Consider the following 124583-nt stretch of genomic DNA (forward strand, 5'->3'; position numbering starts at 1 on the left):
AAGGAAACACATGCACTTCCTAGAACGCACAGTGACTGGTGGTGCAGTTGCGGGAGATGCCTACCTACCTCTACCAACAGACAGGGGATGTCTCGGCTGTCGGAATGGAACCAGTTTATTACGATAATGGAGGAGGTAGAACATCAGACTGAAGATGGCGTGTGTGCGTGTGTGTGTGTGTGTGTGTGTGTGTGTGTGTGTAAATAAACACTGTGAGTTCTTGTCTCATCAATCCTGATGTGTTGGAGACTTTCTTCAGAATGCCCAGGATTGACTGGAAATGAAGTGCATCACCAGACGGTCCCCAATCGGATGCTCTCTGAAGCGTAAATGTTTTGGCTAACATTACTCACAGGATATTTATATTACTCTCTAAAATTAAAATAAATAGACTACCCTTCCGACTGTATTTTTGAGTGTCCCGCCTACACCCCATAACTGGCTACTGTAGTCCCCTTCAAGTTTGTCTGACAATGATGACATGGTGGCTAGGTAAACCGTGTCTGGAACGAGTGGATGCGTGCCATAGAAATAGATTGTATAGGACGGGCACTTCACAATCTGGGTTTACATCAACAAGAATTTATATTTAATGAAACGTGTAAGAAGTATAAAGTCCATAGTGGTAATAAAGAAGAACGTGTTACTCGCATTTGCCAGTCAAGCTATTATACGAGTAATGGCCTAAATAGCCTGTAATTCCACACACAAGAGGAAGAGGAAAAGAGGAAAAACAGCCGCACACTTTACCAATAACACCTTTTGAACAATGATTTGGCTATACAGTCTTCAAGTATACAAGACCAAGAGAGCCATCAATAATATTGTGGCGGGTAGCCTTTCAGTTACAGTTATTGGACACATACTCATCTCATATGTATATACTGTACTCTATATCATCGACTGCATCCTTATGTAATACATGTATCACTAGCCACTTTGTTTACATACTTATCTCATATGTATATACTGTACTCGATATCATCTACTGTATCTTGCCTATGCTGCTCTGTACCATCACTCATTCATATATCCTTATGTACATATTCTTTATCCCCTTACACTGTGTATAAGACAGTAGTTTTTTTTGGAATTGTTAGTTGGATTACTTGTTCGTTATTACTGCATTGTCGGAACTAGAAGCACAAGCATTTCGCTACACTCGCATTAACATCTGCTAACCATGTGTATGTGACAAATAAAATTTGATTTGATTTGATTTGATTTGACAGAAACCGAAAGGTTGCTGGTTCAAATCCCAGAGCCGACAAGGTGAAAAATCTGTACGTGCCCATCAGCAAGGCACTTAATCCTAAATGCTCCCGTTAGTCGCTCTGGATTAGCGCATCTGCTAAATGACCTAAATGTAAATGTATTGTGCCATTATCAATACGGCTTATAAATGAATATTCTTAATGATCCCCGAGCCTGTTATATCTTATGTTGTACAGGCCTAGGCCTATTTATTGTCTTGATTGTCGCATATAACAAGGTCATGCATTTCTTTTCGGTCTCTCTAGACAATACAGACTGGTCTCTTATCAGATCACTCTGGAGTGGATGCCGAGGGGAGAACGTTCAGGTCGAGGCCAACAACGGGTCCTACCAGCCTCTGTGGTGGCAGAAATTACATCCAACTACCCTGACCCCAACAGTAGCCACAGTACATTGGATTCCAGGAAGTTGAGGAGGCGTCTTATACGAATAACATTTTCAATAAATAGTGTAGTTGTGTAGTTAACAAAACATTTTTATAAACAATTTAATATTATTATAAGCCAACAATTACACAGTTACTATGCCATTCACACGGTCACTTAGCATTAGTTAGACCAGGGATTTACAAACATGTTCCTGGGTTTTCCCTCCAACAGGTGAGCTCCATTAGGGTTGGGTAGGATTGAAAACCTATAGGACGGCAGCTTTCTAGGTTTGAGAACCGTGGGGGTATGTAAAACAATTGCATACTCTGTGTGTCCTCTCTCCTTCTCAAAACACATTGGATGAGAAAGCCAGAGGACCGCCAACGTGTTTTGAAAAGGAGACGAGGAGAGAGGACGCGAGGTGTTTGCAGAATCCTACTCATTACTTCATATGCTGGCTCACGCCTGAGAGGCAGCCCGGTTCCTTCATGCCTACCCGTGCCCCCAGGCCAGATTAGTCTAATCCCCTCATTGAGGGTAGTGCGTACGGACCAGTACTTCACTGGGGCCAAGCTACCTGCCACCCAGGACCTATATACTAGGCGGTGTCATTGGAAGGACCAAAAAATTGTCAAAGACTCCAGTCACCCAAGTCAAATAATTTTCTCTCTGCTATCGCACTGCAAGCGGTACCAGAGCTCCAAGTCTAAGTCCAAAAGGCTCCTTAGCAGTCCAAGCCATAAGACTGCTGAACAACAATGGCTACCCGGACTATTTCCGTTGACACCCCCTCCCTCTTTGTTTTTTACACTGCTGCTACTCGCTGTTTATTATGTATGTATAGTCACTGTACCCATAACCTACATGTACAAATTATCTTGACTACCCCCACACATTGACACGGTACCGGTACCCCCTGTAGATAGCCTCATTATTGTTATTTTATTGTTACTTTAATTACATTTTTTTTTTTTACTTTAGTTTATTTAGTAAATATTGAATGTTAAATGTTGAATATTAAATGTTGAATCAACGTTCTACATTACCATGGAAATGATTGCATCACGCATGGCAAGCAGTACAGATGTGCCAAGTCTGGAACCAGCAAGACCCTGAACAGCTTCTACCCCCAAGCCATGACTGCTAAATAGTTCATAAAATAGCTACCCAAACTATCGGCATTGACCCTTTTTGACTCATCACATACGCTGCTGCTACTGTTTATTATCAGTCACTTTATTCCTACAGTAGTTATATGTACATACGGTAATTACCTCAATGACCTTGTACCCCTGCACATCACTCGTGCTGGAACACCGTGTATATAGTTGTATTATTATGTGTTATTACTTATCTATAATTTCTCTATTTTCCCGCTTTCTGTGTTTGTGGGAAGGACCTGTAAGTAAGCACTTCACTGTTAGTGTCCTCTTGTTGTTTACTAAGCATGTGACAAATAACATTTCATTTGATGACAACACCAGGCAGCCATTGCAAGTATACACATGAGTTGACCAGTCAAATTGCCATCATTAGGCTAGCACAAGTTAGTTGCAAAGTTAGCTCCTCCTTGGTTGGTTTTTCAACTGGGGCGATGTTGGAAGATAGGTCTGGTGGGTCAACTTTGAAGTCTAGGTCTTTGTGTATGATCTGTTCATATCTTGACAGCCTGCTGGACCAATCTGGTTCTAGACAGCCTGCTGAATATGTAATATGTAATGGAAAAACAAAAAATATATATATAAATAAGTCCTAATAAGTCTATCCTTGCATCCTGGGTGGAGGAACATTGGATCCCCTCTTGGAAAAGGGTGTTTTAATTGAAATAACTCAAACGTTGGGCTAGTTTGTTGTCAGTACAGCTCATGCACCAGCTCAGGCCAAAGCCATATAGTTATCTATATGTCTCTGGCTAGGGCTGTGTCCTTCTCATGGACATTAACAAGGGCAAATCATTTTATGCAATCAATAGCACTACAGAAAACAGTGATGGCTAGTATAAAATATACTATTTCTTATCAGTTATGTTATAATGAAAAAGGGAATTGCAACACAAAGCAAAATAAACAGTTAGTATGACAGGATAACGTTACCGCTAAAATACCACAAATTAGTCCAGGGAATGGCAAACAAATGACGTTATAAATGACTTTGTGGTGACTAGCTACAGGTGTTAGCAACTTAGCTAGCTAATAACATACCTTAAATGGTTGGCGCTTTCCCGGTGAGAACAGAACCCAGTTTCAACCGGTCCCCATTGTAGTCAGTGGCCACAAAGAGATCACTTTACATCAGTGGCGGTCGGTGCCGTCTAAGATGAGGGAGGACAATTTATTACTTTCATGAGCATGGCCTTATTTCTATTACAGCATATTGGGTGACTGTCAATTCATATTCCATTCACCCAGTTCAATGTAACAGCGATAGGTTTAGGCTACTACATGATACACACATCATGAGGTTGCTACAACCTAGCCTATGAATGAAAGTTTACAACGTAGGTGCACACAGGTCGAGAGAAAATTGAGATGACAGTGAAACATGGACAGACAGTGACACATTCAAAGCCGCCATGAACACTCTTGCCTGCATCTAGCTGATCAAGGCTGTAATCTGATCCAGTCCAACAGTTGCAAACGAGAGTTTCTATTGGAGAAATTCAGGTATGTTTATCCCCGTTCCGTTTAAGAACGTTTCACAACAGAATCGGCAGAATGAATACACCCCTGATCACTCATAAACACAGTTCACTTTCATAGCAGCCAAGTTGTATTCCTTCTCACATCTATGCACTCTCCTCCTCTCACCTTTTCGCTTCACATGTTGACTTCAATGCACAACACATCAGCTGTATGTGACCAGGTGAAAAAACCTTTCCAAGCCAAACCATATCATAACCGCTACACACAGCCCACATCGTTGTCACCATAGCTAAACTACCATCATAGTCGACATAGCTAATAGAACTAACGCGTCAGTAAACCCACTACAATCATACAGTAACATTACAGTGTACAGTCAGTAAGCACAGTTTAGCACTTACACCGGCGGGCCCTGTGGCAATACATTTGTAAAAATAAAAGGTTGCCTTGACTTGGAAGAGTTCCAGTGTTGTGTTGAATAGTCGTAGCCAGCTAGCTAACATAGCATCCCTCTGTTTGTGCAGGGTGTTTGAGTATGCTAAACTAGCTAGGTACATTTGCTAGCTAAGTGAAACAAAGTTTAGCAAAAATGACACTATTTTGCTTCTTCATTTTGGAAGAAATTAATTAGTTTAAAACTGTTCAACTATTGTCGTCCTCTCTCTTTGAGTCAACTACTCAACACATTTTATGCACTGCAGTACTAGGTAGCTATACTTATGCTTTCAGTACTAGATTCATTCTCTGATCCTTTGATTGGGTAGACAACATGTCAGTTCATGCTGCAAGGGCTCTGATAGGTTGGAGGATGTCCTCCAGAAGTTGCTGTGTAAGTCTTTGGAAGGGGGTGAGAACTGTGAGCCTCGTAGGTTTTGTATTGAAGCCAACGTACCCAGAGGAGGACGGAAGCTAGCTGTTCTCCGGCTACACCATGGTGCTACCCTATAGAGTGAGGGTGCTACCCTCAACTGCAGCTGGTGAATGACTTCATGCGTCGTATCGACACCATAAGCAAGATTTTGGATGGCCTGTAGCCATGCCTGACACAAAGCTCCATCGCTGCCAGGAAAAGAGTGGAAATGTGTAGTGTATTTCTATCTGACCGCAACACTATTGCACCCAGGTACAATGCATTTCATTTTGCCCAAAGTCATTCAACTACTCGACTACCAACGTTATTCTCCGACACTTACTTTACTTCAGAGATTACTAACAGCCAGCCTAGCTCGCTACCATCTTTGTTCACTTCCTTTCGTTCTGATTTCCTTTCTTGAAGACCAATAGTAAGACGCTCCTTCAGCCCACCTCCTGTAATTATCCATTTTAGAACCACGAAGAAGAGTATCTAATGGATTACAGACTATATGGGAAGATCTTTGCGCTAGCACAAAGTAGATCTTTGTTTTTTATACTTTTTACATTAAAACAACACATTTATTTGGCAATTCAATGTCGAGACAAAAATTGTTGTTTATGCAACAATAAACACACAGTTTCTAATGCATTTTAAGCAATTTCGGAAATTCTGCGTTTTGATATAAAAATACAGAAATCTAAATACTCAAACAATGGACATAAAAACTGTCTGGAGTACTGACCAACAGCCAGGCAAGTGTTATAAAAGGCTCAGACGTGGTTTTGGGCGAACTTCCCCTTTAATCCCGTAATGACTTCCCGAGATGGTAACATCGGATCAGCTTTCCTGAATGGGGTAGGATAGGGGGGTGAGAAGGGAGCTAGAGCTGGATACCTCACCTTAAACCTGGGGCATTGTAATTATATCTGCGGATGAGATTAGGACACAATGCACGGGCAAGCACATGAGCGCACACACATGAAAACACAACAAATATACAGCCACACACCTCCCAGGTAGGTAAAGTGCTTCTACCCTTTTCCAACTGCTCTCTAACAGCCATAGACCTTGAGCCTGGAGGCCTTTCCAGTAGACGCTGAGTGAGTGAGGGATTTCTCAAACTACGCCCCTGGGCCAACGCAATGCCATAAGCTGGGCAGTCAGAGAGTGGGAGGGACACACACATTTGAGCGATTCAGGGAATCTGGGTGCCGACGAAGCGAAAAGAAATGGGCGATAAAATCCTAATTTTCGCTCATTGCCAGGTCGTTTGTCTCCGTCTCAATGTTCGCCAGTCGTGGAAATGTTTGCAATGGCACTGGAGCTGACTCGACTCTGCGCTTCATCTATCATTCTAGTGTTCTCTCTCTCGTGTGCTTTCTTCCACTCTATCACTCCCTCTCCATCTCTCAGGATAAAGGAAAGTCTTCATAAACTTGTCTATTTGAAAAGACAGATGTTAAGGCACTTGTGGAATGAATGCAGCCCAAAATAAAACACACGCAGTCGACTCATTTCCTTCTTACTAGCGCTGAATTCGCTGATAGCTACTTTGAGGAACAAATGTACTTACCGTGACTGTGATATGTGGTTGTCTCACCTAGCTATCTTAAGATGGATGCACTAACTGTAAGTCACTCTGGATAAGAGTGTATGCTAAATGACTAAAATGTCAAATGAATACAAACCAAGTATAACATGACTAGTTCAGAACTGCTGTACAGCAACAACAACAACAGAGAGAGAGAACAGGTGAAACACACCCTGCTCTGCCAGTCTGAAGTGTGTGTGAGATGAATGAATGTGTTAGATTTGAGAGGGAGTGAGTGTTGTGTGTGTGGAGTTTTCAAACTTTTGGTCATACAATGTCAAGTGAGTGTGTGTGTTTGTGTGTGTACTGGAGAAGTTTTGTGTACAACTGTGAGAGTGTTGGGGTACATTTGGAGTATGTTTTGGAGTAGCAGTGAATGCTGCTGCAAGTGGCAGAGTGTTGACTTGAAGTGTGCGAGCATTGGGGGAGGGGGGTCAGTGAAGGAGTGGGTGTGAGTCGGAGGGACTGGGAGTAAGTGACTATGTGTTGATGCTGCAGTGTGAAGGCTTGTGTGTGTGTGTGTGTGTAGTCACACGTCTGAGTGTATAATATTCTACAACTATCTTACTATCCGCAATTATAATTCAGCAGGTAGTTTGCTATCCACATTCATCAGAGGAACTGGCCAGTGGCCAACCAGCCAGCTAGTCGCAACACTAAAGGGAACCTGGGACTACTAGATCCAAGGGAGTTTTTGAAGCAGAGCAGCGGAGGGTCACTGAAGGCGACTTCAACTTAACTGGGAACAGGCAAATGTCAGGGGGACTTTCTGAAGGCTTTTAGTGTTGGGCTTTCAACAGGATGACTCAGCAGCCCCACAGGCCCAGGGGTTAGAACTGTTAGCTTCAGCTAGTCATGTCTCAATGGCTGCCAGGAGACACGTCCAACCTGAATGAACCACAATCAGGGCTCTAAATGAAAATGTTTCATTGGTAGCACTGGTGATTCCAACTGAAAAAGGTTAGGAGCACAAAATAAAATCTAAGAGCACCAGAAGATATGCATTTTTTAATTGAGATATATCATATTGGGCCTAAATGGCTGCGTTCATAGGCAGTCCAATTCTGGTTTTAAAAAATCAGTAATTGGTCTTTTGACCAATCAGATCAGCTCTGAAAAAGAATTGGGTTACATGTTTAAACGCAGCCTACGAATTCTAGCCACTTTGAAGCGCATGTTGTGCTCTAGACACTAATATTTAACCCTGTAAAGACGTGTGTTTATTATCAAAAGCTAAAATGTCGACACAAAAACCTGTCATTGAAATTTGCAAAGTAATTTGTGGAATATTAGGTTTCTACATTGTGTAGAAGCACTACCTATTGAGATGCGTTACAATGAAAAGTTTAGATACTTATTTAAGTAACCAGGTTGTTTCCCCCAGTTTTTCACATTCAAAATCACACTTTTTAAAAATAGAATATCAGCAAAAAATGGCATGTGTTTAAACCACATCAGGAGAAAACGTTTGAGATCAGGGAAGGAAAACAAAAAATTCATTTTGGAGGGTTGGCCTATAGCAGCACTTTAATTTCAATTGCGTACCTCACGAGACTGGTGGTGTTTCTGTACTCCAAGTGCAATATCAGCTTTTGCAACAAAAAAAAGACCAGCCGATTGATACAAAATCATGATATCGTATCATGCTGCCAGGTAAGCCGACTTTGCAGTTTCTAGGAAAGCCTTTGGAAATAACTTTTTTTGGCGTCACTAACTAGCTACACAAAGTTGTGGACAAAGGCATCCCTTCCTATGCCGTTATGTCTCCAGAAATCCCTGATGCATTCTTTAAAATGGAGGCTTTGGATTGAACTAATCTGCACTCGCTTTTTTTCCTCAATTGAACTCGGAAACAATTGAAGAGTGCAGCCTATCATCACAACAATTATTAAGTTGGTGATTTCTTTTTCCTGGTCGCACTGGTGTTCCAGAAATAGAATGTTAGTTCACACAAGAAAATATCTGGGAGCAGACAACAGTTATAGAGAAAGTGGGAAAAGACTACTACTGACAGGAAGGAATACAGACAAACCAGCGACAAACACAGCAGACAGACAGACCCAGGCAGGCACTCTCAAACACACACCTACAATCCGCACGCGTGCACAGGCATGCAAGCACCACCGCAAAGCAACACACGATGACAGTCACCCAGCCAGATATGGTAGCCAGGGTACATGCCAGAGTCGTACCCCAACGCCAAGCACAGCAGATGGGTGCACACACACACCAGAGGCCATTGCCAACTTCTCACACTCCACGGACTCACTGTCTGCAACAATTTGGCCTTATTTACACCCTTGAGTAAGGTGGTGTGTGTGTGTGTGTGTTAGTGTGTATGAGTCAACACTCTCTAATGTGCTGGGTCACACGAGGTCAGAGAAGAGATTACTATTTGTGGTGTGCCGCTGTGGCAGCTATACAGGCACCACACCGAGCTAGTTAAAACCCTGACAAAACGAGAGATATTATATCACTCTGTAAATCATATGAGTTACATTATGCTGAGTAGATCTAGTGCTACCCACATTTATTCAACCCCTTTGTTATGGCAAGCCTAAACACACTGGAACTAAATTATAAAACGCAACATGTAAAGTGTTGGTCCCATTTCATGAGCTGTAATAAAAGGTCCCAGAAATGTTCCATACGCACACAAATCCTATTCGTCTTAAAATGTTGTTTTTCCCTGTTAGTGAGCATTTCTCCTTTGCCAAGATAAGAATAAGCTGATTAAACAGCATGATCATTACACAAGTGCACCTTGTGCTGGGGACAATAAAAGGCCACTCTAAAACGTGCAATGTTGTCACACAACACCATGCCACAGATGTCTCAAGTTGAGTGAGTTTGCAATTGGCATGCTGACTGCAGGAATGTGCACCCGAGCTGTTGCCGGAGAATTTAATGTTCAAGCCGCCTCAAACATTGTTTTAGAGAATTTGTCAGTACGTCCAAACGGCCTCACAACCACAGATCACGCGTAACCACGTCAGCCTAGGACCGCCACATCCGGCTTCTTCACCTGCGGATCATCTGCGACCAGCCACCCGGACAGCTGATGAAACTGTGGGTTTGCACAACCGAAGAATTTCTGCTCAAACTGTCAGAAACTGTCTCAGGGAAGCTCGTCATCCTCACCAGGGTCTAGACCTGACTGCAGTTTGGCGCGTAACCGACTTCAGTGGGCAAATGCTCACTGTAGATGGCCACTGGCAGGCTGGAGAAGCTTGCTCTTCACGGATGAATCCTGGTTTCAACTATACCGGGCACAAAGATACCATGACGAAGTCCTGAGGCCTGTTTGTCGTGCCATTTATCCACCGCCATCACCTCATTTCTCAGCACGATAATGCAAGGCCCCACATCGCAAGGATCTGTCCACAATTCCTGGAAGCTGAACATGTCCTAGTTCTTCCATGGCCTGCATGCTCACCAGACATGTCACCCATTGAGCATGTTTGTGATGCTCTGGATCGACGTGTACGACAGCGTGTTTCAGTTCCTGCCAATATCCAGCAACTTCACACAGCCATGGAAGAGGATTGGGACAACATTCCACAATCAACAGCCTGAACAACTCTATAAAAAGGAGATGTGTCACGCTGCATAAGGCAAATGGTGGTCACATAAAATACTGACTGGTTTTCTGAAGCAAGCCCCTAATCTTTTTTTAAAGGTGTCTGTGACCAACATGCATATCTGTATTCCCAGTCATGTGAAATCCATAGATTAGGGTCTAATGAATTTATTTCAAATGAACTGTAACTCAGTAAAATCAATGAAATTGTTACATGTTGCATTTATATTTTTGTTCAGTATAAGTTCAGGAGTAAAAATATGCCTTACAAGTCACATAAGTTTAACATGATTTTTGAATGACTACCTCATCTCTGTACTCCACACACACAATTATCTGTAAGGTCCCTCAGTCGAGCAGTGAATTTTAAACACAGATTCAACTACAAAGACCAGAGAGGTTTTCCAATGCCTTGCAAAGAAAGGCACCTATTGGTAGATGGGTAATAATTCAAAAGCAGACATTGACTATCCCTATGAGCATGGTGAAGTTATTAATTCCACTTTGGATGGTGTATCAATACACCCAGTCACTACAGGCGTCCTTCCTAACTCAGTTGCCAGAGAGGAAAGAAACCGCTCAGGGATTTCACCACGAGGCCAATAGTGACTTTAGAGTAAAACAATTAGAGAGGTTAAATGGCTGTGATGGGAGGAAGGATCAACAACATTGGTGCAAATCCAATACGACACGTTACCGAGTCCAACTCACCATCATTTCAAGCATAGTGGTGGCTGCATCATGTTTCGGTATACTTGTAATTGTTAAGGACTGGGGAGTTTTTACAGGATAAAAAAATGAATGGAAGGGAGCTAAGCACAGACAAAATCCTAGAGGAAAACCTGGTTCAGTCTGCTTTCCATCAGACACTGGGAGATTAATTCACCTTTCAACCTAACCTAAAACACAAGGCCAAATCTACACTGTCGTTCCTTACCAAGAAGACAGTGAATGTTCCTGAGCGGCCGAGTTAATGTTTTGACTTAAATCTATTTGAAAATCTATGGCAAGACCTGAAAATGGTTGTATAGCAAAAATCAACCAATTTGACAGAGCCTGAAGAATTTTCAAAATAATTAATGGGCAAATTTTGCACAAGTGTGGAAACCTCTTATAGACTTACCCAGAAAAACTGACCGCTGTAATCACTGTCAAAGGTGCGTCTACAAAATATTAACTCAGGGGTGTGAATATGTATGTAAATGAGATCTTTCTGTGTTTAATTTTCAGGAGATTTGAAAAAGTTTAAAAAAAACACATTTTCACTGTCATTATGTGGCATTGTGTGTACCTGGGTGAGAGAAATATATATATTTAATCCATTTTGAATTCAGGCTGTAACAAAATGTAGAATAAGTCAAGGGGATATTTTCTGAAGGCACTGTGCATATACTGTAGGTAGGGAAAAAGTGTAGGATAGATAAAGAACAATACCTGTAGTTTATGTGAGTTAAAGTTCATGTTTATGTCAAAGGAGTTAGTGTAAAGGGGTCACAATGCAGATAGTTAAAATGTTAACCAATGGCTACCTGGATTACTTAGCAGTCGTATGGCTTTGGAGTAGAAGCTGTTCAGGGTCCTGTTGATTCCAGAAATGGTGCGTTGGTATTGCTCGCCATGCTGGTAGCAGAGAGAACAGTCTATGGCTGGAGTTTTTAGGGCCTTCCTCTGACACCGCCTGGTATAGAGGTTATGGATAGCAGGCAGCTCTGCCCCAGTGATGTACTGGGTCATATGCACTCCCCTCTGTAGCGCCTTGCGGTCTGATGCCAAGCAGTTGCCATACCAAGTGGTGATGCAGCCAGTCGATATGCTCTCAATGGTGCAGCTGTACAACTTTGAGGATCTGAGGGCCCATGCTGAATCTTTTCAACATCCTGAGGGGGAAGAGGTGTTGTCGTGCCTTCTTCACAACTGTGTTGGTGGGTGTGGACCATGATAATTCCTTAGTAATGTGGACACTAAGGAACTTGAAGCTCTCGACTCACTACACTACAGCCCCTGTCGATGTGGACGGCGTGGTGCTCAGCCCTCCGTTTCCTGTAGTCCACGATCAACTCCTTTGTCTTGCTGATGTTGAAGGAGGGGTTGTTGTCCTGGCACCACACTGCCTGGTCACTGACCTCCTCCTTATAGACTGTCTCATTGTCGTCAGTGATCAGGTCCACCACCGTCGTGTCGTCAGCAAACTTAACGATGGTGTTGGAGTCGTGTGCGGTCGTGGGTGAACGGGAGGACAGGATGGGAGCAGCCACTCCTGAGAGTTGAGAGTTGAGGTTCAGCGTGGAGGATGCGGTTGCCTCCCCTCACCACCTTGGAGTGGCCCGTCAGGAAGGCCAGGATCCAGTTGCAGAGGAAGCTGTTCAGTCCCAGGGCCCTGAGCTTAGTGATGAGCTTGGAGGGCACTATGGTGTTGAACACTGAGCTATTGTCAATGAACAGCATTCTCACATTGGTGTTCCTCTTGTCCAGGTGGGAGAGGGCAGTGTGGAGTGCAATAGCGATTGCGTCATCTGTGGATCTGTTGGGGCGGTTTGCGAATTGGAGTGGGTCCAGGGTGTCTGGGTTTATGTTGTTGATGTGAGCCATGACCAGGCTTTCAAAACCTTTCATGGCTACAGATGTTATCCACAACGACTTACAATAGCGAGTGGATACATTTTCGTACAAAATACAACCGTATGAAACTGAAAATACACATTTAGGTTGAACCTTGCAAGATTCTCTGGTTGACAGAATGCCAAGAGTGTGCAAAGCTGTCAAGGCAAAGGGTGGCTACTTTGAAGAATCTAAAATTGAAAAAACATTTGGATTTGTTTAACACATTTTTGGTTACTCCATGATGTCATATGTGTTATTTCATAGTTTTGATGTCTTCACTATTGTTCTACAATGTTGAAAATAGTGAAAATAAAGAAAAACACTTGAATGAGTAGATGTGCCCAAACATTCGACTTTTGAACCCACAAATGCTGATGCTCCAGAAACTCAACTCGTCTATAGAAGTCCAGTCTTATTGCTTCTTTAATCAGCACAATAGTTTTCAGCTGTGGTAACATAATTGCAAAAGGGTTTTCTAATGATCAATTAGCCTTTTACAATGATCCACTTGAATTAGCTAACACAACGTGCCATTGGAACACAGGAGTGATGGTTGCTGATAATGGACCTCTGTACGCCTATGTAGATATTCCATAAAGCCGTTTCCAGCTACTATAGACATTTACAACATTAACAAAGTCTACACTGTCTTTCTGATCAATTTGATGTTATTTTAATGGACAAAAAATGTGCTTTTCATACAAAAACAAGGACTTTTTAAAAGTGACCCCAAACTTTTGAAACTTTTGCCAGAGACAGGAACATTTAATGCTTCATCATCCCCTCCTTGTCAGCTACCAGTCCAAGGCCCCATTCCAATACTTTCAGAAGGAATCCTCCCTTGAGTGCCTTTCCTCCTTTCCTTTAATGGGGCAGGAATAAAAGCCTGCACACACAGTTGTTGCCCAGGATTTAAGAACACTGCTATAGAGCAATGTCATTTACAACCTTATTAACATTGGGGTCCAGACTCAAATCCACAAGAGCCCGTGTGTCTGCTGGTTGATGTCCGCGGATAACTTTATCTAGTAAATTGATGTCATCATGGCTAACCATGTACAGTGTTTTGGTAATCAACGCCAAAACCACAAGACACAGTGGCGATTAAAGGAAAACTCCACTCAGAAATCAGATGTGGGTTTTTGTGTCATTTAGTCCACAGCATCGTATGACGCAAAACGGATCATCATGGGGGAGGTGGCAAGTGACACCTCGCTTCTTGAAAATCCTACGTCTTGAAAACTTGACTGCTGACATGCAAAACATTTTGGGACTTTAATGCAAGAGTGGACTAACAAAACAAAAAAAACGACCCGAAAGATAGCTTTTGAGTGGATTGTGGACAGTGAATCATTTGTATTCCATAGCGAAAGGTAGCATTGTCAAGATGACTGGTCCAGGTCCCGACAGGTCCAGTCTCTGGGTAAATGTCTCTGATTAGTAATGCTTCCCTGCATCCATCGGTACATTGAGTTCGCTGTGAGGTTTATCCCAGTTGAGCCCGGGTGGACGTAGGCCAGAGCGGCGGTGGCGGGAGCGCCCCCAGGGTGTTTCCATGGCACTGCGTTGGACGTGAAGGTCACGTCGGTTGTCATCAGATCAGAGGGGATGCAGGGCCTCCACTGAGTACAGTGTTCATATTAGCAAAACCTCCAAGTCACAAAGAGTTGAGCCGAGGCTATCATAATATGGACACCATAACCGCTGTATGGCTTGTAGCGCATAGAGGTGCTGTTCGGCTCTGGCTACACCGAGTTGAGTCGACGCCCTCCATCTCTCTAGGGTCTTTCCCATTTACAACATGAAAGATGGAGTCAGAAACATCATGCCCTTGTTGCCCTCCGCTTTCAACCCCTCATTTGGAGTGCTCTGGCTAGCTCCGATCCGCCACACTTCCCAGCAATGTTCCCTTCACTCCGTTCACGCCCCTTCAAACAGCTGTCAGTCAGATTGTGTTTGTGTGTTCGTCACACTGTTGGTGTGAAGGGAGGGAGTGGGAGGAACTACATATTGGAATTCACTGTGGCTCTCCTCAGGCTTGAGGAAGACCATGTTGAAACGTTGCACAACAAAACTGCAGGATTCTGTCTTTCTTGCATCAGTTAACTTTTTGTACCCTGCAACTACTTCTAAACTACTGTAGTTCCTCACTATTGTTAACAAAGTGTTAGCAACATTCTGATTTGACACAACAGGTGTTTGTAGTAGCGCCCTACAGTGGTCCTAAAACAGGAAGGGGGGCAAGAGGGGTTAGGGTTCAGGTCCTAAAGCTCTCACAGAGATATTTTTATTACTACATTGGAGATGGGGTCATTTGGGGAGGGGAGTTAGGAATACAAGTGTCAAGTCTAAGTTTCAATGTTTATTTGCCACAAGCACAGCATTACACAGGTGTAAAACAGTACTGAAATGTCCCAAAGTACAGTAATAAATGTAATAATATAGAAAATGCAAAATAAATAAAAACACAAGAGATACAAGATAAAGAAACAGAAGAATGAAAATACACTACCGTTCAAAAGTTGAGTCAATAGAAATGTCCTTGTTTTTGAAAGAAACGCCCATTTCTCCATTAAAATAGCATCAAATTGATCAGAAATACAGTGTAGACATTGCTAATGTTGTAAAAGACTATTGTAGCTGGAAAAGGCAGATTTTTAATGGAATATCTACATAGGCCATTATCAGCAACCATCACTCCTTTGTTCCAATGGCACGTTGTGTTAGCTATTCCAAGTTTATCATTTTAAAAGGCTAACTGATCATTAGAAAACCCTTTTGCAATTATGTTAGCACACCTGAAAACTGTTGTCCTGATTGAAGAAGCAATAAAACTGGCCTTCATTATACTAGTATTGAGTATCTGGAGCATCAGCATTTGTGGGTTCCATGACAGGCTCAAAATGGCCAGAAACAAAGCACTTTATTCTGAAACTCAGTCTATCCTTGTTCTGAGAAATGAAGGCCATTCCATACGAGGAGTTGCCAAGAAACTGAAGATCTTGTTCAACTCTGTATACTATTCCCTTCACAGAACAGCGCAAACTGGCTCTAACCAGGATAGAAAGAGGAGTGAGAGGCCCCGGTGCACAACTGAGCAAGAGGACGAGTACATTAGTGTCTAGTTTGAGAAACAGATGCCTCACAAGTCCTCAACTGGCAGCTTCATGAAATAGTTCCCTGCAAAACACCAGTCTCAACGTCAACAGTGAAGAGAAGACTCCAGGATGCTGGCCTTCTTATACACACACAAGTGTAAAGGGATAAAGATTATGTACATAAAGATATATGAATGAGTGATGGTACAGAACGGCATAGGCAAGATGCCGTAGATGGTACCGAGTACAGTATATACATATGATATGGGTATGTAAACAAAGTGGCATAGTTTAAAGTTGCTAGTGATACATGTATTACATAAAGATGCAGAAGATGATAGAGTACAGTATATACATATGAGATGAGTAATGTGGGGTATGTAAACATTATATTCAGTGGCATTGTTTAAAGTGGCTAGTGATACATTTTTTACATCAATTTACATTATTAAAGTGATGGCTGTTGAACAGTCTGATGGCTTTGAGATAGAAGCTGTTTTTCCAGTCTCTCGGTCCCCGCTTTGATGCACCTGTACCGACCTCGCCTTCTGGATGATAGCGGGTGAACAGGCAGTGGCTCGGGTGGTTGTTATCCTTGATGATCTTTATGGCCTTCCTGTGACATCGGATGGTGTAGGTGTTTCATTTACAACCATGTCTACACTGAATTTCTGATCAATGTCATGTTATTTTAATGGACAAAAAAATGCTATTCTTTAAAAAAAAAAAAAGGACATTTCTAAGTGACCTCAAACTTTTGAACGGTAGTGTATATACTGTGCCAGTACTGTACGGAATGTGCAGGGGTACTGGAGTGGTTGAGGTAGGTACAGTGAGCTCCAAAAGTATTGGGACAACAATGTTTTGTTGTTGTTTTGTCTCTGTACTCCTGCACTTTGAATTTGAAATAATACGAGCGTTTAGAAATTACAGTACTTGGTGAACACAGTCGACCCATTGTAGGGGACCAAAAGTATTGAGACAAATGATCATGTATTAAAGTAGTCTAAAGTTTAGTATTTGGTCCCATATTCCTTGCACACAATGATGACATCAAGCTTGTGGCTCCACAAACGTTTTGGATGCATTTGCTCTTTTCTTTTGGTTGTGTTTCAGATTATTTTATGCCCAATAGTAAATAAGGGGGAAAGTGTCTGATAGCAGGAATAAATTATAAATATAAAAATGGTCATAAATACTAAATGGTAATATCTACATCTAAACAAGGTTAAAAGTGACACACTGAGATAAATAGATAAATACTAGTTGTAAGGTCAATCACAATAATAAGGTCAATCACAATAATAAGGTCAATCACAATAATCAATGAGTAGTATCATAATGTTAACACATTGAATATATAATATAATCATTATAGCAGCAGCATAGGTGTGTGGGTGTGCGCATGTGGGTGTATGGCGTCAGGAATGAGTGTGTGAGCGAGGATGTATGCAAGCGTTTGTATGTGAGCACGTGTGCGAGTCGGTAGAGACCTGTGGATAGTCCGTGGGAGTGGGAGGGGCAGGGGTTGTTAGCCATTTAACAGTCTTGTGGCCTAGGGGTAGAAGCGGTCTCAGAGTGTTCCAGGACCGCCTGCCGGACAGGAGCAGAGAGTACAGTCCATGGCTCTGGTAGCTGGAGTCTTTGGCAATTTTCCAGGCCTTTCGCAGACACCGCCTGGCACGAATGTCCCGGATGGCTGGGCGCTCGCCCCAGTCGGCAACGCCCTCTGTAGGGTCTTACAGTCGAGGGCGGTGCAGTTGCCACGGGGCAATTCCACGATAACTGAATTACGCTTTTAACAAACCAAACAACTCTATGCAGAAAGTCTACTTTGAACAATTTTACACAGACTTTTTTATAAAAACACATTTACTGGAAGAACAGTGCAGATGGTGAATAGAATTAAGGTCAAATCTCCCTCAGTTTTTCATGCGACCACGTTTTCCAAAAAAGAATGTGGTGTCAGCTATGACGTGACACCATAAGTATTTATTTTGGTTATTGAACTACAGAAGGTGAAGTGGATTGGCATTCGGTCAAGGAATTACAGTAACGGATTTACATCCTGGGTCCGGACTTTTCACAGTCTTGCTTTGACAACCAGACGACAGAATGAGAAAATAAACCGTTATGAGCTGAACATAACAGTATGCCAGTGGAAGGGAGGACAGTAGCAGGTGACCCAACCGTGGTTTGTGACAACGTGACAATTTGCAATAATTCAGTTACATAAGGCAATGTTTTTTAAACTTACAGTTGGCAAATAATTTCTCCAAAACTAAATATAAATGTTGATATTAGTTGGCAGGGGTCTTTACTTCATCATTATTGTCTTCTGATGTGCACTGACCAAAAAGTATGTGGACACCTGCTCGTCGATTCCAAAATATGGAGTTGATCCCCTCTTTGCTGCTATAACAGCCTCAACTCTTCTGGGAAGGATTTCCACTAGATGTTGGATCATTGCTGTGGGGCCTTCCATTCAGTCACATAAGCATTAGTGAGGTTGGGCACTGATGTTTGGATATTAAGCCTGACTCGCAGTTGGCGTTCCAAATCATCCCAAAGGTGTTTTCGATGGAGTTGTGCAGGCTAGTCAAGTTCTTCAATACCGATTTCGACAAACCAATTCTGTGTGCCCCTCACTTTGTGCACAATGCATTGTCATGCTGAAAGTTGGAAGCACAGAATCGTCTAGAATGTCATCGTTCCTTCACTATAACTAAGGGGCCTAGCCCGAACCATGAAAAGCAGCCTCAGATCATTATTCCTCCTCCACCTGACTTTACAGTTGGCACTATGCATTCAGGTAGGTAGTGTTCTTCTGGCATCCGCCAAACCCAGATTTGTCCGTAGACTCCCAGATAGTTAGGTGTGATTCATCACTCCAGAGAACACGTTTCCACTGCTCCAATGTCGGCAAGCTTTACACCACTCCAGACGACGCTTGGCATTGCGTTTGGTGATCTTAGGCTTGTGTGCGGCTGCTCGGGCCATTGGAGACACATTTCATGGAGCTCCTACGAACAGTTCTTGTGCTGACGTTGCTTCCAAAGGCCGTTTGGAACTCAGTAGTAAGTGTTGCAACCAAGGACAGACAATTTTTACATGCTGTGCATTTCAGCACTCGGCAGTCCCGTTCTGCGAGCTTGTGTTGCCTACCACTTCACGGCTGAGCCGTTGTTGCTCCTAGATGTTTCCACTTCACAAAAACAGCATTTAAAATTGACCAGAGCAGGTCTAGCAGGGCAGAAATTTGACAAACTGACTTGTCGGAAAGGAGGCATCCTATGACGGTGCCATGTTGAAAGTCACTAAGCTCTTCAGTAAGGCCATTCTACTGACAATGTTTGTCTATGGAGATTGCATGCCTGTGTGCTCGATTTGATACCTGTCAGCAACGGGTGTGAATGAAATAGCCGAATCCACTCAATTGAAGGGGTGTCAACATACTCTTTTATATATAGTACATTTCTTTCTTTATACATATTTTTTGTGTATTTTAGCCTCCTTTTTCGTGATATCCAAACAGCCACCCCGGCCAATTGTGCTCTGTCCTATGGGACTCCTGGTCACAGCCGGTTGTGACACAGCCTGGCATCGAACACCCGGGTCTGTGGTGACGCCTCAAACACTGCGATGCAGTGCCTCAGACCACAGCGCCACTCTGGAAGCCCGTATATAGTGTCTTTCCAATACCTTTTAAGACTTTTGCAGAGGGAACTCTTCAGTCCCAGGGTCCCAAGCTTGGCTTGGTGACGAGTTTGGAGGGCACAATAGTGTTGAACGCTGGGCTGCAGGCGATGAACATCATTCTCACATTGTTATTCCTGGTCTAGGTGGGAGAGGGCAGTGTGGAGTGCAATTGAGATTGCTGTATGTAAATTGGAGTGGGTCAACGGTGTCTGGGATGATGGAGATGATGTGTGCCATGACCAGCCTTTTGAAGCACTTCATGATTACAGATGTAAGAGCTGCAGGGCAATGGTCATTGTGTAAGGTTGCCTTAGTGTTCCTGGGAACAGGAATGATGGTGATCAGTTTAAGACATGTGGGGATTACAGACTGAGACAAGAAGAGTTTGAAAATGTCTGTAAAGATGCCTGCCAGCTGGTCTGCGCATGCTCTGAGAACGTGCTGTGGAATACCGTCTGGCCCTGCGGCCTTACGAGTGTTGATCCATTTAACTTGGGATTTCCAATGTCCTGTTCTTTCGGGGAATGTACAATCCATCAAGTTGGATAGCCGTGGGGGGTGTCATGTCAGAGAGCCATGTTTCAGTAAAGCAGAGAATATTGCAATTACGAGAGTCCCGTTGAAAGCAAAATTTGTGATTGGAGGTCATCCATCTTTTTATCAAGTGGCCAATAAAATGGAGGGGCTGGTTTTCCCTTCGCCTTAGTCTCACCAGAACGCCCATTCTCTTGCCTCTTTTTCTTGGGTAGCCGAAGATTGGGTCAGAGGTACACAAAGAGCCCAGGGCAGATGAGTCAAGGTCAAAGTTAAACCCGGAATTAAAAGGTTCAATGCAGCCGTTTTTATCTCAATATAAAATCATTTTTGGGTAGCAATTAAGTACTTTTCTAACCATGTTTCCATCCATAGTTTTAATGCGAGTAAAGTCATATTGTATAAAAACAAGACAGCTGTCATGGAAACAGGAAGTTTTGGTACAAATGACCTACCCACCAGTTGCGACCCGTCATTCAGGTCAGGTGCTGGACAGAGCAACACCTGTTTTGAGCCCAACATTTTTTACATTGTTTTTAAACGGATACAGTGCATTCGGAAAATATTCAGAACCCTTGAATTTTGCCACATTTTGTTACGTTACAACCTCATTCTAAAACGTATGCAATCGTTTTTCCCCCTCATCAATCAATACACAGTACCTCATAATGACCAAGCAACAACAGATTTTTTTATATATTTTTTTAATATCTCATTTACATAAGTATTCAGACACTTACTCAGTACTTTGTTGAAGCACCTTTGGCAGCGATTACAGCCTTGAGTCTTCTTGGGTATGATGCTGCAAGCTTGGCACATCTGTATTTGGGGAGGTTCTCCCATTCTTTTCTGCAGATCCTCTCAAGCTCTGTCAGATTGGATGGGGAGCTTTGCTGCACAGCTATTTTCAGGTCTATAAACAGATGTTCGATCAGGTTCAAGTCCGGGCTCTGCCTGGGCTACTCAAAGACATTCAGAGACTTGTCCCGAAGCCACTTCTGCATTGTCTTGGCTGTGTGCTTAGGGTCGTTGTCCTGTTGGAAGGTGAACCTTCACCCCAGTATTGCTTCTTAGCTAAAAGCAATTTCTCAAGCAAGAATGTTGTTAGGACTGTCTGGGAGTGGTCTGAGTGGGGAGGCAAAAACTGAAAATTACACAAAAATTTGAAAAGCATTCCAGGTGACTACCTCATGAAGCTGGTTGACAGAATGCAGTGTTGATAATGAAGTGTGAGCAACACGGTCATCAATGCAAAGGGTGGCTACTTTGAAGAATCTCAAGTATAAAATATATTTTGAGTTGTTTTAACACTTTTTTTTGGTTACTTCTACATGATTCCATATTTGTCTTTCATAGTGTTGATGTCTACACTATTATTCTACAATGTAGAAAATAGTGAAAATAAAGAAAAACATTTGAATGAGTAGGTGTGTCCAAACTTTTGAATGGTACTGTACATCACATTTTTGACTGCACTGGGCCTTTAAGATTACAGCTGAAAAGTGCTTGTTGGTCATATAAAATTATAGAGGATACATTATGTACAAAAAAAGTAAAGATAAACGCCCAAAATAATCACAAAATAGCAAAGTTGTGTCGGAGCTCGCTAGATGGCAATCATACAGTATGACGCCATCACAGCTATCAGCTATCGACAGGACAGTAGTGGAGAGGGTAGTAAGTTAAGTTCCTCGGCGTACACATTACGGACAAACTGAATTGGTCCACCCACACAGACAGCGTGGTGAAGAAGGCGCAGCAGCGCCTCTTCAACCTCAGGAGGCTGAAGAAATTTGCCTTGTCACCAAAAGCACTCACAAACTTCTACAGATGTACAATCCAGAGCATCCTGTCGGGCTGTATCACCGCCTGGTACGGCAACTGCTCCGCCCACAACCGTAAGGCTCTCCAGAGGGTAGTGAGGTCTGCACAACTACCTGCCCTCCAGGACACCTACACCACCCGATGTCACAGGAAGGCCATAAAAATCATGAAGGACAACAACCACCCGAGCCACTGCCTGTTCACCCCACTATCATCCAGAAGGCGAGGTCAGTACAGGTGCAACAAAGCTGGGACCGAGAGACTGAAAAACAGCTTCCATCTCAAGGCCATCTGACTGTAAAACAGACACCACTAACATGGAGTGGCTGCTGCCAACATACTGACTCAACTCCAGCCACTTTAATAATGGAAAAATGTTCGTAATTTTTTTAATCACTAGCCACTTTAAACAATGCCACTTAATATAATGTTTACATTACTCATCTCATATGTATATACTGTACTCTATACCATCTACTGCATCTTGCCATCTTTATGTAATACATGTTTCACTAGCCACTTTAAACAATGCCACTTTATATAATGTTTACATACCCTACATTACTCATCTCATATGTATATACTGTACTCTATATCTACAGCATCTTTATGTAATACATGTTTCACTAGCCACTTTAAACAATGCTACTTAATATAATGTTTACATACCCTACATTACTCATGTATATACTGTACTCTATATCATCTACTGCATCTTTATGTAATGCATGTATCACTAGCCACTTTAAACTATGCCACTTTGTGTACATACCCTACATTACTCATCTCATATGTATATACTGTACTCGATACCATCTACTGCATCTTGCCTATGCCGTTCTGTACCATCACTCATTCATATATCTTTATGTACATATTCTTTATGCCTTTACACTTGTGTGTATAAGGTAGTAGTTGTGGAATTGTTATGTTAGATTACTCGTTGGTTATTACTGTATTGTCGGAACTAGAAGCACAAGCATTTCGCTACACTCGCATTAACATCTGCTAACCATGTGTATGTGACAAATAAAATTTGATTTGTTTAATTCTGTGCCCCAGCTATTAAAAATTGCATGTCATATTTTTGCAGCTCACAGTGACATTCACATATTAGGTAGGAAATGGACTATGTGAGAATGTGTTAGAGGCTGGAGAGAAGTGTTGTATCTGGGTCGACATTTCTCTACCTCTCAACACCTGTAGCAAACAGAAAGACACACACACACACACACACACACACACACACTGTAACATTGCTATGGATGCGATAGTCTTATTAGCTGAATGGACGTATGTATTAGATGGGCAGAAGACACTCGGCCACTCTTAGAGGAAAAATAAAAAAGTGATCCACTGTTGGAGGACAAGGGTAAAAATCTGTCAAAAGTGCTAATTTATCATTAGAGAACGAGGAGAGCTACTTTAAATATTGGCCTGATACGGTTAACATTTTGCTTCCTTAAGTGTTGAAACACACATAGGCATGCATAATGCGCATAAACACAGTGCATTGTGCAGCTAATCCCGCATAAGCACTCCTGTCTTGAGCTGTCTTCTGAAGCGGACTGAAAGATAGATGCTAAGGAACGAGAGCCAGAGCTTAGCCTAGCAGAGCCTAGGCACGTAGCAACAGCAGGTCTTGCTTATTAACGAAGCGTGTCGAGTGGCAAATTAAGCGTGAAATAGCCCTATCGCTGACACCACACAAACGACAGGTATGGAAGGGAAGGAAGAAGATGCAGAGAGAGAGAGAGCGAGAGAGAGGGAGAGAGGATGTAGAAGCATGCTTTAGATGTTCATTTAACAATCAGTGTTTCTTGTCGTTGTCGTGAAACAACTAGTACAACTAGCTATTCTACAAATTGCATACTGGTTTGGGATGACTGAATGATGTCATTAGAGCTGTAGGTTAATACTGTACCATTGGCTAACGTGTTTCTGTACATCATGGTGAAATGGCTGTGTTACAGGCATTTAGAAAGGCATAGAATGGCTAAGAGGTGGGTTGAAAATATACTCTGGATACGACAGTGCCATCTATGGGTAGAATGAGACATGATGTGAAGGGTCTCTGCCTGGACACACCTAAACCTGTCATACACTTTTACATCAGGAGGCTCCTCAGAGGAAGAAGGGAGGACCATCATCCTCAGCGAATTTCAGAAATATAAAAATAGTGAAACATTAATGTTATCGTTTTTAGATAAAACTATACTAAGTATATTCACTTCACCGAATCATTGATTAAAACACACTGTATTGAAATGAAGGTCTACAGTAGCCTCAACAGCATTCTGTAGGGTAGCACCATGGTGTAGCCGGAGAACAGATAGCTTCCGTCCTCCTCTGGGTATGTTGACTTAAAAACAAAACCTAGGAGGCTCATGAATCTCACCCACTTCCAAAGAATTACACAGTAATTATGACAACTTCCAGAGGACATCCTTCAAAATATCAGAGCTCTTGCAGCATGAATTGACATGTTGTCCACCCAATAAAAGGATCAGATAATTAATCTAGTACTGAAAGCATAAGCTACAGCTAGCTAGCACTGCAATGCATACAAAGAGAGAAAGACAATAGTTGAACAGTTAACAAATGTATTCTTAAATTAAGGAGAAGCAAGAGAGAGTGAGAGAGAGTGAGAGCTAGCTACAGTATATTTGGTTGTATTCTTTTAAAAACTTTCACTTTCAGTTGGCTAGTTGAATGCAGCTAGCTAGTTTAGCCTACTGAAACACCTGGCTCAAACAGAGAGGAATGCTATGTTAGCTAGCTGGCTATTTCTAGCCAACACTGGAACTCTTCCTAATCAAGGTAACCATTTTGATTTAGTCATTTTTTGCTGCCGGTGTACCTGCTAAACTGATTTCTAACTGTACACTGTATTGCATGACTGTAGTCAGTTTACTAAGATGTTAGTTATAGTAGCTATATTTACTATGAAGTTAATATGATAACAACGATGTAGGCTGTGTGTTAGCAGTCATGATTTGAGGGTTTGGCTTGGAAAGGATTTTTTCACCTGGTCACAGACAGCTGATGTGTTGTGCAATGGAGTCCACAAGTGAAGGGAAAAGGTGAGAGAAGAGTGCATAAATATTGTTGCTTGAAGGAATTATATATGTATATATACACTGTATTCTGACCCCTAGACTTTTTCCACATTTACATTACAGCCTTATTCAAAAATGGATTAAAGTTTTTTCCCCTCATCAATCTACAAACAATACCCTGTAATGACAAAACAGGTTTTTAGAAATTTAAAATAAAAAACACTGAAATATCACATTTACATAAGTATTCAGACCCTTTACTCAGTACTTTGATGAAGCACCTTTGGCAGTGATTACATCCTCGAGTCTTCTTGGGTATGGCGCTGTATTTGGGGAGTTTCTCCCATTCTTCTCTGCAGATCCTCTCAAGTTCTGAAAGTTGAGATGGTGAGCGTCGCTGCACAGCTATTTTCAGGTCTCTCCACAGAAGTTAGATTGGGTTCAAGTCGAGGCTCAGGCTGGGCCACTCAAGGACATTCAGACACTTGTCCCGAAGCCACTCCTGCGTTGTCTTGGCTGTGTGCTTAGGGTTGTTGTCCTGTTAGAAGGTGAACCTTTGACCCAGTCTGAGGTCCTGAGCGCTCTGGAGCAGGTTTTCATCAAGGATCTCTCTGTACTTTGTTTCATTCATCTTTCCCTCGATCCTGACTAGTCTCCCAGTCATGCTGTGGGGAAATACATCGCCATTGCATGATGCTGTCACCTCCATGCTTTACTGTAAGGATGGTCTCAAGTTTCCCCCAAACGCTTGGCATTCAGGCCAAAGAGTTCAATCTTGGTTTCATCTTTCAGTGCCTTTTGGCAAACTCCCAGAGGGCTATCATGTGCTTTTTTACTGAGGAGTGGCTTCCGTCTGGCCACTCTACTATAAAGGCCTGATTGGTGGAGAGCTGCAGAGATGGTTGTCCTTCTGGCAGGTTCTCCCATCTCCAAAGAGGAACTCTGGAGCTCTGTCAGAGTGGCCATCGGGTTCTTGGTCACCTCTCTGACCAAAGCCCTTCTACCCTGATTACTCAGTTTGGCCAGGCAGCCAGCTCTAGGAAAAGTCTTGGTGGTTCCAAACTTCTTCCATTTATGAATGATGAAGGCCACTCTGTTCTTGGGGACCTTCAATGCTGCAGACACCCTTCCCCAGATCTTTGTCTCGACACAGTCCTATCTCGGATCTCTACTGACAATTCGTTCTACCTCATGGCTTGGTTTTTGCTCTGACATGCACTGTCAACTGTGGAACCTTATATAGACAGGTGTGTGCCTTTCCAAATCATGTCCAATCAATTGAATTTACCACAGGTGGACTCCAATAAAGTTGTAGAAATATTTCAAGGATGACCAATGGAAACAGGATGCACCTGAGCTCAATTTCAAGTCTCATAGCAAAGGGTCTGAATACTTATGTAAATAAGGTATTTCTGTTTATATATATATACACACACACACACACACACACACTCATTTGCTAACATTTCTAAAAACCTGTTTTCACTTTGTCATTATAGGGTATTGTGTGTAGATTGATGAGTATTTTATATATATATATATATATATATATCCATTTTATAATAATCCTGTAACGTAAAAAAATGTGGAAAAAATGAAGTGGTCTGAAAACTTTCCAAATTCACTTAAACTATTCATTGCCTAAAAAAAATCTAATTTCTGGTTAAGCGCTGGACAGCGAGAGAGAGGAGGAGAGATGGATTAGGAGAAAGGGGAAGGGAGAGCGGGAATGATTAGGCTGAACTGATGGCTGCTAAATAGAAATGAAGTCAGAATCACCTAACTAGTTAGACAGATTGTGTCTAAACGTGGACATACACCCCAAATAAACATCATGTAAATACCCCCAATTACAGAACAAGCACTACAAGGCCAAGAGTGTTTTTTGCCAATGTATCTATAAATATACAGTATTTTTTTGTTGCTCTTTTGCACCCCAGTCTCTCTACTTGCACATCATCATCTGCACATCTATCACTCGTGTTAATGCTAAATTGTAATTATTTTGCCACTATGGCCTATTTATTGCCTTACCTCCCTACAACTTCCTACATTTGCACACACTGTATATTTTTCTATTGTGTTATTGACTGTACGTTTGTCTATCCCATGTGTAACTCTGTGTTGTTGTTTATGTCGCATTGCTTTGCTTTATCTTGGCCAGGTCGCAGTTGTAAATGAGAACTTGTTCTCAACCGGCCTACCTGATTAAATAAAGGTGAAAAAAAGAAAATAATAATGAAATAAAAAAAGATATGGATAACGAAAGAGGTTATTAGTGTCACTTAAAGATGATCAAAGTTATGGTGTAGTATAAGTACAGGCTTAACTGAACGACAACAGAGACAGAATGCAACATGAAATAGTTTGGGGTAGGCCTCGTCTGCTGATGGAAAACCGTTGTTTCAAAACAGCAAGTGAGACACACAAAGGGTGAGTTGATGTTTAAATACTACCCTAGACGTATGCCCATTGGTTGAAAGAATGGAAAGTGATTATTGCACGAGTCAGCCCAAAGGTTAGCCAGGAAGCGTAGTGGAAATGCCTTAGTGTGCCATGCTCATAGGCTGAAGTTAATAGGTGATTGACCTTCAGCCCGCTTGCTAATAGTGAAGGAGGGGGAGAGACGTGACGCTATGCTGACGAGGTCACATTAATAACACTACCATGTAAATGCCTGCTAAGCTAAAGAGGTAGCATTATAAAACACTACATTATGAATACCTGCTATTGCCTGTGAGATAGGAAGAGATGCGAATTATATGGCGCTTACTAGATACATTTAAAAGTGACGAGCCATTCACACCAGCCTTAAGGACTGAACATTTGTGAACTTCATATCAACATTTTGTGACCGTGGAGGTTCACTTCACCATTGAAATCCTATAGAATCCTAAAGAAAGACAATGCCCCACAGTCAATCAAAGCTGCTCTCCGTTTACACTGGATGTCCATCGGAAGAAGACACGATGAAGGTTTGTGTGTGTGTGTGTGTGTGTGTGTGTTTGTGTGTGACTGATCCTCTGTATACTCTCAGACAAAGCCGATAACACCGCCCCCTCTCTCTCCACCGGAGCCGATACGATCATTACACAAACAAGAAGCTGTCATTATTCACCGGGACTGTGTGTGTGTGTGTGTTCCAGCCTTGAAGGAGAAGGCCACAAAGGCCAGAGTCTGTGTTAGATGGGTATGTGTATTCCACACTCCAGAAAAAACAGAGTTACAAAATCAACTAGCCAGTTGACAAAAAAGTCTAGTCTCGCTATGTCTAGAGGTTTTAGGCCTGCCTAGCTGTTCCATAATCTGTCAATGTGTGCGTTTAACGTGAAAGTAAGTATATGAGAACAGGGTGTTGGATGCATTTGCTAAGGAGACAATGCACTTAACGGGGTCCAGGGCAATCTCGGTCCTTACCCTGTCAGTTAGTGAAGCTGGTGGCAAAAATAAGATGTGCAAAAAGTCATACGATAACAACAAGGTAGCAAACAAATGTGGGAAAACCCACCCGAGCCAAGGCCCTACTCAGTCCACCTATCACTCTGCAATTACTTGTCAATCACCCACACCTGTGAGCAATTAGCTGCTTGCCTGGCCTTGCTGGTACTTCAAGCACCTGGGCCTGTTGCTGCTGCCCCGGGGGGATGTGATGTGATGTGTATCGTTGAAGTGTGCTGTCTAGCTATGGCCAACAACACTTCCCTACCTACTAACTATTTCTAAAACCCTAGCGATTTAGCTGTGACAAATGTTAAACCTGTTGATCAAGTTTTAATTGGTGTATCCGTACGGTGTCTTTCACTCCCAAAACTTCTCCATATCACACTTTAACACAAGTGGTGAAGACGACAAAACCGAGCTCCTTCCCCAGAAAGTCTCCCTCAAATCCAGCCAGGAGCTCATAATATGAGTCAAAGTTACACAGAATCCACAAGCCCCTTCTGCAGACGCAGAGAAGATTCCCGGGGCTAGGGAGGGCCGCAGTAAGCCGCGCCTAGGGAGGGCCGCGGTAAGTAAAGCGGTGAGGATAAGGTAAAGGACAATGCTTCCCGTGGAAAAGAACAAGGGGGAAAAGAAAGAGAAGAACAAAGGGAGATTAGACTGTGGGTTTATCCCAGTTACTGGTGGGATTACGTGATGTGCCACTTTCATTGGTGCACACGCAGACCCACACACCAGTGGGGTTAAGGAGCTCAGTTGGCCCGAGTCTCTGTTATTGGGGTGTAATGACTTTAGAGGATGTCATGTGATAAAGAATAAAGCCGGGCCCGGTCTTCAAGCTGTTTCTCCTGGACTCAATGGACTGCCTCTCTTTTCTTCTTTCACTCTCTTTTCCCCAGACCCCTCCCTCACACTCAGTGTACAGCACCTGTCCTGTACAGCTACTTCACCCTCCCTTTCCCCCCCCTCCCCTCTTCTACCTGTACTTTACCACTCTCCACGCTATTTTTGTTTTGTTCAAACTTCAAACCTCCGTTCTCCTTCCCCTCCTACTTCTATCCTCCAACAGTCCCTTCTGCTTCCCCTCCTCCCTCCTTCAACCCTCCCCCCTCCTTCAATTCTCCCTTCTGCGTCCCCTCCTCCTCCTACCGTTCCTTATCATTTCCCCTCCTCCTTCAACCCTCCCTTGTCCTTCCCCTCCTCCTTCTATAGTCCCTGTGTATACAGCATTCTTCCTCCGTCTTCCTCTCCCTCTACTCCCAGTCGTCCTCCTCTTCCCTCTCCCAGGCTAGCTGATGGAGGGGAGTGATAAGGTGGTCCACTTCAGATACGCTGCATGGCCCCTCTGGGATAAGACCTTTATCTGTGTATGTGTGTGTGTGGTGTGTGTCTGTGTGCTTGAGGATGGGAGTGAGATAATTAATGGCTGAGGGTCAAGAGTCCCCAGTAAACTACACACTGGAAAAAGTGGACAGAGCTTGACAAACATTTTGCAAATTCAACCCAGAAATGTCGGCATGCCGAAAAACGATGACATAATTCTGTTGATAAAATGTTGATTCAACATACCTTTACTTAGTGAGTTCTCCAGTTGTGGTTCTCTCTCCATCTTCTCTCTCTCCCCCTCCCATCCTCCTATCTTCCAGGAGCTGTGGCTCCTGTCGTCCCATTGGAGAATGAGCTGGGTTCTAATTCAATTATCCAGTAGCCAGTTCCAGTTGTTCATTAAGACAATTGAATCAAAGCCTATTCTATTAGCCCAGCCACAGTGATGTCAGCAAGCTGCACCGATTGCAAAGCCACACACCGCAATTAGACTCATTGTCAGCTAGGCTGGACTTGGCCTGTGGTGCCAAACCACTGGGCGCACACTGGTTGAATGAATGTTGTTTCCACGTCATTTCAATGAAATTATGTTGATCCAATGTGGAATAGACGTTGAATTGACATCTGTGACAGGTGGGAAGTCTTTCAGAGAGAGAGCGAGAGAGAAACGCACAGACAGTGTAACTTCAGGATAATTTCATGCATGTTCACAGATCATTGTGATATAGCTTTATTTTCAAGTTACGTGTACTCTTAAAAACAGGAAACAATGGCGGCTAACGTTCTGATAAGAAAACCATTCAGAAATCTTTAGCCATCACTATGAGACCATCATTGGGAATGGTCATGGAAAGCATACTGCGAAACCAAACGTATTCCGATGGGCATTGCTCTGTTTACATCCCCGTTCCGCATTCACTCACCCGGCTCAGTTAATTGCATGAATGGAAATCAATAGTGTAATAGAATTCAAAATGTGCCATGTCATTTTCAGACTTCGCACCTTCCAGCCGTCTCGTCGAATCAAAAGATAGCTGCATGGGTTTCCACGGAAACAACACTTCCTGTTATTCCAAAGTCTTTGACAGGAATAACGTGGGAAAGTAAGAGAGGCAGCGGTGTTGGGGAGAGAAGGAAGGAGGGAAGATCATAGGACTAGTCTTTGCCTGACAATGTTGTTGCTATCCCCAAAAGCGACTTATGAAAGGTTAAAGTGTTGCTATGTCTGTTAGTCTAACTGCAAATATAATGTACCGTTCTCTCTCTAACACACACCCATGACCCTCCCCATACTGTAGGCAATGCCAGATCCAAGATCCTGTCAAATCACCCAAGATATTTCCTTAATTCCACCATCTTAATTAAAACTGAAGGGTAGCAATAAAAGCAATAAGGCAGATAACATTCAAAGGGCTGTTTAAACATGGTCGTTGTGAATAATGGGGTAGAAGAGAGGATATAAGACATTTTATAGAGAGACTGGTATTTGTGGAGAAATGTCGGTGAGAAGGAGATGGGGGGGGACCTATTTAATATATATGTATGTAATATACAGACGACACATGTGGTGTACAAAAGGCTAATCTCTGGTGTATGAGGGAAATTGCATGCATGCACACGCGCCACCCAACACACACACACACACACACACACACACAGATGAGATTGACAGTCCATCACAGTGCTAGTTGGTACCAGGAGCTGTGAGGAGTGATTTATTGATCTGCCGTTTGACTCCCAGTCTGCAGTACTGTTGTTCTGGTGCTCTGGAATTGATCACACATAGTAGCAGAGAGAACAAGTCTGATTCCAGCAACAAACGTCTATAGGGGTTGAACTCAAACGCATGCTAGAGGTGAAATGTGTGTCCGTATTTCCATTAGCCTGTAATAACCGACTTTTGTAAAAAAAATAATTAAAAAAATCCGATAATATTGTAGCAGGACAATTGTCCTGGAGGGGGGAATCCCATTGCGAAATAATGCGTTTTAGCCTATTAATTGATTGAAATACCAGTCGATGTAGCTTGCGCCAGAGACGCTGCAACAGCGGACCAAACAGCTGTTTGTTGCTGCTGGAGTGAAACATGCGCTTTAATAAGCGCATTGCGCAACAATTCTAATGGCAATTGCGTGTAAAATACTTTTAAAAAACAATGGCCACAATTAAAAATAACTAATTGTGTTTCTTCTCAACTGGTAAATTGAAGCGCAGTTCCCATTCGCCAATCAAGTGCATAGGCAACTTGGCAGGCTTCAGCGTGTCACACGCCACTTTGCAATGAGCTGGAGACATGAGCTTGAAACGTTTTGCTACATATTATGAGGAATGTCTTACCTCGTTTCAAACTAGCCTAACCAAACCTGCAGGCAATTATTTTATAAAGACTTCCATATGCCATTGGAACAATTAACATTTTTCTCTCGTGTTCTATTGGTTTTCAAATCAAGTTTCTTTCATTGTCCAGTAGCCAGAGGCACAATCCTAGTCACATTAGCCACCCATGCTAGTTGTTGCATCTTTAGATATCCCGTCTTTCTACATTTCTAACGAATGTTTTAATCTCTGTCACATGGCGTTTCCCCACTAATTGCATTATGGAACGAACATTTGCGTGTAGCCTACTGCCTTGGAGATTGACATAGGCTAGTGATTTTGTTGTTCGTTACTCCTCTTGTTGGCTGTGGGAAAGTAAATGTGGACAGTTATTCTAACACAGGTGCGTGTGGGTTTCAAGTTTGTGGAAGCTATTTACACCATAAAAATGCACCTTTAGAATAAAGCGTTCCATTATCCCATTCGTATATTTTTGTAAAATACCCTACTATCCCTAATGTGATGATTTGTTTGAATAGTCATAATTTAGGCTAATATATTTTATATGACTGGAGACATTACCAGAATTCGACAAAAAAATACAGGGTAACCTACTTGGGCCTACGAAAGGGGGAGGCAAATACAATATGACCCACATCTTACCTGGAGGAAGAAAAAAAACACATTTAGCTATTGATCCTCTGGTCAAATCATGCTTTCTGGAGTAGTAGCTTATTTTTCAATTATTTTATTTATTTATGTATAGACAGGAGTTGGCTATTTATACTTCAGGGAAAGCTTCCCCTAGCCTTATGGACGTGCAGCCGGTGTTCTCACATCTTCTAATTGCTCATCGGAATTCAGTAGGAATAACGCACGCCATTGCATCCGAGTTGCATGTCCTGTTAAGATGAATTACCATAAACAAAATGTGATTTCTGGCATTCTGAGCACCGTGGTTGGACGCCCTAATCAGGTTGTGCAACCAATGCATATCGATCCAGTAAATTTAAATGTCCAGTAATTGAAAATGCTTCCGGTGAAATGTCTGGCCCACATTTTTATACCGGAAACCCTAGTGTGTAGTTGTGAATTTGAGTGGAAACGCACACATACACACGCAATTCTTCCAGACAATGGATATGTGGAGTGAGATTTCAGCAATGGTGTGCGAGTGTGTGTTGAATGTTGCAGTATTGTATAGGGCTGTCAGCTGTACCTAGTTGAGCCTCTCTGCAGGATGACCCTAAGGGTTATCTTCAAGGTTCCACCACACCTTGCTTTGCCGCTAGCGCACTGCCCGTAACCATGGTAACAGTGGAAAAGGGACAATATGAGGCTGCAAGACACACACACAGGTATTGTAGGTAGTGGCACTAGTATCCTCTTGGGGATAAAGCCATAGGGATTGAGAGGGTTGGGGACCTGTGATTGATTGAGTGAGGGAAAAAAACAGGATATGTTAAAGGAATAGGAAGGGGTAGAGAACAGATGAAAAGGAGAGAAAGCAAGTAGTTCTCACAATCGATCCTAGAGGTGTGTAATTCCAACTCACACACAATGGCGTCAGGTTATCCAGGGGTGAAAGTCGATTTAAAAAAAAAATCCCGTTACGGTACCTCCTATGTGTGCATGCTTTTTTTTATGGGCCTAATTGAAAAGACATGACATTTAACTGTAAAAATGTATGACCTTTTAGTGTGGCATGAACACAACCAGTCCTGATGTTTTCAAACAAATCACTTGAAAACGTAGGCTACCTGCACCCGTTCGTCCACTCCAAAGAAATTCCAGCATCTGAAAGTGCACGGTGCACCTGCCATTTAATGAATGGAAAAAGACGTCTATTAAAACACCAACAAGTGTTATGTTATTCGGTGATTGTCATTAGGCACATCTGTAGCCTCACTTGATTGATGGGTCCACTGCTGTCTGTCTTGGCCCCAGCCAATCAGCTCTGCTTTGGCATAAAATATTGTACATCGATCCACACCGCAGTTTGGAGCGTAGCCTATACCACCGGTTTTCAAGTCCATTTGCACATTTTTTTCATGCTGCCGACAGGCAGTAATGATAAATGGTGTAATAGCCTAAATCTTTGTTTTAATTATTGTGATATGCTCATGTTCTACCGGTGTACCTCGACTATTTATTTTTGACAGTAGTCCGCAACGGAGAACACCGGACATTCCCACCCCCGAGTTTATCCGATACCCATATCATTAGGTCATTTACCTTACCAATTGAACATAACTATGCAAGGCTTGAAATGAAAACTGGTGCTCCAGAATAATCACCGTCCTACATTCTACATCTGCATTATAAAATATGACTTTTTCTTAGCTACTAACTAATCTTCCATAAATCTTAAACTAATCCCTCCCTCCCCCCACCCACACACACACACACAGAGTCTCCCTTGGTATCTCCATAGAGTCGGCTTAAGGACGCCAGCTGTTTAATGAAACCATGAGCACCGTGCAATCAAGCCGCGCATTGTGGGTAGGAGGCACCCCGAGTGTGGGGCATTAACGTCAGGAGGTGCAGCGCGACAAAGAGCCATCTTCAATCTCATTTTGTCAGGATTGGAAGGATTTATTTGAGCCCTGAAGGATGTGCCAGTGCAATTTCAAAATAAATCAAGACAATGCACTACAGATGACAAATCAAGATAATACACTCCAAAACAAGGACATGGAAAAAGGGAGAGAAGGCATGCGGTAGGTATAGTGGTAGGTAGTGCTGGATTCAGTCCGAGTGGAGTTGGGCCCAGTTGGATTAGTTTAGACAGAAAATGGAGGGTGATTTAAAGTGATGGGGGAAGATGGATGTGCTGCTCTCCTTCTCCTCCCCCGCGCCTTCCTTCTCTTCTTTGGTTTCTTGTTCTTTCTCAACCGTGGTTTATCAGCAGGGTCTGTGGACAAGGCACAGCAAGTGACCGTCAGTCATTCAGTCTACAGACATGGGCAAAGACACAAACGACGCAAAATCACAAAGATGTTATCATATACTCACAATGTACTTACACGCTCATTCAAACGGTAAGAAATTGTAGTCCTCCCCTCCACCCTAACACACTCCCTCAAACAGGTTGATGCTACATAGGTGTTCCGCCAAGACTCCAAAAGAAAACAAAAGCTCTCTAGCTCACCACAGACTGTGAGTAATGACTACGTTCACACACACACACACACACACTACAACCCATAGCCATAAAATACAGGTGGATAAATGCTGATCGCTGTTCACAGTAAAGTAGTAGAGTAAAGTAACACTCCCTATACTTTGAATGCATTTTTTCAATGCGAAAGGTAGGTAAACGTTTGCGCAAAATAAGATGCATCAACGGCATTTATCCTCCACTACACCATTGCATATGAGCTACTGTATACTCGCCCTATCCACAATAAACCCCTAAACCCTACCCCCATGTACTTCTGAAAGAAATATTGTAAGCAATATGGTGAAAATGACAATTCCACCTTGCCCATCAAAGGTGGGAGTTATAGCCTTATTGCTAATACCTATCCAATCCTTTTTTAGACTTATCTGATAATAGGTACAGTCACAGGCTGATAGGCAATAGCGCACGCAGTCTCACACACACACACACTTCACTGACTCACTGGCTTTTCTCTCGGAAAAACTAAAATAATAGAAAGGAAAATCAATATCTGTCTTCTCTTGTCTGCACTAACAGATTCTCTCAGAACCAGTCCGTCAGTCACCAGCAAACCATCCAGCCAGTCATTTACAGTAGGCCCCAAAATATCTGGCACCCCTGATTGGCAATGCACATGCAATACTTAAAATAAACAATATAATTGTAGAGAAACTCAAAATACCAACATGTGAGAAATACTGTACTTTATTAATGTCTCAATGGAACCCACCAAAATCATACAATTATTTAATACCAAATAAATTTCACCAAAATCAAAGGTTACATAATTATTGTCACTCCTCATTTAGTACTTCGTGCAACCGCCTCTTGCAAGGATAACAGCATGGAGTCTTTTGCTGTAATGTTTGATGAGGTTAAGGAAAACATTTGGAGGGATTTTGGACCATTCGTCTATGGAGATCCTTTCAAGATCCTTCACATTCTTGAGTTTGAGCTTATCAACTCCCCTCTTCAACTCAGCCCACAGGTTTTAGATTGGATTGATGTCCGGCGACTGAGATGGCCATGGCAGAACATTGATTTTGTTGTCACAGAACCATTTCTGTGTGGATCTTGAGGTATGTTTCGGGTCATTGTCTTGTTGGAAAGTCCACCTACGGCAAAGTCCCAGCCTTCTGGCAGAGGCAACCAGATTGTCAGCCAAAATTGCCTGATACTTGGTGGAATTCATTATGCCATCAATCTTAACCAGTGCCCTTGGATCTCTGGAATTAAAAGAGCACCAAAACATCATTGACTCACCACCATATTTCACCGTGGGTATGAGGTGCCTCTCCTTGTATGAATCTCTGTTTCGACGCCAAACATGTCGATGCTGTATCGAACCAAAACGTTACATTTGTCTAATCTGACCAGAGCACCTTCTTCCAGTCATATTTTAAATGACGTTTGGCAAACTCCAAGCGCTTGAGTCTGTCTTGGGGCCAGAAAGGGTTTTCTTCTGGCAACCCTTCGAAAGAGCCTGTGGTTGTGGAGGTGGCGTCTGATGCTGCATTTTTAAAACCCGGTGACCCCAAGACGCCACCAAGGCCTGGAATTCTTTCACAGCGATTCTTGGGGATTTTGTTGCTTCTCTCACCATCCTCCTCCCTATCCTGGGGGCAAAATGCATTTGCGTCCTCTATCCGTGAGGTTTACAACTGTTCCATATCTTTAGAATTTTTTTCATAATTGCCCTGACAGTGCTCAGTGGTATATTCAATCGTTTGTGGATCTTCTTGTAGCCATTACCAGATTTATGAAGGCCTACGACCATCTGTCTCTTTCGAACTGCCAGTTCTTTTGATTTCTTCATGATGTTGGATGACAAAGGGATATTGCATGCGTGTTACCTAATTTTTATACCCTGGTGAAACAGGAAAACGATGTAATGGCTCAATATAGTTCCTTAAATAAGTGGAATTTAATTACTGGTTTAATTTTGGTAGATGTTATCTGCAATAATCTTTAAGGGTGCCATTCATTGTGATACCATGATTTGGAATTAAATCAATAAATGATTTTGGTGGGTTAAAATAAAGTACAGTATTTCACAGTATTTCACACATGTTGGTATTTTGAGTTTCTCTTTATAATTGTATTGTTTATATTTTTTAAGTATTGTTTGTGCATTGCCAGTCAGAGGTGGCAGTAATTTTGGAGCCCACTGTATTAATTCAGTCAGTCAATTAGCCAATCTGCCAGATAGTCAAGTCAGTCACAAACTCATTCAGGAAATAGCCAGTAATTTAGTGAATCAGATAGTAAGTCCATTATACACTTGTAATCAGTTAGTGAATCAGATACTATGCAAGTTACATATTCAGTCAGTTACCATTAGTAAGTCATCAATTAAATCCAAATGGTAGAAGTTACCAGTCCTGAATAACATGTTAAGATAAACGCATTCACAGTGCTTTGAACCACAACAGTTGGTTACAGTACTGTGGGAAGAGAGAGACCGACCATCAGGCCATTCACACAAGTAGAGGTGACCTTGGCTGGAGACAGTGATGATGATGACAGATGAAAAGGAGACACCACACATGCCATTGGCTGAATGCACAATCGAGAGCATCCTGGCGGGCTGTATCACCGCCTGGTATGGCAACTGCACCGCCCTCAACCGTAAGGCTCTCCAGAGGGTAGTGAGGTCTGCACAACGCATCACCGGGGGCAAACTACCTGCCCTCCAGGACACCTACACCACCCGATGCTACAGGAAGGCCATAAAGATCATCAAGGACATCAACCACCCGAGCCACTGCCTGTTCACCCCGCTGTCATCCAGAAGGCGAGGTCAGTACAGGTGCATCAAAGCTGGGACCGAGAGACTGAAAAACAGCTTCTATCTCAAGGCCATCAGACTGTTAAACAGCCACCACTAACATTGAGTGGCTACTGCCAACACACTGTCAATGACACTGACTCTACTCCAGCCACTTTAATCATGGGAATTGATGGGAAATTATGTAAATATATCACTAGCCACTTTAAACAATGCTACCTTATATAATGTTACTTACCCTACATTGTTCATCTCATATGCATACGTTGATACTGTACTCTATATCATCGACTGCATCCTTATGTAATACATGTATCACTAGCCACTTTAACTATGCCACTTGGTTTACATACTTATCTCATATGTATATACTGTACTCGATATCATCTACTGTATCTTGCCTATGCTGCTCTGTACCATCACTCATTCATATATCCTTATGTACATATTCTTTATCCCCTTACACTGTGTATAAGACAGTAGTTTTTTTTTGGAATTGTTAGTTAGATTACTTGCTCGTTATTACTGCATTGTCGGAACTAGAAGCACAAGCATTTCGCTACACTCGCATTAACATCTGCTAACCATGTGTATGTGACAAATAAAATTTGATTTGATTTGATTTGAAGCATGTGTGTAAAAGCCAATTCACTCTATCTGAAAATGTGGTCGCAGGCACCGTATGGAGGGTGTGACTCAATTGCGGAGCCTCTAGAGGTATGAGGGGCCAAATTGAGCTCCTTACCGCATTGCCGTGTGCCTCCCAAATTTTGGAACAATGCGGAGGGCTCCGCATAGACATGATAGGTTGACGGTAGATGTGGGTGCGAGGTCCAGTAAAAATACAGATTCACTTCCTTGACAACAGCTCTGCTCAGTGAAGTGCAAGAAGTATAAATGCCCTGACTTCTGCAGTGGCTGTATCGCAGTAAATGCTCCACAGCCACTGCAGACGTCAGATTAACCATGCATAGGGTTGTTGTGGTGGCCGTATTACCGCCACACCGGTGGTCACGATTCAGGAAGGCAGTCAAATTCCACGTTACCGTTTAGTCACGGTAATTAGACTTCTCCAAGCTCTGATGCTGCTGATGTCATTAGTAGCCTACCAAACTTGCTAACTGCCTGGTACTCCACACTCTATTGTCCCTCTAAATCACTCTGACATCAACGCAAATGTAATCGAAAATCTAATCAAAACACTTCATGAGAGCCCATGAGCTCAAGGTGCACAACATTTCTATAGGCTATGTAATTGCATGAGAAAACAGAGTGATGACCTCTACTAAAAAAAGGAGGATCCCATCACTTTCTATACGCTAGGCCTACTATATTTGTCAACTTTCATAATATTTTTTAAATTTAACCAGGTAGGCCATTGAGAACAAGTTCTCATTTACAATTGCGATCTGGCCAAGATAAAGCACAGCAGTGGAACAAAAACAGAGTGACACATGGGAATAAACAAATGTACAGTCAATAACACAATAGAAAATCTGTATACAGTGTGTGCAAATGAAGTAAGGAGGTAAGGCAATTAATAGGCCATAGTGGCAAAATAATTACAATTTAGCAATTAGCACCGAAGTGATAGATGTGCAGATGTGGATGTGCAAGTAGAAAGATTGCTGTGCAAAAGAGTAGAAAACATGTATACACGGGGATGAGGTAGGTAGTTGGTTGGATGGGCTGTGTACAGCTGCAGTGATCGGTAAGCTGCTCTGACAGCCGATGCTTGAAGTTAGTGAGGGAGGTATAAGTCTCCAACTTCTGTGATTTTTGCAATTCGTTCCAGTCATTGGCAGCAGAGAACTGGAAGGAAAGGCGGAACAATGCGGAGGTGTTGGCTTTGGGGATGACCAGTGAAATATACCTGCTGGAGTGCATGGGTGTTCCTTTGGTGACCAGTGAGCTGAGATAAGGCGGAGCTTTACCTAGCAAAGACTTTTAGATGACCTGGAGCCAGTGGGTTTCCCGGCGAATATGCAGCGAGGACCAGCCAACGAGAGCATACAGGTCGCAATGGCGGGTAGAATATGGGGCTTTGGTGACAAAACAGATGGCACTGTGATAGACTACATCCAGTTTGCTGAGTAGTGTCAGAGGCTATTTTGTAAATGACATCGCCGAAGTCAAGGATCGGCAGGATAGTCAGTTTTACGAGGGTATGTTTGGCAGCATGAGTGAAGGAGGCTTTGTTGCGAAATAGGAAGCCAATTCTAGATATAATTTTGGATTGGAGATGCTTAATGTGAGTCTGGAAGGAGTTTACAGTCTAGCCAGACATCTTGGTATTTGTAGTTGTCCACATATTCTAAGTCAGAACTGTCCAGAGTAGTGAAGCTAGGTGGGCGGGCAGCGATCGGTTGAAGAGCATGCATTTAGTTTTACTAGCGTTTAAGAGCAGTTGGTGGCCACAGAAGGAGGGTTGTATGGCATTGAAGCTCGTTTGGAGGTTAGTTAACACAGTGTCCAAGGAAGGGCCAGATGTATACAGCATGGTGTCGTCTGCGTAGAGGTGGATCAAAGAATCACCCGCAGCAAGAGCGACATAATTGATATATACAGAGAAAAGAGTCAGCCGAGAATTTAACCTTGTGGCACCCCCATAGAGGCTGCCAGAGGTACGGACAACAGGCCCTCCGATTTGACACACTGAACTCTATCTGAGAAGTAGTTAGTGAACCAGGTGAGGCAGTCATTAGAGAAACCAAGGCTGTTGAGTTTGCCGATAAGAATACGGTGATTAACAGAGTCGAAAGCCTTGGCCAGGTCAATGGAGATGGCTGCACAGTACTGTTATTTATCGATGATGGTTATGATATCGTTTAGGACCTTGAGCGTGGTTGAGGTGCACCCGTGACCAGCTCGGAAACCAGATTGCATAGCGGAGAAGGTACGGTGGGATTTGAGATGGTCTGTGATCTGTTTGATCACTCGGCTTTCGAAGACTTTAGAAAGGCAGGGCAAGATGGATATTGGTCTGTAACAGTTTGGGTCTAGAGTGTCTCCCCCTTTGAAGAGGGGGATGACCGCGGCCGCTTTCCAATCTTTAGGAATCTCAGACGACACAAAGAGGTTGAACAGACTAGTAATACGGTTTGCGACAATGGCAGCGGATAATTTTAGGAAATTAGTCGCCAAATATTTTAAGCAAATATTCAAATAAAATCCAACTTTGTCACTTGCGCCGAATACAACATGTAGACCTTACCGTGAAATGCTTAATTACAAGCCCTTAACCAACAGTGCAGTTCAAGAAAGAGTTACCAATATTTACCAAATAAAGTAAAACAATTATAAAAAGTAACACATTACAATAAGGCTATATACAGGGGGTACCGGGTCAATGTGCGGGGGTACAGGTTAGTCGAGGTCATTTGTACATGTAAGTAGGGGTGAAGTGACTGTGCATAGATAATAAACAGCGAGTAGCTGGGGGTCAATGTAATAGTCCGGTGGCCATTTTATTAATTGTTCAGAGGTCTTATGCCTTGGGGGTAGAAGCTGTTAAGGAGCCAATTGGACTTAGACTTGGCGCTCCGGTACCGCTTGCCCTGAGTTAGCAGAGAAAAAAAGTCTATGACTTCAGTGACTGGAGTCTCTGACAATTTTAGGGCTTTCCTCTGACACCCCCTAGTATTTTGGTCCTGGATGCCAGGAAGCTTGGCCCCAGTGTTGTGATGTTGCTTATCTTTACAACAGGAGTATATCCTACCTGGTTGGCATGAAAATGAACCACAGGAAAAGAGTCCTCCATTTGAAATTTAAGTGCAGAGATGACATATACTAAATAATATATGTGAAGACAAGAATAGTCTGATGGGTGACAATATTAGTCGATCACTTGTGAATTATATATTATCACAAGTATTATATATTACCACTTGTGAATGATGCCCAGCTTAGGGCAAGAAACATGGCCTTTTTTTGTGACTTTTTCTAATCATAGTCACACACCTCATGTAGCCTAGCCCATAGGCCTATATGTTTTGATAAGGTTTGTAATCACAACTAAAGTGACCAACTAACTTCTTAAAATTAAGCACTTTAAATCAGCTTTACAAGGGATGTAGAGACGAACTGGCATATTTATACGCAGCACGTGAGTTTCAAGTTTCACCATAAAAATACACCTTTACATGCATAATCGCATTTGCGGTCACTTTTGATAATGGCGTTTTCTCCAAATGGAACATTTGTGCTCATTGCATACTGCCGTGTGCGCATTGCTGCGCTTATAAATGTTAATAAATAGCCTAATAGTTTTAAAAACATTTTAAGCTAAACGGTCTGTTGCATCAGCCTCTGTGTAAAAATGTTGTATTAATTTGTGATCCATTGCATCCCACAACTATGTTTGGAATATTTATTTCTCGCACAGAATAGGTCAACTTTTGTAAATGGGGATAGTAGATTGACATAGGCTAGTGCTTTTGCTGTTCGTAAAGCCTACTCATCTTATTGGCTGACAAAAAGTACATGTGGACAGTTCTTCCAATATCTTCAATATGCACATCTGAATTGAATAAGGACGCACGCAGTTGCGTCCCCGATGTGTCTGTCTTCACTTGTGGCCTGCGAGTGCTGCCTGCTCCAAAGCACTTCATCTCACTCACACAGCTCTCCAACAAGATCACGTGATGAGTGAGATGAGATGCTTCGGAGCAGGCAGCACTCAGTGAGAAGGGCTGCAAAACGCATGGGTATTTTTAGGGGGCATTATGGCCACACAAAGGGTATGCTGCTGGAAAACTCGAGGCATTATCAAGTGCTTCTCAAATTGTGAATGAGAGACTGATGAAGTGTGTACAGCCTGCGCCAAAAAAACTAAGCAGAGCTCATGCCTTTCAAGCTACTTTTTTCAAATCATAATTAGTCGTAATCATGCAGCCTGACAATGTATTGAAAATCAAAACATACAGCCCAACGTTTGTAGAACAACTAAAGTTATATTAGTAACTCTAAATGAAGCATATAGGAGTACCTATTTCTTTGTTAACCACTCAACACAGAATAGCCCCATGTGGGCACGCTCTCAAATCGTTTGAAGCAAATATCCTTTCTATTTCATTCAGCTTTGTTCAATTGTATTCTTAATATAAAATAATACCACGGAATTCTAAGCAAATCTTGTCTGCTAAATGAGCTAGTGTAGTCTACACCCGTATGGTATAGCCAGATCAGGACTTAACATAAGGACAACTCAGAGTATGCTATTCTGTTCTTGAATATAGACTGAAATAGACTACATTTCCTTCATATTATTTTTCTTTAGACTTGTCTCAAATAAATAATGACTTTATTGTGAGGGTTTAGGCTATATTACATGGATTTATTAGACTTTCTAAAATGTAGATGTTCCAAAGGTTTGCATCAGTGGTTTGTTGGCTGTGTGTAGAATCCTGAAGATGCCAAATGTGTTTATGTTCATTTACGGTCAATTACCGTGAGACCGACAGTTATTTGCTTGACAATCACCAGCTGACGAAATTTCGTGACCACCACAGTCCTAACCATGTAGAACCTTTTAGCGTTTGTGTGTCTGTGTGTGCGTGCATGCGCGTGTGTGCATGCGTGTGAGTGCATGCGTGTGAGTGCATGCGCTTGCTTCATCACCATCCTACAGTCACACAGATCATCACCACCCATCTAAATGAATGGCCTGATCACATGACATGCAATTACCCGACTGAGAATCATACATTAAGGAGATGGCTGTTCATAGGTTTCAGTATGGATTGCATACTGTCGTGGTGTGACTGATAGAGTGCGTGTGTGTATTGGCTTGAGTGTTCTACTGTGCTCCTTGTCCTGAACGGGGATGAATTTATCATATGAGTGGCGGCAGACAGACACAGGCAGACAGGCTCGCTCTTTTCCTCCTCTTTTTCCTCCTCTCTGTCATTGTGCTGTATAAATACCATCTGAAACCCATGAGAGACAAACAGTAACAGAAAACCTAGTCCACTTATTGCACTTACATATGAAGGGGATTGATAAAAGGGGGCACTGTCTGCAATCTGTTGGCCATTTGTATCCTGTAGTGTTCATACACACATGCACATGCATGGATGCACATGCATGGATGCACTCATGCCACGCAAGAACACACACATTTGAGGCCTTGTGTTAGCACTAGCCACTAGGCCACAGATGAGCCGAACTGCAGTTTTTCATGGAATGGTGATCCTTGGTTTGATACCACTCGTAAAGTTACTGCTACACCCACTGTGAATGAGATAGAGAAACAATGGAGTTAAGGCTGAATACAGGGGAGGGGAATAGAGAAAGGGGAGAGAATGAACAAATGACTGAATGAATGACTGAATGAACAAACACCGAAACAAACAAACAAAACAAACAAATGACCAAATGAAAGAACGAATGCTAGAGGGCTGGAGAAGAAAATCAAGCTCTGCTGTGGCCTTGAAGAAAACTAGTTGTATACATACCCATTCAAGTACATGTAATGATAGTAAGCAAGAGTATACAGTAATGAGTATAATATGTAGTTTCAGAATATTTTTTTTTTTAATCAAAAAAGAACCAAATCTATACCTGCAGTACAAGTTATTCTACATTGTAGAAAATAGTGAAGATGTAAAAACTACGAAATAACAGATATGGAGTCATGTAGTAACCAAAAAAGTGTGAATCAAAATATATTATATGAGATTCTTCAAAGTAGCCACCGTTTGCCTTGATGGTAGCTTTGCACACTCTTGGCATTCTCTCAACCAGCTTCATGAGGTAGTCACCTGGAACACTTTTCAATTAACAGGTGTGCCTTGTTAAAAGTTAATTTGTGTAATTTCTTTCTTTTTTATTGCGTTTGAGCCGATCAGTTGCGTTGTGACAAGCTAGGGTTGGTATACAGAAGATAGCCCTATTTGGTAAAAGACCAAGTCCATAATATGGCAAGAACTCAAATAAGAAAAGAGAAATGACAGTCCATCATTACTTTCAGACATGAAGGTCAGTCAATCTGGAAAATGTCAAGAACTTTGAACGTTTCCTCAAGTGCAGTCACAAAAAACATCAAGAGCTTTGATGAAACTGAACCTCATGAGGACAGCCACAGGAAGACCCAGAGTTCCCTCTGCTGCAGAGGATAAGTTCATTGGAGTTACCAGCCTCAGAAATTGCAGTCCAAATAAATGCTTCAGAGTTCAAGTAAGAGACACAACTCAACATCAACTGCTCAAAGGAAACTGCGTGTATCAGGCCTTCATGGTCGAATTGCTGCAAAGAAACCACTACTAAAGAACAATAAGAAGAAGAGACTTGCTTGAGCCAAGCAACACGAGCAATGGACATTAGACCGGTGAAAATCTGTCCTTTGGTCTGATGAGCCCAAATTTAAGATTTTTGGTTCCAACAGCCATGTCTTTGTGAAACGCAGAGTAGGTGAACGGAGTATCTCCGACATGTCTGGTTCCCACAGTGAAGCATGGAGGACGAGGTGTGATAGTGCTTTGCTGGTGACACTGTCGGTGATGGGAGTGCTGCATCAGATGACCTGACCTCAACCCAATTGAGATGGTTTGGGATGAGTTGGACCGCAGAGTGATAGAAAAGCAGCCAACAAGTTCTCATAATATGTGGGAACTCCTTCAAGACTGTTGGAAAAGCATTTCAGGTGAAGCTGGTTGAGAGAATGCCAAGAGTGTGCAAAGCTGTCATCAAGGCAAAGGGTGGCAACTTTGAAGAATCTAAAATATATTTTGATTTCTTTAACACGTTTTTGGTTATTACACGATTCCATATGTGTTATTTCATAGTTTTGATGCCTTCACAGTTATTCTACAATGTAGAAAATAGTAAAAAATAAATAAAAAACATCGAATGAGTAGGTGTGTCCAAACCTTTGACTGGTACTGTCCACTCACCCTTTGAATAACCTCATAGGGAACACCTACATGAAGCTATCCCAGAAATCCACATGATCCTAAAGTCAACTCGCCACTCTTTTTATTCAACATCTACTAAGAAATCCAGCTCTCTCTCCTCCCCCCGTCACTTATTTTAATCGTTCTATTTATTTTATCAGCCGAGGGCAGTGGTTTCTTAATAGGTGAGTTGGAAGCCACTGGTGAGGTGTGTACAAATATTATTGGGTCACGGCTAAAGTCTGGCCTTATTCAATCAGACCAGCTATTCAGGTTACCTGGATGAGGCAAAAATGGTGAGTCTCAACACAAACACACAGAGATGCGTGTGCGCGCACACACACACACCTGCACGAGTGTTCATATCCCCATAACTGTGACGTCTACACCATCCCCACCCCTGAATAATGCCAATGATTCTACATGCTAGTTCCAACATCCCACTTGCCCACCTAATGACTATATATACACTGAGTGGCACTGTGAAACCCACCTACTGACAGTATCTACTGAGTGGCACTGTGAAACCCACCTACTGACAGTATCTACTGAGTGGCACTGTGAAACCCACCTACTGACAGTATCTACTGAGTGGCACTGTGAAACCCACCTAATGACAGTATCTACTGAGTGGCACTGTGAAACCCACCTAATGACAGTATCTACTGAGTGGCACTGTGAAACCCACCTAATGACAGTATCTACTGAGTGGCACTGTGAAACCCACCTAATGACAGTATCTACTGAGTGGCACTGTGAAACCCACCTAATGACAGTATCTACTGAGTGGCACTGTGAAACCCACCTAATGACAGTATCTACTGAGTGGCACTGTGAAACCCACCTAATGACAGTATCTACTGAGTGGCACTGTGAAACCCACCTAATGACAGTATCTACTGAGTGGCACTGTGAAACCCACCTAATGACAGTATCTACTGAGTGGCACTGTGAAACCCACCTAATGACAGTATCTACTGAGTGGCACTGTGAAACCCACCTAATGACAGTATCTACTGAGTGGCACTGTGAAACCCACCTAATGACAGTATCTACTGAGTGGCACTGTGAAACCCACCTAATGACAGTATCTACTGAGTGGCACTGTGAAACCCACCTAATGACAGTATCTACTGAGTGGCACTGTGAAACCCACCTAATGACAGTATCTACTGAGTGGCACTGTGAAACCCACCTAATGACAGTATCTACTGAGTGGCACTGTGAAACCCACCTAATGACAGTATCTACTGAGTGGCACTGTGAAACCCACCTAATGACAGTATCTACTGAGTGGCACTGTGAAACCCACCTAATGACAGTATCTACTGACAGTGGCACTGTGAAACCCACCTAATGACAGTATCTACTGAGTGGCACTGTGAAACCCACCTAATGACAGTATCTACTGAGTGGCACTGTGAAACCCACCTAATGACAGTATCTACTGAGTGGCACTGTGAAACCCACCAGTAATGACAGTATCTACTGAGTGGCACTGTGAAACCCACCTAATGACAGTATCTACTGAGTGGCACTGTGAAACCCACCTAATGACAGTATCTACTGAGTGGCACTGTGAAACCCACCTAATGACAGTATCTACTGAGTGGCACTGTGGCACTACTGAGTGGCACTGTGAAACCCACCTAATGACAGTATCTACTGAGTGGCACTGTGAAACCCACCTAATGACAGTATCTACTGAGTGGCACTGTGAAACCCACCTAATGACAGTATCTACTGAGTGGCACTGTGAAACCCACCTAATGACAGTATCTACTGAGTGGCACTGTGAAACCCACCTAATGACAGTATCTACTGAGTGGCACTGTGAAACCCACCTAATGACAGTATCTACTGAGTGGCACTGTGAAACCCACCTAATGACAGTATCTACTGAGTGGCACTGTGAAACCCACCTAATGACAGTATCTACTGAGTGGCACTGTGAAACCCACCTAATGACAGTATCTACTGAGTGGCACTGTGAAACCCACCTAATGACAGTATCTACTGAGTGGCACTGTGAAACCCACCTAATGACAGTATCTACTGAGTGGCACTGTGAAACCCACCTAATGACAGTATCTACTGAGTGGCACTGTGAAACCCACCTAATGACAGTATCTACTGAGTGGCACTGTGAAACCCACCTAATGACAGTATCTACTGAGTGGCACTGTGAAACCCACCTAATGACAGTATCTACTGAGTGGCACTGTGAAACCCACCTAATGACAGTATCTACTGAGTGGCACTGTGAAACCCACCTAATGACAGTATCTACTGAGTGGCACTGTGAAACCCACCTAATGACAGTATCTACTGAGTGGCACTGTGAAACCCACCTAATGACAGTATCTACTGAGTGGCACTGTGAAACCCACCTAATGACAGTATCTACTGAGTGGCACTGTGAAACCCACCTAATGACAGTATCTACTGAGTGGCACTGTGAAACCCACCTAATGACAGTATCTACTGAGTGGCACTGTGAAACCCACCTAATGACAGTATCTACTGAGTGGCACTGTGAAACCCATTTACCCACCTAATGACAGTATCTACTGAGTGGCACTGTGAAACCCACTTACCCACCTAATGACAGTATCTACTGAGTGGCACTGTGAAACCCACTTACCCACCTAATGACAGTATCTACTGAGTGGCACTGTGAAACCCACTTACCCACCTGATGACAGTATCTACTGAGTGGCACTGTGAAACCCACTTACCCACCTAATGACAGTATCTACTGAGTGGCACTGTGAAACCCACTTACCCACCTAATGACAATAGATACTGAGTGGCACTGTGAAACCCACCTAATGACAGTAGATACTGAGTGGCACTGTGAAACCCACCTAATGACAGTAGATACTGAGTGGCACTGTGAAACCCACTTACCCACCTAATGACAGTAGATACTGAGTGGCACTGTGAAACCCACTTACCCACCTAATGACAGTAGATACTGAGTGGCACTGTGAAACCCACTTACCCACCTAATGACAGTAGATACTGAGTGGCACTGGGAAACCCACTTACCCACCTAATGACAGTAGATACTGAGTGGCACTGGGAAACCCACTTATCCAGCTCCATACTACAGATACACTCACATTCGGTAAACGGTGTTGAAACGCTGTATTCAGGAGAGAGGTGAAGGGTTAAGTGTGTGAAATAGACAGACGTTGCCACCTGCAGCTGATGGGGTTTCAAAGGCCTCGCCGTTAGCATTAGCATGCTTTATAAGTGCTGTTTATGCTAGCCGTTGACTATGGAGGAGTCCTACATGCCTCTTGCTAAAGTGATGATTTTAAAAAGGACGTTCTTGAATAGGAGTTTTACTTTGCCGATGTTGAGGCACGCGCACAAGTATACACAAACGCACGCACATGCACACACACACCTGCCACACCCATCCTTGGGGAAGGTAAAAACCAATACAGAGAAGAAAGACTGCACCTCTCCCACTGACACATGAAATAAGAACAACATAAAAGACGCAGTCTCCCCAGCTTTCAGAAAAGCAACGAGCAGACCAAAAAAAAATGGCCGCTCTAGGGTTCATGTGAGGAAGAAACGATAAGCCACCGCCTTGGTCCACTGACATTTCCCTATGACCCACACCATGAGAAGGTCTCATATGCATGACAATAACCGACCGACGGGAAGGTGACAGGAGGTAAGACGGGAAACACTTAAAATGCTGGGCACATGAAGGGTCGTCACGGGATTGCCCTCTCTGTCTTTTGTGGATGGAACAGCGAGGGGAGGGGACGGAGGAGGAAAAGGGGGACAAGGCCCTCATCATCACAGGTCTGTCAATGACATAAAAGAGCACAGTGACAGGAAATGGGATGAACAGAGAGATGGAGATAATGACAAGCAAAGAGAAAAGGCATAAATACACAATTTGAGATAGTTACAGACATCGGACAGGCAAGCAGAAGCAGACAGACAGACAGACAGTCCTAACCTTCAGAACGAACTCAAAGACGTCCACAGAATGGAGGAAACATCAATCGGACAAAGAGATGAAAAGGCAGCGTTTATTTTGTAGTAAGCCTCCTTTTCAACATGCCTGAGTAGTGAAGAAAGAGCCCACTTTAAAATATCTTAAACACTCCAAAGAATAATTATCAAAAGAGCTCCAAAGTTATCTGGCAAAGTTTTCAATGCTGAGAGAGCTTGAGTGTCGAGCGACACATTGTTGCCCACCACAAAAGCAGACGATTGTTGTGTCCAACGTTGCCGTTTCTCTTTAGTTGGATGCATTTAGCTGAAAAGAGTGCAATGTTTTTACTTTTTCTAGCACTTCAGCCAAAAAAATATATATACAAAATTATACGCCTACTGTTTTGTCTGCAACTAATGTTATGTTATGAAATTGCACCGAAGGCAATGGTTTTTGTAACTCACGATCTGTATCACTCCGTGGGGATGAGTCACCTCCAAAATGGCTGCCCAGCTTGGTAGACACCAACTGGGTGACGCAGCTTGGCAGCCATTTTGTGAGAGAATGCTCACCGCATATTGAGTTGGACAGGTGAGACGTTTTTGGAACCCATTTCCAGTTATGGGATGATTAGATGGCATGATTTAAATGAGAGGGCTCAGATGAAGTATTTGGCTGGGACAATTCATTTAACATCCCAAGTCTTTCCAACCTAATAATTGCTGCAGGTACATTAAGTGGCTGAAGAGAGTTAGGACATCAATACAAGTTCTGTTCGGTAACAGAGCACCATTTGCACCACAGTATCCCCGTCACAAAAACTGATGAATGGAAAATGTAATTGAATTGGAGAGAACATTGACCTGTACCCACCTACACCAGCAAACTATTAAGCATCCGTGTTTATAGGGATAGCCTTCTAGGGGGGGGTTTGTATGCTTAAACTATCAACAGACCTGTGGCTTTACTGAGTATTTAGCTTTTATCACCATCCACCCGGAGGTGGAATACCGTTGACAAAAAATACAAATGTCATTGCAAATAATGCCAGCGGACTGAACCCTGAGAAACACATGAACTCAAACAAGTTGGACAATTGTGCACTTGTTGGCCTGGTAACTGCCGAAGAAAGGTAGAGTGGAAGATTTTCACTATCTTAGCTGACAACTTTGTTGTATGTGCTGTCATCATTTGATTGACAGTCTGTGCATAGTCAGTTCAGTATATATATATATATATATCTTCTGTAGAGGACTACAAATACATGACAATTAACTGGGCAAGTCAGTTAAGAACAAATTCTTATTTACAATGACGGCCTACTCTGGCCAAACCTGGACGACGCTGGGACAATTGTGTGCCGCCATATGGGACTCCCAATCCCGGCCTGATGTGATACAGCCTGGATACGAACCAGGTACTATAGTGACACCTCTTGCACCGAGATGCAGTGCCTTAGACGCTGTAACCATAAATACAGCAGTTCTCCACTTGATCCCCCATCCAAGCACTAACCATGTCAGGCAGCCCGGAATGTGCCAGCAGTGTTAATTTCGTCAACAAAATTAGTTACTAAAATATTACCTATTTTTCAGTGGAAATTGACAAGACTAACTGACTTAATAGACCCAGAAAAAAACTACAACTAAACAAAAAATATTTTTAATTTCATTTGGACTGAAACGAAAGGAGACAAAATGATCTCTGTGTAATATATCTATGTATGATGAATTAGGAATTTACGTGGACAGATAATTGTTGTAGATTAATATATTATTATTACATATGTTTGTCATATTTATGCTGTTGGGAAGATATGATATTATGCAGAAAAATGTGTTGGTCGGACAAGGCTATCTATGTCTGTGGACACGGAAGTCAATGATTGTGTCTGCTATAGGTTAATTAAGTGATAATGCCCGAGAAGTTAGTGTTGTTCAGCCCGAGACAAAGTCCAATATATCGTCCAAACACCGGCTTTGAGGGCATTACCAACATATTAAATAAAAATAGTTTTTAATTACAAACGTTATTTGGATGAATTTATTCATCCTTCCACAAGATATAGTCCCGACAAATCTAGGGTTGCTACCCAAGCCGGCAGGTCGTTCATTCTATCGGTTCGGTTGCTAGAGACGCGACCCAGTGATTCAGTCTTTTTGTTCTGTATCTATGGACACGACCTTGTCGTTCATTCTAAATGTTCCATTGCTATACTGGCTGGCAACGTTCTAGTCCTATATATCGTCCAAACACCGGCTTCGAGGGCATTACCAACATATTAAATAAAAATTGTTTTTAATTAAAAACGTTATTTGGATGAATTTATTCATACTATTTCATCCTTCCACAAGATATAGTCCAGTCGTTCGTTCTAAATGTTCCATTGCTATACTGGCTGGCAACGTTCTTATCCCTTGCTTGCTAGCTAGCCAACTACAACGAACAGTCACGTCAGACAGAATAACAGCAAAGTAGCAGCATTTGGGCCTCCCGGGTTGCGCAGTGGTCTAAGGCACTGCATCGCAGTGCTAGCTGTGCCACCAGAGACTCTGGGTTTGAGCCCAGGCTCTGTCGCAGGTCCATGGGGCGACGCACAATTGGCCTAGCGTCGTCCGGGTTGTCTCATCGCGGACTAGTGACTCCTGTGAGGGGCCGGGCACAGTGCACGCTAACCAGGTCTCCAGGTGCACCGTGTTTCCTCCGACACATTGGTGCGGCTGGCTTCCGGGTTGGATGCGCGCTGTGTTAAGCAGTGCGGCTTGGTTGGGTTGTGTTTCGGAGGTCGCATGGCTTTCGACCTTCGTCTCTCCCGAGCCCGTACAAGAGTTGTAGCGATGAGACAAGATAGTAACTACTAACAATTGGATACCATGAAATTGGGGAGAAAAAGGGGGTAAAATATATATAATTTTTTAAAGTAGCAACATTTGCTTAATATGTAGCGATGAGACAAGAAAGTAACTACTAACAATTGGATCCCATGAAATTGGGGAGAAAAAAAAAAGGTTAAAAAAAAAAGGTTAATATTTTTTTTTTTAAAAAAAAGTAGCAGCATTTGCTTAAGCTGTTTTGTAGAGACATTTATTTGGGTAACAATGAGCTAGGAATAGAAAATGTGCTCACTCGTCAGGACAATGTTGTTCAGAGGCAACAACACAGTAACACAATCACTTCAAACTGAAAGATTGCAAACTAGCTGCACACGTTTTACATTTTTACAATTGACATTTCTTTGTATATATCCATAAAATGATGCCAGCTGATTCATGATTTCGACTGGCTGAGAAACGCTGCCAGCCTGTTTGTCTCGTCCCGACACGTTCATTACCATGGGACAGCTGGAGATCGAATTTGAATATTGAAACAATACTGCAAATGTCAGAGAGACCGACAGCAAGCTTTATAAATATCTCCACTGTTGAAAACTAAATGTTAGTCTATAATAAATGTGAGATCATGTCTAGATGCTTTTTATAGTGGAGATCAAGTTTATAAATTGCTTGGCTGGGCTGATGAGACATTGGATTGTGCAGTCGGATGAAAATAGGCATTTTAACGTCATAGATTTAGCCGGTGGTAACTTGTGAAAAAGACACTGGCTGGAATGTGGTTTTAACCAATCAGCATTCAAGATTAGACCAACCTGTTGTATAATGAGGCGATACAAATGTGATTTGAATAAAATGGCGACTGTTTTTGACAATAACTTGACTAAATCATAATTAAAATGACAAAAAAATGACATTTAAGTCAAAATTACTAAGACTAGACAAAAAAAAAAAGTTCCAAAATGAAAGTGTGTGTCAGGGGGGCCTTCGACCGCCCCCAATAATCATTCTTTCCTCCATTCAATCACTTACTATCCTCTCCCAAAAATGGGTGAACACACAAGGGAGCTACTGTACCACCGGCAATGAAGATGGCCCAACTCAAGCATGACGCCATGTTGAAAATGGGGACAACTGGGTCGAAAGCTGAATGGCAGCTTGGTTACCCCCAGGGGCCTGAGAGCCAGCACCTTAGCTCAGCTAACACGTTAGCTTTAGCTAACATACGCTGCTGAACCATTCAAATGACTGAGAACAGGAGACAGACTTGCGAACCTAGCTTAGCCAAGGCCTAATGGGAATGTCTTGGTGGGTGGTGCAGCGAATCGAAGCTAATGTACTCACTAATGTGACAAAGTGTGGTGGGATGGACAGCGGAAAAGGTTTTTTCTTTATCAGGAGGGAGGGATAGAGGGAGGGAAGTGGAGGAGAAGAGATTGATGAAAAGTGACAGAGGCAAGGAGGTCCAAAAATTGGTGGATCAGAGCTGGAGGACAAATTGGGAAGGTGAGAAAGAGAGGAAATGGAGAAAGAGAGAGAGCGAGAGAGAGAGATGATATGCAATGCTACAGTACATTGCTCTGAACTATTCAAACTTTGTATAAAGCCACACACTTTGACAACACGTAATTTGGCTTCCAACTTGCCATGTCCTTCAACAGGTCACTACAGTAAAGTATTCTGCTGTGCAGTTCAGTTGAGAATATCAACATAGAAATCACTATTATCTTCTCCCTAACCAAGTCATACATCCCCATAACATAACATCTGGGCTTACTCCACTGTCCATGGTGAAAACCTCATCCGTCTCCCATTACGATATGGTGAGTCAGTGAGTGAGTGGTCGGGGATGAGAATCACTACTTTTTCATCCCGCAAGGGTCGTGTGGGCGCCAAGCCAATTCCTATTGGCTAACAGCCAGATAGGACTGCAGCAGCCAAGCTTTCAGTGCCAATACTCCTCCCGCTCCCTCATTCCCTCATTCCATGAGGTGAGACAGAGTCAGAGACAGAGATTTCATCTTTGATTAGGGTTGAGGCCTCTCTCCCGGTCTTAATTTCCCTCACTCTCTTTCACTTTCTTTCTCTCTGGTTCAATGTTATGCCATACTGAAATCGGGAATTAAACTAGCAGCTTGTATTAAACATGCTTCTACTCCTTCAAAACACTCAATAACACAAAAACACACACAGCCTTTTCAAAAATACAACTACTCTCATCTCAATATCCAGAATGGGTCTTTTGATACAAGCTAAAAATGACTGATTGCCTTTTTTTTTAATGTGCTTTCCTTTGCTTTATTGTCAGTTTAAACCGTCAAATGCAGCCATTGTTGTTTGGTTTCTTTTATCTTTTCCTGGAAGTAAATCAGTGCTTTTCAGTCCCAATAACAATGTGCAAATTGGTTGATTCATTATTTGGTTTTGATGGAAAGAAGTGGAGATATGAGCACTTTGAGGAGGAACGCGATGTTGTTGAAATGCTTTCTGAATAGAATTGGCTGAGAAAAGAATGCATTTCAAAAGCACAGAGTGCCAAAATGGGTTTTACCATGCTAATAAGTGTCATTTCACTATCAAATTGTTCCAAAACACAGCGCACAGTTGGAGACTTCGAACCAGCACATTAAAAAAAAAATGCTCAAATGATGCAAATGCATTTACAGTCAACGATAAAGTGGCTTATTCGTCTGTGAAGTTAATCAATTTGGTAAAATGTAGTTTTGATAATGCCTGTACCACATAGTTCATTATACTGACATGCTCTGTATTGACGATGCATCTCCTAAGCCTTCACAACACTCCAGTATTCAATAGTAAAACTCAACATTGGAAAATGCAAGTAAAGAAACACTTCTTGGATTTTTAGGGAAAGGCAGACACAATGAAAACATGATTCTAGAATGGTTTGAGGGAAACATGGATAGAAACTAGTTAATACACACACACACACACACCCCTCCAGTGCATGCATACGCACAGCTGAAGAGCACACCCGCCACACACACTCTAGAGGTCGACCGATTATGATTTTTCAATGCCGATAGCGATTATTGGAGGACCAAAAAAGCCGATACCGATTAATCTGACTATTTTTTTTCTTTGTAATAATGACAATTACAACAATACTGAATTAACACTTATTTTAACTTAACATAAAACATCAATCAAATAAATTTAGCCTCAAATAAATAATGAAACACATTCAATTTGGTTTAAATAATGCAAAAACAAAGTGTTGGAGAAGAAAGTAATATGTGCCAATATGCAATATGTGCCATGTAAAAATGTGTGCCATGTAAAAAAGCTAACGTTTAAGTTTCTTGCTCAGAATATGAGAACATAGGAAAGTTGGTGGTTCCTTTTAACATGAGACTTCAATATCCAAAAGGTAAGAGGTTTTAGGTTGTAGTTAATATAGTATTTATAGGACTATTTCTCTCTATACCATTTGTATTTCATATACCTTTGACTATTGGATGTTCTTATAGGCACTATAGTATTGCCAGTGTAACAGTATAGCTTCCGTCCCCCTCCTCGCCCCTACCTGGGCTCGGACCAGGAACACATCGACAACAGCCACACTCAAAGCATCGTTACCCATCGCTCCACAAAAGCCGCGGCCCTTGCAGCGCAAGGGGAATAACTACTCCAAATCTAAAAGCGAGTGACGTTTGAAACAGTATTAGCGCACACCCAGCTAACTAGCTAGCCATTTCACATTGGTTACACCAGCCATTAGGCTGATAGGCTTGAAGTCATAAACAGCGCTGTGCTTGCGATGAGCTGCTGGCAAAACGCATGAAAGTACTGTTTGAATTAATGATTACGGGCCTGCTGCTGCTCAGTCAGACTTCTCTATCAAATCAGACTTAATTATAACCTAATAACACACAGAAATATGAGCCTTTGGTCATTAATATGATAGAATCCGGAAACTATAATTTCGAAAACCAAACATTTATTATTTCAGTGAAATACGGAACCGTTTGGTATTTTATCTAACGGGTGGCATCCTTAAGTCCAAATATTCTTGTTACATTGCACAACCTTCAATGTATGTCATAATTACGTACATTTCTGGCAAATTAGTTCGCAATGAGCCAGGCAACCCAAACTGTTGCATATACCCTGACTCTGTGTGCAATGACCGCAAGAGAAATGACACAATTTCACCTGGTTAATATTGCCTGCTAAACTGGATCAGTAGTTATAACTAGTGATTATGATAGTTTTTTTATAAAGATAAATTACTAGCTAGCATTAAACTTACCTTCGCTTCAACTGCATTCATGTAACAGGCAGGCTACTCGTGGAGTGCAATGGTTAGAGCGTTGGACTAATTAACTGTACGGTTGCAAGATTGGAACCCCTGAGCTGACAAGGTGAAAATCTGTCGTTCTGCCCCTGAACAAGGCAGTTAACCCACAGTTCCTAGGCAGTTGTCAGTCATTGGCAGTCATTGAAAATAAGAATGTGTTCTTAACTGACTTGCCTAGTTAATTAAAAAGGTATAAAAAAAATAACAATTATTTTTAAATAATCGGAAATCGTTGCCCAGAAATACCGATTTCCGATTGTTATGAACACGGCCCTAATTAAAATCGGCCATTCCGATTAAATCGGTCGACCTCTCTCTCTCTCTCACACACACACACACACACACTGTTGCGTACCTTCTTGGCAGCTTGGATGCAATCCATGTACTCCTTGGCCACGGTGGAGCAGTGGAGAGTCTGCTGCTGGTTCTCTTTGTAGCAGTGTAACACCTGGGCCTGCAGCTCAGGACAGATAGACACCGCAGGTCTGGGCCTGCATGGGAAGACACAGGGACAGGGAGTGAAAGTGCCGTGTGGCTCAGTTGGTAAGCATGTGGTGCTAGCAATGGCAGGGTTTTGGGTTCGATTCCTGCTGAGGTCACATTCACCGAGTCTACAAACCATTAGGAACACCTTCATAATATTGAGTTGCACCCCCTGCGGCCCTCAGAAACAGTCTCAATTCGTCGGGGCATGGACTCTACAAGTTGACGCCAATGCTTCTCACAGTTGTGTCAAGTTGGCTGGATGTCCTTTGGGTGGTGGACCATTCTTGATACACACAGGAAACTGTTGCGTGTGGAAAAACCCAGCAGCACTGCAGTTGTTGACACATTCAATACCATACCCCGTTCAAAGGCACTTGAATCTTTTGTCTTGCCCATTCACCCTCTGAATGGCAAACATACACAATCCAATTGTCATAAGACTTAAAAATCCTTCTTTAGCCCGTCTCCTCCCCTTTATCTACACTAATTGACGTGGATTTAACAAGTGACATAAATAAGGGATCATAATTTACATCTGGATTCACCTGGTCGGTCGATGTCATGAAAAGAGCAGGTGTTCCTAATGTTTTGTACACTCAGTGTATACTAAAATGGAAGTTATTTTGGATAAAAGCGTCCGAGTGGTATTATCATCATGATGACACACACACACACACACACACACAGGGGGAAAAGGCATACTGTCGCTACCTCGTTTTCCAACCAAGATGCACGAATAAAGCAAACTGGACATGTGACAGACACTGTCCTTCACAACTCTTGGAGGACAATGGAAGATGAGAAGGAGGAGGAAAGTTCTAGCTACATGATTCACTCCAATGCGTTGCAGTGTGTACCGTAGCCTTCCTCAAATGACATTGACATCCCAACTTCCTGCGTTGTCCTGACACACAGAATACGGCGGTGCCAAAGGCAAAGCAGCACAACTATGGTGGAGATGTGTTTTAGAGGGCAGTTGGAACTCTATATGACATTTTGAAAGGCTTTTCGAGGCACAATGCATACAAAACGGAAGAAAATGCTAAAATGGGGGAAAGCAGCTTATAGCTGTACGTCAGCCTCACTCTCCCCCCACACACACACACACACACATTTACCCACGCTTAAACACACAAAGGTGTGGTAATCCTACATGAGGGTAATCCTTGAGTGCTCTGTTGCTCATGGTAATTCACCTGCTGTTGTGAGAGCCAGCACTAGTAGTACGCCAAGGTGAGGATAGAGATACACGTGGTCTCACTCACTCACGTGGAATATATAATCAACAAAAAATGTACAGTAAACATTACACTTACAAAATAATAAAAAGACATGTCAAATGTCATATTACGTTTTATATACAGTGTTGTAATGATGTGCAAATAGTTCAAAGTACAAAAGAGAAAAAATAAAACAAATATAGATTTCATTTACAATGGTGTTTGTTCTTCACTGGCTGCTGTAATGGCACACTGGTATTTCACCCAATAGATATGAGAGTTTCTTTGTGGGTGTGTGTGTGTAATCTAAGGGAAATATGGGTCTCTAATATGGTCATACATTTGACAGGAGGTTAGGAAGTGCAGCTCAGTTTCCACCTCATTTTGTGGGAAGTGTGCACATAGCCGGTCTTCTCTTGAGAGCCAGGTCTGCCTTTGGCGGCCTTCCTCAATAGCAAGGCTATGCCCACTGAGTCTGTACATAGTCAACGATTTCCTTAAGTTTGGGTCAGTCACAGTGGTCAGGTATTCTGCCACTGTGTACTCTTTGTTTAGGGCCAAATAGCATTCTAGTTTGCTGTTTTTTTGTTAATTCTTTCCAATGTGTCTTGAAATAATCTTTTTGCTTTCTCATGATTTGGTTGGGTCTAATTTTGTTGCTGTCCTGGGGCTCTGTTTGTGAACAGAGCCCCAGTACATTGTTTTCACTGAGGAAATGTAGGAGTCTGCTCTTAATGATAAGGCAGAGGATTTTCCAAAGGTTGCTGTTGACGCATATTCCACGGTAGTTATTGGGGTCAAATTTGTCTCCACTTTTGTGGATTGGGGTGATCGGTCCTTGGTTCCAGATATTGGGGAATATGCACGAGCTGAGGATGATGTTAAAATATAGCCAATTGGAATTTGTGGTCTGTATATTTTATAATTTAATTTAGGATACCATCAACCCCACAGGCCATTTTGGGTTGGAGGGTTTTTATTTTGTCCTGTAGTTCATTCAATGTAATTGGAGAATCCAGTGGGTTCTGGTAGTCTTTAATAGTTGATTCTAGGATTTTATTTTTGATCAGGCATATGTTTTTGCTGTTTGTTCTTTGTTATAGAGCCAAAAAGAATGGAGAAGTGGTTCATCCATACATCTCAGTTTTGGATAGATAATTATTCGTGTTGTTTGTTTCCAATTTTCCCAGAAGTGGTTATATTCTATGGATTCTTCAATTACATTGAGCTGATTTCTGACGTGCTGTTCCTTATTTCTTCATAGTGTATTTCTTCACCATAGTGAAGCTGTAGGCTCAGGTTTTCTGGGTCTCTATGTTTTTGGTTGGATATTTTTCTCAATTTCTTTCTTAGGTTTTTTGCATTCTTCATCAAACCCATTTGTCATTGTTGTTAATTAAGTTGTCTGCTTGAAATGTTTAGATTTGATAGGGAAGCAGAGAGGTCAAATATACTGTTTAGGTTTTCTACTGCCAAGTTTAGACCGTCACTATTACAGTGAAACATTTTGTCCAGGAAATTGTCTAGAATGGATTGAATTTGTTGTTGCCTAATTGTTTGTTGGTAGAGTTCCACACTACTTTCCTTCCATCTATAACATGTCTTAATATTATTCCGCACCTTTGGCATTAATGCCTCATGACTGAGCAAAGCTCTGTTCAAGTAGAGTGTGATTCTGCTGTGATCTGAGTGTTCACAGTCAGTCCACTGACACCCCTAAGAGATGCTGGGTTGAGGTCAGTGATAAAGTACTCTACAGTACTACTGCCAAGAGATGAGCTGTGTGTGTACCTACCATAGGAGTCCCCTCAAAGCCTACCATTGACTATGTACATACCCAGCGTTCGACAGAGCTGCAGGAGTTCTGACCCGTTTTTTGTTGGTTATGTTCTTGTAGTTGTGTCTAGGGGGGAATATGGGGGAGAGAATGCTGTCAATTCCAGGTAGGTGTTTGTCCCACTGTGTGCTGAGGATGTCAGGTTCTTGTCCAGTTCTGGCATTTAGGTCGCCACAGACAAGTACATGTCCCTGGAAATTGTTGATCTCCCCCTCTAGGATGGAGAAGCTGTCATCGTTAAAGTTTGGGGATTCTAGTGGGGGGGATATAGGTAGCACACGTGAGGAAATTTTTCCTTATTAATTTCTAGCCAGATGTAAAAGGTTAGGTCTGCTCTATACCAAATTAGCATACCCCCTGGGTCTCTTCCCTGTTTCACACCCGGTAGTTTGGTGGATGGGACTACCAGCTCTCTGTAACCAAGACGTCAACCAATGGGTCCGTCTCCTTTATACCATGTTTCTTGTAGGATGACAATGTCTGTACTTCCCATTTCTTTGATGAAGTCTGGATTCATGCTCAAAAGGCAGATGACCTTGATAATTCCAGGATGAGATAGTAAAAGCCTTGTGTTCCATCGTGTCTGTTGTTTTTGTGTGGTTAAAGGCCTAGATCATCACACTAGGTGTAAGCAGAGCATGCTGAGCATCTGATACACATACGTCTTAGGTCGCAGGATGCGGCTTGGCCGGGGGTAATAGTGGGGGTTGGGCCTGTTGCTCTGCTCACGGCCTGGGCATATGTCCTGCTGTCATGTTGGGGTCCTTGCCGCAGAAGGGGCATAGGTCTGATATGGGGGTGTGGCCAGGGTTTGCTTGGGGTGTTCTTAGCTGGTTGGGGTGTGGCTGGTGATGCTGTGGTCTGGGTGTAGGTCCTTAAGGAGGGAGTCTTGCAGGTCTGAGAGGGTGTCTCGCTGGTCTGGACGGGGCGTCCTTGGCTCTGTTGCTCCTGCGTGAGGTGCTGGGGCTACGGTTGAGGGTGACGTCCTTCAGGGTTCTGGCAAAAGTTGGGATTGCTGCCTTGTAGAGGTGGACCTGAACGTAAATGCTGTTCAAGTCCAGGGTGGATTGGTAGACATTAGGTTTTGAGGCCCAGTCTCATGAAATACTTGCATTCACCCACTGTATGGTGGCAGGGTGGAAGTCTTTTCATGGTAGCAGGCTGGGGAAAGTGGGAGAAGCTTTTTAAAATCACTCCCTTGAGTGCTGTGGCCACCGTTTCCTGCTGGGCCCTCAGGTCATTTGTGCCTGTGTGAATTATGATGTGGCTGGGGGACTCTTGTCTGTCCTCTGACAACAGCTCCAGGACATGTCTATTGTTTGGGCACCAGAGCTTAGCCACTTTGTGTTTGGGAAAGTGTCTCTCTCTCTCGCTCCACATTTGAAAGTGGAAATTACACACATTTGAAGCCTTTGTAAACCTTGAATACACAAAAATGGTAATTCCCTGTTGTGCAGGACAATTCTCTGTGACAACAGTCATCAAATGAAGATAGTACACGTTTGCTGTATTTAAGTCATATTTACCCGGTGTTGACTTAAAATTGACATAATTGAGGTAAATAATTTAATAATCAGAACGTAAACGTCAGTATCTTGGTAAATACCAGGCGAATGCCACCCGAAACAGATCTATATGAACATTTTCATTATTCCATATGTGCTGCAGGCTTGTTCATAGCGTGTCTAATTTAATGAGTGAGCCAACCAACCAGTGTTCCATTTGACGAGGAGACGCATGACTTCATTTGACATGACTGCACATTCTGGGGAACTCTGACCGGTTGACATGCACACACTCACAGATGCACACACATCCCCACAAACGCTGCCCTCCCGCCACCCTAACACTGCAATTACAGAACTATGCATATTTCACATATGAATGAGCTTGGAAGTCCCTGACCACAGTGACAGATAGACTGTGTGTGTGTGGTGGAGGATAGCAAAACAGGATTGAATAAAATCACTGAGAATATTCTTGAACAGAGAAGTGAAAACATCCAGAAAGGGAGAAAGAGGGGGAGCAGGGGGAGAGAGACAGAGAGACAGTGATGTATGGAACGATGATAAATAACCCTCAGAGCCTACCCGCAACAAACGGTAACCCTGGCAACCATTCAGTGGACTCTTTTTTTTTCGCACCCCAGGATACCATGTGACACAAGTCCATAGCGAAGACACCTGGTGTGAATATTAGCCATGACGCCTTTTGACATGCACCAACAGTCATTCGGTGTAACGAGCTGGGAGTAGTCCCATGACAAGGTGTTATCGAGGTCATGATTCAGACATCATTATTGATAGACTGCACCAGCTAATGGAGTTTAGATTAGAGAGCTGGTTTGCCTCCTCTGAAATAGCCCCTGGCATTATTGCTGGCTACACACGTTGGTTCATGGCCATATGAATCATACAGTTTATGCTCATATATCACTTGAGAGTTGTTTATGGCGAGCAGCTTCAACTGAGGCACACGCAATGTGTCGGATTTGTGCAGGGTTGAATTGCTTTCACTCAGTGCAAACAGGCAATATATTACTGTTTATGGCCAAATTGAAAGTGCAATTTGATTGTATTTGGCCATCTAACAAAAACTAGTCACATTACATACTGTGCATTCGGAAAGTATTCAGACCCTGGACGTTTTCCATATTTTGTTTCATTACAGCCTTATTCTAAAATTGATTAAAAAAGATTATGTATCCTCAATCTACACAGAATTCCCCATAATGACGAAGCAAAAACAATTTGACATTTTGCGAATGTATATAAAGTAAAAAACACTGAAATATCACATTTACATAAGAATTCAGACCCTTTACTCAGTACTTTGTTGAAGTACCTTTGGCAGCAATTACAGCCTCGTGTCTTCATGGGTATGTCGCTACAAGCTTGGCACACCTGTATTTGGGGAGTTTCTCTCATTCCTCTCTGCAGATTCTCTCAAGCTCTGTCAGGTTGGATGGGGAGCGTTGCTGCGCAGCTATTTTCAGGTCTCTCGATTGGTGTTCGATCGGGTTCAAGTCCGGGCTCTGACTGGACCACTCAAGGACATTTAGAGACTTGCCCCGAAGCCACTCCTGCGTTGTCTTGGCTGTGTGATTAGGGTTGTTCAGTTGAAACGTAAACCTTTGTCCCAGTCTGAGGTCCTGAGTGCTCTGGAGCAGGTTTTCATCAAGGATCTCTCTGTACTTTACTCCGTTCATCTTTGCCTCAATCCTGACTAGTCTCCCAGTTCCTGCCGCTGAAAAACATCCCCACAGGAGGATGCTGCAACCACCATTCTTCACTGTAGGGATGCTGCCAGGTTTCCTCCAGACGTGACGCTTGGCATTCAGGCCAAAGAGTTCAATCTTGGTTTCATCAGACCAACAAATCAAATGTTACTCATGGTCAGAGTCTTTAGGTGCCTTTTGGCAAACTCCAAGCAAGCTGTCATGTATGTGTCTTTTACTGAGGAGTGGGTTCCGTCTCTACCATAAAAGGCCTGATTGGTGGAGTGCTGCAAAGATGGTTGTCCTTCTGGAAGGTTCTCCCATCTCCACAGAGAAACTCTAGAGCTCTGTCAAAGTGATCATTGGGTTCTTCTCCCACGATTGCTCAGCTTTGCCAGCCAGCTCTAGGAAGAGTCTTGGTGGTTCCAAACTTCTTAAATTTAAGAATGGAGGCCACAGTGGTATTGGGGACTGCTGCAATGCTGCAGAATGTTTCAGTACCCCTCCCCAGATCTGTGCCTCGACACAATATTTTCTCTGAGCTCTACGGACAATTCCTTCGACCTCATGGCACTGTGGAACCTTATATAGACAAATGTGAGCCTTTCCAAATCATGTCCAATCAATTTAAATTTACCACAGGTGAACTCCAATCAAGTTCTAGAAACATGTTGCCTACACAGACCCAAATCAAACCAATCACTCTATATTTCCGGTTTTGCACAGCTACAGGTGGCGGCCATTTTGTTCCAGTCACCCATCAGGATAAGGTCAAAATGTAGCTCCAGGCTAGCACCACAGAGATAAGAAACTCTCGGTCTTTTTTTAGAATTCACTGCATTGGCTGCAAAGGACAGCTTTATAACAGGACGGTCGTGTTAATAAAGGAATCTGAAGCAGAAAATTGCCTTTTCTAATCTGCTACAACTGCCTTGTTTGAGTGAAATTAAAGGTGAGGTCTTATTAGAAAAACATTAGCCGTGCTACTTTGTTAGCCACGTTTTTGAGGGAAAAACACATTCCAATTGCTCCTGCCCGTCATGGTTTGCATCTGTAAGCATATCGCGGAGAGAGAATTACGCTCTAATCATTAAAGCTTCCCATTATTTCCAGCCTCTTTCTCAGAATCGGGGCTTTATGAAGAAAGCATGACTTGCGAGCCGTTGCCGAGACTCTATGTGGGGAACAAAGTAATATAAAGAAAGAAGAAAGTAATAAGAAGGGAAGGGATGATAATGGTGTAGCGTTTATTATTCTCTGCGCATGAGAGGAGAGAGCAAAGTTATTAATGTGTGCTGTCATGGATTTAAGGTCTTCAAAAACAGCACAGTGAATTTTCCGAAGAGTGAAAGTGGAGCAGAATTCGCAGTGGCCTAGACTACAGCTTCGGAGCCTAGGGGTTGTGGCTAAGTTGAGATTTAAAACAGTTGTGCGTGAGCGCATTGCGTTCCTCTCTTCTCCATCCCTCTCCCTGTATTCCTCTTTATTAGGTGTGGACTTGGTAGTGACATTATCTGGTGTCAATTTCTGCTACTCCTGATCATCCTCTTCCTCATAAAGCTGAAACATTAGTGGATGGAGGTATTGTGTGAGGAAGGGTCAACAGTGCTAAAACCATTTAGACTGGCTCAGGATCCCATTACAACTACTAGGTCATGGGACGACTTTTAGCGAGTTTAACGAATCCTCTTACACAACTTCTCACCCCAAGGAAGTGAATATGATGTACTATAGGTTAAGACTCGTTCCACGTGGGCGAGGAGCGAATGTGTGTCAGTATCTTTGCAAGCGACATCACCTGGACCGGACTTTCTGGGATTTTTTAAAACTTTGGGTCAGCCCTGAATCTTTTGCGATAGTGTACATTTATTTTTTTATTTATTGTCAACTGAATGCGCCGCTTAGTTCATAGAGCCGTGGTTAGGTGAAAAGTCTACCAACTGTTAGAATACATGTAAAACAATTGCCGTGTGGTCACGTGTGGGACAGCGCCATTTCGCTGCTTTGATACAAGCATGGGAACTCATCTTAATAAAATCAATCAAAAAACAAATCTATGTCCCATTTTTGTTTTCACTGAACTCCATTCAGACATTTGGTTACAATCAGGCTGGGAAATGTTAGCGAAGTTGAGGTGGGTGCTCTTGGTCATCAGTTTAGCAATTTAAAGCAATGCAAATCTTATCTACACGCACAATTATGCCTATATAGCCATACATGATGTTTTCCTGAACTTCCCAAAACTTCTCTGATGCATTTCAGTCACTTAGCCTACTGATGCCAATACACACGTTTTACACCTCTCCCATAGGCTATTCAAGTCATTTGACATAGAAACTGTGCTACAATGATTAAAAAGGTCATACGGGCTACATAGTTTCTACAACAATATAGCTAAAACCATTAGTCTTTTGCAATTGTAGGCTACTTGCTGATAGATTATGTAACCTCATATGGGGTTACTGACCACAACCCATTGAATGAATAATAAGTATGGTTGATTATTTGGCCTTGGGGAGAGCACAGTGCATGGAAGAAAATAGTCTCGGGACGGGGTACTGGAAGTGATGTAGATAAATTGAAACACATTTGCAAAATTAAATAATTACTCCCGTCTGTACAGAAATAAATGAAATCATTAAAAACGACTACATCAGAGAGCATTATCGAGCCACAGAGGATCAATAGCTTCTTTAAAAAAAAAAATTGCGGTGGATTGTGTTTTAGCACATCACAAGCGCATATAGGCCCACAGCCTGGGCAGCCCACACATCAAGTATCAAACAGCTGATTGTTGAGTTGTTGCTGTCAATGTGGCTCTGGTGAGGCTCCTGCGCTATGCTGTCAATGTGGCTCTGGTGAGTCTCCTGCACTATGCTGTCAATGTGGCTCTGGTGAGGCTCCTGCGCTATGCTGTCAATGTGGCTCTGGTGAGGCTCCTGCTGCGCAATATGCTGTCAATGTGGCTCTGGTGAGGCTCCTGCGCTATGCTGTCAATGTGGCTCTGGTGAGGCTCCTGCGCTATGCTGTCAATGTGGCTCTGGTGAGGCTCCTGCGCTATGCTGTCAATGTGTCTCTGTTGAGGCTCCTGCGCTATGCTGTCAATGTGGCTCTGGTGAGGCTCCTGCGCTATGCTGTCAATGTGTCTCTGTTGAGGCTCCTGCGCTATGCTGTCAACTATGGCTGATGTTAAACCATGTTCCCAAAAGTCTTAGTTTCTATCACGCTGTGCCATTTTGAAAACCATATCACGAGCTGATATTGGGATCACCCCAGCACACTATCAAATGACTTATGACCGCAATTTTACTTTAACTTAATCAACCAAAGAAATGTTTGAAAACTCATAAAAATGTAGTGACATGTCATTTGAAATACAAACAGCAAACAAAAAAAACGAAACAAAAAGACGAAATCAACTACAAGCAAGTTGACAAACCACGGCAGGGACATGCCAAGTGAAGCGAGTAGGTTCAAACGAGGGAGGATTCTATTCCAGGAACTGAAATGGCTCATCGAAGATAAATATATTGGAAATGAATATATTTATAAAAATGTTATATTTAACACAGCAAGAAAATATAAAATGGAGAAAAAGATGGCTATTGCCTCACATAGAAATGTGTCACTGAGAAGAGATGTCATTTTGGGGAAGACTAAGTTTGGGAGGAGTAGGTGAATGTGGGTGGCAAGATGGGTGAGGGGCTGAGACATATGTTTTGGAAATGGAACTTATAAAAGGAAAGATTACGACTTAAAAAAGCCTGAAGAAATCACAGAGGAGAGAAGCAAGCCGAAGGTATTATGCAGCTTTCGGCAGATTTGTGAGAATCAGCACTCCTAGCCAGAAGTGAAAAGAAAAGCATTCTGGTTATTCCGATTCCTTCTCTTTTCAAGGAAAATAATGACTGGTGCTGCATAGACTGGTAGTATCTAGATAACGACAGTGCCAGCGTGGTGGCAATCACTGGCAGAATAAAAATGTCCAGTTTTTTATTTTTTTTTAACAGGTGGCGGTTTCTGAAAAGCACTGTCCAAAGCACGACTGTTCCTTCAAATCCCCATCACTCTCCCTTTTCTAAGTAAATATTTCATATTAATGACCGTCTACCAATAAATTGTCCACCAATGGTCTTGAACAAAGTAGATCAGAAGTAGCCTTTAATATATATATTTTTTAAAGGGTGGCAAGATTTCACATACCTGAGGTGAAATAAGAATGACATGTGTATATGTTTCTATGGTAATACATGATGAACAGCAGGAATTAGCCCACTTAGCATTCTCTAAATGTCACTAGTATCGCTCCATGGCTGCAATAGCACGGCATATTGATTTGTTGAACCCATTCTCCTTGCGGTGTGACTGATTAACAGTAATAACAAATGAAATGACACCCATTTCAGTCAGTTCTCAAAATAAGCTACTTACTTGATATGGGCCTCGGCCTTGTCGGCTGCCTCGTTGTACTGCTCAGACGTCTGCTGGTAGTAGTCGAGATTCTGGGACAAAAACACACAAAAATGAGAGATGACAGAGTAGTTGAGTTACACCAATTATCCGGTAACATCTGTACAAGTACCTGTCTTGGGTTACGACTGTTCTATTGATTTGCGAGCTCTGATAAGCCCGCTAAGCTAAACACATCTTAAAATGTCAAACTCATTAAAATGGGGGGGGGGGGGGGGACTTTCGACCGAACAGTGTCACTAACAAATCTGATCATTGACGTTCTTGTGGATCGCCGTAAAGTTTGACTTAATGTGTGCAGAGGTGGCATTTAAACAGCAATTACATCATAAACAGAGACTTGTACTTAAGAGGGCATGTAACTAGGTTTATCTACTCTATTCTGCTCTAAATCGGTGACCATCATGTCAGGTCCTGTAAAAAAAGAACACGCGGAGCGAAGGAAAGAACTTGCTTCGATTGACAGTCGAACTGGGCTTCGTCATGACTCTTCCCGAGTCCAAACCCGTTCACCATCGAGGTGAACGTTCAGTGTAGTTGTGTAACGTACTGCGTATGCCAGTGACGGTACAATAAAAATAAGTGCACCACTCAAACCTTATCCATTCTTTTTCTCTCTCACACACACACACACACACACGACACACGCTCACCACATGCACGACCACACGCACCCCATAGACTTCCACTTCATTGTTCCATGCAGTAATCACTATTTAAACCCAATAACCATGGTCCCGACTCCCTAGTCACTTTCCTTAATTATCCCCGATATTCCCAATGGGTAGAGAGATAGGGAAGAGGATAATTGAAGTCAGTAAGCGGGAAAAGAGATGGGATCAAACATGAACCACCTCTACAATCCCACCCACCTATTCCCACAGTCATTTTCACATTATTCCACACACTCTAATAATGGATTGGATTTATATGGGGCTTTTATGGGGGGGGAACTCCTCTTATCCTCTTCTTATCCACTACCAATGGATGGGTTACTCTGATCCCTATTCCTTATAGTCAGGATAACGTGTCGTCTAGAAAGTAATCCCTCCTAATACTAGTCGCTAAGATCTAAAAATGTCTCTCTCGCTCCCCCCCCTCCATCTCGCTCTCCTTCCCATATGACAGAGTTGAACCTCAAGATCGCCATGATGAGATTCTCTAAATACATTTGCCCAAGTTAAGAAAGTTCTTCAATACCATTGTAGAGACAAAGACAATGGTAGGTGGTTGTCAGCTGAAATAGAGCACACCATCATCTGCCCAGCAGGAGTTCATCCCTAAATCCGCAGTCTATAATCCATTTGACTTCACTCCAGTGTCCTCCTGCTTTGCTGCCGTGGTTAAGTGTGAAGAATATCACGTCTCCCAAGGTGGATGAATGACGCGATGGCAATGTCCCAAATGGCACCCTATCCCCTACGTAATGCACTACTTTTGACCAGGGCACATTGGGTTTGTCCGTAGTGCACTATGGAAGAGGGTTCCATTTGGGTAGAATCCCAAGTAGTACTGCCAGTGATCAGGTTGAGGAGCTGCACGGTATAGGATTAACCATGGAGGATTTGGCCACTGTAGTCTCTAAATCTGCCCATTGACGGTGCATCTGGACTGGGCTGAAATGTCACTTCTCCGGGGGGGATTCAACGGGCATGAACGAGGGAGCGTTAGCCTCAATACAGACACTAGCAACTTAGAGCTAGTTAGTGCCAAGAGCTCAATGGGAATGCTCGGTGGATGACATTAAAGGAAAAGTAGCCAGGCTTGTGAACTTAACGACATGAAAGGAGACCCACTGGGGCTGGTGCTTTGTCCCAAGAGGTGTAGAAGACAGAGGCTATATGAGGTGGAGAGAGAAGGGCGACCAGTGTGTGTGTGTGTGTGTGTGTGTGTGTGTGTGTTGGCACAGATGGGAAGGTGAAAGGGTTTACAGACAGCCAACTTCTAATCCCACATCTGGCTCATAGACCAGCCTCCAGACACACACACACACAACTCCACCAGCTTCAATCCACAGGGCTGGATGAATGGAGAGTTAAAGGATAAAGTGATGGAGACATTGGAGGAAAGTATGATGAGGTGTTCCAGAAACCGACACCTCTCTCTGGTCAGATGATGTTCACACCACAGTCCCTACTGACAGAGGGATGGAGGAAGAAGAGATGGAGGAAGGAGAGACGAGGAGAGGTGTAATGGGAACTGAGAGAATGGGAGTGTGTGTGTGTGTGGCTGGTTATACACAACAGTAACGTGGCTCAGTTGGTAGAGTATGGACGATGGCGAAGATACAACACTTGTCTGAAGCACGATCCAAGCTCTTGGCAGCCATTTTCAACAAAAGGAAGGAAGGAGAGGAGAAGGATTACCCTGAATGGTGGGAATGAGCAACGGAGAAAGAGAGGGATGGAGAAAAAGGGGGGGCCTCGTTTAGGGATTATCGCACAGTATGTGTACCTGTGTGACTGTAAGCATGTTGATGGGCATGTTTGTATGCATTCGTGTGTGTGTTTGCGCATGCGTGCACGGCATGGCGATGAGCTGATGTCAGGATTTGGGGGCGAGGGGGTTTCACGCTTTAAGTTTGAAAGGCAGAGGGATTATTTTCAGTGGTGGAATTCGACAAATGGATAGGAAGGGGGATTAAAAAAAGTTGCTTTTTAAAAGATGACTTGTTTTCATACAGCAACGACTTCTCAAAGATACATGGAAACTGAGGACCGATTAGTAAGCATAGGTGCAGAGAGAGGAGAAAAAGAGAGTGAGTGTGTCCCTCTAACGGGGATTCAACACACACACACCTCTTATCAAACGATCAGAAGCCCAGAGTTAAGCCAGAGTCAAATATTGATTCAGGAAGATCAGACAGCAATTAGCTGTAGGATTTCTCCACTAATCTGTGTGTGTGGCTCGGCCTTGTCACTGGAGAGAGACTGACTTGATCAAGACATCAAGCCTGTGCAGGTGTATGCGTGAGTGTATGTGTGTGTGTGTGTATGTGTTTGTCTGTGGCAAGTGCTGTCTGATTGTTGTTGTTTGAATGCATGTGGAAATCAATAGAAAGCCTATGAGGGAGAGAATGGCTGTTGGGTTCCTCTAAGGTTAACGCATTGCCTGTCATTCCCACGTGGACAAAAGGTTTGGTTAGCCTCAGCTCTTTGAGATGTGCTAGAAGCCTTGCTGGAACAAGCTATGCGCCACGCAGTGTCTTTGACTGAGTTGATTGAGAGACTCGCGCTAGAAATGCTACTGACTGTGAGAAAACGGTGCCTTGCGTCGGAGTCAAGTGACTCGCTTATGAAAGCAGCAAGCATTTCAGAACCAGGAACTATATTCTTCTCCTCTTACTGGTAAGCAATTTCCACCAAGGCAGGTACAATATAATAGAATGCAAGTAGGGAGATAAAGAAAGAGGGGCATATGATGGAGGGAGGGAAGAAAGAATGACAACAAAGGAAATAAATACAAGAGGGGGAGAAAATGAAGCAGCAGGGATTGCTGAGGGAAGAAGTGTGAACACCGGCGCAAAATACACTCTTTTTAACGAACAATATCCAAATCACTCTATACTTCTCACTCTCCCTTTCTCTCCATATCTCCTCCTCATCCACAGGCATGCTTATGGTCCTTCAGCCAAGGCAAAGACGACGGCTGGGGGGGGGCATGACAATGGCTAGGAAGACGGTTAATATTGCAGTGTGTGTACGTGTGCGTGTATGAATGTGTTTGTACGCCAAGCGGTTACAAGGATATGAAGGTGTGTGTGTGTGTGTGTGCGCCCTTAGACATGATTTCATCTTCCATCTTAATCCAAGTGTTGTCAGAGATAATAAAGCGATGGCCTCTTGGCCAGAGGGATCCACAGAGGATGGCTGGGAGGGTGTGGGTTCTACGATGAGGCTCACCTTTCTGGACTCTTCGGACTGGTCTTTGGGCTCAAAGTGACAGTCACACACAGTCACACTCGTAGTCAGACCGATAGCAGTCGAATTTGACTCCTTTTCAAAGTCACATTGGCCCACCTCTCTCGACTCTTGTGACTGGTCATCTGACATCAGTCAAAGTCAGACACATAGCCGTAGCCAGCCGAGTTGGACTTTTCCTTATCAGACAGTCAGAGGAGCCAAAGTCATAGTGACGTGACATTTGGCAATAGAAAGATATCCAAGGTGTCTCAAAACAATGCATCTTTACAGCAGGTGGGATTGTTTATGAGGAGAATCTTGGCTCGGTCTCTAGAATGTTGAAGAATGATATTGATGGTTTACGTAGAAAACCATGCTGATTTCCTTGTTATGCACTAGATCCATGCAGGCGATGGTGTTTATGTGACCAGGGAAAGATGGAGATCCAACCAACTTCAAATTCATACAACAGTACAGGCAAGAGCACATGATATACACGTGTGTGCATCCTAAAAATCTGTGGTAAAACAACTACATTTAAAACTCTTCATTTGCAGTTTCCTATGTGAAAACTCACATGCAATTCCAGATGGGAGCAGCCATTTGTACAGTTGTTGTTTTAAAGAAAAAAATACAGTACCAGTCAAAAGTTTGGACATAGCTACTCATTCGAGGGTTTTTCTTTATTTTGTACTATTTTCTACAGTGCCAAGACTGAGCAAAGCTGCCATCAAGGCAACGGGTGGCTACTTTTAAGAATCTTAAATATATTTTGATTTGTCTAATACTTTTGTGGTTACTACATGATTCCATATGTGTTATTTAATAGTTGATGTCTTCACTGTCATTCTACAATGTAGGAAACAGTAAAAATAAAGAAAACCCCTGGAATGAGTAGGTGTCTAAACCTTTGACTGGTACTGTATATATATAAAATTATAAAGAGATAAACAACATATTCCATGTGAAAGTGATATTTTCAGATGAAAATGTTTCACATAGAAAACTGGATTTTTACATTGTTTTTGACATGTGAACTTGCACTTCCACAAAAAAAGATTGAATTTAACATTTACTCCAATGTTTGTAAACAAAGCAAACACTGTATAGCCTAAAAACATGGTTAAAACTATCATTTTGATATCATGGATGGTCACAGCCCCATCCCTCAGATTTTTACTGAAACTGTGGCAGGGGAGTCACTTTGTTAATGTTTCAATTAAGGATAGCTGCTTTAAAAAACACATTTCATGGACTTATATTGTTATTATATGGTGCAATCCTCTAGTGAGTGAGTTACTTTTGTGCCAATAATACCAAGCAAAACTTCTGAAGTCGAGAACAAAATTCTTATTGGAAACAAAACTAATGATAATGAAAGCAATACATAAATCATAGCAGTGTCCAAAAACCATGTGTTCTTTTATATATAGATTTATCTTTTTAAGGGTGTGTGTGTTTGTTTAGCAAGTAGTTTAGCCTCGGGCAAATGTTTTATCAGGTTTGGTCAGTTATTGGTGCTGAAGAGTGAAGATCTGTTTCGTGCAGGGATTTTGTACAGTTTCACCAGTGCGGTTTTGATATTAAACTACCACCTCGTTTCACTCTAAGCCATGTAAGTGCAGGCAACATTTAACAAGACACTTCAAAAGGCACTTTTACGTTGGGGGAAAATATTACAGGTACATTAGTGCCGAGGGAAGGGAGAAAAAAAAAACGGAAGAGCTGGAACGGAGGTCCTTATTTCTTAAAAGCTCAAAAGCACTTTTGTGTTGTGTTTTATGACAACTGTTTTACAAGGTCCTGCAGAGAAACCAAAGTCAGGTCAATTTTGATTAGCCACTAAGTCCTCTTTCAGAGTCCACGCTTGTTGAGAACGTTTTCGAGTGCTACTCTACCAATACAAGCCGTATTTCTGAACACATAGAAAAACATTCAATTCATTTAAAACTAACTGCTGTGCACTCCGTGAGCAATTATTGGACATCAGTGTGCCAAAGAAATGCCAGGCATGAAATAAAACCAGCAGATGCTCAGGCCCCAAAGGACAGGAGTTGCTCATCCCGGTCCTATACGATTCGCCTGGTTCATTAAGTGACAAAATCAATACGTTTGCAATATGTTAGATGGACCTCATATTAGACATCCTTTGTGCTTTACATTTTTTTTTATTGTTCCCTTTTGTTGTGTTGCTTCTACTGTAAATGTGTCGCGATTTTAAAGAGTTTGATTGCATTTGTTTTCATGAGCACACATCTGTAGAACTTCCCTCCACTCCTATATACTTTGCAGTGTCGTCCTTACCTTCTTCTCCAAGATGTGTAGCTGTTCCTTGTAGAAGGCCGCCAGGTGTTGCAGTTCAGCCTCTTTCCTTTCCAGCTGCTTGGCCTGAAAAGGACAGAGGAGGCGGGAGGTTTGAACACGGTGGACGGACTTCGGTAGAAGGTGGCTCCTTGTAAAACAGCTGATGAGCGTCTGGCAGATTCAACGGAAATGGAATAAGACCTTGTTATTTTTTATTTATTTTAAATTTCAAACAGAACCTGAAGCGGTCACTGAAAAGTGTTTAAGACGTCATCTCAAGCATCATTGTTATCAATGGCACGAATGGAATGTAATCGCAACGGGAAGATGTACAAGGTTGTATTCCTTTTCTACAGGTGGTTGGGGGTAGGGCTAGGAATGGGTTTAGGTCGAGGATAAGGTTAGTTTAATACTTTGTCGACGGTATGCTGAACACAATATAAACCATCTACGGGGAACTATCCAACAACAAAAAAAGTGTTAGCCTACACCTCGACACTTTCTGAGAGTAGGGTCTGATCTCCTCTGTAACTTACGAGACCACACTGGAGTGGCTGTGTGTGTGTGTGACTGCTGCGTGAGTGCCTGTCTGCGTAGACCCTGCTTCCTGATACATCGCAACGGCAAGGCAGCAGCGGAAGCAGACAGAGGCAGCGGGTTATGAGGTGGAGGCCCTCAAGCTTTAGAGCCCACTGTGGCAAAGCTGGAGCAGAAACTGAGGCGGAGACCACAGCCTGGCAAAGGCTTGGCAGCATGCAAAATAACAAGAAGAAATGTCAAAGCTCGTAGCACTTCACTTAAACCCCCCACACTCCATACAATCTATAGCTGACATAAGGTCAGTGACAGGAAGTCAAAGCTGCCAGCGTTACATTTACACAACATCCTTTTCCTGATGCACTGTGTCAGATGTAGGCTAATAAGCAGTCCGCTATCCAACTGCGTGCCTTTGTATATCGTTATTCCAAATAGCAGCCATGTCAGCTGACACTGCTATCAATTGCCGTTTGGCGAGTTCAGCTCTTGAATTGCATTGCTGAACTAGACTTGACGTCAAGAGAGCTTTAAGTGAAGCGGTACCGTTTAGTCAGACAAACAGGCAAGCCCACGAGGCGATGGAAAGATGGAGCAGAGCTGCGGAGAGAGAGAGAGAGAAGAAATGGTCAATGAACATGGGTCAAGGCCTTTACGAAGCATTATAAGCACAGCCTAGGCAGAACGGCGGCTATGTGAAGACGCCACTAACTTTCTACGAGCAGTCTGTCTAATGCATCGGTCTAGTCTCATAAGTAGCCATGAGGTGTTATGAATCCTTACAGCAAGTCTTATAATGCATTATAAGGTGATAATAGGCAGTATACGCTCATTGGGTATCCCATTACGAACATAGAAAGTGTCCTTCACAAGCAGTCCCTAAATCATGGCCTGCCTAAATACACAAAGGCTGGGCATGCATACAGTACGAACAGGACTTCGTCCAGGATCCATATTCCAGAATAGGAGGAAGAGGACAACACAACAGCATATCACAACATGCCCTTCTTCTGCCAAATCATGCTGAGAAGAAAGGAATCGTTCTTATTCAAATGACAATAGAAGTGGAGGGTGGATTGGACTGGGCTGGATTTCCAGAGTAGACACAAGACCATAGCGTTCAGATTGAGGCATTCCCAGTGGTGGGCAAGAAACACAAGAGGAAGATGCTCATTCAACCGTCCGCGGGGATACAGGTCGTGTGTGTTTTGTCGTGCTTTAGTGCAGCCTGCACATTTTCATGTAATGACATAAATGTTGACTGATGGTTGGTTGCTGTATGTGCAATATGGTGCGATGACATTTACCTTTTGGAGATCGATGACGCATTCTCGTGTTACGGCACCTTCTCTTCACAAGTGCAGAACAGCGCACGCAAACATCCCACCCCCTACATAACATCCAATGTAATCACCCAACACACAACCTCCGCCCCTCACTTTCTCTCTCTTCAACTCCAGCTGCTGTCTGTTGTGAGTGAGGCTGGTGGTGGGGGGGAGAGAATCACCTCAGCCCAGCAGCAGCAGATGATGTGCAATTTTCTAGCTGAATACCTCCCAAAGTGTTGTTGGTGACGAGGTGGCGGTGGGAGGGGGGCATGCTCAGAGCCTTGCTTTTAATGCACAATGAAAACATGACATTTGAATGGAGGGAAAGAGGAAAGTAAGATTAACAGCGAGCAGCCGCTCCTGCTTACCCAAGCATCCACTTCTGCTGTCTGGGAGAGAGAGAGCGGAAGAGAGAGGGAGGGCAGGGGGATGAGAGAAAGAGAGCGAGGGGGGAGCGAAGGGGAGTTGAGAAAGAGAGCGAGAAAGAGAGCGAGAAAGAGGGAAGAGAGGAGCAGGGCGAGACGGCGGATACAGTGAGAGAGAGAGAGAGAGAGAGAGCAGGTAGCGAGATCGGAGAAAGACAGACAAACGGAAAGAAAAGGGGGAGAAAAGCAGAACACACAAGGTTAGTGCAGTGATTAAACGAGTCAGGCTGCTTACAGCAGACAGCGCTGGGAGCTGCAGTCGGCTTGCTGGCGTTCGCCTGCCATGAAACCAAACGGGGTTAAAACACGAGCGCCGTGCCATAGCTCAAGATTAAATAGACAGTACAGAGATGAGAGGACAGAGGGATAAGGGGGGGGGGGTAATAGATAGAAAGAACATCGTGTAATCTCACAAAAAAGACCATTCTTCGCCGGACAGAGCCCACGTGAGGCTAATTATTAAGTCTCGATGTACAGAATGAGCGCTGAGCGAGACACGGACGATGAGCTGAGATTAAAGAGGGAGGTCAGGTTCGCACAGAGGAGGACCTGGAAAGGTCAGGGGAGGGTAAGACGTTAAAGTGTTCACATTCGTGATGTGGCAGAGGAAGGGGTTGTCGGTTAGGAGATACAGTCGTCTGGCTTTGTTACGGGGTACAACAACTACACCACTCCCCACCAGCTCTTTAAAGAACGTGCATCGGAACACCTAGCTAGGGCTATTTTGTGTCGGACCTTCAGCCTGTACCTTGACGAGTTGTAATCAGGTGTATTGCGGCTGGGCTGAAACAAACGCCTTCACCTCGAGTAGCTCTCCAGAAACATTGTCGGCATGGAGACCCTTGCTCTAAAATCTAACGTGCGGGTTACACCATACACATGCTTCTACGGCATTTTTGACCCCTTTAAAATACAAGTTGATCATTGGTCGCCCACATTTAAGACGACTCGGACTGCTCCTGCTCCGCAACTGCACCCAATAGTGGCGCAGAACATTTTCTCTCGGCCCAGCGCCAACAACGCTGATCCACCTTGTCAACTAATGTCCCGAGCTCTTCATTCGTGGAGTCAGGTCAGACTGGTGCCGGACTGGAACAATACAAGCACAGTCCTGGGAATCCTATAGAAGAAGCAATTGGGAAGCACTGAACGGCACTCCACCGCTGGACCCAGGGTCATAGAAGTAAATGAAGTAGAATGGCAGGATGGCCTTACACTGGACCCAGGGTCATAGAAGTAAATGAAGTAGAATGGCAGGGTAGGCTAATATAATATGGCCACGGCCCATAAAAAGTCCCATTGAGCTAAATGAGGTGAGCTCACAGAGGCGGTGTGAAGCGGTTACAGCCCCACCATCTGTTTGTGTTTGAGCCTCCCCCTCTCTTTAGAACACTCATAGGCTTTGTCCCAACTGGCACCATATTCCCTATATAGTGCACTGAGCTCTGGTCAAAAGTAGTGCATTATATGGGGAATAGTGTGCCATTTGGGATGCGGCCAGAGTGTTAGTGGCTTGGAAGAATAAGGGGTTAGCGGAGACACACGCACATAGACCAACTTAAGGGGTTTGAATTTACACACCATCAAGCTCCACAAATGGTCTGTAAAATTGTCTGATGGCCATTCAGCAATTCAATTGTTTTGTCCATTGGTTCCCATAGGGACAAGCAGTCAACTCAAACCTTACGATCTACCACTTCTTCTCAACAGATGCTCGAAGACAAATGCTCCCAAGCATAATCATTGTTGAGTTACATATACAAACAAGTGTGTGTTTGTGTTTGTGGGTGCATTGTTTCCTCAAATCATTTTGACCAAACACACACAGACCCCATTATAGTTCAACTCAGGCTAACCGACTGGGCACAACACAGCCACACCCCTGTGTCCATCAGATAGGCTAGGATGTGGTGTTTTTCCATTGGGCTAGAGTGGCTGTTCACAGCCTGCTGCCACCCCTGGTAGATAACACAACCCCACCCCCTGCCAAACCGAGAGAGTTTCAACCGTAATCTAAGCGTGGCACAAGCAGTTGCCAACCTGGTGCATCTGGTGACCTAAGAGGCAGTACCATAGCAAACAGATATGCTAGTTAGCTCAAATTCAATATCCCAAATGTAATGGGAACTGAGAGAATGGGAGTGTGTGTGTGTGTGTGTGTGTCTGACTGACTGACTGAGCGGACGAGACCTTTGGGTCTCACAAACACACACCGACTCGCATGGAGAGAAGCGCTTCCTAGGAAATCAATTATGCAAATGAGGAATTATGCAAATAGAACATTTGAATAAAATCTGTGTGTTTGGGGAGGAGGGTTTTGGCGTCGTTTGGTAGTCTGTGTTGGTGTCCAAACTGGCGAGAGAAGGAGATATTGAGAGTGAGAGTGAGAGTGAGTGAGTGAGTGAGTGAGTGAGTGAGAGAGAGGAGCCATATACAGACACAGTGAGAGAGGGGAGCCATATACAGACACAGAGAGAGAGAGGAGCCATATACAGACACAGAGAGAGAGGGGAGCCATATACAGACACAGAGAGAGAGGGGAGCCATATACAGACACAGAGAGAGAGGGGAGCCATATACAGACACAGAGAGAGAGGGAGCCATATACAGACACAGTGAGAGAGAGGAGCCATATACAGACACAGTGAGAGAGAGGGAGCCATATAGACAGATACAGAGAGAGAGGAGCCATATACAGATACAGTGAGAGAGAGGAGCCATATACAGAGAGGAGATATATACAGAGAGGAGATATATACAGAGAGGAGATATATACAGATACAGAGAGAGAGAGGAGCCATATACAGATACAGAGAGAGAGAGGAGCCATATACAGAGAGAGAGAGGAGCCATATACAGAGAGAGAGAGGAGCCATATACAGAGAGAGAGAGGAGCCATATACAGAGAGAGAGAGAGGAGCCATATACAGAGAGAGAGAGGAGCCATATACAGACACAGAGACCATATACAGATACAGAGGAGAGAGAGGAGCCATATACAGATACAGAGAGAGAGAGGGAGACATATACAGATACAGAGAGAGAGAGGAGACATATACAGATACAGAGAGAGAGAGGAGACATATACAGATACAGAGAGAGAGAGGAGAGACGTATACAGATACAGAGAGAGAGAGGAGACGTATACAGATACAGAGAGAGAGAGAGGAGACGTATACAGATACAGAGAGAGAGAGAGGAGACGTATACAGATACAGAGAGAGAGAGAGGAGACGTATACAGATACAGAGAGAGAGAGAGAGACGTATACAGATACAGAGAGAGAGAGGAGAGACATATACAGATACAGAGAGAGAGAGAGGAGACGTATACAGATACAGAGAGAGAGAGAGGAGACGTATACAGATACAGAGAGAGAGAGGAGCCGTATACAGATACAGAGAGAGAGAGAGGAGCCGTATACAGATACAGAGAGAGAGAGAGGAGACGTATACAGATACAGAGAGAGAGAGAGAGACGTATACAGATACAGAGAGAGAGAGAGGAGACGTATACAGATACAGAGAGAGAGAGAGAGAGAGAGAGAGGAGACATATACATATACAGAGAGGAGATATATACAGAGAGGAGACATATACAGATACAGAGAGGAGATATATACAGAGAGGAGACATATACAGATACAGAGAGGAGATATATATAGAGGAGACATATACAGATACAGAGAGAGAGAGAGGAGTCATATACAGATACAGAGAGAGAGAGAGGAGTCATATACAGATACAGAGAGAGAGAGGAGACATATACAGATACAGAGAGAGAGAGAGAGAGGAGACAGATACAGATACAGTGAGAGAGAGAGGAGTCATATACAGAGAGAGAGAGAGGAGCCATATACAGATACAGAGAGAGAGAGGGAGCCATATACAGATACAGAGAGAGAGAGAGAGACATATACATATACAGAGAGGAGATATATACAGAGAGATGAGACATATACAGAGAGGAGACATATACAGAGAGAGAGAGAGGAGACGTATACAGATACAGAGAGAGAGAGAGAGAGAGAGTATACAGATACAGAGAGAGAGAGAGAGGAGACGTATACAGATACAGAGAGAGAGAGAGAGAGACGTATACAGATACAGAGAGAGAGAGAGAGGAGACGTATACAGATACAGAGAGAGAGAGAGGAGACGTATACAGATACAGAGAGAGAGAGGAGACAGATACAGATAGAGAGAGAGAGAGAGAGAGACGTATACAGATACAGAGAGAGAGAGGAGACATATACAGATACAGAGAGAGAGAGGAGACGTATACAGATACAGACAGAGAGAGAGAGAGGAGACGTATACAGATACAGAGAGAGAGAGAGAGAGAGACGTATACAGATACAGAGAGAGAGAGAGAGAGACATATACAGATACAGAGAGAGAGGAGACGTATACAGATACAGAGAGAGAGAGAGAGATGTCTACAGATACAGAGAGAGAGAGAGAGAGAGAGAGATGTCTACAGATACAGAGAGGAGATATATAGAAAGGAGACATATACAGAAAAGAGACATATACAGAGAGAGAGAGAGACGTATACAGATACAGAGAGAGAGAGAGAGAGAGACGTATACAGATACAGAGAGAGAGAGAGAGAGAGGAGACATATACAGATACAGAGAGAGAGGGAGACGTATACAGATACAGAGAGAGAGAGAGAGATGTCTACAGATACAGAGAGAGAGAGAGAGAGAGAGAGAGATGTCTACAGATACAGAGAGGAGATATATAGAAAGGAGACATATACAGAAAAGAGACATATACAGAGAGAGAGAGGAGACGTATACAGATACAGAGAGAGAGAGAGAGAGAGACGTATACAGATACAGAGAGAGAGAGAGAGAGGAGACATATACAGATACAGAGAGAGAGAGGAGACGTATACAGATACAGAGAGAGAGAGAGATGTCTACAGATACAGAGAGAGAGAGAGAGATGTCTACAGATACAGAGAGAGAGAGAGAGAGAGAGAGAGAGATGTCTACAGATACAGAGAGGAGATATATAGAAAGGAGACATATACAGAAAAGAGACATATACAGAGAGAGAGAGGAGACGTATACAGATACAGAGAGAGAGAGAGAGAGATGTCTACAGATACAGAGAGGAGATATATAGAAAGGAGACATATACAGAAAAGAGACATATACAGAGAGAGAGAGGAGACGTATACAGATACAGAGAGAGAGAGAGAGAGAGAGACGTATACAGATACAGAGAGAGAGAGAGAGAGGAGACATATACAGATACAGAGAGAGAGAGGAGACGTATACAGATACAGAGAGAGAGAGAGAGATGTCTACAGATACAGAGACAGAGAGAGAGAGAGAGAGATGTCTACAGATACAGAGAGGAGATATATAGAAAGGAGACATATACAGAAAAGAGACATATACAGAGAGAGAGAGGAGACGTATACAGATACAGAGAGAGAGAGAGAGAGACGTATACAGATACAGAGAGAGAGAGAGAGAGACATATACAGATACAGAGAGAGAGAGGAGACGTATACAGATACAGAGAGAGAGAGAGAGATGTCTACAGATACAGAGAGAGAGAGAGAGAGAGAGGAGACGTATACAGATACAGAGAGAGAGAGAGATGTCTACAGATACAGAGAGAGAGAGAGATGTCTACAGATACAGAGAGAGAGAGAGAGATGTCTACAGATACAGAGAGAGAGAGAGATGTATACAGATACAGAGAGGAGACATATACAGATAGAGAGAGCGATGAGACATACAGATACAGAGAGAGGAGACATATACAGATACAGAGAGAGAGCGGAGACATATACAGATACAGAGAGAGAGCGGAGACATATACAGATACAGAGAGAGGAGACATATACAGATACAGAGAGAGGAGACATATACAGAGAGAGAGAGGAGATATATACCGATACAGATAGGAGACATATACAGATAAAGTGAGAGAGAGAGGAGACATACAGTGGGGCAAAAAAAGTATTTAGTCAGCCACCAATTGTGCAAGTTCTCCCACTTAAAAAGATGAGGCCTGTAATTTTCATCATGGGTACACTTCAACTATGACAGACAACACGAGAAGGAAAAAAATCCAGAAAATCACATTGTAGGATTTTTAATGTATTTATTTGCAAATTATGGTGGAAAAATAAGTATTTGGTCACCTACAAACAAGCAAGATTTCTGGCTCTCACAGACCTGTAACAACTTCTTTAAGAGGCTCCTCTGTCCTCCACTCGTTACCTGTATTAAATGGCACCTGTTTGAACTTGTTATCAGTATAAAAGACACCTGTCCACAACCACAAACAGTCACACTCCAAACTCCACTATGGCCAAGACCAAAGAGCTGTCAAAGGACACCAGAAACAAAATTGTAGACCTGCACCAAGCTGGGAAGACTGAATCTGCAATAGGTAAGCAGCTCGGTTTGAAGAAATCAACTGTGGGAGCAATTATTAGGAAATGGAAGACATACAAGACCACTGATAATCTCCCTCGATCTGGGGCTCCATGCAAGATCTCACCCCGTGGGATCAAAATGTTACTTTGTTACTTTGGTCCCAGCTCTCTGCAGGTCATTCACTAGGTCCCCCCGTGTTGTTCTGGGATTTTTGCTCACCGTTCTTGTGATCATTTTGACCCCACGGGGTGAGATATTTTTTCTTCTCATTTTGTCTGTCAAAGTTGAAGTGTACCTATGATGAAAATTACAGGCCTCGCTCATCTTTTTTAAGTGGGAGAACTTGCACAATTGGTGGCTGACTAAATACTTTTTTGCCCCACTGTATATACAGATAGAGGGAGAAAGTGACAGTGGTAGAGATAAAAGGAGGAAAGAGAGCAAGGGGAAGGAAAGAGATACAATACAATCCCAGTCATACCAGGTAAACTGGTTGTGCCAGTTAGTGTGCATGTTTTGCCCTGTTATTTCCAGCAGTTACAGTGCCTTGCGAAAGTATTCGGCCCCCCTTGAACTTTGCGACCTTTTGCCACATTTCAGGCTTCAAACATAAAGATATAAACACTGTATTTTTTTGTGAAGAATCAACAACAAGTGGGACACAATCATGAAGTGGAACGACATTTATTGGATATTTCAAACTTTTTTAACAAATCAAAAACTGAAAAATTGGGCATGCAAAATTATTCAGCCCCCTTAAGTTAAAACTTTGTAGCGTCACCTTTTGCTGCGATTACAGCTGTAAGTCGCTTGGGGTATGTCTCTATCAGTAATGCACATCGAGAGACTGAAATGTTTTCCCATTCCTCCTTGCAAAACAGCTCGAGCTCAGTGAGGTTGGATGGAGAGCATTTGTGAACAGCAGTTTTCAGTTCTTTCCACAGATTCTCGATTGGATTCAGGTCTGGACTTTGACTTGGCCATTCTAACACCTGGATATGTTTATTTTTGAACCATTCCATTGTAGATTTTGCTTTATGTTTTGGATCATTGTCTTGTTGGAAGACAAATCTCCGTCCCAGTCTCAGGTCTTTTGCAGACTCCATCAGATTTTCTTCCAGAATGGTCCTGTATTTGGCTCCATCCATCTTCCCATCAATTTTAACCATCTTCCCTGTCCCTGCTGAAGAAAAGCAGGCCCAAACCATGATGCTGCCACCACCATGTTTGATAGTGGGGATGGTGTGTTCAGGGTGATGAGCTGTGTTGCTTTTACGCCAAACATTGCATTGTTGCCAAAAAGTTCAATTTTGGTTTCATCTGACCAGAGCACCTTCTTCCACATGTTTGGTGTGTCTCCCAGGTGGCTTGTGGCAAACTTTAAACGACACTTTTTATGGATATCTTTAAGAAATGGCTTTCTTCTTGCCACTCTTCCATAAAGGCCAGATTTGTGCAATATACGACTGTTGTCCTATGGACAGAGTCTCCCACCTCAGCTGTAGATCTCTGCAGTTCATCCAGAGTGATCATGGGCCTCTTGGCTGCATCTCTGATCAGTCTTCTCCTTGTATGAGCTGAAAGTTTAGAGGGACGGCCAGGTCTTGGTAGATTTGCAGTGGTCTGATACTCCTTCCATTTCAATATTAGCGCTTGCACAGTGCTCCTTGGGATGTTTAAAGCTTGGAAAATATCCAAATCCTGCTTTAAACTTCTTCACAACAGTATCTCGTACCTGCCTGCTGTGTTCCTTGTTTTTCATGATGCTCTCTGCGCTTTTAACGGACCTCTAAGACTATCACAGTGCAGGTGCATTTATACGGAGACTTGATTACACACAGGTGGATTGTATTTATCATCATTAGTCATTTAGGTCAACATTGGATCAATCAGAGAACCTCACTGAACTTCTGGAGAGAGTTTGCTGCACTGAAAGTAAAGGGGCTGAATAATTTTGCACGCCCAATTTTTCAGTTTTTGATTTGTTAAAAAAGTTTGAAATATCCAATAAATGTCGTTCCACTTCATGATTGTCCCACTTGTTGTTGATTCTTCACAAAAAAAATAGAGTTTTAAATCTTTATGTTTGAAGCCTGAAATGTGGCAAAAGGTCGCAAAGTTCAAGGGGGCCGAATACTTTCGCAAGGCACTGTAATAGAATGTAAAGGCTGAAGAATGGGTTAAATTCAGGTTATGGGAATGTCTAAGGGCTGAAAGTAAAGCGTGTATAAAAGTGGTTTCTGGGTTTAAATAGTTTCCGAGTGGTTACCCCCCCATCTGAAAATAACAGGTACGAGCTCCAGGTACACACGGGTACAGGAAGCCAAAAATAAATCTTACTCACAGAAACACATGCACTAAACCCTTCTCTCAGTCTTCTCCTTTTCAGTCTCAAATACACTCCTCATACACCTTCTCTGAATGGACCAGGCACGGTCCTGATTTGTGCTTCCATGCACACACAGGCGTAAATTAGTTAGTCTATCTGTATGCTCATTAAATGTGTGTACTCTTCACATAGCTCAGGGATGCTAAATGAATTAGCACTTTATCAGCCTGCTTATTCTAAGTACAGACTGGTTGGAATAATATGGAGAACGAGGGAGGGAGGGAGGGAGACAGGTGAAAAACACCAGCACACCGCCATGCAATCTCCATAGACAAACATTGGCAGTAGAATGACCTTACTGAAGAGCTCAGTGACTTACAACGTGGAACCGTCATAGGATGCCACCTTTCCAACAAGTCAGTTCATCAAATTTCTGCCCTGCTAGAGTTGCCCCGGTCAACTGTAAGTGCTGTTATTGTGAAGTGGAAATGTCTAGGAGCAACAACGGCTCAGCCATGAAGTGGTAGCCCACACAAGCTCATAAAACGGGACCGCCGAGTGCTGAAGCCCGTGGCACGTAAAAATCTACTGTCCTCGGTGGCAACCTCACTACAGAGTTCCAAACTGCCCCTGGAAACAACATCAGCACGATAACTGTTCGTCTGGAGCTTCATGAAATGGGTTTCCATGGCCGAGCAGCCGCACACAAGCCTAAGATCACCATGTGCAATGCCAATCGTCAGCTGGGGTGGTGTAAAGCTCGCCGCCATTGGACTCTGGAGCAGTGGAAATTCTTTCTCTGGAATGATGAATCACGCTTCACCATCTGGCACAAATCTGGGTTTGGCTGATGCCAGGAGAACGCTACGTGCCCGAATGCATGTTGCCAACTGTAAAGTTTGATGGAAGAGGAATAATGGTCTGGGGCTGTTTTTCATGGATCGGGCTCAGCCCCTTAGTTCCAGTGAAGGGAGATCTTAACACTACAGCATACAATGACATTTGACGATTCTGTGCTTCCAACTTTGTGGCAAAAGTTTGGGAAAGGCCCTTTCCTGTTTCAGCATGACAATGCCCCTGTGCACAAAGCGAGGTCCATACAGAAATGGTTTGTTGAGATCGGTGTGGAAGAACTTGACTGGCCTGCACAGAGCCCTGACCTCAACCTCAAACACCTTTGGGATTAGAGCGCAGACTGCAAGCCAGACATAATCGCCCAACATCGGTGTCCGACCTCACTAATGCTCATGGCTGAATGGAAGCAAATCCCCGCAGCAATGTTGCAACATCTAGTGGAAAGCCTTCTCAGAAGAGTGGAGGCTGTTATAGCAGCAGAGGGGGGGGCCCAACTCCATATTAATACCCATGATTTTTGAATGAGTCGAGCAGGTGTCCACATACTTTTGCTTATGTTGTGTATATTAGAATCCAGTTATGACCCAATTGGGACCTAATACTGCTGTATTAAGGGTTGGCCAACCCTTCTCCTGGTGTGCATTTTGCTCCATTCCTGCTCAGAATCAGAAATCAAGTTCCTGATGAGTAGAATCAAGTCATGAACAGGAGCAAATACACCGAACCCCATTTTGATTTTGACAATTCAAAAACCTTGTCGTCGTCACACTCTCTCTCTGTCCCCATTTGAACACTATGACCATTATCTCAGAACCTAAATCCACTGGAACACACAGTGGTTGACAATCAAATGAGAACATTTAAAAACGCTCCTCTTCCCACTGCCTCATTACATCTGGCAATCATTTTGATCTGAGCTCACATTATTCCGATCCACACCGACTCACTTGCCCTTTGCGCCGCCAGGGTTACAGCCAGACGTCCCTCTTGCGAGCCACAGCGGGGATAAAAATCTCCTCAGCCCGTGTGGTCGACTCATTGGCAATTGCCAGAGGCTGGCATTGGTAAGGGAGGTGGGGGGGAGTAGGGGGAGAGCTGAGAGAATGGAGCTTAACGGCTTTAACATGCACAAAAGATGTCAAGTCTGGTGATTACATAGACTGATAAGGGCCGGGTGGATCTGGAGCCTAACGTTGCTTATCTTTCCTCTTCTCCTCGCAGCGTAGGTTCCCCTTGGAGAGGAGAGCTTACAGGGGGGGGTTGACTGTGTGTGTGTGTGTGGGGTCAGGAACTCAAATCATGGGACTGCACCCAATAGGTTAATCAACCAATTCCAAATCAAACCCTAACCCCAGACCTGTGAAGGATTTCACAGGTAATAGGTCAACACAACCGAGCTCTCCCTCCTCCCCTCTCTCGTCTCTCCCATTCCCACTGACGAGCTGCCTTTCTATCCCGCTCAAGCATGGAGCCGTTGCTTGCTAGTGGTAGTCCAAAGACACAGCTAACAGCCGACGAACATAGCCGCGGGAAGCAGGGGTGCTGCAGTACCCCCTGAATTAAAAAAAAAGACATTTTCAAAATACATATACAGCACCAGTCAAAAGTTTGGACACGCCTACTTTTTATTTTACTAAACTCAACACAAAAAAAGAAACATCCTCTCACTGTCAGCTGCGTTTATTTTCGGCAAACTTAACATGTGTAAATATTTGTATGAACATAAGATTCAACAACTGAGACAAACTGAACAAGTTCCACAGACATGTGACTAACAGAAATGGAATAGTGTCCCTGAACAAAGGGGGGGGTTCAAAATCAAAAGTAACAGTCAGTATCTGGTGTGGCCACCAGCTGCATTAAGTACTGCAGTGCATCTCCTCCTCATGGACTGCACCAGATTTGCTGTGAGATGTTACCCCACTATTCCACCAAGGCACCTGCAAGTTCCCGGACATTTCTGGGGGGAAGAGCCCTAGCCCTCACCCTCCGATCCAACAGGTCCCAGATGTGCTCAATGGGATTGAGATCCGGGCTCTTCGCTGGCCATGGCAGAACACTGACATTCCTGTCTTGCAGGAAATCACGCAAAGAACGAGCAGTATGGCTGGTGGCATTGTCATGCTGGAGGGTCATGTCAGGATGAGCCTGCAGGAAGGGTACCACATGAGGAAGGAGGATGTCTTCCCTGTAACGCACAGCGTTGAGATGTCATTGCAGGCAAACAAGCTCAGTCCGATGATGCTGTGAAACACCGCCCCATACCATGACGGACCCTCCACCTCCAAATTGATCCCGCTCCAGAGTACAGGCCTCGGTGTAACGCTCATTCCTTCGACAATAAATGCGAACCCAACCCCTGGTGAGAAAAACCGTAACTCGTCAGTGAAGAGCACTTTTTGCCAGTCCTGTCTGGTCCAGCGACGGTGGGTTTGTGCCCATAGGTGACGTTGTTACCGGTTATGTCTGTTGAGGACCTGCCTTACAACAGGCCTACAAGTCCTCAGTCCAGCCTCTCTCAGCCTATTGCGTACAGTCAGAGCACTGATGGAGGGATTGTGCATTCATGGTGTAACTCGGGCAGTTGTTGCCATCCTGTACCTGGCTCGCAGGTATGATGTTCAGATGTACCGATCCTGTGCAGGTGTTGTTACATGTGGTCTGCCAGTGCGAGGACGATCAGCTGTCCATCGTGTCTCCCTGTATCGCTGTCTTAGGCGTCTCACTGTTTGGACATTGCAATTTATTGCCCTGGCCAAATCTGCAGTCCTCATGCCTCCTTGCAGCATGCCCAAGGCACGGTCACACAGATGAGCAAGGTGTTTTTCACAGTCAGTAGAAAGGCCTCTTTAGTGTCCTAAGTTTTCATAACTGTGACCTTAATTGCCTACCCTCTGTAAGCTGTTCCACAGGTGCATGTTCATTAATTGTTTATGGTTCATTGAACAAGCTTGGGAACCTGTGTTTAAACCCTTTACAAGGAAGATCTGTGAAATTTGGATTTTTATGAATTATTTTTTAAAGACCGGGTCCATATGTTTATTTTCTACATTGTTGAATAATAGTGAAGACATCAAAACTATGAAATAACACATATGGAATCATGTAGTTAAAAAAAGTTTCACAAATGAAATTCTTCAAAGTAGCTACCCTATGCCTTGATGACAGCTTTGCACACTCTTGGCATTCTCTCAACCAGCTTCATGAGGTAGTCACCTGGAATGCATTTCAATTAACAGGTGTGCCTTGTCAAAAGTTAATTTGTGGAATTTCTTTCCTTCCTAATGTGTGTGAGCCAATCAGTTGTGTTGTGACAAGAAACGACAGTCCACTATTACTTTAGAACAAGGTCAGTCAATCCGGAAAAAGTCAAGAACTTTGAAAACGCAGTTGCAAAAACCATAAAGCGCTATGATGAAACTGGCTCTCATGAGGACCTCCACAGGAAAGGAAGACCCATAATTACCTCTGCTGCAGAGGATAAGTTCATTTGAGTTACCAGCCTCAGAAATCGCTGCCCATTAAATGCCTCAGAGTTCATATAACAGACATCTCTACATCAACTGTTTAGAGGAGACTGCGTGAATCAGGCCTTCATGGTCGAATTGCTGCACTACTACTGAAGGACACTACTAAAGGACACTAGGAATAAGAAGATATTTGCTTGGGCCAAGAAACACAAGGAATGGACATTAGCCAGGTGGAAATCTGGTCTGATCAGGCCAAATTTGCGATTTTTGGTTTCAACCACCGTGTGGGAACTCCTTCAAGACAGTTGGAAAAGCATTCCAGGTGAAGCTGGTTGAGAGAATGCCAAGAGTGTACAAAGCTGTCATCAAGGCAAAATGTGCCTATACTAAAGAATCTCAAATATAAAATATATTTTGATTTGTTTAACACTTTTTTGGTTATTACATGATTCCATACGTGTTATTTCATAGTTGTTATGTTTCACTATTATTGTACAATGTAGAAAATAGTGGCTGTAACGGGGATGGGAAGGTGTAGACTGGAGTGAGGACGTAGTCATAAGCGGTCCGTTCCCCAGCCTGCAGCAGCAGGGTGTCTGTGTTAACATGCAGAGCGTGAGCTGCTGATAGATGCCAGCTAGGGTGTGTGTCCGTGTGTGTTTTTCCCAGCCTTGACTTTAATGAATGTTGGGCCTTTCATCATCGTTCTTTTGGACAGTGTCGGAAGCACTGCAGAGTCTCATCTTTCCCAGTCATTTTCACGCACACACACACGAGAGGTGGGGGGGTGAATAAAATATTACGTCTGGATCGCATACAGCATGGATCAATTCTGGTTCGTATCCTAGATATGGGTAATAAGCTCTACTACTGCCATCTAGTGGTGAAGATGGGAACATTTCTGCTTTTTATGAGTCTAAACATAGGAAGACTGCAAAGACTGCAAAGGTAGACGTGCAATGAGCAGCACCACAGATATTGAGATCAGCGAGATGCAAGACCTCGCTCTCACACAGATACTGGACTTCTAGGCCTAGTTGCAAAGAAAAAGCCATCTCTCTGTCCAGTGTCTAATGTTCTTTAGACCATTTTAATCTTTTATTTTTAATTGGCCAGTCTGAGAAATGGCTTTTTCATTGCAACTCTGCCTAGAAGACCAGCATCCTGGAGTCGCCTCTTCACTGTTGACGTTGAGACTGGTATTTTGCCGGTACTATTTAATGAAGCTGCCAGTTGAGGACTTGTGAGGAGTCTTTCTCAAATTAGGCACGCAAATGTACTTTTCCTCTTGTTCAGTTGTGCACCGGGGCCTCCCACTCTTTCTATTCTGGTTAGAGACAGTTTGCGCTGTTCAGTGAAGGGAGTAGTACACAGCGTTGTACGAGATCTTCAGTTTCTAGGCAATTTCTCGCATGGAATAGCCTTCGTTTCTCAGAACAAGAATAGGCTGACGAGTTTCAGAAGAAAGTTATTTGCTTCGAGCCATGTTGAGCCTGCAATCGAACCCACAAATGCTGATGCTCCAGATACTCAGCTAGTATAAAGGCCAGTTTTATTGCTTCTTTAATCAGAACAGTAGTTTTCAGCTGTGCTAACATAATTGCAAAAGGGTTTTCTAATGATCAATTAGCCTATTACAATGATCCACTTGAATTAGCTAACACAACGTGCCATTGGAACACAGGCATGACGGTTGCTGACAATGGGCCTCTGTACACCTATGTAAATATTCCATTAAAAAAAAAAGAAATCTGCCTTTTCCAGCTAGAATAGTCATTTACAACATTAAATGTCTACACTGTATTTCTGATCAATCTTATGTTATTTTAAAATGGGCAATTAAAGTTGCTTTTCTTTCAAAAACAAGGACATTTCTAAGTGACCCCAAAACTTTTGAACGGTAGTGAATACTTTCATATGGATTCTGGATGGTTGTGTACAGGAATGGTGTGACTTGCACCTCCAAACACACACACACACACACACACACACACACACACACACACAGAGAGAGAGAGAGAGAAAAACATACAGACACCTATAACACAGTTCTAGGAAACCTGTCAGCACCAGCTAGCTTTTCAAACACTTCTTGATTCCAAATTCAATCAACATGTCTTTGGTGCAGATGGATATTCCTGTATGTGAGAGCTCGGAATGTATTCCCCCATTCTGGGATGTGTGTGTGTGTGGTGTCTGCAAAAGAAGAAGAGTGTATTTGCAGAGAGGGGTGATAGGAACGAAAGCAGGTGCTAATGAAAGAAAAGAGCGGTGGAGGAAACAAATCTTATGCTAATGTGCTTTGTCGTCTATTCTGAAAGTGCACTCCTGAGGTTAGTATAGTTCAAATGAGAGGAGACCCTGCTAGGCCTCCTCTTCCCCTCAGTCTCTTCCTTTCTCACCCTCTACGAAGTGCACTCCTGAGGTTAGTATAGTTACAATGAGAGGAGACCTGCATTTGAATATAGGAGGATGCTGCTAGTGTAGAATCACACACTAAGGCAATCAGATGAGACTGAAACTTTGAGATACAAAACACGATATACAACTTTATTGTCCATATGTTATAGCGAACAGCGGAAATATGTATTCTGCTCTGTTCTCAACCTCCCCGCAGAAAGCACACATCCCACATACAGGGTCAAGCTGCGCCCCTGGATGTAGAGCAACGTGCGGCAAGAGAGCAATGCGCAGAGGCATATAGTAAAAACAGATATGGAATATAGATCTCTTTCTCACAAACCCGCCCTCACACACACACACTCCCTCTCACCCACACACACACTCCAACTTCACACACAATTCAAACCAACAAGTCGTTAACACAGTGCAGTTGCGATAGGTGAGGAAAAGGTCAGAAGGATCGGACGTAAACACTGATCAGAAATACTCCACGGAGCAAGAGGCACGCTGTCAAAAATCACTCCCCATTTAGTCCTGTGTGTGTGTGTGTGTGTGTGTGTGTGTGTGTTGGGTCTGTATCTGAGAGGAAGCAGGCATGTGCGAATACAGAGACAACGAGAGAAGAGAGAAAGAGAGGGACAGCTAAACAGGAGGAGGAATAGCAGTTATGTCAACACTACTATCTCCAGGGCATGATCTCTCTCACTACTGATCAAACTCTGAACACAGCCGTGGCTAAAACAACACCTGGTGTGTCAAACTAGGCGTGTACAGATAGACTCACACACACACCGAAATATTGCAGTTGTGATCGGTCTGACAGCGGGTTCACACCTGTCAAAAAGCCCCATGGTCAAAAGAAACTAGAAGTGATTTTCTATTCTATCACGTCTGTGGTTGAAAAACAATGCAAAGGTTGGTGTTTATCCTCTCCAAACGCACACGGACCAACGCTACCAATTTGTCACTAAAACAAACAAAAAAAATAACAAAAAACAAAGGCAATCACGGAGACTCAGGTGACTCATTCCAATAGAACATCATGGTGGTGGCCAAGCTTTTTTAAAAAAATTTTTTTAAATTTTACCTTTATTTAACCAGGCAAGTCAGTTAAGAACACATTCTTATTTTCAATGACGGCCTGGGAACAGTGGGTTAACTGCCTGTTCACGGGCAGAACGACAGATTTGTACCTTGTCAGCTCAGGGGTTTGAACTCACAACCTTCCGGTTACTAGTCCAACGCTCTAACCACTAGGCTACCCTGCCGCTTGGTTGCCAAAGCAATGAAAACCCAACCAGATAAATACATTTCAATATTCATTAAAGCCAACTCCGTAAAAAAATTTTTTTAAAAAAGCAAGGAAACAAATCAACTGGGAGAGTGGGGAGTACAAACAGACGACCAGAGTGAGTCGGTGCATTCGAGAACTGTAGTGTACGCTGCATTTAGCTGCTTCTTAAGACTTGACTGAGCAATCAAACCCACATGCGTTTGTGCACGTGCTTGTACGCAGGCACGCACAAATATCAATTTCCTTCACCTTCAATACAATACAGTGTTTTATCAGAAATATGCTTAGTTGGGGTGGGAAATTAATGTCAACTAAGTAGGACTAGTTTACCAGACGAGCTAAATGACTTCAACGCTCACTTTGAGGCAAGCAACACTTAACCATGCATGAGAGCAGCTGTTCCGGACAACTGTGGGATCACGCTCTCCATAGCCGATGTGAGTAAGACCTTTAAACAGGTTAGCATTCACAAGGCCGCAGGGCCAGACGGACCAGCTGGCAAGTGTCTTTTCAACCTTTCCCTGAACCAGTCTGTAATACCTACTATGTTCAAGTTCCTCGGGTTCCACATCACTAACAATCTATGATGGTCCACACACAACAACACAGTCCTGAAGAGGGCATGACAATGCCCCTTTTCCCTTAGGAGGCTGAAAGGATTTGGCACGGGCCATCAGATCCTCAAAAAGTTATACAGTTGCACCATCGAGAGCATCTTGACTGGCTGTATCACCGCTTGGTATGGCAACTGCTTGGTATGGCAACTGCTTGGCATCCGACCACAAGACACTACAGAGGTTAGTGCGTATGGGCCGGTACATCACTAGGGCTGAGCTCCCTGCTATACAAGACCAGAGGAAGGCCCTAAAAATTGTCAAGACTCCAGCCACCTGCCATAGACTGTTCTTTCTGCTACCACCGGAAAATGGTAACGAAGTCTAGAAACAACAGGACAGCTTCTACCCCCAAACCAATAAGACTTCTAAAGAGTTAGTTAACAAAATAGCTACCCAGACTTCTTGCACAAACTTTTTTGCTATTGTTTATTATCTATCCTGTTGCACATCGACTCGGTATTGGAACTCTGTGTATATAGCAAAGTTATCGTTACTCCTTGTGTATTTATTATTACGTGTAATTCATTTTCTTTTTTCTCAATTTTCTTTCTCTACATTGTTGGGAAGGGCCGTAAGTAAGCACTTCACTGTAAGTCTAGACCTGTTGTTTACAAAGCATTTGACAAATAACATTTAATTGGAGTCTATTGTGGTCAAGGTACAGTAGTTCACATAGGCCACGCCGTTTCATTTTCTAACCAGCAGAGGGCACTGTACACTAACAGAAAATTCTTATATCAGAGGGCTAATTGCTCATCAAATACCAGCCTAATATTGGCTCTTTCGACCTCGCTGTGCTAATACTCAATACTCATGATGTATTTGTGCAATTTCCCTTGACATGAAAGGTGACATACTCAGGTATTAGACACCATTATAGCATTTCTAGTACAGCAAAGGGCACTAACTCCGATATTACTATGGTACTCACACATATTATTAGGACATACTGATGTCATTCATTTCTATGATAACTGAGTGCTAACTATGTGGAACTGAGTTAGGGAAGAGCTTTCAATACCAAATAGGCCCCCGTCCTACACCAGGGGTGTCAAACTCATTTCATGGAATTTTTTTCTCTCCATTTTGTTTAAATTAAGACCTAGACAACCAGGTGAGGAGAGTTCCTTACTAATTAGTGAACTTACTTCGTCAATCAAGTACAAGGGAGGAGCGAAAACCCGCAGAAACTCTGCCCCTCCATGGAATGAGTTTGACACGTGCACGACTGTAGAGGTCTTCACGGGTCCAAAAAGTTGGACCTGTTCCGAAATGGACCTGGGGCTTTCCCACCCAGACCCGATATACATAAATATAGAGAGCCATTCTCAACGGACCCGAGAACAACTAGAGCCGTTCCATAGAGACCCGGACGGATCTAGACCCGGTCTGATTAGATATGATTGAGGGAAGCAGCAGAAAAGTTATTTTATAAGCTACTTTATTAACAGGAGCTGATAAAGCACAAGAGGGAGAGAGGTGCCGCTCTAGCAAGCTGGAGGGAACGAGAGACGGCAACCAACCAAGCCGGCTCCCGGATCGAGTCTCGGGTAGTCGGGTACAGGTGGATCCGTGAAGACCTCTACCATACACTATATGCACTTGTGGAGATCTAAGAGGAATTGATTTGTATAATATTATGAAATGTCCACCTAGCCTATCAAAAGGGCAAGGTGGAGCTATTACCATTTTGCTTATATCAATCAAATACTCTTAGACCTCGACAAGTGCATAGAAGTCCATTTGGGATTGGGCCCTAGAGGGCAGCAGAGAGGAGCCCAGTGACTCACCAGTTGTTTGGCCTTCATCAGCTCCTCGTGGGTCTTGCCCTTCTCTCGGAGCACGGCAGGGTTCAGGCCGTCGTGAGCCTCTCCTTTCCTCCCCGCTGTGGCTGCTGCTGCTTCTCTTTCCCTCTGGGCCAGTCGAAACAGTTGCTCCTGCACTTGGGCCTGCTCCCTCTCAAACCTACACCCGGGACATACGATGAACATGAGACACACTCAACCTGTAATGTAGGGGTGGCCAACCCTCTGCGTGGGGAGATACTGTGTAGGCAGGCTTTTGCTCCAGCCCAGCTCCAATACACCTGGCAACTAATCGGCTGCTCATCGGGACCTTGATTAGCTGAATCAGGCAGGATAGAGTAGGGCTGGAGCAAAAACCTGCATACCTAATCAGCCACCCGTGGTTGGCCGCCCTTGCTATAGGAAAAAACATGGACTGCAGTTTCATCTAGGCCTTGGCAACAGGCCCATGCCGTCACAAAGGTGGCTCATGAGAAGTCAAACTACACTGAGACGCTAGTTAGCCTAGCATTTAGCATGACACAGACATGAGCCGTTAGCATTCCAACCACATAGTGAGCCATGCTGTTGACATGGCCTACTGCCACCATGCTAGCGGTAAATAAGAGCAACATGGTGTCGATAGCTCCCTTAGTCTACAAATTCATTCTCAGAATTACATGTCTGGCTAGTGTTTAGTTCCATACATTATATATCGCATGAAAAAAAGTATTACGATCAACCTAAGGATATCACAGAGTAAATTTGATTAGTAAATCCCCGGGGGTGCCACAAGACTGGTCCTCCCAGGAATGGATTGAGAGACACTGCACTAAGGTGTCAAATCCTAACTTCAGATAAGACTACACACGCAACAGTCGTAGTGATGTCAGTCAAGACATGATTTATGCAAAGGTTTGAGCAACATACACTGTTGCAATCAGGTGTGCTACTAGACTGGAAGAAAATCCTGCACACCAAGGAATGGAGTTGGTCCTCAGGTGTAAAGTGTATACTAGTGGCAGTTGAACTCACTTCCTCCGCAGCTCCTCCTGTGCCTCGGCAGCAGTGGGGCCAGGTCTTGGACCTGCAATTACATCCAGCCATTTAAGAATGGTCTTTATAACAGTCCATCATATCCAATTCCCAATTCCACGGTAATCACTTCCATAAGACGGTCGGCTAACATCACAACACAACTATTACTGTTAAACATTTATGTCCCTGGGACCAAAAGGTCTACTTTATCTCCAAAGTCACAGTTGAGTTGAGCACTTGGTCGCGCTCTTCCATACCTGGTGCAGGTTTGTGGCTGCCAGGCTGGGGTGGATTGACACCGTCTGTTCCCTGTGAATCTCGCATCCGCTGCATCAGCTCACCTGAGAGCTGTGTATTGCGTAATAAATAGGTTACATTGTGCAAAACTGGTCAGACGGACATTCAAAGCAATGGGTGCTTGCACAAAGACCTAAGTGTCAAGTAATATACACTAATAGGCAAATTATTATTTCAAAGTTTAACACTTTCCAGTGTATGTATTGGATTGTAATTACTCCTGAATAGTATATAGGTCATTAACTATAGTAACAGCATTGTTAGACTGCACTTACAGAAGTAGACTAACCCTTACCCTAATGTATAGCAATGAGTAGCCAAAACCTTATGAATTACGACTGTATTACTCAGTAACAAGAGCACCATAAGTGTGACCCAATTCTTTGAAACAAGTTTATTTGGGCACACGTAATGTAAGAAGATACTGTCAATCCCACTTTGACACGAACTTGCTGCCCTAGACCAAATCAAATTTGTTTTTCATAACTTTATGTAGGGCAACTTCAAACAATTCGCCAATGACTCCCTTTATAAATTAATGATAACATTGACATATTGAGTCTCCCATCGGCCTACATTAACCGTCCATCTGCAGGTGATATGGGAATAAATCTATTTGCTCAAAGCTACCCCTGCATTATTATAAGCCATAACCTAAAATGTGTGCGTTATAAATTGTGTTGGTCAAAAATGTGGTCTAATGATATTATTGTAGCAGCCTAGAACGAGTCCAGTACGGTTAAATATTCTGTGGCCGACAAAGAACCGCTACAGTGTACCGTCAAGTCCAGACAACGACGCATAGCGGACTGGGGGGGAACCGTGACCGAATTCACTTGAGGACACGGGAATACATGACATTACATTAGAATGCGGGTCTGTTACTTAGATTTGCTTTAAAATACACAACTATTTCCGTTCTATACTGCCAGATATATTTACTAGAGATACGGTAATGCAACCAAAAGTCACGGACACACTAAATATAGCCCATTAGATCTATGTTGCATTTCATTTCTCTGTCGCCATGTCAAATTATTTTTTACTTGGCAATGAAAGTCGCCGTTTTCTAATCAGTCGCTTAACGTTACTTGCCTTAACTCCGTGAATGACTGTGACCTTCTCTTCTTCATCCAGGCCGAATGACACTTTCCTCCTCGTACTTTCACTGCCTCCCATGGTCAATGGTCGGCTTGTATTAACCTGTATTTTAAAAAAACGCTGCCCTACACTAGGATATTTTACAAGTCTACGACAATGTGAAAGCAACGGTAGCCGCCACAGCGCGTCGCGGACAAAATACTCACAAGAAAAGGTCACTTTCCAGGACGGCCAGTAATCTCAACGCGTATAGGTGGAGAACATAAATCGGACTCCAATTACATGTTATCTTGTATCATAGGCGACCATAAGGGGGCTGGGAATTGTAGTTCTGTAGTCATCCCCTGTCAACCCAAAAATCAAGTTATCCAAACGTAGGCCTATGTTTGTACAATAAATATTTTGGTTAGGCAAAACATGTAATGCCATACATTCCACGTCTTGGCCAATTCAAATCACATGAAACACTGCGTGCCATGCATCCCCTAGACTAGACGAAACGTTTCAATTTGCAGTACCACAAGAAACCACCAAGGGGAGACATACATGTATAGGAATGAAAAGGAAGCAGGTTTAATCGTCTCATGGAATCCTCAACACAACATGAGTTGAATATTCTACAATGATACATTATTAAATACAATTACAAGTTATTCACAGCTTGCTGGCACTGAGTATCCTTACTCTTTTTCAAAGTCCTTTCAATTAAATATTGTATTCAATCTTATGTAGCCTGCCAACACCTGCATTTGAAACCCACACCCCACTAACACCTTATAAATATACTCCATTTTTCATCAATAATGTTGACCCTCAAATGCAACTGTACAACATTTCTCTGGAAATATAAGCCTGTGTGAAAGCAAGTTACCGGGTTTCCTTTGTTGATGCAGGTCAAGTATTGGGACGTGCAAGGCAGAAGACTCATAATATACTACTATGGCAATACAAAACACTTGCTTTGTGGTGGCTTACATTTATGAAAAAATAAACGTGTCTATATGACATACTGATGCTATATGTCACACGACGAACTCCACTCAAGACAATGTTTCACCATGCCAAATGTACACCACTCCAAGGGGCAATTCTTGTTCGGGTGGGGGAATGACTATAAGTGACAAAATCACAAGGGGGGCATAAACAATGGGAATTGGTTTCACAGCAAGCCATGTGTTGTGGGGCTACTAAGTTCACAGCAGACAAAGTAGGATTACTGCAAGGAAGTAGTGCTTCATGCAAATTGGTCCAGTTCGCATTGAGAATTATCAGCAAACAGATTTAGTGTTTAAAGTTGCTCTTTCTTTGTGATGAAATCAGGGCTTACATTTTAAAGAGCACGTGAGCAACCTAAGGTGGCCAATTCGATCATTTCATATATTGAAAATGATATTTCAATATTAGTTCATATTTGAGTCATAAAAAAAATTACCTTTGTTTTTCTCCGTTTCTTTTCAGTCGAATCCAATGCATCTTGGGATAAATATTTCTTGAAATAAAATAAAAAAAAGGTCTGGAAAATACATAGCCTAAACACAAGTGCTATTCCTGCCTTCTCTCGCCCTCATTTGACGTGTGGGTTTGTAAATGTTGCTTTACTCATTAGAAACATTTCTTATACCAGGATTGATCAGCTGATGGAACTACCTTTCGACATAAAACCGAGCGGTCACTAAAATAAATAAAACAAACAGTAAATAATAACATAAAATAGGTAGAGATGACTGGTGCGACTCAGCATCCATTTTGATTCTCTCTATGCCCCAGCAGCAAATCACATGGATACCAGATGCACTAATAATGGTCTTTGACAAGGCATACCAAGCTCCTGCAGACTCAAGCCCGAGGTCCTCAATTAATACAATGAGGGTACATGACATTACGTCAAACATCAAAGACTGGGGGAAAAAAGCACTGATTTCAAACATAAAACATTACGAATGACGCAATTTAGAGATGGGTCCTAGCGTGATAAGGATAGGTCTGGTCTACAGGGAGCAAGGCACGGTGAATTGGTGATTCAATACGACCTGGTTACCAAGTAGTCACAAATCTAACACAAAGCCAGTTTGTGGACTTTACCTCACTGAGCTGTAACCCTTCGATGGGAATGTAACGGACATTACCTTTACACTTAACAAAGAACATTTGCTTCTTAGCTTTGTTGTCCACGCACTCAATTACTGGGGGGGATAATACTTGACTGAAGTTGTGGAAAAATCCCAGGCAGGTATTGGGAAGAATGTAATGTTTGAGCCAGAATGGAGCAGGCAGCAAGAGCCAAAATGAAGGATATGGAGGACAAACAGGAGCTGAAATGGGGGCAGCTTCCTCAATGATGGCCCTCCTCACAGTTTCTCCAGAGAGGGAAAGAGAGCCCCCCTCACTACTCTCCACTTAACCAGTCCTACTAGCACTCTCCTACTAGCTTAGCATACATCCCCTAACCTCCCCTTTCCTCTCATCTTTTTCCTTAGGCGTTGATGGCCCTCCAGCGGTCGCTGTCGATGCTGTTGATGCTGCCCGCCCCAAAAGGACCAGAGGCCACGTCGTCCAGGTAGGCAGCCATGCCGGTGGCAGTCAGACCGTCTATCTGGGTGCTGGAGTAGAAGGAGCCTTGCTCCAGCTGCTCCTTGCGGCCCAAACCAGATGTCGAGGTGGGGGGCAGGTGGACGTCTGCCTGGTCGTCCGGCTCGTCCACCTGGCACTTGTAGGAGAAGAGGATCTTGGGCTCTGAGCTAGAGGGAGGGAGGGAGGGAGGGAGGAGGAAGAAGAAAAAAAAAGAGGGACAAGGAGAGAAAAAGGAGGGACGGGAAGAAAAGGAGACCGAAAAGACAGAAGAGATGGTATCATCAGGCAGAAGTAAAATGCAACCAAACATGTCTCATGCATTGGGGGAACCTTGCCTGTGTCTCCTGTCCTCGTTTCCTCAATTAACCTCAAAGAGCATTGGAGGACAGGATCCAAGGTCCCTCTTGGATCTCTTCCTCCAATGAGCCTTGAGAGGAATTTAGGGGGGGAAAAAAAGGACAGGAAGCAAGGATTTGACATTTAGTAATATTTTCAGACAGCCGTAGTTTTTGGCCTTTGACCTACGTACCCGAAGAAGCCTTTGAGGAAGGTGACGTAGATGAGCGGGGCAAACACGGAGAAGTAGAGGAAGGTGGTGACGTCCACGCAGCTGTAACAAATCACAGACACACATAAACCACAGACTAACAGGGAGCTCACCGACCTAGATAAACATCATCAGGCATCAGCAGTGACTTAACGATCTCTATAGCCTAGCAACAGAATGACACGAGGCTTCAGTTAGACTACACAGAAAACATCAGAACATGGACACAAACACAATCTGCTCTACTTTGAGGGAAAATAACATTTTTAAAATGGTGCAATGCAGCCATTCTTATCGGAATAGCAAATAATTTCTGCGTGGTGATTTTCTTTTCTTTTCAAACAACTCTAACACTAAAAGGGAATTATCATAATTTTGACAGTATTATTCCAACCTCAGTGTGGAAATATATATATATATATATATATATTTTTTTTTTTTTTTTCATTAGGATAAATCATAGATCACAGTGTGATGATTTACTTCAATCTCTGAACAGTTACTTGAATGTCCACCACTTGTTTTCCACAGTCCAGACACTCACCAGAGCCCCTCTATGATGCCGGCACACAGCAGGGCGCTGCCCAGGCCCTGGACCAGATTGAGCAGGGACAGGACAGCAGCATACACATAGAAACTCTTCTTAGCTGTGGAGGTAGGAGGCCCAAGAAGGGGTGTGAGTCAACTTTGCTGCTAACACAAGGCCACTCTCCAGCTAATCATAAAACATCAGGGAGAATTAACACAAAAAACAGCACCGTGGAACTCAACTGTTGGTATATTAGTAAATGACCCTGAAAAAAAGCCCTCTGTTGATAGATCTGGGTGAACAAATGTCCCAATAACTCACATGGCAGGGATATCCTCTCCCTCACCGGGGTTTTGGGAAGGATGACAATCAGAGAGTACACCTGAAAGCACAAGTACCCGTGTTAAAAGGGGTACTTCGGGAGGCCCTTCATCTACTTCCCCAGAGTCAGATGAACACCATTTTCATGATTCTGTGTCCAGTATGAAGGAAGTTAGAGGTAGGGTTGCGAGTCAATGCTAACTAGCATAAGCACAATGACCTGTGGGTATGTGCTAGCATGCAGAAACACATGGGTGAAATTGGTGCCTTCTTGCATTACAAATAACGGGACAGCAAAATTAGAGGACCAAACGGGTGGCACAAAGACATCCAATTCTAACAATTCTCAAAACAGAAGTGATTGAAAACATGAATAGAGAGGGGTTACAAGTACAATTCCAGACAGTAGAAATATATACATTACATTATTCTAAAAAAATAACTTTGGACAGCCATCATTTGCTCTGTAACCATTGGCAGCTCACCAGGAAGAAGAAACAGGAGCTGGCCAACCAGAAGTGGCGTCCCCCGTGGCCGTAGATATTGAAATCCTCGGCGGAAAGGTGCTTGTCAGGGTACAGGATCTCCAGGGTGCCCTGAGGAAGAACCATCAAATGGTCAACACACAGGGTTCCATTAACCAGTCATTTATTTGTTTGTCATTTGTAAACACTTCTTATTACAGCGTTTTGGGGTTATGATCTTGTGTAAGTTCGAGAGTTGTGGGGCTGCCATGCGAGTGGTCTCCAGTCTTACCTGTGTGATGGAGTAACCCAGTGCCAGTACAGCAGTGATCGCCAGCACACGCTTTATACTGGACTTGCTCTCCAGGTGGCCTGTCAACAGAAGAAACACAGAGGGCATTCTTCAATTCCCCAAAAGTGGCCCAAAACTTCTAGAACGTAAGCAAGGGGTTACGTCGACTACGATACTGCCATAAAATGAAGAAGAAAACAGTTGAATATGCAGTACAGTAATAATGATGCTCTGTCAGCTTTATACTGTTTGAGTCCACAGCAAGCTTAGCCGAATTCCTCCCCCTCTAAGAATACCATAACTATAAACAACTTGTATATGCACTACCGCGTATACAGACAGTGCATGACTATATATGACTGTGTGTGCGTGCAACTATAGTCTCATCATTGGTGACTAAGTCATTCCAAGTGTTCGTCTTACAACAGAAGTGAGAAGAGCCCAGAGGGAGATGTCGTAGTTCTAGGTTTGCAGTATAACACATTGTCATTTACGCTGCACTTTTAGTATATTGCCCTTACACACATTAGCCATGTACTTCTGCATATTGTCCTAATAAAACATACTATACTTTGTATTCAGCGTGTACTTTGTAGCTTTGGTTTTAATTTCATGTGTATAGTTAGCCTGGATGCCAGTATGTTTGTGCTATCGTGTCAACTCCTTGTCATTCATTGTGTTTCCAAACAAGGAGTTAACAATGATAGCACCCACAGATCTGGAACCAGGCTACTGTAAAAGAACTTTGGAGTTGAAATGTATGACATTTTATTTTCATGTTAAAATCACCAGTTGGCAACCCATCCCTTACTGGATTCATTGACACAAACAAACATTACAATGATTCATAGGGATAATTCACAGTAATAATTATTCCGGTGTTCTGTGCAAAGTGCACCGCACAAAGAATTGCAGATAAGATTATCCAAGCAATAATAACAATAAACATAGAGCAGTAAAAACATTTATATTATTATTAGTATAATAATACAGAAAAAGGAAACATTGAAAGACAGTTTTATGAATGAAATGTATTGCGGCGGTCATGAGAAGACATACCAAAAGCCAGTCCCAAGATAATCACACTGAGCTCAATGGCTAGCAGAAAGAAGCGGGTGATCTCCCACAGCACCTAAAGGAGAGACATTAAAAATGAGTCCACCTCAATATAGTCTCAAGAAGCCTCCTCTCCTAATCACCTTTCCTTCATCTCTGCATTTATCTGGGGGTCTGTTGGAGCAGAAACACAGATACACAATTAACATGAAAGAACACAAAAATATACTAATTAATAGGCTGGGAGCACTGCTTTCAGATCAGCTTTCTCTACCCAAATTCTGACCTTCTGAGGATCACATGTCTGTTGAAATCAGTGCACACGAAGGGAAAAGAAATATCTTCATGTTATCACTAATAAAGTCACAACATTTCTTAATACTTCATGCTCCCTACTGCTAATGACCAATAGGTCAAATAAATGTTCATTGTGTAGATAATAAACTTCAGTTAGTGCTAAATACTGCTGCTAGAATCCTGACTAGAACCCCAAAATTTGATCATATTACTCCAGTGCTAGCCTCCCTACACTGGCTTCCTGTCAAGGCAAGGGATGATTTCAAGGTTTTACTGCTAACCTACAAAGCATTACATGGGCTTGCTCCTACCCATCTCTCCTATTTGGTCCTGCCGTACATACCTACATGTACACTACGGTCACAAGACGCAGGCCTCCTAATTGTCCCTAGAATTTCTAAGCAAACAGCTGGAGGCAGGGCTTTCTCCTATAGAGCTCAATTTTTATGGAATGGTCTGCCTACCCATGTGAGAGACGCAAACTCGGTCTCAACCTTTAAGTCTTTACTGAAGACTCATCTCTTCAGTGGGTCCTGTGATTGAGTGTAGTCTGGCCCAGGAGTGTGAAGGTGAAAGGAAAGGCTCTGGAGCAACGAACCGCCCTTGCTGTCTCTGCCTGGCCGGTTCCCCTCTTTCCACTGGGATTCTCTGCCTCTAACCCTATTACAGGGGCTGAGTCACTGGCTTACTGGTGCTCTTTCATGCCATCCCTAGGAGGGGTGCGTCACATGAGTGGGTTGAGTCACTGATGTGATCTTCCTGTCTGGGTTATTATTATTATTATTATTATCAGCTATGAAAAGCAAACTGACATTTACTCCTGAGGTGCTGAATTGCTGCACCCTCGACAACTACTGTGATTATTATTATTTGACCATGCTGGTCATTTATGAACATTTGAACATCTTGGCCATGTTCTGTTATAATCTCCACCCGGCACAGCCAGAAGAGGACTGGCCACCCCTCATAGCCTGGTTCCTCTCTAGGTTTGGCCTTTCTCTGGAGTTTTAACACCTGCATTTTAACACCTGCATTGCTTGCTGTTTGGGGTTTTAGGCTGGGTTTCTGTACAGCACTTTGAGATATCAGCTGACGTACAAAGGGCTATATAAATACACTTGATAATCCACTAAGAAAACCAATAGTCCAAAAATCACGTCTCTACCATGAGCCGTTCGAAGGTTATTGGAGTTTTTGCCAGAGAAGTGGTCAAAAATAAGGAAAATTACAAAGCATTGTGTCAGCGAGAACGAACGCTACCTGAGGATTACTCTCCCGTTGAACTAGTCCTCTTTTCTCAAATCCGCAAGACATAAAACAATAGAGAGACAATGTAGAATTTTCATATTTTAGTGTACTTTTTCAAATTAACACAAAATGAATACGCTTTTTAACATTTATTTTCAGTCTTTTACCTTTAACTCAGATCATCAAGCTGATTTAGATTTTTTGCAACCCTACCAGCAGAACCACCTTTTAAGACGACCACCACATGTCAAATCTTCAAGAAAGCTGCACCACTCTGTCAACAGAGCTCGGTGCCTATTATCGGAAGTATTGGGTTAAGAAATCTGATATAGTATTAATTCAATGTTAGGAAAATACCCCATTGAACAATTCAGATCACAAATAAATCATATACATCTCGGTCAAATGTATTTTAGAACACAAGTCAAATTTCACCACCCAATGAAGAGTCATCGGAATCGTCCCAAACGTCACCCCATGACCTATATCAGCGGTATTCAAAGTCGAGGTCGCCACGGGAACTGCAGTGGGGTGGCCATATATGTCAAATGTTTTCATGGAAAATGTATTCATTGGTTACTTTTCATTTTGATAAGAGATGAAAATGCAATAAATTTAAGGTTATTTGTGGATATAAAAATCTCAAATGAACCAATTTTAAGGTTGTGTCATTTGATTTGGTGTTGAGACATGAGAAATCTTGGATGAAAAATGTGGTTCCCATAAATTCTGGTGGGGGGGGATCCCCAATGAAACCATTTAAATACCACTGCCCTATACACAGTGTACAAAACATTAAGAACCCTTTCCTAATATTAAGCTGCACCCCGAACCTTTTGCCTTCAGAAGAGCCTCAATTCATCAGGGCATGGACTCTACAAGGTGTTAAAGCATTCCACAGGGATGCTGGCCCATGTTGACACCAATGCTTCCCACAGTTGTGTCAAGTTGGCTGGATGTCCTTTGGGTGGTGGACCATTCTTGATACACATGTGACTGTTGAGCGTGAAAAACCCAGCAGCGTTACAGTTCTTGACACGAACCAGTGCACCTGGCACCTTCTACCATACCCCCATTCAAGGGTACATACATTTTATTTTTTGTCTTGCCCATTCACCCTCTGAATGGAACACATACACAAGCCATGTCTCAATTGTCTCAAGGCTTAAAAATCCTTATTTAACCCATCTCTTCCCCTTCATCTACACTGATTGAAGTGGATTTAACAAGTGACATCAATAAGGGATCGCAGCTTTCACCTGGTCAGTATGTCATGGGAAGAGCAGGTGTTGTTAATGTTTTCTCATTTTGACCAGAGCCATATGGATCCTGGTCAAAAATAGTGCACCAAATAGAGAATAGGGTGCCGTTTAGGACGCAGACAGAGTGAATCTCAATGGTTTCCAGGGAGGATTAAGAGGCCATTTATAGCTGTGTGGCTCCAAATTCAATCGATACAGCACAGCTCAATGACTGACACTATCTCACCACTACAGCTATTTTGAGGGTAACACTTTCTGAGAAGCACCTGTATGTAAATTAATTGATTTACATGCTTCCATGCATTTACACTGTCATAAGGAGTCTTGAGCGCTTACGAATGCTGAACATTCTGAAAAGTCTTTTGATCTACCAGAAAAGGGAAAAAAATGTTTTACAAGATGACTCTCTCAGAAAAGAAAGAAGCACTCAGATGTTTGTCATGATAGTTGCAGAAATCAATGTTTCGAGATGATAAACTTGTTAAGTCTCCTGGGTTTATATGTTTTTCTGGATTCCCAAGTCGCTCAGAGCACACATTACATTTTTTACAGAAGCGAACTTCCTTCTGTGTGTGGCATTACAAATCAAAAGCATTTATGCATCTACAAGGGCTGTGGCAAGAAGCCTTGAGTTGTTATGAATTATTACAGCAAGTCTGTAACATGCTACAAGTGTAGGTGGTTCAGAGTGTCACCAATTGTGCCCTGCCATAGTAGCCTTACCTTGTCAATGATGGTGGCAGCACTGGATGCACTAACGGTCATGGACACTATGGCACGGGTGATTCCCACCGCTGCCACCACAAACACCTGGAAGGACATAGGTCAGACATCCATTAAAAGAGCCGGCAAGCAGGATCGTTATTATGGAAATGTATGCATTCAATTTCTAACAAGTCAACTTTCTACGTGTACATCTCGCTGTCCTATTTCCAAAGCTTGAATATAAGAGGTTGCCTACCAGTATGTAGAAGGTGATGAAGATGGGGCTGGAGGTGAGCCGGATCTTGGCCCTGGCTGAGGGCAGTTTCCACATCAGGAACATGAAGAAAGCCACATTGGGAATGAGGAGCACGAGGTCCCAAAACCGAACTCTAAGGAGGGAGAGTTAAAAATATATATGTTATTTTACCAGGTAAGTTGACTCAGAACGCATTCTCATTTACAGCAACGGCCTGGGGAATAGTTACAAGGTAAATGAGGGGGATGAAAGAGCCAATTGGAAGCTAGGGTTGATGGTATGAGGACCACAGTGGTTAACACCCCTACTCTTACAATAAGTGCCACGGGATCTTTAATGACCACAGAGTCAGGACACCCACTTAACGTCCCATCAGAAAGACAGCACCCTACACAGGGCAATGTCCCCATTTACTGCCCTGTGGCAGTGGGATATTTTTTGTTTAGACCAGAGAAAAGAGTGCCTCCTACTGGCCCTCAAACACCACTTCCAGCAGCATCTGGTCTCCCATCCTGGGACTGACCAGGATCATCCTTGCTTAGCGTCAGAGGTACACTAGCAGTGGGATGCAGGGTGGTATGCTGCTGGCCTGCACGGTTGTACGCGAGAGACATTGACAAAAAAATCATTAAGACGTGAAACTCAACCCTCGTTTTAGACCAATCCGAACCACTGTTACCTGCTGTATATAGCCATTAGTTCAAAAGAGGTAGTGTTATTCTTGTTACGCTACACCAGTCGTCATAACCACACTAAACACAGAACTGAACAGATCCAGCAATGTGAATGACACAAACAGTTTTTCAAAACGTAGAATTGAGATAATGCAAGACGTTCAAAAGATGCACAGCAAACACAGTCCTATCTGGCTTACCTCGACTCGCCAATGTCCTCGTATAGGACCTGGAGACATCTGTGAGGCTTGGTGATGTTGGCCTCAAACTCTGGTTGCCAGGTTGGAATTGCTGATGTGTTCTCCACATAAGTTGGGAATATGCTGCCATTGTATTGTGCAAACCTCACCACTGCAGTCACGGTGTCAAGCATAATGCACTCAAGGCCTAGGGGCAAATGTTATAACTTCAGTAATGTGAATGTTACCAAGTAAACAATACATAATAGTTATTCCAGCTCAGTACACAGCTGTTTGCTTATTTCCCAACATTGGTAACTATGAGCTAACGTTAGCTAGATAAGAGAAAATACCGGGGTACTAGCACTAGTCTGTGCACTTGATACTTTCAAGACAAACGAGATCAAACCATTAACATCGGTTATATTCAGGTCGGAAAGTTCGAACTCTAGAAGATACCGTGTTTCCGACTTGATATTCCGAAATGAATGACATTTCAAAACGATGTATTTTTTTGTGAGTTCCCAGTTGTTTTGAACGCGGCATCTGTCTGTTCAAACATCTTCCACGTCAGGTAAGTTTAACGTTACGTAACCGTGACAGTGTCACGCAGCTTGTGTACAACAAAATCAGGCCAGCTAGCTAACGTTAGCTTCTAGCTAGCTGCAATAACGTTATAGAATATATAGATAGTCGATGCTATGTAAGTGCCACGGCTGAGTGGCTCACATGTTGAATATCAAAACAAACATCACCGTGCCAGGGCAAGGCTGGCAGGGAGATGTAGTTAACAAGCCAGCATTGCAACGTTTCGACAGCTTGACAACAAACATAACGTTAGATAGCTACGGGTTAGCTAGCTAGCTCTAGCTAACAACGATCTTAAGGTTACCGTTTCAGTAGTCTCGAATTCAAGGGCAAGTTGTATATTCTTCAGCACTTTTCACGGACAATACTTTTGGTGCAAGCAACATAACTAGCTAACCTATCATACTGTTGTCTACTGTTTAATTAATAATTTATCCAAGCTAGCTAGTCACCTGACAAACCGGATTTTAATTTCGATATCAATCTTTGCGCATGTGCATCAGAGGGAGGTATGACGACATCCGTCTGCTACAGTTCAGGGATGGGGTAAACACTGGGCTAATTCGACATTGCAGCCGACAGTGAAAGAGACTGCCGACTGACTGATCTGAAAGTCACCTTGCATCATAAATAACGACATCAATTACTTGTAGGTCAGACAGTCATGATACATCACGGTTTTGATGATCTCGAACACGGCCACTCATGTCACTGCATTTAGATACTGATGTAAGTTTTTCCAAGCAGGTTAGGAAGGAGACTGAGATTAAGGTTAGGAAAATGCTTCTGACCTGCTACAAAAAATACGTTATATCGAAGTGCCCTAAAAAAAAAAAAGTGTCCTGTTAGGGATGGTGGTATACAAACGTGAAAATCAAATGGCTTTAGTATTACAAAAAATACTAATGCAAATAAATATAGCAATCAATAGTAGTTATAACTAATGTTCAAAATCAAATCAAATGTATTGGTCACATACACGTGTTTAGCAGATGTTATTGCGGTGTAGCGAAATCCTTGTGCCTAGCTCCGACGGTGCAGTAATATCTAACAGTTCCACAACATATACCCCAAAAACACGTAAATCTAAGTAAGGAATGGATTAAGAAAATATACATATGTCAGAGCGGCATGTGGCATAGCATAGAATACAGCATTTACGCACAATTAAAGTGACTAACATACCGTAGAATAGTATAGAGTACAGTTAATACATGTGAGATGAGTAATGCAAGATGCAGAGCCATTATTAAAGTGTCTAGTGATCCATTTCTAAAAGTGGCCAGTGATTCCTAATCTGTCTATAGGCAGCGACCTCTGATGTGCTAGTGATGGCTGTTTAGCAGTCTGATGGCCTTGAGATAGAAGCTGTTTTTCAGTCTCTCGGTCCCAGGTTTGATGCACCTGTACTGACCTCGCCTTCTGGATGATAGCAGGGTGAACAGGCAGTGGCTTCTGTGGTTGATGTCCTTGATGATCTTTTTGGCCTTCCTATGGCATCGGGTGCTGTAGGTGTCCAGGAGGGCAGGAAGTTTGCCACCAGGAATGCTATGGGCAGACCACACTACCCTCTGGAGAGCTTTGCGTTTGTGGGCGGTGCAGTTGCCGTACCAGGCGGTGATACAGACCGACAGGATGCTCTCGATTGTGCATCTGTAAAAGTGAGGGTTTTAGGTGTTACGCCAAATTTCTTTAGCCTCCTGAGGTTGAAGAGGCGCTGCTGCTGTTGTGCCTTCTTCACCACACTACCTGTGTGGGTGGACCATTTCAGTTTGTCAGTGATGTGTACGCAGAGGAACTTGAAGCTTTCTACCTTCTCCACTGTGGTCCCATCGATGTAACCAGTAATATGTAATACTTTACAATTCTTATTACATACAAACAATTTAGGTTGGCATTAATTAAGTTATCTTGTATATATGAAGACAAACCCTAACTATTACTGCATTCAATACATTGTAGCACTCCATGCCATGGGGTCCCATCGGTATCTGTTTGACACAGGAGAATTACTGCCCCCTCTTATTGAAGCCATGAATGTTCACGGCCGACCACATACAGCAGGCATTGGACGCCTTCCTCTGCATAGACGTTGCTGCCCCATGCCAGATTGTACAACGCCTGGAAAGGTATGTAATGATAGTTATTTGAAGTATCAGCTTCAATAACCACATCATATGTTATAACAATCTGTCAGTCGATGAGTCGATGATGTAGCACGCAACCATTGGTTGATGCATGCAACATCTGAGCAGGGGAACTTGACCTGCGTTTGCTGAAAACAGGATTCCCATTAAAGTGAATTGCTTCTAATACACCAGATGTATGTCCTTGAACCGATTATTTTAAAATCGCACACAGAAGAAGTTCTAAGGTTATTTTAGTTGCTAACAGCAGCCTGCAGTACCCCCAGCCTTCAACTTGAGTTACTCAATGAGAAGGGGCAACACTCTAGCCTGCAAAGTCACATCCTGGAGTTGCTCAAACTGCACATGTTATCAGAGAGGAAGAGGCAATGCGAGAGGACCATGTGAGAGGGTTTATTCCCTCCAAAATCTGTCCAAACACAATCAAGACATCTTTGTTTTTCGTATTAATTTGGAAAATATTCTAGATATATTCTTTAACTTTGGAAATGTGGAGTTGGTTGTGTAGATCGGTAGGAAAAATGTCAAATGTATTCTCTTCGGAGATTTAATTTTAAGGCAGCAAAATGTGAAGACTGTGTAGGCTTTCACTAGCAACTGTATACAGTCATTGGTTTGACGTATCATCAATTTATTGTCCCAAACCGTTTCTTTATTGACAAAAACATACATTCATTGAAGAACAAGGGCATATTTGTTGGAGATTTGTAAATCATGTTGGGAAATCAATTCATTTGGTCATTTCAATGAGGCCTACGCTACCAAAGGGTCATGTGTCATTCGATGTAAACCAGAACTCTTTCTCTTTACTGTCATTCACAGACAAAAACACCTCTGTCTCCACAAACACAATTACATGTAAATAACAAAAAAGTTTGAAATGAATACAGGATTAATAAAAACAAGAGTCAATGTAATCTTGTATGTGGTTCTCTTTTGTTCCAATGACAGTTCAGGAGCATACTGTTATGTGTGCCTTCGGTTGGCCTGACATCATCCTATAGGCCAGATGCACCGGCTCCGTGAGGTTCGCCTTAAAGGTATACACGTGAGTCTTCCCACTGCATTGGCTGATGTTATAGAAGCTCAGCCTCTGAGTCTTGAAGCTCAACGTGATCTCCAGTCGGTGTACTGCCAAGGTTCTCTTCAGGGGGATGTTATGGCTCTGCTCGAAGGCCCTCAGCAGGTTGTTGAACCACATCAGGCACCAGGAGCCCTGGCTGCTCTCCAGGGCGCTTGTTAGCCCGCTGCGTGCTACCGCCTCACTGTAGCACACCCCAATTATCCACGGAGAATATCCGTCCAGCTCCACCTCCCAGCGATGCTCGCCTCCCCAAAAGCTCTGAGTGCTCAGAACCTGGAGGAAGCTACTGAACCTTGTTGGCAGGGCCGGGTAGGGCTGCTTTTTGGTGCTGAAGGTCACCGTCTTCAGGTCCTCTGACAGGACCAGGCTGGGGTGGGCCGTGTCTAAGTCAAAGGTCACCTCTGAGGGGTTGAGGACGCAGCGCAGAGAGCGCTGGGCCGCCCCGACTCCTGCCCTTAACTCCGCACTCCTCCGTTCCAGCTCAGCGCAAGCACGGCCCGGGTTCACTTTTGACTTGTTGTCCAACTCCTCTAGAGGTTTCTGGACCATCAGCCTCATGATGTGCGGTTGTTCCGCCTGAAGCCCGTCACTGAACACCCCACTGTCTTGCTCGGTCAGGAGTGATTTGGCTCGGAGCTGGGCCTCCCTCAACTTCTCCCTGAGCTCAGACGCTTGGCACACACGTCCGCCCATGCTCTCCTCACTGGGACACAGTTCCATCTCGATCAACTCCGTCATCCCACTAACATAGTTGAGAGTCAGCTCCGTCATCTGCTCTAGCAGCTTGGCCGCCCTTTTTCTCAACAGGGCGTTGGTGGTCCTGACCTCGGCCTCCCTCGCCTCCTCCTCCCTCAGTCGGTCCTCAGCCAACTGAAGCCTCAGCGTCAGCTCCGTTACCTGAGATGCTAATAGTAGTTTAGACTTGTCCATCATCGCCATCTCCGTCTCGGTCCTTACATCCACCAGCAGTTCTTCCTTCTGAGGAGTAGGGGACACTGCAGATGTATCTCCCAAGCCTGTCTCAGAGGCCTCCTTCCCTGTATGATGTGGCTCCTGTTGCTCTATGTCTAATAAACACTCAGACGTCTCATCGTTGCTCTGGTCAGGTGACACTACCCCTTGGTGGCAATCACCACCATCTCCATCTGTGACGGAGCTGACCTTTCCTGCAGTGGTGGCTTCGTAGCTCTCGATGATGCTGCACATCTTGAAGTTATTCCCAAGGGCCTGGGCGACCTGGAACGCAACCTGGCACTCAGGGCAGAAGTGGCTGGCCATGTCAGTGTCCATATACTTCCCAAGGCAGGCCAAGCAGTAGACGTGGCCGCAGGGCAGGGACTTGGGGTCAGAGAGGAGTTGCAGACAGATAGGGCAGCTCAGGTCCAGCTGCAAGGGTCCTTCAGTCTCACACAGTGACATGTTGGCAGGCTCTAGAATGCACAATATAAAATCAACAAAAAAAGAGTTGTAACAACAACAGAAAAGACTAGAACAAAACATGAAAGGAGAGTAACCTCATGGAAGGTGAGTAACCACAAAAGAAATTCAAATGAATTCAAGTAACTTTGCAAGCAATTAGGAGTGTATACAGTTGAAGTCGGAAGTTTACATACACCTTAGCCAAATACATTTCAACTCAGTTTTTCACAATTCCTGACAATTCATCCAAGTAAAAATTCCCTGTCTTAGGTCAGTTATGATCACCACTTTATTTTAAGAATGTGAAATGTCAGAATAATAGTAGAGAGAATTGTTTATTTCACATTTGATTTTTTTCATCACATTCCCAGTGGGTCAGAAGTTTACATAAACTCAATTAGTATTTGGTAATATTGCCTTTAAATTGTTTAACTTGGGTCAAACGTTTCGGGTAGCCTTCTACAAGCTTCCCACAATAAGTTGGGTGAATTTTGGCCCATTCCTCCTGACAGCTGGTGTAACTGAGTCAGGTTTGTAGGCCTCCTTGCTAACAGGCGCTTTTTCAGTTCTGCCCACACATTTTCTATAGGATTGAGGTTAGGGCTTTGTGATGGCAACTCCAATACCTTGACTTTGTTGTCCTAAAGCCATTTTGCCACAACTTTGGAAGTATGCCTGGGGTTATTGTCCATTTGGAAGACCCATTTGCAACCAAGCTTTAACTTCCTGACTGATGTCTTGAGATGTTGCTTCAATATATCCACATAATTTTCCTCCCTCATGATGCAATCTATTTTGTGAAGTGCACCAGTCCCTCCTGCAGCAAAGCACCCCAACAACATGATGCTGCCACCCCCGTGCTTCACGGTTGGGATGGTGTTCTTCGGCTTACAAGCCTCCCCCTTTTCCCTCCAAACACAGGAGGAAAAAGGGTCATTATGGCCAAACAGTTCTATTTTTGTTTCATCAGACGAGACGACATTTCTCCAAAAAGCACGATCTTTGTCCCCATGTGCAGTTGCAAACCGTAGTCTGGCTTTTTTTATGGCTTCTTCTTTGCTGATGGCATTTCAGGTTATGTTGATGTAGGACTCGTTTTACTGTGGATATAGATACTTTTGTACCTGTTTCCTCCAGCATCTTCACAAGGTCCTTTGCTGTTGTTCTGGGACTGATTTGCACTTTTCGCACCAAAGTATGTTCATCTCTAGGAGACAGAACGTGTCTCATTCTTGGGCGGTATGACGGCTGCGTGGTCCCATGGTGTTTATACTTGCGTACTATTGTTTGTACAGATGAATGTGATTTTCCCATGATGTCAAGCAAAGAGGCACTGAGTTTTAAGGTAGGCCTTGAAATGCATCCACAGCTACATCTCCAATTTACTCAAATGATGTCAATCAGCCTATCAAAGGCTTCTAAAGCCATGACATAATTTCCTGGAATTTTCCAAGCTGTTTCAAGGCACAGTCAACTTAGTGTATGTAAACGTCTGACCCACTGGAATTGTGATACAGTGAATTATAAGTGAAATAATATGTCTGTAAACAGTAGTTGCACAAAGTTGATGTCCTAACCGACTTGCCAAAACTATAGTTTGTTAACAAGAAATGTGTGGAGTGGTTGAAAAACGAGTTTTAATGACTCCAACCTAAGTGTATGTTAACTTCCGACTTCAATTGTAGTTATTTCTTATTTTTAATTACGTTTTACACTGAGTGTACAAAACATTAGGAACACCTGCTCTTTCCATGCCATTGACCGACCAAGTGAATTCTGGGATGCAACTTAATATTATGAAGGTGTTCTTAATGTTTTGTACACTCAGAGTAAATATTTCAATACAACTGAAGGAGACCTCAATGTGTGAGTGTATCCCATGTCAGAGTATGTGTTTGGAGGGGCAAAACCTGATTTATGTGTGTTTTTACATTACTCAGGATTATTAAAGAAAGCCTACCGAGTACATCTTTAATCATTTCAGGTTAATCTAACAGAGAGAGCGGTGCTGAGGAGTATTCCTGTCTGTAATGAAGCCCTTTTGTGGGGAAAAACTAATTCTGATTGGCTGGGCCTGGCTCCCCAATGGGTGGGTCTATGCCCTCCCAGGCCCACCCATGACTGCGCCCCTGCCCAGTCATGTGAAATCCATAGATTAGGGCCTAATTTCTTTCTTTCAATTGGCTGATTTCCTTCTAAGAACTGTACTTCAGTAAAATCTTTGAAATTGTTGCATGTTGCGTTTATGTTTTTGTTCAGTATATATTAGTACATCCTCTTGTAGAGTAGGCCTCATTATTTTGAGTGCATGTTTCAACTCTATTCACTTGACTTGAACTAGTCTAGAAATGCAACAAATCTTACCCAAAGCATGTCATCTAGTTCTTCTGAGAGTGAGGTATAGTCTATATTTATTCATAATTAATAAAGAAAGTCAGCAATGTTTTTGCTTTGGAAATCTAAAAACAATATTCCAATTGTTGATTGAGTGACTAAGCTAAACTCTGGCAACATGTCAGATGATCTCACCACAAAATGTATTGTCCCTTATCAGGCTCAAGGTCCAATATTGGTTTAGCATATGAGGGGCGTTGCAATGGGATAACACGATTAGCCTGGGTACCAGACTGTTTAGCTTTCATTCCACTTCTTGTCATGCTTAAAGTTTGGCGAGACAATTCCATTAGGAGTTGGCAAGAGAGCAGAAACAGACTGGCACCCAAGCTAAGTTTAAACTCCCTGTGATCTCGCTCTCTTTCTCTCCAGCTGTCTTGACATCTGAATGCTCGGCTATGAAAAGCCACCTGACTTTTAATCCTGAGATGCTGACTTGTTGCACCCTCCATAACTCTAAACTCTGGGGGTTTAGGCTGAGTTTCTGTATAAGCACTTTGTGACATCTGCTGTTGTAAAAAGGGCTTTATAAATACATGTGATTGATTGAATAGTAATGGCATATTTTTTTAGGCACGAACGGAGGGTAACTCTCGTTGGCCAAAGCCTATGGGGAAATGAATTGTTTTTTTGGAGGGTTTTTAAATAAAAGCTGGAAATAAGGTCTGTGGTAAACACAGGCTTAGAAGATCTTGTACATTTTGTTCTGAGGTCATCATCATCAGCTCACATCACTTTGTGAATTGTGGATCATTTATGTAATAAAAACAAGCACATAAAGGCTTCATAATTCATAAAGGTTAACTCTTTGATTTTATCTCATAGAACAAAATGTATCAGATCTCCGTACTCCTTACTTATCCAAAAGCCCCATTAATTTACCCTTTAGGAATGGCCAACGAACTAGAGGTAACCTATTTCTGGCGTTTAGACAGGCAGCCTAATTCTGATATTTTTTTCACTAATTGGTCTTTTGACCAATTAGATCAGCTCTGAAAAAGATCTGATGTCATTGGTCAAAAGACCAATTTGTGGAAAAAAATATCAGAATTGGGCTGCCTGTCTAAACCCAGCCTATGCAGCATCAATTAACCAAAACAAAAGTTTGACTTACCTACAATCCTGTTGTTTGGTAGTGATGACTGAATTTATAATGCAATATTTGTTTTCTCACACGCAATGCGTAGGAAATTCTTGGATTGGCAGGTGATGAACTGTCATGTTCAGAGCACGTATTTTGAATGACAGCGCAAAAATCCCATGTAGATTGTTAGGCCTGAAGGTTAAATAGTCAAACGCAAACTGTATAAAATGTATAGTTGTCTTAAATTAGCCATAGCCTACTTCTACCAAGTGCCAGCCTGTCCATGACGATAAGAAATATTTGCCTACTTCCTGATATGTTGCACGTTACCTGGGCGTTCACATTTAGTCATAAAATCGAGAACAGTCATATTCTCTATTACTAAGTAGGCTAAATATAGAGGTCCATCACCATGGGTGAAATGCAACTGGGTCGTTCCACGAATATAGCACATTTTTGGTATATATAAAAATATATATATATATATATATATATACTCATTTTATCAAGACCACATAAAAAAAAAACATGACAAAAAAAACGTTTTTTCTCTCCAGTGAATGAACAATGGACACGGACTGGGGCTGCTTCCTTGTGGGGCTACAGCACATTGAATCCCTACATGGGCAAAATATGGCAGTATAAGTTGGATGCTATTTCCCTACAACTTTTTTTTTTTTTTACTACTGCTAAGGAGAGATGGCCAGTCTCATATGGGCTTCTACACAATAGCTTTTTTATTCTTCTTCGTTTTGATGAGTGTCCCCCTTCGTTTAAGGCAGGCTATTTAATTTATCTCCCAGGGAGGACTTGGCCTACAGGTCATGATGAATAATTGCGAAGAGAGGGCTAGGAAGAGGAAGGGAGGGGGGGTTACATGAATGGTTTTCTGGGTGGGGAGTGACCAATGGGTGAGTTTCCCTGTGGTTCCTGCTTTTTGTTACACATCAATGGGCTTATCACCACTAAAGAGAAGAATTATATAATTAATATAACATTCCTTTCTGGAAAGAAATGTCAACGCTGGCTATTCTCTCTTGGAATTGGAAAGGCCCTGCATTGTCCTATCAAACGTTCCAGCAGTCTTGATATCCTAGCAAGAAACTATATTGCTCCAATAAACACACCTGCTCCACAAGGACGCACATAGAATGCAGAACCATTTGTACAAACTGGCTGCTTTTTCCCATCAGCCACCAAACACAACTAAAGGTGTATCATAATAATACATTAAAAAAAACACTAAATCACCATCTACGGGTAAAGGCAAAGACCAACAAGGCACAATCACTTTCCTTAAATGTATCCATAATGGAAAGACAATGTGTTTGCCTCAAATGCATATAATCCTATGTTTTTTTGATTCTCTGAACAGCATATTGTTAGAATTAACTGAATTCCATCTGGTTATTGGGACAGACATGAATGACATTACAATCCACATGCAACCAAGGCCCTCCAATATATACTTACAACCTCATTTTTACCTGGCGAGCACATAATCCAAAAGCAAACGAGTACACTTTCTATTCAAATAGGCATAAAACATTCTCACAAATGTAAAGTGTTGGTCCCATGTTTCATGAGCTTAAATAAAAATTCCCAGATAATCCATTCACTTGACAGGTGTGGCATATCAAGAAGCTGATTAAACAGTGTGATCATTACACAGGTGCACCTTGTGCTTGGGACAATAAAGGCCACTCTAAGATGTGAAGTTTTGTCACACAACACAATGCCACAGATGTCTCAAGTTTTGAGGGAGTGTGCAATTGGCATGCTGATTGCAGGAATGTCCACCAGAGCTGTTGCCAGAGAATTGAATGTTCATTTTTTCTACCATAAGCCGCTTCCAATGTTGTTTTGGAGAATTTAGCAGTGCGTCCAACCGGCCTCACAACCACAGACTACGTGTAACCATGCCGGCTGTCCAGGAGAGACAAGCACCCGAACAGCTGATGAAACTGTGGGTTTGCACAACCGAAGAATGTCTGTGAAAGCTCTTCGCGGATGAATCCTGGTTTCAACTGTACCGGAAAGATGGCAGACAGTGTGTATGGCGTCATGTGGGCGAGCGATTTTCTGATATCAACATTGTGAACAGAATGCCCTATGGTGGCGGTGGTGTTATGGTATGGGCAGGCATAAGCTATGTACAACGAACATAATTGCATTTTATCAATGGCAATTTGAATGCACAGAGATACCGTTATGAGATCCTGAGGCCCATTGTCGTGCCATTCATCCGCCGCCATCACCTCATGTTTCAGCGATAATGCACAGCCCCATGTCGCAAGGATCTGTACACAATTCCTGGAAGCTGAAAATGTCCCAGTTCTTCCAAGGGCTGCATTCTCATCAGACGTGTCACTCATTGAGCATGTTTGGGATGCTCTGGATTGATGTGTACGACAGCATGTTCCAGTTTCCGCCAATTTTCAGCAACTTAGCACTAGGGTTGAATGGCGGGAACCCGGTTACTAAGATTTACCGGGATTTACTTCTCAAAACCACTCCCTTTACCCGGGATGAATAACTGCAAGAACCGTTAAATTATAATAAATTATTCATATGAACAGCATGGCGTGAAATTGAACTGTTAAATTATATTCGATGTGTAAATATGAGAGCATGATCACACAGTCGTCCGGAACAGCTGGTGCTCTCATTAAAGAAGAAATCTTCGTCCAGTTTGAGATGAGTAATCGCTGTTCTGATATCCAGAAGCTCTTTTCGGTCATAAGAGAGGGTAGCCGCAACATTATGTACAGAATAAGTTACAAACAATGTGGAAAAAAAACACACAAAATAGCACAGTTGGTTAGGAGCCCTTAAAACGGCAGCCATCCCCTCCCCCATGGTTTTCATGGGTTTGATACCATTCTGTTCACTCCATTCCATCCATTCCACTCAATTCCAGCCATTATTATGAGCCGTTCTCCCCTCAGCAGCTTCCACTGATGTAAACCTATCATCTGTCTCATCATGGTAACTTTTTTTTATTTATTATGACAGGTAGGCCTACATTTGCTGCAGCATAGCCTATGCTACAGTAATATAAAGACAGAATGCACATTTAATTTACCTATCTCCATCTGGTTTTCGGGGTCACCTTGTTTTTTAATTATAAAGAAAAAACATTTTTAATTACAGCTGCATAGTTGTAAAACAGCCTATTACTCAAATATAGTTGCTTTAAATCAGTGCATGCGCTAGCACTCTCTCGCAGTCTCTCTCCATCAACTAAATTCAAATTGCATCCAAAATAGATCCTGTTCTAGATTGATATATAGCCCTATAAATAGATGTCTATGCCTACCTCTTTCAGGTTATACATTCAATGCAGTATTAGCCTTATATTTAGATCATTCATGATGGTTTATGCAGAATAAGCTTCTAATTTATAGCCTCTGTCTCTTGAGCAATACCTGTGCTCTGCTGGCCTCTCCTTAAATAACGCTCCTTAGCTCTTGGAGTACCATGCAGGAAAAGCTAGACTAGAATAGCTTGCTGGGCGTTTCTTATACCAATAGACTATTCCAAGAAGGACCCAAGCAGTTTTTTGCTGAACGTTAAATACAGCAGCCAATAAAACTCACGGGTAGTTTGAAAGAAGAGTGAACGGGCGCAATGACGGTAGGCTATAGCAGTTATTTATTCAGACCCATAACCGCTCAATCTTCGTAAGGGAAGCGAAAGCGTTCTGCATCTGATTCTAGTCCTACATTATTCAAGGACGTCAATAGAATGATGAAGATAATGACAACGAAACCGTTGAAAGCAAGGATGGAAGGAGGCAACAATAGAGAAAGAGGAGGTAGGCTAATAACATTAGGGGAAATATTATGAAAGGTATACAGTATATGCGTCAGCCTACTAATTATACAAATAGGCCCTATAATATTTCAACATGTAAATCAAATTCACTAGCCTATACTTGTAACTTTCCAGGCCGCATGTGCTGCACCAGAAACGCATGTCTCTTCCGCTTTATCATGGTTTGAACGATGTGCGTAATTCCAGTACATATAATACAGTACAGCAATACAGTTCACACTCAAAAATATTAGCTTACTGGAGCTAGTTTTATTTATTTACCCAAGAGAGCATATAGTTAGCTACATCTATGGCCTTTTATGTTATGTTTTTCTGTCGCGCTTAATGTGCAGTAGCCTATATCAAATACAGTATGTATTGTATAACGGCACTATCATTTGGACTTAGACTCATTAAATGTTAATGTAGAGCTCATAAAATGTATTTATACTGAACTAAAGTGCAAACGCAACATGCAAAAAAATATTTGACTGAGTTACAGTTCATATAAGCAAATCAGTCAATTTATATAAATTCATTAGGCCCCAATCTATGATTTTCACTTGTTGAGGCAGGGGCGCAGCCATGGGTGGGCTTGTGAGGGCATAGGACCATCCACTTGCGGGCCCACCCATTGCAGAGCCAGGCCCAGCCAATCAACATATGCTTTTTTTTCACACAAAAGGGCTTTATTGCAGACCGAAATACTTTTTCAAATCAAATCAAATCAAAATGTATTTGTCACATACACATGGTTAGCAGATGTTAATGTGAGTGTAGCGAAATGCTTGTGCTTCTAGTTCCGACAATGCAGTAATAACCAACAAGTAATCTAACTAACAATTCCAAAACTACTGTCTCATACAGTGTAAGGGGATAAAGAATATGTACATAAGGATATATGAATGAGTGATGGTACAGAGCAGCATAGGCAAGATACAGTAGCTGATATCAAGTACAGTATATACATATGAGATGAGTATGTAAACAAAGTGGCTAGTGATACATGTATTACATAAGGATGCAGTCGATGATATAGAGTACAGTATATACGTATGCATATGAGATGAATAATGTAGGGTAAGTAACATTATATAAGGTAGCATTGTTTATATATTTACATCATTTCCCATCAATTCCCATTATTAAAGTGGCTGGAGTTGAGTCAGTGTCATTGTCAGTGTGTTGGCAACAGCATTGGTGGCTGTTTAACAGTCTGATGGCCTTGAGATAGAAGCTGTTTTTCAGTCTCTCGGTCCCAGCTTTGATGCACCTGTACTGACCTCGCCTTCTGGATGATAGCGGGGTGAACAGGCAGTGGCTCGGGTGGTTGATGTCCTTGATGATCTTTATGGCCTTCCTGTAACATCGGGTGGTGTAGGTGTCCTGGAGGGCAGGTAGTTTGCGTTGTGCAGACCTCACTACCCTCTGGAGAGCCTTACGGTTGAGGGCGGAGCAGTTGCCGTACCAGGCGGTGATACAGCCCGCCAGGATGCTCTCGATTGTGCATCTGTAGAAGTTTGTGAGTGCTTTTGGTGACAAGCCGAATTTCTTCAGCCTCCTGAGGTTGAAGAGGCGCTGCTGCGCCTTCTTCACGATGCTGTCTGTGTGAGTGGACCAATTCAGTTTGTCTGTGATGTGTATGCCGAGGAACTTAAAACTTGCTACCCTCTCCACTACTGTTCCATCGATGTGGATAGGGGGGTGTTCCCTCTGCTGTTTCATCAGCTGCTGATCTCAGAATATCCTGCAGGTGAAGAAACCGGACGTGGAGGCCCTGGGCTGATGTGGTTACACGTGGTCAGCGGTTGTGAGGCTGGTTGGATTTACTACCAAATTCTCTAAAATGACATTGGAGGAGACGATGGTAGATAAATAAACATTAAATTCTCTGGCAACAGCTCTGGTGGACATTCTTGCTGTCAGCATGCCAATTTCACTCTCCCTCAAAACTTCTGTGGCATTGTGTTGTGTGACAAAACTGCACATTTTAGTGGCCTTTTATTGTTGCCAGCACAAGGTGCACCTGTTTAATGATCATGCTGTTTAATCAGCTTCTTGATATGCCACACCTGTCAGGTGGATGAATTATCTTGGAAAAGGACAAAAGGACATATTTGTGTGTAATGTTTAATGCTGTTACAGTATGTCCAATCTATGTTCTCCTCCAGGCTGAGGGGACTAAGCAGCTGTGACTCCACTCCTTCAGACCCCACTGATCCTCTACAGTCACTCTTATGTTCTACCTTCATGCCTAAACGGAGTACTGTACCTTTCACTAGAACCAGGTGATCTCTTTGTATTCTGAGTGGAACATCCCCTCAACTTAAATTAACTTGTCACGCAGAACCATTGAATGTAGTGAAGGTATGTAGGAAAACTATTTTTTTGCAAAATATCTATTTAACATAGAAATCTCCACCTTCCTGCCAATGTTGGTTGCAATTACCCAACACAGTGTACAGTACATTGTATAGACCACATGAATGTTAACAGTGGTGTATGTTTTCACAAATTGTAATCACTAGTGTAGGATTTCGGTAGTAGAACTACACTTTTAATGTGTTATTTGACTAAGTATTTTATGATGCTTGAAATGTGAGTAATCTGCTATGAATTCAGTACTATTATTGTGAAATAAAGATTTGATCCTAAAAGACAGATTCATCCATTCAGTCTTTCATCAAGATGTTTTAGAACTACCAATTTGTTTATCACTGTCAAATAAATATTTCTCTCAAGACATGCCTCCAGTGTTTTATAGTTGCGTTCTTCCTTCCCACTCTTGTATCCATCCTGCAGCCCTCCTGCCAAAGAGCTGTCATGTAGTGTGACTAAGGCATTCAGATAGTAAAGTTATCCTTTTTCAGCTCGCGGTCAGTTGATATTCAAATATTGCAAAAAATATATGAGCACATTCAAGTTCTTTCCAAAGTTTACTGAAGTGGCCAGCTTGCTGTATACAATGACAATTGAACGATTTTTGACCCATTCACCTAAGATATTAAGTATGCTGTCATTATATTGGTATGCTTAAAATTGGATTGGCGAGACTAACATGAAATCTCAACTCTAGCACTAACCTGAGTTTTGTCTAACTGCTCTGTTTCAAGCCATTTGACTATGGGTTTTAGTACTGTAATATTTACTGTTATCATTATTAT

General features: G+C 43.0%; 3 protein-coding genes across 5 annotated transcripts; all 3 read right to left on the reverse strand.

Moving 5' to 3' along the window:
- Positions 1-34784: 34784 nt before the first annotated feature.
- Positions 34785-98740, reverse strand: chchd6b (coiled-coil-helix-coiled-coil-helix domain containing 6b). 2 transcript variants are annotated; one of them, XM_024372911.2, is made up of 9 exons: positions 98481-98740; positions 97346-97436; positions 97086-97137; positions 96057-96231; positions 76836-76856; positions 74606-74689; positions 68361-68431; positions 57525-57660; positions 34785-35124 (listed from the first exon to the last, which is right to left on the reverse strand). In XM_024372911.2, the coding sequence occupies exons 1-9, from the start codon at positions 98562-98564 to the stop codon at positions 35101-35103; spliced, it is 738 nt and encodes a 245-aa protein (XP_024228679.1). In that variant the 5' UTR covers positions 98565-98740; the 3' UTR covers positions 34785-35100. The 2 variants fall into 2 exon arrangements, with proteins under 2 accessions (XP_024228679.1, XP_024228688.1); XM_024372920.2 differs by lacking the exon at positions 76836-76856 and having other exon boundaries at positions 98481-98735.
- A 293-nt stretch (positions 98741-99033) lies between these two features.
- On the reverse strand, positions 99034-110065 carry tpra1 (transmembrane protein, adipocyte asscociated 1). 2 transcript variants are annotated; one of them, XM_042300332.1, is made up of 11 exons: positions 109928-110065; positions 108909-109095; positions 108035-108167; positions 107797-107883; positions 104270-104342; positions 103211-103290; positions 102940-103050; positions 102455-102515; positions 102149-102251; positions 101587-101667; positions 99034-101224 (listed from the first exon to the last, which is right to left on the reverse strand). In XM_042300332.1, the coding sequence occupies exons 2-11, from the start codon at positions 109079-109081 to the stop codon at positions 100960-100962; spliced, it is 1167 nt and encodes a 388-aa protein (XP_042156266.1). In that variant the 5' UTR covers positions 109082-109095; positions 109928-110065; the 3' UTR covers positions 99034-100959. The 2 variants fall into 2 exon arrangements, with proteins under 2 accessions (XP_042156266.1, XP_024228665.2); XM_024372897.2 differs by having other exon boundaries at positions 109780-110064.
- Positions 110066-112001: 1936 nt separating this feature from the next.
- On the reverse strand, positions 112002-117913 carry LOC112223104 (E3 ubiquitin-protein ligase TRIM39). The gene is made up of 2 exons (XM_024386069.2): positions 117634-117913; positions 112002-114136 (listed from the first exon to the last, which is right to left on the reverse strand). The coding sequence occupies exon 2, from the start codon at positions 114123-114125 to the stop codon at positions 112575-112577; it is 1551 nt and encodes a 516-aa protein (XP_024241837.1). The 5' UTR covers positions 114126-114136; positions 117634-117913; the 3' UTR covers positions 112002-112574.
- Positions 117914-124583: the final 6670 nt, after the last annotated feature.

Source organism: Oncorhynchus tshawytscha, linkage group LG02 (assembly GCF_018296145.1).
Source record: "Oncorhynchus tshawytscha isolate Ot180627B linkage group LG02, Otsh_v2.0, whole genome shotgun sequence".
Classification (NCBI taxonomy): Eukaryota; Metazoa; Chordata; class Actinopteri; order Salmoniformes; family Salmonidae; genus Oncorhynchus; species Oncorhynchus tshawytscha.

Coding starts and splice junctions, on each gene's coding strand:
- LOC112223104 (XM_024386069.2), bottom strand. CDS start 114,125: ATGTCACTGTGTGAGACTGAAGGACCCTTGCAGCTGGACCTGAGCTGC.
- tpra1 (XM_042300332.1), bottom strand. CDS start 109,081: ATGCTTGACACCGTGACTGCAGTGGTGAGGTTTGCACAATACAATGGC. Junction 104,343..107,796: donor CTGCCACCATCATTGACAAG/GTAAGGCTACTA, acceptor TCTCTCCTTTAG/GTGCTGTGGGAGATCACCCG. Junction 102,516..102,939: donor GCTCCTGTTTCTTCTTCCTG/GTGAGCTGCCAA, acceptor TTGTGCTTTCAG/GTGTACTCTCTGATTGTCAT.
- chchd6b (XM_024372911.2), bottom strand. CDS start 98,564: ATGGGAGGCAGTGAAAGTACGAGGAGGAAAGTGTCATTCGGCCTGGAT. Junction 97,437..98,480: donor CAGTCATTCACGGAGTTAAG/GCAAGTAACGTT, acceptor CGCAATACACAG/CTCTCAGGTGAGCTGATGCA. Junction 74,690..76,835: donor CAGCAGAAGTGGATGCTTGG/GTAAGCAGGAGC, acceptor TGTCCTTTTCAG/GCCAAGCAGCTGGAAAGGAA.